We start from the raw sequence: 144,179 nt of genomic DNA, 5'->3' as shown, positions 1-144,179 counted from the left end.
CTCGCAATCTCTTTCACTGCCCCTCCTCCCAGCACTAACAGAGCTGTAATTTCATCGCCATTTTACTTCTTTCGCTGAGGTCATAAATCTATGTTTACTGATCTTACTGATTTGTTCAGCAGATACTTTTTCTGCGGATAGAAAATGTTCCCGTCTGGCAAAGGTGCAGAGGTCATGTACTGTGTGTTGGTTTAAATGTGTTTTAGACTAACAAACGATAGAAAGGCAGAAACGACTCATTTTTCCTTGATGTCTCACTGTTCGGTCCGCGCTGAATGCATTGCGGGTCGAACTATAAACCGGCCTTCAGTGAGAAAGTCAAACAAGTTCCAAGTGTGTGTGAGGAGCAGAGTCAGAAGTTCTGCAGAAAAGTCGGTCACAGCTTAGAAAGGGCGACAGGGAGTAGGTGAAATTCCTCTCTCCGAAGCCAGGTACTGAATAGGGAATTATGGGTTCATCATGCCCGGTGCCCGAGAGAACCAAAATCGTCGATTCTCGACAGGTGGAACAGATTTGTGGGTTTTCTTTGAGTATCGTGTAATGGAGCGGACAGAGGTTTGCACTATCCTCAGAGTCAATAAAAAAACAGGAGGATGAAGACGTCTATTACAGCTGTTTGTGATATATATGGATGCTTAGCGTAGCGGGCAGGAACAGATATTGCAACAGGCTCAATGGTAAGTTTACATTCTCGATATTAAAAGGAAAGACAAGAAAAGTGAAACGGCGCTTATCGTTGTAAATCTGCGGACACTGGTGCCGCCGACAAGATACACTGAAGCAACTCAGCAAGACTCTTCAGAATGCCCCAATCCTGCGTCCGCTGCCGTCTGGAAGATCAGGAGCAGCACAGCATGGGGATTGCGCTGTCCTGACATTTCCCTCTGAAATGCACTGCAGATGTGCGTCCATTACCGTCCATTCCGACAACGTCCTATAGTATATACGTCTGAAGTCCCGATTGTAGAATACAGGTACACTATAGGACTCCATATAGGTTTGCTAAGTATATAATATGGTATTCGTACAACCTCCTAATCACATCACGTCCGATTTCACAGAACGTTTATTCGACGTTAAGCGATGCATATATTAGAACGTAGAAAATAATATCGCAATTCCTTTACAGTCTCTTGGTACTGTCTCCCCAGCAACCATGTGGAATATCTTTTCCTAAAGTACATCAGCCGCTCCACAAGACAACTGACACACCCTTTCTCAAGGGCAGTTAGGGATGGACAATGCAATGCTGAGTCAGAAAAGAGAATAAATCGTCTGTCTGCCACCGACGTTTACAACATTTACCGAATATAAACGTGGAGTTACGAGCATTTATCAAGCAAGCAGAAAGAACATTGTGTATTTGTTGGTAACATGGGGAGGAGTGGACGTGACATGCGTGTTGTGTGCGATAATAAAGCCATGGTACAGCTGCCGCTCGAATTATTTTCAATACGAGACTTCGTCTTACCAAGGGTGGCAACAACTGCAAGAATTCGGTAGTAAACCGGCTCAAAGTACAAGAGCGCAATTCTGATCTGCTGTGATAATGTTAGTCCTCCTGGGTGCGTTTTGAAGTAAGCTTCCCCATTGAAACGTTCTGATCGATTAGTGTAAATTCCCACTGAACTGATCGCAGTTTCCGACCCAACTCTACTCTCCAGGATCGGTGCGTCGGAATTCCGATTCCCATGTCTGTTGAACAATGTCATTACCGGAGGCGTTGCTCGTACTGACAATCATTGTAGGAAACCCCTATTTGTACTAAAGAAGCACAAAACTATGACGTAATCAGACCCCGTGGGTGTTCTCTTAATTAAACCGAATGAACGAACAAGTTCAGTTAAACCTTGGATATACAGTGACAGAAAACGTAAGGATAGAGTGGAGGGAACAGTATGCAGGGAACGGGGTTTAAACCGAGATGTTATGAGCATTCAGTAGAGAAAACTATCACCGGGACTGATAGGCGGAACATTTTCTCCAGACGGCTGGAGCATTACATGGATTTTTTTTTTTTTTTTTTTAACATACGCAGTCTGTGGTGTTGGCCTGTATAAGCGTTCGGTGACAAACTTTTGCAAGTTTGTGGACAAAATCAAATCCTCAACTTTTCAAAAGTACAAACCGATACAAAGCCACTTCATACAAAAAAGAGAAAAGTTGGAAGCAACCGGGACCCTGTGACATTTCGATGTGGAAAGACGGTAGAGCCTATGGCGAACCGTGAAGCTCCACTAAGAATATCGCATTCTCCGGTTATAATTTGTCTTGTACATTTGGATGTAATCTCGGTATCATTCCCGCATCACACCCTGTTTGCTTTTCAGATATTATGATGCCATTGAATTATTCCGTTTAAATCACTGAGCGAGGGACAAGTAACAGTTTATTGTCAACTACGTTGCTACGTCAGCAAGTTCTGATGATATTTATCCTACCTGAACCCGCATAATTTACAAAGACGAGAAAATCTGCAGATGCTGGAAATCCAAGCAACACACGCAATGCTGGAGGAACTCAACAGGTCAAGCAGCGTGTATGGAAATGTGTGAACAGTCGACGTTTCAGGCCGAGGCCCTTCAGCAGGACTGGGTGCAGAAGCCTGAATTCCCACACCAGCGGGGTCAACAGCGACTACTTCACTTTAAACATTCGAATCCAAGTATGTAATTACTGCGGTTCAGCAGTACTCTGACCAACGTGATCACTTTGCACCAAAATGGGCTGAGTTTTATTCTAATTGTCTGCTTGCCAAATCTGTAAATATGGTTATATTTGAAGCTGCGCAAACACATAACTGTACATACAACTTTAAACTCGGATTGCTACTCCCGAACTGTCACATACGAAAATACTACAAGACAATGAAATACAATTAGCCCAAATCCAGTCCGCTCCACAAACCCACCGTGGATGAGTCATGAGCCCACTTCACCTCTATCACCAGCTTTTTCTCCCGATACATTTGATATCCTACTTCTCTCGAACCTAGAGATGTCCGCTTTAAATATACGCGGTGATTGGGCGATAATATCTCGTGAACTGAACTGAGCATTTGTGGAGGTCAATAAGAATTTCGAGGTTCTGGGCCTGGTTCTGGGCATTGGATATCTGAGCATCGGCAAGCTCCCGCAAGCTGGTCTGTTCCAGGGTGTTACAATACATAGTGTCCAGAAATTGACATTTTGATAGGTGACACAATGTGCCAGGGAGCTGGGGAATACCCTTGTTCAGGATTGCAATCCCGTAACCAGTGATCTGGCACAGAGTCTGACCCTATGGCTCAGTAGGGTAGGGAAAGGAAGAGGAAGGCAGTAGTGATAGGGGACTGTATATTCAGGTGTTCAGACAAGCGATTCTGTGGACGCAGGAAAGAAATTCGGATGGTAGTTTGCCTAAGGAGTGCCAGGCTCCGGGGTACTTTTGCTCGCGTCCAAGTTATCCTGCGGTGGGATGGAGAACAGCCAGAGGTCGTGGTACATATTGGTACCAATGACAAAAGTAGGAAGACAGTAGACGTGCTGAATAAAGACTACGGGGTGTTAGGAAGGAAGTTGGAAAGCAGGACCTCAAAGGTAGTAATATCGGGATTACAACCTGTGCCACGCGACAGTGAGTATAGGAATAGAATGAGGTGGAGGATAAATGCGTGACTGAATGATTGGAGCAGGGGGCAGGGATTCAGATTTCTGGATCATTGGGACCTCTTTTGACCTATGTGACCTGTATAAAAAGGACAGATTGCACTTGAATCCTAGAGGGAACCAATATCCTGGCGGGCAGGTTTAATAGAGCTGTTGGGGAGGGATTCAACTAGTTCGGCAGAGGGGTGGGAATTAGCATGTGTGTGCAACGATTGAGGTAGAAGGACAAGGGTATGATGTTAAGTGTTCTGAGATGATGAGGAAGGATAGGCAGGGGTCAGAACATAATTGTAGCCAGTTAAAGGGTTTGAGATGTGTATATTTCAATGCTTGGAGTATTAAGAACAAGGAGGATTAACTTACAGCATGGATTAGTACATTGAACTACTATGTTGTGACCGTTACTGAAACTTGGCTGGAGTAAGGGCAGGATTGGATCATGCAGGTCCCGGGGTTCAGTTGCTTTCAAAAGGAACAGAATGGGTGGTAGCACAGGGGGGGGGGGGTGGCATTGCTAGTCACGGCTATAAAAAATAAGGACGCTGCAGAAGGAGGGACCACGGAGTTAGTCTGGGTGGAAGACAGAAATAGGAAGGGATCAATCCCTGTGCCGGGAAGAGTCTATAGGCCCGCAATAGCCCTCGGGACCCCGAGGAACAGATAAGCAGGCAGATTTTTGAATGATGCCGGAAATACAGGGAAGTAGTTCTCGGTGATTTCAACTTCCCTCATATTGACTGTCACTTCCTGTGTGCAAATGGGATAGATGGGGCTGAATTTGTCAGCTGTGTTTAAGAAGGATTCCTGACGAGTCATATGGATTGCCCGCGAGAGGAGAAGCTACACTGGATCTAGTTTTGGGTACTGAACCTGGTCAGGTGACAGACCTCTTTGTGGAGCATTTTGGTGAGAGTGACCACATCTCCCTTAGCTTCAGCACAGCTATGGAAAGGGATAAATCAGACGAAATGGTAAAGTGCTTAACTGTGGAAAGGGCTAACTTTCAAGGGATGAGGCAGGAACTAACGAGATTAAGTTGGAAACAGATTTTCAAAGAGGGAAACACAGAAGTAATGTGGGAGAAGTTTAGCGACCACTTGAGCTGGGTTCAGGACAGTTTTGTCCCACCAAGGCAAGGAATAAATGGTAGGAAAAGGAAACCTGGCTGATCCAGCACGTGAAGCAACTCGTCAAGAGGTAAAAGGATGCATATATTAGATATAAGAAGCAGTAAGTAGTTGGGGCTTATAAGAAACATAGGGTACCCAGGAAGGAGCTAAAGAAAGGACTTAGGAGAGATCGAATGGGGCATGAGGAGGCCTTGGGATGTCGGATTAAGGAGACCCCCAGTGCGTTCTATGCGTATGTGAAGAATAGAAGGATGACGAGAACGAAGGTGGGACCGCTAAAGGATAAAAAGGGCAATAAATGCCTGGAGCCAGAGGAGGTTGGGGAGGTCCTAAATGAATACTTTGCTTCAGTCTTCATAAGTAAAAGGCATCTTGATCAGGATGAGATCGAAGTAGTGCGGGCCTGTGTGCTGCACAATGTGGGGATTAAGGAAGAAAAACTGCTGGATCTTCTAAGAAACATTATGATTGCTAAACTTCCATGTCTGGATAAGATACACACTAGGTTGTTGTATCATTGAGATTGAGATTGATAGGCATTGAGAGTAGAGATCGCAGGAGCATTAGATATGATCTTTGAATCCTCTGTATCTGCAGGGTAACTGCAGGAGGACTAGAGACTGGCAAATGTAGTTCCCTTGTTTAAAAAAAAGTCAATAGGGAGAAATCTGGGAACTATAGACCGGTGAGTCTTACTCCTACTGGAATGGATTCTGGAAAGACAGGACTCGAAAGAAATTACTGGAAAGGATTCCTATGGATAGGATCTCCGAGCATTTGGAGAAGTGTAGTCTACTCATGGATAGTCAACATGGCTTTTGAAGGGAATATCGTGCCTCACGAGACTGATTGAGATTTTTGAAGAGTTAACAAAATAAATTGCTGAGGGTAGGGAAGTGGATGTGGTCCACATGGACTTCAGCAATGATTTGACAAGGTCCCTCAAGACAGATTCATCTAGAATGTCAGGAGTCATGAGGTCAGTGCTGCTCTTGTTGTGGATAAAAAATCGGCTTAAAGGAAGAGAGCAGAGGGTAGTTGTGGAGGGAAAGTATTCTGCCTAGAGGTCCGTGACTGGTGGAGTGCCGCAGGGTTCTGTCCTGGGAACCCTGCTATTTGTGATTTTTATAAATGACCTGGATGTAAAGGCGGAAGTATGGCTGAGTAAGTTTACGGATGACACGAAGATTGTAGGAGTTATTGATAGAGCTGTAGGTGTTCGAAGATTACAAAAGGATATAGACAGGCTGCAGGGTTGGGCAGAAAAATGGCAGATTGATTTCAGTCCGGACAAGTGTGAGGTGATGCATTTTTGAAGGACAAACCAAAAGACTGAGTAAAGGATTAATAGTCAGTTACTTAAGAGTGTGAATGAACAAAGGAACCTTAAAGTTCAAATCCATTCATCCCTCAAGGTCGCTGCACAGGTTGATAGGGTGGTTAAGAAAGCCTAAGGGATGCCAAGCTTCATTAACAGGGGGATGGAGTTCAAGAGTAGAGGCCATGTTGCAGCTCTACAAATCTCTGGTAAGGCCGCACTTAGTGTATTGTGTTCCATTCTGGTCAGCTCATTACAGGAAGGATGTGAAGGCTATGGAGAGGGTGCAGAAGAGATTTGCCAGGATTTTGCCTGGTTTGGAGAACAATTCATATGAAGCAAGATTAGCAGATCTGGGACTTTTCTCTTTGAAGCGCAGAAGAATGAGAGAGGACTTGATAAATGACTACAAGATTATGAGAGGCTTAGATAGGGTGGATAATCAGTATCTGTTTACCAGGGCACCAATAGCAAACACCAGGGGGCATATGTACAAAATTAAGGGAGGAAATTTAGGGGAGACATCAGGGGTAAGTTTTTTACACAGAGGGTTGTGAGTGCCTGGAAAGAATCGCCAGCGATGGTGGTGGAGTCTAAAACATTAAGCATATTTAACAGCATCTTGGACAGGCATATGGATGAATTAAAAATGGAGGGTTATGGGGTAGTGTGGGTTTGGTACCTTTTTAAAGGATTATATGGGTCTGCACAACATGGAGGGCTGAAGGATCTGTACTGTGTTGTAGTTCTTTGTGGTTCTATGGTTCTATGATTAGTTCTGCCACCCACCTATTCGGTTGATATACACGGAACAATACAATTATGAAGGTAAATTAAACTTGTATTGCAGCAGCATGCGTTACTATTCTTATCCGCAGATATATTTGAATATTTGTCCTCCAATTCCAAAATTTACTCGAAAAGCCTGTGGAGCTGAATATTTAATTTGCCTCACCAGAGTGTGTGACAACTAGTTTAGTGAGATTGGTCCAGTGTTGGATTATCTCTCTTGACTCCTACACAACTCATGTCCAGTCTGCAGTCAAGTGAGGGATTGGTGGCTGATCAGTAACAACAAATCCCCAGAGATGATCACCTGTATCAGTGCATTGTATTTTAAAGTTCTCCTTCATTACTGTGCATAAAATACAGTACAGTCCTCTATTTCTCCCTTGTTCGATTGTAATACGTGTCCGTTAAGAAGATATTTTTTGTTGTTCCCTGAGTGTTTTCCAAGCAATGATATCACTGTTGGCTCATTTGTCCGCCGTACTGGCTCTAGAACAAACAGACACTGGCCCAGACATGTTTAATGCCAAAGCAACAAAATGCAATATTCTGTTCAGGTTGTATGGAATCAGTAACCAAGGGGTTTTCTTCTCTTAATTCCAGGGATAGTCTTAAATTATTTAAAGTCCATATTGTCTATTTTTACACCGTCCAATCCGGGCTCTCAAGCGTCCATTTTCCTCACCCGATTTTGTTTCGGAAATTATCAGGGAATTATCAGGAAATTTGTTTCTGGGTATTGTCAGAGGCGATCCCATAGAGGCGCCAGCGAAATGTTACCAGAGGAGAGGTGAACATCCCACAGCGTTTGCGCCCCGTTTATGGACGGTGTTCCAAGGAGTATATGGAACACCAGTAGATCGAGATCATTTAGGACCAGAGCACTTAAATGGATGAGTAGAACATGGGAAAGGGAGACAAAAAGGCCAAATAAACCTTCTACTGGGAAATTGCTGTCTGTTGGAGGTAACGCAACTGCCTGGAAAAATGAGGGTGGGGGACCTACTCCAAATATCACCCCACCACACTATCAAGTGATTAGGAGAACCAGAGGAAATGAAACAGTGTCGAGAACAGGGAGACTTGGAGGTGGAGTGTTTAAATGCTATAATGTGGTCAAGAGGGACACATCAAGAGAGAATGTCCAAACTTGAGAAGTGGGAGAATAGGGCAAGGAGGTGTGACCTTGGAGGGGCCAGACAGAAGAAGCCCACAAAACAATATGGTGGAGACATAGCCATCTGGGGGATTGTTCCCCGAGCTTCAGTGACGGCGTCAGGCCTCACCAATATGGGTGTGTAACACAAGGTGGGACGACACTGGAAGACCTCTAGTAAATTGTAGGGTCAGAGGCCGCCCTGTTGCGTCTTTATGGGACACTGGAGGATCCCGAACTACCGTCAACACCACTAACGTAATTAATGCAAACTGGGAAATACAAGGTAAAATTATCTTAATGGATTTACAGGTCATTCACAAGTGGGACATGTGAGTGCACCCTTAGTAGTTAGAATAGGAGACATAGCATTTGAACATTCCATAGTGGTAGTTGAATTACCCCGGGGGCAGGAACATATACTGGCAAGAGATTACATGGCCAAAGCGGGACTTTGTTTTCTTCCAGTTAACTGTATGATTTGGCGAATGCCAACCGGTATGAATGATACATGAAAACTCCAGTAGGTGAATATCAGGATAGAATCTGTACCATGAGAAAAATGTGGATAAAACCAGAGGAGATGAGCAATGATCACATGGTAGAGCAAATCAATGCACAAAACTTACGGGCATTTGCACGGTACAAGCATGGCTGCGGAAACATGGCTGGCAGTGTGTGCATACAAGGTCCAGACCCCAAACAACAGAAGCAATATGGATTTCCAACGAAAGCTGAGGAAGATGTGGGTAAGGTAATACAGAGTTTGGTACAACAAGTGGTACTGAGGCCCGTAGCATCAACTAATAACTCACTCATATGGCCAGTGAGGAAACCAGATGGTAGTTGGAGAATGACAATCGACTATCGAGAGTTGAATAAAGTAAACCCTTTAACAGCCCCAAAAATAGCAACTAACCCAGAAACCGCAGTCAGATAGAATGAAAAAGCGCAATGGTTTACAGTTGTATATATAAACAATGGATTTCGGTCTATCCCTTTAAAAATAAAGTGTCAGTACAAGTTTGCATTTACCTTTCAGGGACAACAATATAGATGGATTGCCCTGCCACAGGGGTTTTATAATTCCCCATCTATATTTCACCAGCATTTAAAGGAAGGTTTACAGAGGTTCTCAATGCCTGAGTGCTTGGTCCAATATGTAGATGATTTACTCCTGCAGACGGAAACTAAGCAGGAAGATTATCAGCTATTGACAGAACTGTTACAATTAGTGCATGCATTGAGACTAAAAGTAAATCCTAAAAAAATCAGAAGTGATGAAAGAAGAAGTTCGTTATTTGGGAATGACCTTGACACCGGGAGAAAGAGAAATTGATAAACGAAGAGTAGAGTCGTTTGTGAAACTGCCTATTCCTCAAGACGTGAAAGTGCTGAGGTCCTTCCTGTGGCTAATAGGCTACTGTAATGTTCACATTGATGGATTTTCCACTGAGGCAGCTCCTTTAATGGAATTACTGAAAAAGAATGTGGCACGGGAATGGAAATCGGAACACACCCAAGTGATCACAGCTCTGTAGCAAGCACTGGCCATGGAGCCTGCTTAGAAAACCCCAAATCCGAATGAACCATTCTCATTGGCGGTGGCTACAACTGATACCACCCTCTCAGCAGTCCTATAACACGAGACGCATGGAAAGTTAAGACCAGTAGCATATGCATCACGTATGTTCTCACCAGTAGAACATGGGTATACTGTTTGTGAAAAACACTTTTTAGCGGTTTTCTGGGTAGTACAACATTTCAACTACATAGTGGGACTTAATCCACTTACGATATTGACAGATCATACCCCCATACAATTACTGTTAGATGGAAGGGTTGGAGATGGCTCAGTAAGCCAAAACAGAATTGCCAGGTGGACATTGCTGTTGCAAGGGAGAAATATGACTGTAAAACGAATAAGACAACCTTGTGTACCAAGGTGGTGAACGAGTCAGGTTCTGATAGCAAATGATCCCAAGGGACAATTTGTATCAAAACAAACAGGAGGGGGTAGAGACAAATCAGACAAAATAATGCTTGAGACCAAAGACACAAACGAGAAGGGAAAACCCTACTTTAATTTTTTGTGGATGGCTCCTCATCAGTACAGGATGGTGAGAGGAGAACTGGGTGTGGGATTTACGTAGAGGATGAACAGGGACAGGAAAGGTATAGTATAGCTCTAAAGCTACCCAAAACCATAAGCGCACAGGCAGCAGAATGGGCAGCTGTAGCATACGTGGCTAGCCAGCCAGAATATCTTCTACCTGGATCAGTCATACCCTCTGACAGTATGTATGTTTGTAACCGCCTTACAGATCATTTGCCTCTGTGGGAAGCAAGAGGGTGTATTTCAGCTGACGGAAAGCACCTTCCATCTGCTGCTCTGCTGCAATATATATTTGAAGAAGTAAAGGGGAAATAATATGTTGTAAAGGTGAAAGCTCACTCTAATTTGTCCCTTGAGGGGAATAACAAGGCTGATGAGTTATCACAGCAAGGTGCTTTAAATTGGCAGGAATGGCAACCACAGATTGGGGAGATGGGAAGGCAGAAGGAACAGCAGATTAAGGTTATGGAGTTATCCGACGAGCTGAAGAAGGATGAAGAATTTAAAAAAATAGAAGGAGTAAGGTCAGAAATGTATGAAGAATACAAGAGTGTGCATGTTAAAGATGGAGTAGTCCTATATGAAGGAAAGTTTGTGCTTCCAGAGTTAGGAAGAAATCAGATGATCCACTGGTACCATGATTTATGGGGACACCTGGGAGCTGAAAGAACTTTGGAAAATATCAGGGAGGTGTGTTGGTGGCCTAAGATGAAGGAGGATGTGGAACACTGTCAAGAATTGTTTGGTTTGTGCACAATATAATCCTGACGGAAATGTAAAGAAAGGAGCCCTCCTACATACCAGACCATTGGAAGGACCTTGGAATAATTTGCAGATAGATTATGTTGGACCATTGCCACCAACCACAGGAGGGTACAAATATATGCTTGCAGTAGTAGACACTTCCACCAAATGGGTGGAAGCTTTCCCAACTAAGACTGACACAGCCAACGCTACTGCAAAAATCTGATTGGAAAGGGTTTTTACACGTTGGGGGTTACATCGGAGTATCGAGTCAAATAGAGGCACAGATAATGCAAGATGCCACGGCACTTTTAGGAATTAAGCAAAGATTTCATATACCTATAGACCACAGTTTAGTGGAATTGTGGAAAGAATGAACCGAACTTTAAAAAACATGATGGCCAAAGTGGTACAACAACATCGAATGACATGGCAGGCTGTTGTGCCTCATGTGTTGATGGTAATACGGAATACAATGGCATCTTCAACAGGTTACACCAATTATAAACTCATGACTGGAAGCAACGTGAGAGGGTTAGAAAAGTTGTTAGGGTTAGATTTGCCAGAACCAGAAATAGATGGGATTGTGTCAGCAACGTGGGTACAACTGTCGGTGGAGACAGTAAAAGAGGCCAATTATATGGCCGCTCATTAACGAGGAAAGAAGAAGCAGCAGAATAAAGCCTAATTATACTCAGAATTCAGTCCCATAGAATTAAGCCCAGGACAAAGAGTGATGATTAGAATACACCAATCCACTTCATTTTTAAATCCAAGGGTTGCAGGGCGCTGTGATATCATAGACAAATCAAGTCCATCAGTATACAGGGTGCTATCTTCTCCAGATAAAAGTGGATGGTACCACAACAACCACTTGAAATTGGTGGGGGAGAAACAGGAAAATCATCATCATCGACATGTAACAATTGATGTCCGGGATGGCCCCAATTTTGAAGACTTAACAATTGATGTACACAATAGTTCTGATTTGGAAGATCTGAATTTGGAACAGTTATTCCAAGAAGATGGAAACAGGTCTGACAAAGGAGGAGTTTTTTTTTCCATGTTTTCAGTTTGAAAATCAGGGGAGCTGTGTAAATAAATAAGGAGCAGAAATACAATGGTTGCTGCCTCCCCTGTCTGAAACGAAATTGGGGGAGAAACGATGGACGACCTGAGTACAAAAGATGATTGGGAGCCTAGATTGCATGGGTTGGAAAACCAGGTAGAAAATATGAATTTGAAGTAATTCAAGATTGAAACTGGAAAAAAGAGCAGATATTACCCTTTGTGTATTTATAGATTTAACTCAATATGAAGAGAATAATGCATTTTATGGTGATGGAATTGACCATGACTGGGGTCATGATTGGTCGTGCTTCCGAAACATTACTGTCGATGAACTTGTCAACAATAACCTCGTTACATGAAGACTATTCGGTGATCAAAATAAACTTTTCTCAACGGATATGGGTAATATGGGCGCATGTGGAAGAAATGGAAGAATCGAATTTGTATTATGCTGGGGACGATGCTTTGATGTGTGTGGATAAAACATTAAATATTGCATAGGGTACTGGGTACTTGTAACGTTGATAAAGGAATGCTTTATGTGGGTAACATCAGCTATGACTTATACCAAAGGAAGGAGAGAGTGTCCTTTGGTAAGTCACAATGTTGCAATTGTGGTTGTGACTTTAAATTTGACTATTGGAGGACAAACTTTGCCTAAACCAGAAGTGGAGAAGGTAGTGGAGGAAAGTCCTTCAATCCAAAGAACTGATACGGATCGATATATGTGGGACTATTTTGAAACTGAGTTGCCACCGATTCCTCATTTGACCGCAGACCGGACACATGTGGTGGAGGAGGCAAAGGAAATAATTCATCAGTGGGCTGAACATACAAATGTTATTAAGACACATGCAGAGAAAGCAAATGAAATGTTGAGTGACTTAGACTTTTGGGGTAAATTTTAGAATTTGGGGAGAGCACAATAGATGGAGGCTACTTGGACCAGAGCCAATGACCAGGTGCTAAAGGCCAGATACATGACCTGCTGCCAATGACACTGGAATGCGACATTTGAATTGATACGCAATGGATATAATAGTTGATGCTTTGTGTGCGCCGGTGGCGGTAACCTCGAAGAATAATCATCGCAGACACAAGCGAGAAAAACCCTGCGTGAAGCACGTGGAGAGTGAGTCGGGACCACGAGGAGCAAGGAGTGCCTGGCCAGCGTAAATTCCTCTGCCCGGATAATAGCTTTGCTATTCTTTGACTATCTAGAAGCGTCAGGGGTACTTAGCAGTGGTGCGCACAAGGTATTTAAAGTATGAATTCACGTAATTGTTAGTTTGAACAATAAAGGTAATTGTCAGTAAATACTGATCTCTCTGTGCCTCACTCAGAATCGTAGGAAGAGGTATTCACAAGACAGTTTTGAAGCCTCAGCACGAGAATTGTGAATGTTTTCTGATCCTCACAAACAAAAGATGTGCAGAGATTGAACAGGGTCCAAGGAGGTTCACAAGGATGATTTCAGGAATGAAAGGGTTATCATATGAGTACTGTTTGAGGGCTCCTGGTCTGTACTCGCTGGAATTTAAGAAGGATGAGTTGGGAACTCACTTAAACCTTTCGAATGATGAAAAGCCTTGGCAGAGTGGATGTGGAACGGATGATTCCCAAGGTTGGAGTGTCTAATACAAATGGTGTAGCCTCAAATTGGAGTGGCAGCATTGAAACAGAGATGCGGATAACTTTCTTTCGCAATAGGCTGGTAAACTAAGGGAATTTGTTAAAACATTCAGCTGTGGAGGTCGTGCTGTTGTGTTTATTGAAGGCAGATATTTATTGATTGTTAATTGGAAATGGCATCAATAGTTATGGCGAGAAAACCGGAAATGGAGATGAGCAAGAGAAATACAGGATCAGGCATGATTGAGCAGACTCAATGGGCCAATTTCCTAGTTCTTCTCCAGATGTAATGGACTTATGACCTTGTTGTCATAACTGGGTGGGTATCACATACATTTTTTTTTATCCGTTTTCCTTTAAGTTCTCTATCACGCTGACTAGTTGCAAATGCCTGTGATGAGCAGGGAACAAATTGAAACTATGCAGAGAGAAACAGTGCATTGCTGCTGGCAAATCCAAATGAATGGAGCTGGACCGAAACATCAAGCGTTTCTTTATTTCCAGAGATGCTGTCTGACCTGTTGAGTTCCCACAGCATTTTCTGTGTGATTCTGCTCTAATTTTAAAAATCAAAGGCCAATGATTTTCAAAATACTGTAAGGACCTGTTTCATATATGTTTCATTTAGCAGTTCGGTAAGAGCAGTCCGTTCTGCTGGCAACCTGCTTGGTTCACTGTTAACGTTAAGGAAAGTGTGCCATCCAGTCAGCATGGTCGGATTAGAAGATTATTTCTTGGTGAGGAGCACTGTGTTTGCTCTTGTTTTTATTTGGTCAGGCGGAGATGAGGAAAGAAGACGCTGGGAGAACGGACCATAGGATAGAATACAGTGGGAATGCTGTTTGTTGCGGATGGATTGCGAGCGACATCCGGAAGGTCTGTGTGCTTTGCAGTTCACCGAGGGTCCAGCAGGCGAGTGACAAGGAAGTTCAAGATGAGCTCTAACTGGTTATTCATTTGACTGTTTATTGTGGAATTTAGATTTTCTTTAAAAATCGTAATGCTCTGGCTTGGTGCCCTGCAAAATAGAGGGAGAGACAGACAGACAGACAGACAGACAGACAGACAGAGACAGAGACAGAGACGATGACAGAGAGAGAAGATAACACAGATGAACCGATTGTCAGTTACCCAGCGAACGTATGTGCAAAATGATAATCGGCCGATCCTCGGAAGATAGATGGAAGGGCAGGTAGAGTTGAAGAAGCAGTGCGCTTGCAGAAGGAATTATACAGACTGGAGAAATAGGCAAAGACTTTGCAGAATGAACATAATGTAGTGAAGTGCCGTCTTACTCTTGGACTGACTAAGTAAAGGCTTGGACAATTTCAACAATGGGGTGAACATTGAAATAAGCAGAGGAGCAGAGCCGCTTGGGAGGATTCCACACAGGAAACATGCAGAAAGTTGAGGAAGTTGAGGAAGGCAAATCCATCTGCAGAGGACTGGAATATAAAAGGCACTCTTCTGCAACCTACTAATCTATATGCTCTCCATGGGTCCGCTCCACAAGCACGTGGCACGGGTAGCAATCCTGAGATCACCACCCTGCAGGACATGCCCTTTATCTATACTCTTAACTCCCTGAAATGCCTGTGCAGAACATCGTCATTCATCGTGCCCATGCCATTTTCACCTAGAAATACCAAGACCTCCAGCTGTTCACCCTCCTACGTAGGTATGCTGTAGTCTGGATCCAGAATGTCCCGGATGTTATCGCCAAAGAACCTCCTGCCCGCGCAGAGTGAATTCCCCCTCTATCCACACACACCTTACTCTTCCTTTCTCAGTCACAGCGGCAAACTGATTGGCAGAGACACGAGCACTGTCACTGAACTCCGTTAGGGCGCCGGAGCAGCAATCCAATCGAAGACTCTGCCCTGTGCACACTGTGATATTTATTGAGAAACAAACCCCGAGGTGCAAACAAAGCCGGAGTCAAAGTTTAGGCAGAGATCAAAGCCAAGCAGAGAAAACCAAAAATCAGAATCGAGAAACGGGCAGAGACGGACAGATACGAATGCTGGAAAGTCTCACTGGGGAAATCTCGCAACCAACACGTGAAACCACCGTCCTGAAATACACTGAACAATAAAGGGAGAGGCAGATGATCGGTGGAATATAATGAGATAAAAGGGATGAAAAACAGGTCATAATGTGAAGCAGATGAGAGACAGTGTACTCAGTAATACAGGGGCCGAAGTAGAAGAGGATCGGGGACAGAAGCACATGGGGCATGAAAAGAAACAAGAGCACATGGCAATACAGAAACAGAAACGATGGCTTTTGGGAGAACACACATAAAAAAATACACAAAGTTCAGTTATTGACCCGCGTTCAGTCGTTTCACCTTCCTGACTGTCATCCTGTCTCCTGTGTCTTTCACCTTGGGTTTCACTGCCTCTCTAAATGTCCTGTCTATCGGTACTTCAGGCTCCCGAATGATCTCGAGCTCATCCATTTCCGGCTCCCCCCCCCCCCCCCCCACCGAATGCGGATTTTTAGAAGCTGCAGCTGACCGCACCTCTCGCAGCTGTAATAGCCAGGGACACCGGAGGTCCCCATGCCTTCCCGTATCTCGCAAAGCAACATTCAACTATCCTGCCTGGCATCTCTGGCATCCTGTCGGAGAAGATATAAAGAAGAGAATGTCCTTCGTACCAGCCTTTTCATTGGTACGAAAAGGGGCCACGACGTCTGGCTCCTCACCCTTCCACTTAAGAATACCTGGTTGGGTCAAAGATATCCTGGTCGTTGTAGCCCAGGTACCCTCCTCCCGCTCCCATTAACAATGAGTCCCCTATCACCAGAGTGTACTTTGTACCTCCCCCTACCTCCATGCCAAATTCCCTTTTTTGAGCTATGAGCTTTCAATGTTATAAACACGCATGCTCCGTTATTACTGACTCACACCTGTCTGCAGCTACCTGCATATGTATTTCAGTAAGTTTATCCATGTTGTGTCGCCTTATAAACACGACACGCAGCCGTGGACAGCTAACTGCTGGGATTACTAGATACACTTCCAACCGGCATTTGTGTTCCTTAACTGACGGGCTGCAGATAAAGGGTTGACTGCACCTGTCATTCCATAGAATTTAATGAAGAGAGTGTCCATGGGGATTGTCGACGTCACCGCGGTGGTGTGGCTGCTGGTTGCCTGGTCTATTAATATGAATCCCTCACAAGACAGCTACAGTGAGAATCGCCAGTCTACGCTATCAGAGACGAGCTGGCTCCAGATAGAGTGAGGACAGAGGCTGAATCTCGAACGGTAATCTGGACTATCCCAGCAATGGATCATAATCTACGAAATGCTACGGGGAATGCTGCGGGAATCTCGAAGAATATTTTCTGGGCGTTTCAATATCTTGTTGAAAATCATGAAAGGTTGCAGTTGGATATTCGAATCATGATTGTTCTTCAGACCATCCAACTGATTTACTACCCTCTACTCGCCATTTTAGCTGTTCCTGGTTAGCATCTCGTCACGTCTTTTTCTCCTGATTAACGTTGAAAGATATGTCAGCTTCTCTTTTGTATCTGTCCTCTAACGGTGCGCTAATTGCATAGCAGCTTTCTCAACCCGGTATCGCTTCCGCAAACTTCCTCTGAGTATATTTGATTAGGTAAACCATTCAAGGCTTACTGTGAAGTAGGGAGGCATGCAATCCAAGGGGACATTGGCTTGTAGATCCTGAAATGGTTGCCTATGTGTGGTTGCAGACGGGTCATATTCTGCATTGATGTCTGTGACCAGTGGTGTGACTCAGAGATCTGTTCTGGGGCCACTGCTCTTCTTTAATTTGTATTATTGACCTTGATGAATAAGTGGAGGGGTGGATTAGTAGATTTACTGATGTCGCAAATTTGCGGGGTGTTGTGGATAGCGTGGAGGTCTGTCGGTGTTTACAGCGGGACATTGGTAGGACGCAAGACTGCGGTGTAAAGTGGCAGATTGATTCCGAACCAGACAAATGTAAGACTCTTGGCGTTGCTGGTGGTTAACAGGGATGTTGGGGTCCGTGTGCATAAGACAATCAAAGCTGCTGCTCAGGCTGACGCTGTGGTTAAGAATGCCATACGGTGCACTTGCTTTCAATCATGAGATTGCGTTTAAGAACCGAGAGGTAATATTACAGCTACATTGGATCAAGTACAGACCCCAGCTAGAGTACTGTGCTCTGTTCTGGTGGCCTCCCAACAGGAAGAATGTGGAAACCATTGAAAGTGTGCAGATGAGCTTTACAGAGGTACCGCCTGGATTGGAACTGAGAATAGGTTGAGTGATCTCAGCTTTTTCACCTTGGAACGGCGGAGGATGAGAGGTGACCTGATAAAGGTGTATAAAATGACGAGAGGTATCATCGTGTGGATAGTCAAAGATTTGTTTTCCCCTACGGCTGCAATAGCTGCCACGAGAAGGCACAGTTTGAACGTCTTTGGAAGTAGGTCTGGAGGAGATAACAGGGTTATATATCTTATGCAGACAGTGTTTACGCAGAAAGGACTGCCGGCACTGTGAGGGAGTGGCGTACGATTGGGTCTACTGGATGGCCACATAGAGCTTAGAAAAATAGGATGCTATGTGTATCCCTAGGAATGGAAATGTTCGGTACAGCATTGCGGGCCGAAAGGATTGTATTGTGCTGTAAGTTTTCTATGTTTCCATTCATTGCGGAATTTCTCTTTCCATCGTTGGTGCCCTCGGTGACCCGATTAGTTCCCTGACAGACAAACATGTTCTCTGCCTCTTCTCCTTTTAAACTCTTCCACCAAGTGACCTCTCAAGCACCTTCACTCGAAGAGAAACAAGTCTGAGCAAAATCAAACTCTCCACACAGGGAATTCTCTGCAATCCAGTCAGCATTCTGATATATTTCATACGCACACCCGTGAAACTTACACATCCTTCCTGTAGTGAGGGGACCAAGACGTCTGCTATTTATGATCCCCGTAGTGATGAGTACAGTTGGGTCAGGGCAGGATTAGTCGGCTTTGCTGAAGTTTGTTGGAGTGGGCTGCATTGCTGAAAAGAATAAATAATAAATAAATAAATAAGCAGACAAATAAATAAATAAATAAATAGATAGATAGATAGATAGATAGATAGATAGATAGATAGATAGATAGATAGATAGATAGATAGATAGATAGATAGATAGATAGATAGATAGATAGATAGATAGATAGATAGATAGATAGATAGATAGATAAATAGATGGATGGATGAATGAATGAATAAATAAATAAATAAATAAATGAATGAATGAATAAATAGATAGATAGATAGATAGATAGATAGATAGATAGATAGATAGATAGATAGATAGATAGATAGATAGATAGATAGATAGATAGATAGATAGATAGATAGATAGATAGATAGATAGATAGATAGATAGATAGATAGATAGATAAATAAATAGATAGATAGATAGATAGATAAATAAATAAATAAATAAATAGCTCCAACGTCTCACCTGCTGAAGAGCATGAGGTCACCTGGGCATCATCACTGCCATGATTATCACCGTCACCATGAATGTTGAGTAAACTGAGCGCCTGTAGAGGGATATTGATAGGTTAAGTGAATGAACTAGCGCTGGCCGATGTTGTACAAAGTTGGTTAATGTCAGGACATCCACTTGGGAATGAAAAATAGAAGCTAATATTATTTAAGTGCCAAACGATTGTTGTGTGCTGTTGTACGTAGGGATCTTTGAGTGCTTCTGCTTAAATCAGAAAACGTTGGTTTGTAGGTGCAGCAAGCTATCAGGAAGATAAATAGAATGTTGGCCTTTGTTGCGAGACGAATAAAAATTAAGAGCGGGGAAGTTATGCTGCATCTGCACAAGGTACTGCAGAGGCTGTGTCTAGAGTATTGTGCAGTTCTGATCTCCTGACTTGAGGAAGGATTGCCGGAGCATGCCAGATCGAACAGATGGAGTATTCCTGCTCCAATTTATAATGTTCAGGTGTTCTCATGTACTCTCATGTTTACAGTTGAGGGGGGTTGAATTTCCGTCACCGAGATTCTTGTTACATGAATCAGTCTATTATTCTCTTTGCACCTCCCGGTTGCAACTCCTTCTGGCGCGAAACATCTGACTACATTCCATCCATCGGTTGATATCACAGCTTAGCCCATAAGGCTCGGAAGGTGAATACGGCCATTTTAGCACCGAGCCCTCTCCGCCATTCCATCATAGCTGATTTATATCCCTCCCTACCACATTCTAGACCATCTCTCTGCATCCTTTGAAGCTCCGAAAAATCAAGAGCCGATTAATCCCCGCTACAAATCGTTCCAATGAACTTACCATCATAACTGTCTGTGGCGATGAATTGCACGCATTCACCAGCCTCGGTCCGAAGATATTTCTCCACATCTCTGTTCGAAAGAGGTAACGATTGAAACGAATTGTAATTTCGGAATGTTTCCATCCAAAAGACTGCTAATGATCTTTATTTCCCCCCGCACAGTGAACGTGTTGATAAACGTCATCCTGTCGCGGGGAATGTGCCGTCTATCCAAAGGCGTCACTAGATATCTAGTTGCCATGGTAGCAGCGGATCAGCTCGTCGTTCTCTTCGATCTGGTATTGAGCAAGTTTCCCCTGATTTACATGCCAATAGAGCTTGTCCTCTGGTCGTTACGTGTTCCCGTGTGTAATATCCACGCCGTCGTGTTCTACGCCGCCACGGACTGCTCTGTCTGGTTCACCGTCACTTTCACCTTTGGTCGATTTGTGGCCACTTGTTTTCTGAGGCTGAAACGAAAATACTGCACCGGGCGGGCGGCGGCTCTGGTTCTGGTGACAGTGACTCGATTGAGCTGCCTAAAGAACACTTTCTGGTACTTTTAGCTTGATGGGTCATATTCGATGGTAATTTTGCCCCTGTTCTGTCTGCGAAATAACCTTTTTTCCCCATCTCAGGAGGCTGCATACCTACTGATTAATTTCATCATCACCCCAGCATTACCCTTTGTCCTGATTGTTCTGTGAAACAGGTGAACCATCAGACACGCCTTGCTGGCCAGCCGAGCCCAGCAGAGACTCCGTAGTTCACGCGATGCCGAGACGCCCGCAGACCCAGAGTTGAAGAACCGCAGGCAATCACTCCTGTTACTATTGGTGATGTCAGGGAATTTCATCCTGCTGTGGGCGCTCCTGACGGTGTATTCCGTATGGGATAGCCTGTATGTTTACATTTACGTGCTGTCCCCGTCTCCTCTGCGGGAACTGGGCTACATGCTGCAACTGCTGAGCTCCTGCACCAACACGGCCTTTTACGCCGTGGTCCAGGCCAGGTTCAGGGCTCAGCTGAAGGAGACTGTGAAATCGCCTTTCAGTCTCATGGCAAAGCTTATTCGGCGTTGTCAGGTCCGCATTAATCCTCAGTGACCTTTCTTCCATACTGCCCCAAAATATCCCATTTCTTCACGTGCATATGCAGTTCCATTGAGGCTCTGAACGGTTTTGGTTAGCCCCTCGATACACTGACACGATCGCCGATTTTTCCCTAGTCTGCTTTCTGCATTGTTCCGTCCTGTTTACTTTCGTCTCGACTTCCCTGTAATGTCTCGCATCGTTGCACCAAGTGGGTGATTCGAACTTTCTTTGCATGCCAAACATTGCATTAAACTCGGAATGCGGAGTTGGGCCCTGCGGGTATTTCGTGCGGCCCTAATGGCTGCTCGGAATCTCCCAGTATCGCACGTTCTCTTTCCTCCGGCGAGGGTCCAGTGGCTCCAAGAACTCCTGCCATTAATCGGTGCAGGCGGGTCCCTTGCCAAAGACTGACCGAGAACACCGCTACCGACTTTGATCTTAGGAGATCTGACTGCCACCGCGACAATATGTCATTACCGCGCAAACGGAACACAATTCTTTCAATTTCCGCTCGTTCTTCCCAAGCAGTAATTGCCATTTCAGTGCTTTTCGGAAATTAACGAAAATTCATGGGCAGTTAGTTCAGTGGAGGTCCGATCTGTCGAATTGGGTTGACTTCTTTGGGTATGTGGGGAAGGTGACTGCTGAGGAAAGGTCAGCGGATCTTTTTGTATTTATTGAGATTCGGCACGAAATGTGAAATCCTGTCAGATGTATGGCTCCAGCATAAACACCATCAATTGGCATCGATACATCAGAGTTTTCTCCCGCTGACCCTTCAGGAATAATATCTTGCACTGGAGCCTTTTCAACCTGAGAACCTGAATGCATCGTGTCCTTTCCGAAACGTTGACCGTCACCTCTGTTCGGTCTCCCGGAGTCTTTTTTCCCCTTTTTTCCTTCTATATTTGATCATCCGGTGTTCTCCTTATTTCAGCCGCTGTATGTGATGGCGTGGGTTTCCTCGGGATGCTCTGGTTTCCCCACACAGACCAAATGCTAATACTTATATGTTGATTGCTTCATGTGTCACTGAAAATTGTCCCATAATTCGGGCCACTGGAAACGTGAATCGCTCATCCAGCCATGGGAACGGACTGGAAGTAAGGCATTTGAGAAGGACACGTTCCGGGAGGCTGATCCATAAGACCGAGCTGCAGAGGCTGGCATGGATTCAAATTTTCTTGGCATAAAGCAGGGGTTGGGGCAGCGATTCTGCATGTGACAAGTGTTGGAGATATTCTGACGTCTGTCTTGGATGAAAACAGGGAGGATATCATAAATGTGCTTGTGGACGACACAAAACGTGATGGAGTTGTGGATGTTGAGGAAGCTTGCTGAAAGTCCAGATGGTCAGTCAAGTTACAGTTTTGTCATAGTACCGCCAGCAGGTGGCAGCCTGTAAGGCAGCGATTTCAAGATTCTTTCAAGATTCAAGATTCAAGATTCACAACCTTTATTGTCATTCTAACCATACATCAGCTCTGCAGGGCAGAATGAGACAGCGTTTCCCAGGAGCAGTACAATCATAACACAACAACCGCAGCACTAAATAATAAACATAACAATAAATAGTAAAACACAACGGCCGCATGTCATTTAAAATCAAGTTATAAGTGTCCAGTGCAAGGTAAAAGCTTCCAAAGCAGAGTCAGGAAGAGCAGATATTTAGCAGTCTGACTGCCTGTGGGAGGAAGCTGTTTAGTAGCCTTGTGGTTTTCGATTTGATGTTCCTGTATCGTTTACCTGATGGCAGAAGAACAATAATTCATGGAGAGGGTATGAGGGGTCTTTAATGATGTACCGTGTCTTCTGGAGGCATCGACTCTGAAAGAAGTCTTGAACAGAAGGAAGGGTAACCACAACAACCTTCTCTGAAACACCCTCTGCAAGGCTTTTTTTTTGCCAGCAGCACTGCAGCTGGAGTACCAGGTGGTGATGCAAAAGGTCAGCACACTCTCAAACACGTTGTATTCCAGGAATCGCATTTTAATCACAAAGAGTTCTTGACAGTCAGTTGACCCGCGGTTTGAGATATACAAATTGACTAAATAATCTTGCAAATGATACCATAATCATTTATTTAGAAACATGCACAAAGTGACGGGGAATTTTCAGGTAGTAATTTCAAATCAGCTCTAAATGCCAAGAGCTATAAACAGAGGGTGCATGGGATGCACATCCTTGTGTGATTGTAGATGTCAAGGAATAGTGACCTCGAAGGGAATCTCAGACAGACATGTGTCTATGAGGAAAATGGAAGGCTACACTCGTTAAAAGAGTAGAAAGGAGTAATTACCAGTTATGTTGGATCAGTCCATAAGTGAATGATTAGTAGTTTGCCTGGATCCGGAATTGCCAGTAAAACTTTGACAAATCTCTTTCCATGCACTGTGCAGAGGACCATGACTGGTTCCGTCACGCCCTGCTATCGATAAACCAGTGCACAGGAGCAGAAAAAAACCTCAGGTCCATTCCATCACAGCAGCAGCCTTCCCCACCACTGAGCACATCCATAAACAGCAGAATCGATCATCAAGGACCCCACCATCCAGGACATGCGCCATTCCCGCTACTGCCATTGGGAAGGAGGGAAGGCAGCCGTATTTCCCACAATGTAGCTTCGCGAACTGTTGTTACCCTATAACCATCGGGATCAAGTACCAACTTGCATCACCGCACTAACCTCAAATCTGAAATGTTTCCATAAGCTATGGAATCATTTTCAAGAACCCTGCAAAATTTTCGCAGTTATTTTTTTTTTATTTGTCAATCAACCCATCCCCCTAGCTATCCATCCATTCATTCGTTATTCGTTAATCAATTTATTTCTTGTTTGCTCAGTCTGTCATCTATTGCACATTGGCAATTTGCATAGTCTAACTTTCTGCATTGTACTTCAATGTTTAAGTTGCATTTCGCTGTTGTTCTCTGCATCCCAGCAAGAAAAGTAACCTCAAAGAAGTGTGTGATGTCATAACATGGTTTGATAATAAAATTGCTTGCACATTGACGTGACCACATGGTAATTGACCTGATTGAGAGAGACCTGGAGAGTTCGGAATGCTCTGTTGACCCTGTAGATAGAGTGGACATTGATAGAAAGATTGATAGAATGCAGTGCAATGGGAAGATCACGTGCTCGAAGGAAACCGTGGCTGTGTGTTCTATCGTGAGAGGAATATTCTGGGTTCGGCGGCAGGAATCTAGAGTTTTGTAGGCTATGCTCCTTAATCACCCGGTCAACACGTAATTTGCAGAAGAGTTCCAGTCAATTGTCAAGGTAAAGGAGTCAGGCAAAAGTAAAACAGAAGTAAAAAAGGAAGATGCGTATAAAATATTTAGACAGTCCATAAAAACATCAAACATAGAACCATAGAACGCTACAGCACAGTACAGGCCCTTCAGCCCTCCATGTTGTGCGGACCCATGTAACCTTATAAAAAGTACTAATCCCACACTAACCCATAATCCTCCATTTTTCTTTCATCCACGTGCCTGTCCAAGAGGCTGTTAAATACCCCTAATGATTTAGCCTACACCATCATCCCTTGCAAGTCCTTCCATGCACTCAAAACCCTCTGTGTAAGACAACTTACGGCTGATGTCTCCTCTAAACTTCCCTCCCTTATCTTGTCCACCTTTCGTCCCCATCTGACGCTCAACTCTCACGTGTGGCTCCAAGTTGCTGTAATACACGCAGCGGCCAAACCCTGGTAAACCGTCTAAGCAGACGGGCCAAACCAGTTGAAGGAAGCCGACCAGACTTCGGCCCTCGGTGAGGTAGGGGATCTGCCTGTCCCAGCGTGTGAAGTTCGACCATAATCCTGGATTGAGTTGAAGAGACGGATGAATGGTCCAACTTTCAAGAAGGCTGGCCAGCAAGCGTTAGTGGAGCGCCAAGAGCACGACTAGGCACTTAGACCTCCTGGTCATCCACTGCAAGAGGTGCTGATCTCTTTAAACTCACCCGGCAGAAAGCAAAGGCAAAACCACTGCTGTAACCTGCCACGAACACGATTTCCTAATAAATCAGAGCTGCGTGGAGGGAAATAGTCCGCCAACTGGATATCCAGCTCACACAGGGTAGAGGTCGTTCTCCTGCTCAGACAATAAGAAAGGATTCACTCCATCTTCTCAACTTAAGGCACATCGGCGAGTTCACAGAGGGGAGAGGCGGATCACCTGCTTAGACTTTGGGAAGAGGTTCTTTCAACCAAATCAACCAAATGTGCATCATTGAGTTCACACCAGATAGCGGCCGTTCACCTGCTCTGAATGTGGTAAAGAATTCATTCACTTATCGATCCTTATGACACACTACCAGGTTCACACGGGGGAGGGGTTCTTCACGTGTCCTGAATGTGGGAAGCGATTCACTCAGTCATCTCACCTTATGAAACTCGCTTTGGCAAGCAGCTTAAAATAGCCCCCCAGCCGGCCAGGTTTGAAATCTTGTTTGGATGCATGCTGCGCATTGTGTCCCCTGTTACAAATTTATACTGTACCCGGAAAAAAGAAACAGTACAGAATATGCGATTCAACAATTGAGCTTGATAATTCTTACTTTGACTATATGGTTAGTGAAGTGAACAAAACTAAATGCATAAAGCGCCCACTCTCTCCATTCGCGTCTTCTCATCTCTCCCCAGCAAAAGACCACGAAAGTCTCTCTTCCAGGCTCAGAAGGAAGAACGTTTCTGTCATTGGATAGCCCCGCACTCCGAAACCCTGTTATCTTCAGTCGTAACCTAAACATTGGTGCTACAGAGAAACCATTACCGCAGCATTGAAACATTGCTGAGAGGCCGCTACTTGAGCAATGAAACCTTACAACGTGTTAAACGTATGACAAACTATGGGGTTCAAAGTGGGGGGAAGCTTTCAATAAACTGCATGCTGGATGCGTCCATCCATCACCATTGCTGAATACAATTTCGAGAGTAACACTCCGTGCTGAACTATGCAATTATTGGTGCTGCTCACCACACTCAGTTCTGTACCCTGGTCAGTGGGCACGGGAGGAGTTTCTTCTGCTGCACATTCACCTTTAATAGGACTTGAGTTTAATATTCTGGATCTGAGAAAAATAAATTAGTTCATTTTAAACTGTTTCTGGTACTTAGTGAATTTATAACACAACTAGTGTACAGTAGAGAGTCAAGTCAGGCCTGCTACTGATTCAGTTCCACGACAGTCATTTTACAACCTCCTCTTTTGTTCATCTCTCGCTCTCACTGTGGGATGGGTTCCTGTCAGCACTCTGTGGGTGAAGAGGTTTCTCTTGAATTTTCTGCAGACTGAAGAAGTCGAGCTAACTGCATTTCCGTCTGAGATGTTCTTCGCCCCTCAAGACTCTGGGCTGAGCAAAAAAGACTTTCAAAGTTAACCTCCTTATTCCTGGCTCATTTCTACATTATGGGTAATCTTCCCTGCTTCTAAAGGGTTGTTAGAAAACACCACTATACTCTAAAGACAGAAACCATCAGTTGGATGTTCAAAGAAACAGGGTCAGAAACCATAGTCAGTTTTGCAGAGGGCAGAGTTTGGGGCTCTGGACGATGGTCGGGGTAAGAACGTATGATGATCAGAAGGGAATCAGCACGGGGACATGGCAATGAATAACAGAATAGCAACATTTGGAAGCTGATTGACAGAGACAATCGTTCGGTTGTCTGACTGGTGACACAAACAATATCTGTGGTGAGGTGCTGCACTGGTTGAGAAACATTGGTGTGCTGGGAATGGTTTCATCTACTTAGGGATTTGTTCCTGCTTGTTTATTTTGTGATATTGTATCAGGGTGGTTGTTATGGATTGTCCTATCTGAGATAATGTTTGATCATTTAATTTTTAAGATATTGACTCGGATACTGGATCAGGCTTGAATTTATGGAGCTTTTAAGAAGAGATGGAGTGCATTCATGAGTTTGTATTTTAAAGCAAGATCTTGGCGAATGATATTTGCTACTTGTTTGTACCTGTGTTAGTAATGAGATTGAGTTATTCTGCTGTATGATCCTGGAATGTATTGGATTGTATCTGACTTCTCTTGACATTTTCTGCACTTACTGCCTTGTTTGTTTGTATTTAGTGTATTTTTGATTTCTTTCTTTCTTTTGTTAACCACCTTGTCCTGTATATCTGCAAGGGACCCTCTGTTTCTGGGAAGAGGTCTCCAACTCTCAGTCAGGTGTTCGATGCTTCCTTGTCACCAGCTCGTCTGCTCAGATCATTAAGATGTCTCCCATGGAGTGTCATACTCATTCCAGTAGTTAAAGTTTTCTTCCAGACTGATAATTTATTTTTCTCAGTTTGTCTCTCATTTAACTTTTCAGGTCTGTATTTCTTTACAGGCTAGCTGCTATGGGCAGATGAGGCTCGTTAAGCACGGTTGATACCTCATTTAGAAGAGGCAGAACTTGGCTTTCAAACCTGCGCTGCCTTGCGGCTACACCCGCTCAAGGGAAAGTGTTTGGGAGTAAACCGGAGGAAAATTCCAGAGTCGGAGTCTGGAAGTCGGCTGACAGCTCTACCCGGTAACGGCAAGACTTTCATCGTTCCTTTGGAGCTGTCATCAGCATGGAGAGGGGGTCCCACTGCATGGGCAACAGACGGATCTCCATATCAAGTCTTCCCTGGCTTGCGCACTGCAGAAGCCACTCCCAGCGAATACCAGAGGCGCTTGTACCCATGGTCGACCACGACCGATAAAAGCCACACATTTTCTGTCAGAATTGAATATACACACATGGAGTGATGAATCCTGTTCAGTTTTGAGGAAAGTTTATAACTAGAAATTTTATCTATTTCTTGTGTGATTTTTATTTTTCATGTGTTATTCCTCCTCCTCCTTCTGTCCAACGTAGTGTTTGTCTAAGTGGTTTTGAGTGTGATACGTCTTTTTAAAGTTTTCCTTTCTGTTCTTATTTATCTTTGTAATAACTGTAACAAAGCATTATGGCTGCAGAGAAAGTACAGTGCAGTTAGACATATGGTGCAGGGTCACGTCGAGTTACATCGTGAGTTTGGGTCTATTTTATCATTCATTTGTCTTATACCCACAGACAGAAAACCGTCTTTGAAGCTGGTGGTACGCGCTTTAAGACATTGGTTTGCAGCAAGAATGTCCAGGTTGTGAGGATCTTTGAGTACATGGCCTGCTTTTCCGAGGCAGAGGAAGTGTAGGAAGAGTCCATGCAGGGGAGGCTTGTTTCTCTGCTGTTCTCTGTTCTCCAAAGTTCTCTGCAGTTCCTTGCAGTTATGGGCAGAGCAGTAGCTATGCGAAGGCGGAAAATATCGACAAGAAGCTCAGAGACTTTGGCCTTCACACCGCTTTGTTTCGCTGGATCCTGGACTTCCTATCAGATAGCCAGCAGGTGATAAGAGTGGGCTCCCTCACCTCTGTTCCGCTGACCCTCAGCACACATACCCCACAGGGTTTTCTCCTTGGCCCCTTTCATTACTCTCTGTGTTCCCATGACTGTGTCGCCACCCACAGCTCCAGACAGCTAAGCAATTTTGCTGACAATAGCACACTGATTGGTCTAATCTCAAGAAGTCATCACCCTGACACAGTGGTGTCAAGAAAACAATCTCTCCCTTAATGTGGCAAAAACAAAAGAGCTGGTTGGGGACGAAAGGAGGAACGGACAGCAGGTAGCCCCAACTGATATCAATGCATCTGCATTTGAGAGGGTGTATAGCTTTAAGTTCCTCGGCATTCACATCACCGAGGATCTCACGCGGTCTGTACCTACCAGGTGTGTTGTGAAAAGGGCACGGCAGAGCCTCTTTCACCTCAGACCATTGGGGACCCGAGTCACCCCAACCAAACCCAGATGGCAGCAGATGGGCAGGAAGTTCCAGCTGCTACCATCTGGGAAACGGTACCGCAGCATAAAACCCAGGACGAATAAGTTCCGTGACAGCTTCTTCCACCAGGCCGTCAGACTGATTAATTCATTCTGACACCACAGCATTTCTATGTTATATTGTTGTAAATACTACGTATTATAAATAACTATAATTTGCACGTTGCATACTTAGACGGAGACATAATGTAAAGATTTTTTACTCGCCGTGTATATGAAGGATGTCAGTAATAAAATCAACTCCATACCCTGCCCATCCTGGATAATCTCTGTCCAGCCTATATCCCACCACCTCAATGATATATATCAACTATCTTGTTCAAGCTCTGATTAGCCTTTATCCCATTAATGGTTATATATCAACAACCTCCCTTCTGTCGCTGCCTTCATTGTGAAGTATTTTGCTTCACTTGGTTATTTCTGAAATCGATGTTTGTTAACTAGAACTACCGGAAGGTTTATTTAGTACTGCACAGGGTAAGGTAAAGAAGCCAATACGATTTTAGCTTCAACGTTACCAAACGTCCGCTGTGTTAGTCTTTGTCGGAAGGAGGCTTGGAAGCAGAAATATCAGATTTATATTGGGGTGTGGAGAATGTTGTGAGCATTGACTGTTGTGCGTATTGGATTAAAGAGAAAACTAATGAATATTGGATTTACATTTGTGCAACTTTGTTCAGACAGTCATAAATATCATGTAATCAGTCAATAGTGGTGCATTATTTAAAGTAAAAAGAGAAAATGCTGGAAACGTTCAGCAGATCGGGCAGCATTTCGGGAAGTCTTCCCTTCCCACAGATCCTAACTGATATATCGTGTTTCCAGCACTTTACTTTCAATTTTAGATTAAACGCGTTTTATTCCTGTTAGACAACAGGAAATGTGCTGGCCAATTGTGTTAGTCAAGATGTCATTTAGCAATAGGATAATGATAAGATCTATTCGGTTTAGCTGGTGGCGACAATATGAAACGTCTACCCGCCTGCTGGTCTCCGGCGCCCAGGTTTTCCAGCACCATCTCCGGCCCAGTCTGAGGTTCATCAGGTTCCCGTTCTGCCACAGGTTGATGTTGGAGTGTTCGTGTATGAACACTGAATGGCCGAGGCACTGCAGCATATTCCTGGCAACAAGGAGTCCTAGGCAAGTTGCTGCTTGAGCTGTAATCCTGGGAAACACCGGACATATGGATATGTCAGTATCTGGGATTTGGCCCAGATCTGTATTTTCACAGATGGGTCTGGATGTCCCTGTTTTCACAATGAATCAAAAGGCTTGAGTTGCTGGGCATTGGTTGTGGGGAAATTTCTGATTACAGAAAAGCGGTGACGATGTGTGAGGATTTGGAGGTCAGTGAGTGGCAGATTCAGCAGTGTGACCCTGTGAGGTGGGGCCCTGGGATATAACAGTTTTAGATCCAAGTACAATAGACTCTGGGATCAAGCTGCCCAGCGTTATGACGTGTTGAGCCAGTATTTCTGTTCTGTGTTTAGCTGTTTGTTTCTAGAGTGCCTTTGGAAGTAATGTTTACTATACTGAGGAGAGGATAAGTCACCATCCCATCCCTTACATTAAGAAGCTGAGAGTATGGACTGTTCCGTGTTTACAACAGTAGAAATAGACCCGTGAGTTTGATGTTCAACCTGTGTTTGAAACCTGCCTACCCCCCCCCCCCCCCCCACTGTCATCTGTTTGTCGATCGGTGGAAATAAGGCAGAGTCTCAAGATGCTGGGAACCTGCACCGAAAATGGAAAATAGTTGAACGGCTGTGAACCGAAATAGCTAACTTTGTTCCTCTGGAAATGGATCTGTGCCCAGGCACATGTTTCGTGATACTTAGTGGAACAGTACGGAAACCGCACTTTTGTCCCTGTAAAATATTCTGGTACCACATTTCCTGTTGGTCCTGGAAATGTGTTCAGTACAACTGTTGCTCACATGGTTCACAAGAGTAATCTCAGGAATGAACCGGTTTCTGTATGCCAAGCATTTGATGACTCTGGGCCTGTACTCTATGGAGTTCGGAAGTATAGAGGTGGGCGGGATCTTATTTAAACCTACAGAATGCTGAACAGCCTGGATACAGTCTACATATGGAAGATGTCTCCAACAGACGGAGAGTCTGTGGTCTGAGAGGCCAGCCTCGGAATAAACAAGCTTCCATTTCAATCTGAGATGAGAGAAACTTATTCAGCCAAAGATTGGTCGATCTGTGGAGTCCTTTGCAACAGATGGTGATTGTAGCTGTCACTGGGAATATTTACGGCAGAGGTTAGAATATGTATTTTTGATTGCTAAGTATTGATCATTTTTTGTCAGCCAGACCCACGAGAGGATTAGTTAAATACAGCACTTTAAAAGCAGACTTAACAGTTTTAGATTCTTCATTTCAAAATGGCTGCAATGATAACCTTTGTCATAATGAAGCTCACAGCATTCAATTTTGATTTTTTTTTCTCCTTTCAGTTATTTTTATTGCGCTACATCCTCTGTTTCCAGGGAACAGCCCAGCAGAGCTGCATGAAGAGTTACAATTTTTTTTTTTATCGCTCTGTGTTCACTGCCCCTCAGCGTTGAGACAAGGAGCAAATGTAACAGAATGATAGTGGGAGGAAAGGAGGCTGTGAGCATTGACTGTATGGAATGAATTGAGACAATTGAAGCATAGAAACATAGAAAACCTACAACATAATACACTGGGCCTTTGCTCAATAGTGCTGTTCCAGACATGAATTCCTTTAGAAATTTCCTAGTGTTACCACCCCTCCATTCTTCTGTTCCATATACCTATCCAAAATTCACTTAAAAGACCCTTCTCTATCCGCCTTCATCACCGTCACCAGCAGTCCATTCCACACACTGAACACGGTCCACGTAAAAGAAACTTACCCATGACATCACGTCTGTACCAACTTTCAAGTATATTTAAACTGTGCCCTCTCGTGTTCCCCATTTCAGCCCGGAGAAAAAGCCTCTGACTGTCCACACGATCAATGCCCCCATCATCTTCCACACCTCTATCAGGTTACCTCTCATCTTCCATCTGTCCAAGAAGAAAAGGCCAAGTTCACTCAACCTATTCTCCTAAGGCTTGCTCCCCAATCCAGAGAGATCCTTGTACATCTCTTCTGCACACTTTGTGTAGTTTGCACATCCTTCCTGTGATGAAATGACCAGAACTGAGCACAGTACTCCAAGTGAGGTCTGACCAGAATACAATACAACTGACAAGTTACCTCTTTGCTCCTGAACACAATCCACGGTGATAAAGGCCAATACACTGTATGCCTTCCGAACCACACAGTCAAGCTGCGCAGCAGCTTTGAGTGTATTATGGACTCGGACCCCAAGATCCCTCTGATCCTCCACACTGCCAAGAGTCTTACTAATAATGTTATATTCTGCCATCATTCTTGGCACTTAGTCATACATTGCTCTGCGACGACACCGGTGCCAAGCTATATCGGCCCTTGCTCTTCCCTTGGACAATATCTTTGGAGTCGAGAGGGGAGACTTGCAGCTGATCTCCCAAACAACCTTACCCAGGCCTGCGTTCCGGAAAAAAAAATATCCCAAGGCCCAAATTAATTGTCTCGCGAGACTAACGCATGCCTATTTGACATATCAAAGTGAACCACCTCACATTTATCTGGGTAGAAATCCATCAGCCACTTCGCAGCCCAGTTTCTGCATGCACTCGAGGTCCCGATGTAACCTCGACAGCCCCCCACACTATCCACAATACCTCCAACCATTGTGTTATCAGTAAATGTACTAACCTATCCTTCCACTTCCTCATTCAGGTTATTTTTGTCATGGTCCGGTCCGCGAAATGCGCATTCTGGTTCACGGTCTCGTCCATGTTCCTTATTCCAGGATTTCCGTGTTTCTCCAGTTTCCGTTGAGGCTGGTGATTCTTGTTTGAGCTGGCCTCATAAATATCTTCAGGATACAGCCTCTGTCTGCTGGATTGTTCCTGTCTAAACCCATTGTCTGTATCCATTCCCTTCACATTCCTGCCTGGAGCCTTGCCTTTCCTCGCCTCGCCTCGCCCTGCCTCTGCTGGAGCCTTTCCTCACCTCGCCTCTGCATGCAGCATTGCCTCGCTTCACCTCGCCTCGACTCTGCCTGGAGCCTTGCCCTGCCTCGCCTCGCCTCTGCCTGGAGCCTTGCCTCGCCTCGCCTCTGCCTGGAACCTTGCCTCGCGTGGAAATGCCTCTCCATGTCCACGCCTTCTCTAGGTAGGTCTGGCCGTCTTGCCGGTACTTAGCGTTGGGATCTGTCTCACTGTGTTTGGTGTTCTGTGTAATGCGTCCCGGCCCTCCCTCTTGTATCCAAGGAGGGGTCCCGGCTTAGTGGTCTATGTCCCTGTCTCTCCGTGGGCTCAGCGTCTTCGTCATATCCATGTGCCTCGCCCAGTACAGAAGTACCTTGCCCAGCCCGGTGCTGGGATTCCCTTGTCCTGTGCTGGGGTTCCCTTGTCCCATCCATGAGTCTCTCATCCTCGCCCTGTAACCTCATCATGTCCTCGCCTAGTTCCGGACTTCGAGCCCGAGTCAAGACTCAGATTCTGGGGCGTTGCCCTTTCTCTGGTTCGGAGTCCTAGCCCAGGTTCTTAGTTCCCTGTCCCATACCCTGGTTCCCTATCATCGTCAAACCCTAGCCCAGGCTCGGAATCCTTATCTTGTCCAGGGCCGGTGTCATGTCCAGTGTCCTTTCTTCCCCATTTTCCTTGCTTCCTTCTCACGCTTAGGCCTGTTCTTGGTACTTCAGTGTCTGTGCCAAGCATTTGGGTCCACTCCCAAAGCCACCTTTTGACAATTTATAAAAATTACGAAAAGTTTTGCCAGAACTGATCCTAGAGGCACAGCACCAGTCAGCGACTTAATAACTCTCAAATATTTCAGATGAAGTAAGGCAATAATTTTGTCTAAGTGGACTTTGATAAAGCTTCGAACAAGATCCCGCATGACAGCTCATCTGGAATGTTAGCTCATGTGGGATTCAAGGAGAGCTTGCGAGGTGCACTCACACAGACCAGCAGTTTATATAACTACAATATAATGTCCACTATAGAGAATTCAGTGCCCGAACTGAGTCTGGTCAACATGATTCAGGCTTTCTTTTCCACCCGCTATACCTGACCGTCCAGTTTCAGTGAACTGTACCCTTATACACATGAAGAAGGGTTTCGGCCCGTATCGTCGTCAGTACCTCCTTCCATATATGTTGTCTGGCCTGCTGAGTTCTGTCAGTATTTTGTGTTTTTATCTTGTACTCCCAGATCTCTCTGTTCCACAACACTCACACAGGGCTCGCTGACAGGAAGCAGAGGGTGATCACTGAAGTTGGATTTAGCGAATGGAGGTCGGTAACCACTGGGATGTGCGTATCAGTATTGAGACCTCTATAATTCATTATTCAGACCATTGATTTGACATGAAGGTACATGGCACGGTTATCAAGTTTGATACTAAATTTGCAATTCTATTTCATATTGCAACAAGTTACTATTAATTTCGAGATGACATTTTGTCAGTTTTAGAGATGGGCTTAGAAATGGTAAATTGTTTCAACTTGGACAAGTGACAGTTGGTGATTTTGTGCAGGCAAACCATGGTGAGACTGGTATAGTGAATGGGAGGGCACGGAATGTTGTGGAACAGGGAGATCTGGCAGTACAAGATAAAAACACAAAATACTGGCAGAACTCAGCAGGCCAGTCATCATATATGGAAGGAGGTAGTGACGACTTTTCGGGCTGAAACTCTTCATCAGGTGTACAAGAGTACAGTTCACTGAAAGTGGACGGGCAAGTATAGCGGGTGGAAAACAAAGCCTTAATCATGTTGACCTGACTCAGTTTGGGCACTGAGTTCCCGATTTTGGACATTATATTGTAGTTAAATAAACTGTTGGTAAGACTCCACCGAGAATTATTTTCAAGTTTCTTTTTTTCATGCTATCATCGGAAAGCCATTATCAAGCTGGAGAAGTCGCAGAAGAGATTGGTTAAGGTGCTGCCTATACTAGAGGGCCACATTATAGGGAGTGGTTTGCCGACCTGGATCTTTATTCCACAGGAGAATGGGGGTAACATTGTAGGAGTTTATTAAATCAGGAGGGTGTACTGAAAAGACAATGTGGTTGGTCGTGGTATTCTCTGCAGGTTCCAAAATTCAGGATTGTTTAAATTCATTCCAGTAAACCGTTGTAAAGGGTAACGAAATAATTGTTGCTAGGGGTCTCATGCAAGAACAAAAATCACATAAATAAATATCAGTATTATACAAAAACTCATCATAGCTTAAATCATTGGTGGTATGTCCATAAAGTGACGTTTGGCATAGGAATATCTGTACACATGGTGAGTGCCAGGGTATGTTAAACTCATGTAAATCGGATTGTGGTGCGGTGAGTTTGTGGGTTGAGCTGTACCAGGCCTTGAGCCCTTCTCTCTGTATGTCATGTCATTGATATATGATGGACCCCACAACTGTTGTGAGGTTGGCGAACTTGACAATGTGATTTCCCGGGTGTTCGGCCGTGCGGTCATATGTGGACAGAGTGTACAGCAATGGGCTCAGCACACAGCCTGTGTTGAGGATGATGGGTGTGTGGAGCAGTTTCACATCCTGACTTTCTGAAGCCGGATGGTTCAGTAGTCCAACACCCAGTTGCATAGAGCTGTCTTTGGATGTACTGCAAATATGTAGTTTATTGGTGCATTGTTGCGTGCTTGAGTGTTCGGTGGGGGTTGCCGATGATTTTTTTTTTGTCGGTGGGAAGTTGTAGCTTTGCTGCTGCATATACATAGGAGGTGGAGCTTGTGGGGTGAATTTGGTGTTCTAACATTTAACTCTCATTCACACTTTAGGGCACTCCTCAGTTTTCATTGATTTTTGTGAAGAAAAATAATTTCAGAATGTATTACGTATACATTTCTCTGATATTAAATGTTCCTATTGCAATCTATTCAAACGTAGGAGAGGGTTGCTTTCGTGTCTGTTTGTGATAGGTGCCTCGAAGCAATGTTTAGAGTACGGTGGGCATCACTGGAACAGCTATTTTTTTCTGAAGTAGTCTGCGACGCCGTTGATGCCCAGTCAAATATACTAAGGATTGTTCCCCAGGGTTCGAAAGTCCGAAGCCAAAGGGCACAGATGCAAAGAAGCAGAGAGAGCAGAGACACCGGAGAGGTAATCTCAATACACTGAGCGAGCGGATATCTGGAAGGAGCTCTGCAGAGTTTGCATCGTGGGTTGTCTACCTGGGGATCAGTATTCTCACCGTGATTGGAAATTCCCACCCCTGTCCCCTGTCTGTGTGCAGCTGGAAATTAAAGAAACATCCATGTTGTTTAAGACCTGGAATCCGATCAGAAAAGGTTTGAAGCATTCAAATTCAGACTCAGGGAGTTGGAATTGAAGTGTTAACACTTTGTTCCTCTCCACATGTATCCTCTAACTGTAGAGTGTTTCTGTATTTGCAGCGTTTTAGAAAATTACATTGAAATGATTTAGTCTTCTGTGAAATAGACGGGCAGGACGTTCAATTGAAATTCGCTCTCTTACAGCACAGAAACAAGGCTTTCGGCTCATCTAGCCTGTGCCTTCCTCTGCCTGAACCCATCCACGTGCACCCAGAAAATATCCCTCAAAATCTCCCTCATCCGTGCACTCATGCAGATTTCTCCTATATATTGCATTTTATACTTGCATCCGCATTCGTGCCACCCTCTGAGTGAAATAGTTCCTACTCCTATTCCTCTTAAATATTACACTTTTTGCCCTAAACCCATGAACACATGGAACATGAGGGGCAAAATCCTACAAGCATTCACACCATTTCTACATTCTCAGTTGTGTACACTCCCAGCAGGGTTCCCGACCTGGGGTCCAGAAGCTGTCCCGTTAATGGTAGGGGTCCACGGTATTAAACATTTCGGGAACCCCAGCTAGTATCTCCTCTCATTCTCCTGTACTTCAGGGGATCAATTTTTTAACCTGTTCAACCTACCCCTGTATCTCTACTCCTTAAATACCAGCATCATCCGTGTACAGAAGGGCTCCTGCAGCCTCTACACTATTCCTGGGGATTTAACCATCCCAATTCACCTCAAGACAGCATGCACCTGTTGCATAATCTGTACACGTTCCCAACCTAGCATTCTGTCTGTGCTGCTTTGATTTCCAGCATCTCCAGTATTTCTTGTATTTTTTAATTGCTACTCCACTGCCAACTGATTTTAGGGAAGCCTACAATGAAAAAATTTAAATCTTCTTAAATAATAAAACAAGCCCTTTTCTTCTGTTCCATACTCTAACCTCTTTTCTGTTCTCACTTATTCATCACTTGCTACTTGATCACTTCCTCGTTCGCTTTCTCCTAACGTCCGTTCCCATCACGTATTAGATTCCATCCTCTGCAGCCCTTTTACCGTTCCCAGCCACCAGGCTTCACCTATCAGCTTCTTGCAGAGATCACATAGCTGGCGGTGACACCAATGCGTACCCACCCATGAAACTCTATCCCTTTGCCACATGCATTATTCCTCCAACTTGCTAATAATGTACTGTTCCCACTTTACATCTGCCTGATCCTTCCACTCCCTTTTCAACAATTTCCACTTCTTTCCACAGTTCTTTTTCCATACCAAATTTACTGCTCGTTCTCTTGAAGTAATATCCCAGGCTCCCTCCCCCCCCCCCCATTGGCCAGATTTTGTGCCCCAATTTCTTATTCAGCACTGCACAAATCATTCACAACATTCACAAATCTTGTTGAGCTATGTAGGGCTGCTCCCGGCCCACTTGTGTCAATCGACTGCAATTGACTGATGTTCTCTGAGTAATTACCTGGCACAAAGCCTCCTGCTCAATTAACAATCAGTTAAATTTACCTGACTGGCACCTCCTGCCCACTAAGTAACATGTACCCGGTACCGCCTCCTGCTTAGTTAATCAAATTTGCCTACCTTATACCGGTCTCCCGACAGTTTCTTTCCCGATCCCGTCAAGGTATGTGATCAGCCTGGGGCGAGGTCCTGTACCTCTAAAGAACTAACAGTGAGCGACAAAATGTAAAATACCTATTGGGCGCCCAGTCAGTCTCCGCAGTCCCCAGAGTGGTCCAGCCGCTTACTCAGCCCGTCTGCTTGGCACTCTCTATATTGGGATCCTGTTCGTGACACCAAATGTTAAAGTTGGTTCCGAATAAAACCCGGGAGACCAGCATCTTTTCATCACACGTTTTATTGCGCATTCTCCTGCAGGAGTTTGATACTCAGTTGTCAAAGGGAAGTGACGTAAGCACTGCCACCATCTGACAAGTGGACTGACTTAGTCAGGTTACAGCCGTGTATACATAGTAAGCCCCAGACAACTATTTCAGGATGTTTCTGGAACTGGTTCATCCAACAAGTCTGTTGCTGCAAAATGTCATTACGCTCAGCTCTCTTTATCCGCGAATTCGGCATGCGCTAACTCAACCAACCGCGAATCGCAAAAACCCGGAAGTGCTCTTACAGCACTCGTTGTTCGAGTATGTGCAGACTTTTTTTTCTTGTCATTATTCCCAAAACAATGCAGTATAACAACCATTTTACATAGCATTTACGTTGTATTAGGTATTATAAATAATCTACAGATGATTAAAGTATACGGGAGGATGTGCTTAGGTTATCATGGATCAGGATCGAAAATAATCGGAACTTATCTTACTTAGTAAGTCAGAACAGGTGCATCCAATATTATTTAGTGTCAGTTAGTCAAACGTTTGTCTTAGAATATATATATCTATATATATATATATAAACCTTTCTATGCATATAAAACACTTAAGTACGTATATTTCAAATCGTATATAAGAACACTGGGCTCTGGAACAGGAGTTCTTGGTACTCGGGAGAAACGGCTCCTGAATGCGCTCTCCGCCGTGTCAGGTTGATGCAGAGGATCAAAAACCCAAAACCCCAAGACCCAATAATTAAACCATTGTGTTGCTTCGTAATAATTGTAGCTTTCATCGGGGTAGAGTCTTTCTCACTTTACCCTTTAAAATTGTTCCGATCATTGACCGACGTAGCCTAACGCATTTCCAATGATCGATGGTGTTTCACATCTTTCCGATCGCTTTATTATTTCCACTTTATTTACAATTGTGTTTGTGATTATTTTCGCGAACAGAAACACTGCCGATTCGGAACCTTACCTCCGGGTCCTAATGTCCACCGTGCTTAGTTTAAATAAGGTCTGGGGTTCCGCTGGTTCCTAAGGTCCACCGCATTGAAACAGGTTGTATAAGGGTCTTGAGCATCTGTGAATTTTGGTATCCACACAGGGATCCTGCAACCAATCCCTTGCGGATTAGGAGGGCCGACTATACTTAGATAAGAATTTGCTCAATCAAGGTTCTAATTACAGATAGATGTACTGTACAGTCCTTATCATACATTCCCTTTGCAAGGACCTGAATTAATTACAGACAGATGTTCATTCCTGTCCTTATCCGTGAGTCCTCCCTTTCCCCAGACAAACGAGGGTACGATGTAAAATGGTATCAAATACTGAGAGCACAGTGTATAATGTTATCTGCTTTCAGTGTGTCTCTGAAGCCGCAGGGAATTGGTAATGAGCCTGTCTTGGCTAACCACTGAATACAGGGTTTACTTCAGTTCAAAAATCCCTGTTCAGTCCGAATTATTCTTTTTAGCTAGAGGTTGCATAGGTTCAACATATTTTTATATATATCTTCAATTCCTCAGGAGAGCTGAGGGGAAATATTCATGTCCAATATAGAAACTGGTGATACCTGTGTGCTTTGTGGTGATGCAAAAGTTGCTGGAGAATTTGCAAGTAGGATGAAGTGGAGTGATAGTTGGAAAACTGACTTCTTTAGCGTAATTTAGCAAGAAAACCACACATGTACAATATGCAAAAGCTCTGGTGAGAAAATCCTTCATTACCCATTACAAGCCTGTTACATAGGCTGTGTGAGGATGCAGATGAACTCGAAGTAACCCAAAAGGAGATTAAAGTTCTTACCTACAGTGATCTGCTGGCTGTTAAAATGAAGACCTCTGTAAATAAAATAAACTGTGCACATGTTGTCACTGGGTAAAAAATTGCACAGTACGAGAATTATGTGCACACTGGTCATTACAAATTAGAGGGGACATTGGTGGGAAGGTAGGGAGACTCTCCAGTGTCCCAGATGCCCTCACCTACAAGATATGAACCCAGCGGCAGCTTGTAACCCTGCACTTTAAAGCGATGGAACTTGAAATGGATGAATTCTGGATCATCCAGGAGTTGGAGGGTGTGATAGTTATGACATGAAGAAAGGTGAGTTACACCCAAGATGCAGGACACAGGAAACTGGGTGAGAGTCAGGAAGGGGAAATGAGGTTAAATAGCCATCACAGAATACTCTAGTGACCATCCCACACAACAACAGGTGGAGAACTTTAAAACTCTTGGGGGCAGAGGAACCTGGCAGAGGTAAGTCAAATGGGTGATAGGGGATTGGTTAGTTAGGGGAACAGAACAAGAGGGGATGAATAGCCTCGTGGTAAGGCTTGCTAGAGCTAGTGTGGGGGGAGAAGGTAATGTGGTTAATAAGATAAAGGGGGAACAGGAGCCAGACTGACAGAACAAATAGTGGAGAGGGTGAATTGAATTGAATTGACTTTATTACATAAATTCTTCATATACATGAGGAGTAGAAATCTTTGTTATGTCTCTGTCTAATTGTGCAATGTGTAAATTTATATTAATTTATAATAAATAGTTTGTACATAGGACAGTCAATATAACAATAGATAATAAACAATAGGTGCAGAAGTAGACCATTCGGCCCCTCGAGTCTGCACCGCCATTCTGAGATCATGGCTGATCATTCACTATCAATTCTCAGTCCCAGTCTTGTCCCCATATCCCTTGATTCCCCTATCCATCAGATATCTATCTAGCTCCTTCTTGAAAGCATTGAAATAATAAGCATAGAATAACATAGAAATCTATCAATTAGTCTGATGGCCTGGTGGAAGATAATGTCCCAGTGCCTGTTGGTCCTTTTCCTGTGGGACCATTTCCTGGATGGTAGCAGTAGAACAGTTTGTAGTTGTGGTGAATTGGGTCCCAAATATCTTTTGGGCCCTTTTTACACACCTATCTCTGTAAATGACCTGAATAGTGGGAAGTTCACGTCGACAGATGTGCTGGGCTGTCCGCACCACTCTCTGCAGGTTCCTGCGATTAAGGGAAGTACAGTTTCCGTACCAGGCAGTGATGCAGGCAGTCAGGATGCTTTCAACTTCTTCAACCGTCTGAGGTGAAAGAGGTGTTTTTGTGTTGTTTTTTCTCAACACAGCTGGTATGTACAGACCATGTGAGATCCTTGATGATGTTTATGCCAAGGAACTCACAGCTGTTCACCCTCTCGACCCCAGATCCATTGATGTCAAAAGCGTACCCTGTCTTCAATTTTTCTGTTGTCCACAATCAGTTCCTTTGTTTTGTGACAATGAGGGAGAGGTTGATTTCTTGACACCAGTCAGATGTTGTTCAGACCCCAGATAGAGTCAGCAATCAAATGGTTGAGCATGGCGCGATGAATGTACTGAGCTGTGGATATCTCAATGCAAGAAGCCTCGTAGAATGAGCTCAGGACAGGGATTTATGATAGCGTAGCCATTACTGGGACTTGGCTGCACCCAACATTCTGAAAAATTTGGAGGAATAAATTTGTAGAGAGATCGCAGACCATGCCAAGAAACAAAGGTTGATTCATTAAGTGATTTTAACTTTCCATATATTTACTGGGACTCTCATAGTGTAAAAGGATTAGATGGGGTAGAGTTTGTCAAATGTGCCTTTAATCAGTACTTAGAATTCCCTATGTAGAAGTGTACAATAAGCTGTTAGGAACTGATTCAAGGCTAGTGACAGAATAGTGATCATAATGCCATGAAATTGAAAATAAAGATGGAAAAAGAGAGGTCTGAATCATGGGTTGAGATTCTAAATTGGAGAAAGGTCAGTTTTGATGGTATCACAAAGGATCTGACAAATGTGGTTTGGGACAGGCTCTTTTCTGGCAAAGGAGTACTTGGTAAGTGGGAGGCCTTCAGAAGTGAAATTTTGAGTGTGTGGAGTTTGCATGTGCCTGCCAAAATAAATATTGAAAGGTACCCGGTGCAGGAAACCTTGCTTTTCAAGAGAGATTGAGAGATATTTTGTTCCTCTAAATACCTCAGACTGTTGGGTCCTACCAAGACTCATTAATGACTACAATAACATGATTCCAGGCACTGAGCTCATCTGACTTTTTTTTAACTCATCTTCTGTTAGTTTCCAAAAGCTTCCCAATAGTTTTTGTTCTTTTGTTTGCCCTCTCTTTGGCTTTTATGTTGGCTTTGGCATCTCATTTCAGCCACGGTTGCGTCCTCCTGCCTTTCCAATACTTCCACTTCTTTGGGATGTATCAATCACTCAGCTCCCGAATTGCTCCCAGAAACTCCAGCCATTGCTGCTCCGTTGTCACTCCTACCTTTCTCCTTACAAGTTTGGCCAGCTTCACTGTCATAGAAACATGGAGAAATTCAGTACAGAAACAGGCTATTTAGCCCATTTAGCCAATGCCAAAAAAAAAAAACATTTAAGTTGTCGAATGCAACTACCTACACCGGGACTATCGCTCTCCATAACCCTACCATCCAGGCTCCCATCCAAGCTTCTTTTAAATGGTGAAACCGAGCTCATATTCACCACTTGTGCTGGCATTTCATTCCACACTGTCACAACTATTTCAGTGAAGAGCTTTTCCACACGCTCCTGTTAAATTTTCACCTTCGCCACTCACCCATGACTTGGGTTGAACTTCACTGTAACAGTGTGATGCCAGATCACACCTTGAGAACTCAAGTGTTCTCATCTGAAATGCTGTCCTTCACCCATTGATGGATTTTGTAAATCATTTTGCAGGTTAAAAATGACAAGGAATTTGTCTACGGGAATCTTGAACGCAACACGCCAGTTTTGCTGTCTCTATCCAGGTATTTAAGAAGTGGAGCAAGGGATTCATTCAATCATCCTTCTGCACAGACTGTGGGGAGGGATTCACTCGTTCACCTGACCGACTGGCACGCCCGTCATTTTACAGAAAGGAAAGGCCGTTCACCTGCTCAGTCTGTGGGAATGGATTCAGTCGGTCATCTCAACTGAAGGTCCATCAGCAAGTTCACACTGGGACAAGACCATTTACCTGTTCTCTGTGTGAGAAGGGATTCAGTCGGTCTTCCCACCTGTGCACACAACAGTCAGTTCACACTGCCCAGAGGCTGGTCAGCTGCTGACTTTGTGGGGAAGGATTCACTCAGTCATCTGACCTAATGGCTCATCAGCGAGTTCACGCTAAAGAGAAAGCCGTTCACCTGTTCAGACTGTGGGAATGGATTCACTCAGTCATCCCAATTGAGTGTACATCAGCGAGTTCACACTGGGGAGAGCCCATTCATCTGCTCAGACTGCGGGAAGGAATTCAATCACTCATTCCACCTACAAGCTCACCAGTCAGTTCACAGTGGGGAGTGGCTGTTCACCTGCTCCGACTGTGGGATGGGATTCAATTGCTCATCTAACCAGAAGATACATCAGCGAGTTCACACTGGAGAGAGGCCATTCGCCTACTCAGACTATGGGAGGGGATTCACATTGTCATCACAGTTACTGAGACACCAGTTAGTTCACACTGGTGAGAGGACGTTCACCTGCTCAGACTGTGGGAAGGGATTCCCTTCGCCATCTTACCTAATGTCTCACCAGCGAGTTCACACCGGGGAGCGGCCAGTCATTTGCTCAGACTGTGGGAAGAAATTCACTCAAGTCATCCCAACTGAGGGTACATCAGCGAGTTCACACCGGAGGGAGGCCATTTACCTCCTCAGACTGTGGGAAGGGATTCACTCAGTCATCCCAACTGAAGGTACATCAGCGAGTTCACACTGGAGAGAGGCAGTTCACCTGCTGAGACTGTGGGAAGGGATTCAAACGGTTAGCTCACGTACTGATTCACCAGTCTGTTCACACTGGGGAGAGGCCGTTCATCTGCTCAGACTGTGGGAAGAGATCCATTAAGTCATCTAACCTTATGTAACTCTCGTTTCGGTTAGCATCTTAATATTGGGGGTGATAGCCACCCCTCCCCACCTGCCTGGCCAAACTTAAGAAATCTCCTCTGGGTGGATGCTGCATGATGTGTCCCCTGTTCCAAATCAGTAACCCAAAATAACAAACACAATATGCGATTAAATGGTTGAGCTTTATAAATCTTATGTTGACTATAGGGTTAGTAAAGAAAATGAAATTAAAAGAAACAGGGTCCAATCTCTCCATTCACGTCTTCTATTCTCTCCCTTGCAAACCACAAAAATCTCTCTTCCAGACTCACAAGAAAGAACGTTTCTGTCATCGGATTGCCCCGCACTCCAAAACCCTGTTGCCTCTAGTCGTAACTTAAACATTGCTGCTGCAGGGAAACCATTACCTCAGCAGTGAAACATTATAGAGAAGCCATTACATTAGCAGTGAAACCTTACAGCACGTTACACTTGTGACATATTATCGTGTCACACTGGGAGGAAAGTTTCAATAAGCTGCATGCTGGATATTTGTCCATCACTGTTGCTGAATGCAATTTCGAGAGTGACAGTCGATGCTGAACTCTGCAGTTATTGATGTTGCTCACCACCAGTTCTGCACCCTGATCACTGGCCATGCGAGGAGTTTCTTCTGCTGCATATTCACCTTTAATGGGACTGGAGTTTAATATTCTTGATCTGAGACAAATAAATCGGTTTGTATTAAACTCTGTCTCTAGTACTTAAGTGAATTTATAACACACCTAGTGTACAGTAGGGAGTCAAATCAGGACGGCTGGACCCTGCCAGTGATTCTGTTCCGCAACAGTCCATTTAAATCCTCCCCTGTTGTTCCTCATCGCTCTCCCTGTGGTGATAGGTTCCAAACAGTGAACACTGTGGGTGAAGATGTTTCCCTTTAATTTTCTGCAGACTGAAGAAGTCGAGCTGACTGCGGTTCTCTCTGAGATGTTCTTCACCCCTGAAATCTCTGGGCTGAGGAAGAATGACATTGGTTGTTAACCTCCCTGTTCAGGGCTCATTTCAACATTATCGGTCATTTTCTCTGCTTCTAATGGGTTGTTGGAAAATACCACCGTCCTTAACACTGAAAGCTGAATGGAAAACCATTAGTTGGATGTTCAACGGAGCAGGGTCAGAAGCCAGAGGCGGGTCTGCATAGGGCAGAGTTTGGGGCTAAGGACAATGGTCGAGGTAAGAATGTATGATGAGGAGAAGGGAATCAGCAGCGGGGCGTGGCAATGAATGTCAGAGTAGCAACATTTGGAAGCTAATTGGCAGTGAAAATAATTTGTTTGGTAGACTGATGACACAAACAATGCCTGTTGTGAGGTGCCCCACTGGTCGAGGCACGTGTGTGTTGAGAATGGTTTTATCTTTTGAGGGAGTTGTTCCTGCTGTTCCTGCTGTATAAGGATGGTTATTATGGATTGTCCTATCTGAAATAATGTATTGATTATCAGATAATTTGTAAGATTTTGACTCTAAAAGTGGATCCGGCTTGAATTCGTGGTGTCTTTATGAAGTGATGGAAGGCATTCATGAGTTTGTATTTTAAAGCAAGATTTTGGTGAATGATATTTGCCTGAAATATTTGATCCGAAAGTTACAAAGGTTGTACCTATGTAAGTAATCAGATTGAGTTAAATTGCTGCAGGATCCTGGAATGTGTTGGATTGTGTCTGGTTTCTCTTGACATTTTCTGCATTTATTGACTTGTTTGTTTGCATTTTATGTATTCCAACATCAGCAGATTTTCTCCTGTTTTTGATAAAAGCAAAAGCGGGGTCATATAATATAGCAAGAGAATAGTAGGAAGTTAGAGGATTAGAAAGCTTTTACACAACCAACAGGATAAAAAAAAAACACACAGGACAGAGAAGATTAAAAATTAAGGTAAGTAAGTCAATAATATCAAGTATCAAATGTTGTTCAGATATATAAAGAGTAAAAGAGAGGCAAGCGTTGATATTATACTGCCGGAAGGCGATGCTGGTGATTTAGTAATAAAGCAAAGAAATAGCGAACGTATGTAATAAGTATTTTGTGTCAATCTTCACTGTGTAATACACCCGCAGTATAAGACCATAGGACATAGGAGCAGAATTAGGCTATTCAGCCCATCCAGTCTGCTCCACCATTCTATCCTGGTTCTCACGCAACCCAATGCACCTGCGTCCTCGGCAGATCCTATAATTCCCTGACTGATCAACAAGCTATTAGCTTCTGCCTTAAATGTGCCCACAAACTTGACTCCTGCCACCATCTGTGTCAGAGAATTTCTCAGATTAACTGCTCTATGAATGTATAAGATCCTGCTTAACTACTCTAAAAGGTCGCTCCTCAGTTTTGAGTCTGTGCCCTATTTTATGCTTACCCCCAATATACGAAAAGTCCGCTCCTCCTCCACACTATCTAGACCTTTCCACATTCGGCGGGTTCAGTGAGATTTAACACTCCATCCACCCGCAATTACTAAGCATAAGTCAATGCAGGAGTACAGAGTACATCGGCTCTCACTAATGTCGAGGAGGCCACACCAAGAAAACTGGAAACATTAGATGACCCCAACAGTCAGAATGTTGAAAAGATGCCTCATATGGAAGGACTGTTTCGGACCCTGACGAGTGGTGAGAAGAGTACTAAGAGGCAGGTCTAGCTCTTCATTCACTTGCAGAATTGGCTTCCAGCCCACTACACACCTCCTTATAGCCGTAAACCTCTCCCTTTCGTGGGCCACACTGTCACTTTGTGGTGATATCCCACAATAACGGGACCCCCTGATTTGTGGACTACATTGTCACCAGGTGGAGCTCTGCTGCAATAATACTGAGAGACAGAAACGTGACACTGTAGTCTGCTGAAATGTTTATTCAAGATTCAAGGTTGTTTAATAACATTTCCAGCAGACAAGTGTAAATGAGATTGAAATAATTATTACTTCGTCTCCAATGCAATGCAATACAAAACACAATAGCAAAAATGTATATCCACAGCTTCTATACTGTACACGCATTGATTGCATGTCCATAAAGTGATACTCGTATAGGATGCCTGCGAAGACAGGAATTTATAAAATAGAGGTGTTTGGCAGTATGGAAGGGTGTGCTAGTGGGTAGAGATATTCATCAGCCTTACTGCTTGGGAGAAGTAGCTGTCCCAGAGGCTGGTAGTTCTGGTAAGGATGCTGCGCAGTCTACCCGCTGACGGGAGTGGGACAAACAGTCCATGAACGGGATGGGTGGAAGCAGATTATGAAAATCAGGTTGTTGCTTGATCCCGAGAGAGGGAATTTGGAAATTATCAGTGAGATGCTTTGAGAACAGCTTGTAATTGTGCCCATTACAGAGAAGTTAATTCTGTATTGGATGTTGTGCAAAGAAGCAAATTTGTTTAGAGAGCTTATGGTAAAGGAAAAATGTGGACGCAGAGATCACAACATGTTAGAATTCACCCTGCACTTTGAGAGGGGAAAGGCTCAACAAGTCATCATTATTAGTGGAGTGAGGGAAACTGCGGAGGCATGGGAGAACACTATCAGGGATGACGGCAGAATAGCAAAGGCTGGAGTTACTCAAATTGACAGCCTCAGGGTTGAAGAGAAACACATCATATTCCAGCTGCGCAGCTTCAACCTGAAGGCACGAATATCGATTTATCCGTCCAGTAAAAAAAGAAAAATCACTGCCCATCGTCTGTCCTTCTACTCTCCACTCTGGCCATGCACCTTTAAAGTTATGTAAATGTGATGTACAGGGTACTTTAAAGGTTAACCTCCAGATGGAGTCGGTGGCGAAGATGGCGAATGCAATGTTGGAATTCATTTCTACAGGCATAGAATACTAGAGCAGGTATGTGATGTTGAAGCTATCTAAGGCAATCGTGAGACCACACTTGGAGTATTCTGGGCAGTTTTGGTAATATTCTGACATTGGAGGGGGTTAAGAGAAGATTCATGCGAATGATTCCAGGAATGAAAGGTTTACTGTATGGGGAACGTCTGGCAGCTCTTGGGCTCTATACCTTAGCGTTAAGAGAAATGGGGGGGGGGGTGGGTTATTGAAGCATTCCAAATCTTAAAATGCCTGAACAGATAAGACGTGGCAAAGTTATTTCCCATAATAGTGTTGTCTTGGACAAGAGGGCACGATTTCAGGATTGAAGGAAGTCCAGAAATGCGGAGTACCTACATAGTCAGATGGTGGTAAATCTGTGGAATTTGTTGCCACGAGTGGCTGTGGAGTCTAAGTCATTGGGTGTATTTAAGCTTAAGATAGACAGGTTCTTGATTAGCCAGGGCATCACTGGGTATATGGAGAAGCCTGGGGAGTGACAATGACTGGAAGAATTGGATCAGCCCATGATTGAATGGCGAAGCAGACTCGATGGGTCGAATGACTGGCTTTTGCTGTTGTCTCTTATGGTCTTATGACTATCTACCTCGCTGTTAACAACGCTATCAATTCAGTGCATCTGCAAAATACTTACCGTTGTTGGTACAAATGTAATGAATGCAGAAACTCAGTTTAAGCAGTTGCACCAATTGAATTATTTGCTTCTGATCGGTGCAAACTTTGAGTGGACCTGGTTTACCTCGTGATGGACTGCAATCAATTTTATGCTCACACAAAATGCTGGAAGAATTCACCAGCTCAGGTTGCATGAATTAAGATGAATAAACTTTTGACGTTTAGGGCTGCGACCCAATTTCAAGATGGAATAAAACGAGGGAAGACGCCAAAATAAGCAAGTTGGGTGGAGCCGGGAAGAGCACAAACGGGAAGGTAGAAGCTGAAGCCAGATGCGTCGGATGGGGGGGGGGGCGCGGGGGGATGATGTGTGGCTAGGGGTGATAATGGGAAAACGCAAAGAGAGCTGGAGAAGAAGGAATCTGGTAGGATAGAGTGGATCATGGCAGAAAGGGAAGTAGCAGGGGACCGGAGGGAGGTGATTGGCAGGTGAGGAGCAGAGGAGGAAGCCATGTGGTGAAATGAATAGGAGGGAAAACACCGGAAAGCAGAGATGTCTCTGTTCATGTCATAAGATTGGAGGCTCCACAGAGGGAATATATATGCAGGTTACTCCTCCAACCTGAGGGTGCTCATGTGGCAGAAAAGGAGACACCAGGCCGACATTTCGGACCGGGAATGGGCATTGGAATTGAAACGGTTGGCCACTGGGAAATTCTGCTTTTTGTTGTTGGAGCTGAGGTACTCGACACAGCGTTAATTAATTTGAAGAAAGCATGTCTGTATGAAACGTCGGCAGTTTATTCATCTCGATAGATATTGGCTTATACGTTGAGTTCTTTCAGCATTTTGTATGTATTCTGATTATTGTGATTAACGGTTTTCGTGCGAACATTATCTTCTTTAGCCTGGATGCGATATCACTTTAAGACTCTTCACTATATTGCAGGAGCGTACAAACATATCCTATTTAATATTTCTATTGAAAGATTTATAACTGGGACAATTTCCCGGAGCGGATCTATAACTGAGACAAAGCCTAGGGAGTCTGGGAATGGACCGAATTTACAATAGGAATCATGAAACCCAGAGGTGAGACAGAGAGACTTTCACGGCAGCATTCACTGACTTCTCCAATCGTCATTTCTTCGTCCTCGAGATTTTGCAATTTCGTGTGAAGCTCTCCATACCTCATCATATTTTGGATTTTACCTGAATGAAATCATACTTATTTTACCCCAGCTGTTGGAAAACACGTCAGCCTTGTGTACAATTGAATACTCATCGTGCTAGAGTGAGTATAAATAAATGACCGTGGAGATTCATCGGTTCAGAGTTTCTTCAGCGAGATCGTGGGCAGCTCGAATACAGGGTGAATCACACACGGAATGCATGAAACTATCTACTGTATGAGAAGGATATATTACTTGATCGTTGCTGTTATTGGTGTCCCTGGTAGGAACAGACGCGAACTAATATTTGCAGTTCAATGTGCGCAGTCTTTGGACCCATTCAGTTACCGACAGCGTTGTGATGCCGGTGTATTAGTGATTGTGGTGCAGTCATTGTGACAGAACTCTTGTGGTCGGTTAGAAGCTTCCTTGCAGTTTAATCAGTAGACAAGGCTGAAAAAAAAACCCAGACATTAACTGAAACAGATGTAGAGTGGAAGATCGGGGAGATGGATATATTTTGTGGACATGACAGGCAGCTTTGATTTATCAAGGTAAAACCGCTATCAAAGTAAACTCCAATTCTCCAGAGCGCTCGGCACCATCCAGGGCTACGGCGTGTTTTTTTTTTTCCGCACCAATAGTTCAAGATGTTTTAATTTAAAATTGAAAGTAATTGCGCTGTGTTTGAAAAAAATGCTACAAGGTTGAAGAGAACGCGGAGAGCGAAACCCTGGTGAGATTCACTTGTGTGTTCAATCTCGGACAATCGGGAGTTTTGAAAATTCAAATCGTGTCACTGTGCGTTTTAGTTTACAAGGGTTTATTTCCACGCCTTATTATCGGTGAAGAGGAGTTTCACCAACCTGTTAGATGCGTTTGTTAGATGCCTGACGGGGTGAAGTCCATGCAATACTCTGGTCTGGAAAAATAAACATCGAACCATTTTGAATAATGCTTCTGTAATTTGGAACAGGTCAGGAAGAATGTGCAAAAAAAAAGAAAATGGGAATTTCCTGATCTGATCCCTTGAAGGAACCGCGTCCAAGTGTTGTTGCAGAATTTAAAAGCAGCGAGCCCAGCTGGGCCAGCGAGGGCAGGTAACAAACGGGAGTCGAAAAGGAGATGGATGCCTGCGAACAGAGGAAGTAAATGTGCCACAAACTTTGAACGTTGTAAATGGACAACCTCAGAGGCAGCGGGGCGTAGCGACATGCCATGAGTGCCAGGATATCAAGGAAGTGCAGAGGTATCCAAACTTTACACATCGGTCGTAAAGCTCCCTTGGCGATCAGTTGACAGGGCCTCATTCCCGAATCCTGCTCCTCTTGCAGTACCGAGAATGCAAACATTCTCCCTGCTTGCGCGCCACTGCGGAGTCTGCGAAGCACGATTTAAACCTTTTAAACCTCCAGTAATGAGCGCCCGCCAGGTTTGATTGTTCTCTCTTTACAGCTTATTTCTGTCCCACAGAGCGTGAGACAGTAATTTATTCATTCCTTCTGCTTCCCCCCCCCACCCCCCAAATGAATTTAGTGGCGATTGTGATCCTGTCCCGGGGAACGTGCGGCCTCTCCACCTGCACCACTCGCTACCTGGTGGCCATGGCAACGGTGGATATATTGACCATTGTCTTGGTGGTGATAATGTTTTGTGGCCGCTCAGTTATTATTACTTCCCTGGGACTTTCCTTGAAATCACCCCTGTATGCAGTGTGATTGCTGCCCTGACAGAGACAGCCACAGACTCCTCTGTCTGGTCCACTGTCAGCTTTACCTTTGATCGGTTTGTCGTCATCTGTTGGAAGAGGTGGAGAGTAAAGTTTTGCACCGGAAAAACTGCGTCTGTGGTTCTGATAACAACCACTGCTCTGGTCTGTTTGAATCATGTGCCCTACTTCTTTATATTACAACCTGTGAAAGTGATTGACAATATACCCGGAGACTGCGTTCCAAAGACGGGATACTATACGGATCCCGGGTGGGTGGGATATGAGTGCCCTACTACAGTTCTAACGTCATTACTCCTGTTCTTGTTAAAAATACTCCTCAACAACCTGACAGTCAGACACATGTTGGTGACTAATCGCGTCCAAAAGAGTTGAAAGGTCAGAACAACGTGGAGAACCGCAGTGACCCAGAGATAGAGAGCAGGAGGAGGTCTGTGATCTTACTTCTCACCATCTCCGGAAGCTTCATCATCCTCTGGTCAGTGGATATTGCCCAATTGTTTATAACACCATTGCTGGATTGGATCAGAATTATTAGAATTATTTGGAATACATTTCTTCAACACACAGGATACATACAAACGATATTAAGTTGCTGCACAGACGTGATTATTTATGGTGACTCAGTCCAAGTTCAGACAGCAATTCGTCAGCGCAGTGAAATATCCGCTCACGTCAATTAGTCAACTAATTAACAAACAAAATATCTAAGCTCTTCTCGGAGGCGGTTGCAGTGATTTCGATCTGGACACTGCAGAATGGACGGTCACCGAAGAACGAGGCAGCGGGGAGAATAAAACTTGTTTAGAGCCCGAGAGAGGACAACACAGGCAAACACACATTCACACCTTCAGCCCGCGGCGTCCAACTCCTATCTCACCCTAGCTTTTCTGTTTATTTGCCCAGCATATTTCGGCCCCTGTCACCGCCACAACCCTGTCGGTAATGATAAAGCGGGAGAGCACCCGAGGGCATTCAAAAGCTTATCAGCAAAATTGCATCTCATTTGTTACTTCAGTCTTTTGCGTCAGGATGAAATGAAAAAGAAAGTCACCAGTCTAAGGAGCTTACAGTAAACCTCGCACTTGTCCTTGGTATCAAATAAAGCTGTTGAGGAGAAATGATTAACACTACAGAACTCCTTGATTTGGTTCATAATTGTGCAAATTACCATGGAACACCCAAATTCCTACTCCAAGGAGAAATGTCACCTCCCTTCCTGATTTATTAAAAATTTCCATCCGAGCAAACTGCACGTTGAATCTGCTCTGTATTTACTGCAGTACAATCGCATGTTTAATATTATTTTTAATCTATTTTTCTCAGGTAAAACGTGACGCATGGACGTGTACAAAGAACCGATCTCTGAACTACGACGAATTGTCAGACTATACCAGCGATGTTCATTATTGTCCTGCAGGTCTAATTGTTTAATGTTAGTGTGGAGTCACTTGGGATGTTACGAGCCCCATATATTACAACTGGGACAATGTATACCCTGTTCATGCATCGCAGACTTTCATTTTCCTCTTTCACTTCAGCATATTTCAGGTTTTTTCGCGTATTGATTTCAGCGTGCTGTGGGTGGGAATGCCTGTATCTATTCAGTAAATCTAATTTGCATGTTTATCCTGTGATATTATATCCGGACGGGATCATGTATCGCCCTATCTCTAATAACGGATCGGTAGTAATGCAATTGTTTGACTCCGAATCTAAAACTGGATCAGGCTTGTATTGATTGTCATCTATAGTATCTTTCATGATCGTCTCTTAAAGCAGGATTTTGGTGAATGACACTTGCCACTTGATGGCGGCTGTGTAAGCAATCATACGGCGTATTCTGCTTCAGAACCCGAGAAAGGCACAACACTTCGTCTTGAGTTTGTTAGTCTTTTAAAGTGTATTTTTGTTATCTTTGTGTCAACCGCCTAGTCCTCTATTGACACAAGGAGTGCAATGCTTCTTCCTGTGTCCCAGCGCCACGACCTTTTTTGGAAGTGCCTGCTCTACTAATGGTCGGTCAGATCTGATGCCTTAAGTTAGAGGCAGCTTATCGCCCCACCAAGATTCTTTAATGTCCCCCTGGCGAGTGTTATTTGATCCTAAAGCCATCTTAGGACATGTAACCGCCCCAGAGGGTATAACTGTTCTATTGTGATCATTTCTTCATCTTTCTGGTCTGAGCTTTCATTGCAGTCTGTTTTCATTAATGAAAATACATCCTTAGAAGAGTTACAGTGAGTGGGACAGAGGGAATGGGACTCCCTCAACACTGTGAGCGTGTGCAGCTCCCTCAACAACTTCCTCGCTCCTCTCCATAGTGCACTCACTATCTTCCACTCACTTTCTCCCTACTCTTCACCCTCCTCTCAATTCTCAGCACACCTTGCTCTCTGCTTCTCTCATTCTCCATTTCCTCCTCTCCCCTCTTATCCTACTACATCCTCTCCCACTTCCTCACTTGCCGCTCCTACTCCGCTCACTCTCACCTCTCTTCTCCCCTTTCTGTCTACAAACCACACCCCCACCCCGACTCTGAATCTCAACCCGTGCTCACTCCGGGATAGCAACCCGACCCTTTCAATATGCAATGGTGACATCGTCAAGATAATTAGCCTTTGGTGACATCGGAACATACTGACGTTTTTGAGTTGGATGAAGCAGAGGAGGGAGAGAAAGATACAGAGAGATAGAGGAAGAGGGAGAAAGAGAGAAGGGGGAAGTCGGAGATAGAGAGAGAAAGAGGGGAGGGACGGATGGAGGGAGGAGAGAACAGGCTAAGTGGTGGTTGTGAAAAAGAGGGAGAGAGAATCGAGAGACTGTAGGAGTGTTAGTGAGAGACTGAGGAGAGATGGGAGGGAAGTGTTGGAGGCGAGAAACATAGGGGAGAGAGACGGTGGCAACAACCAGTGAGGGGAGAGAATGGCGAGAAGAGTGAGATGGACATGGGTGAGAAATAAACGGGGAACGAGTGAGGGGGCAGAAAGAGGCATGAGAGCGAATGACAGAGGAGAGGGATTGGAGGGAATATGAGAGGGAAGAGAGATGGGGAGTTAAACTAGGATAGAAACCACAGATTGAGACGGTGGAGATATACAAGGGAAAGGGACTGGCTCTTTGATAACTCTGTAGATCAGTGAGAGAGAAACTGACAGGGATCAAAAAGGGCCGCATTTTAAATGGAGACATATGGAAATTTCTAAAATCCTTTATCTTCCATGCAAATTCCTTTAGGATCAGTGAAGTGTCTATCTATCTGAGTGTAGGCAGCTGACTTGGTACATTTGAGCTGGAGATAGAGGGGGATGGGCACAGAAGCATAGATCAGTCATGGCCATGTTGAATAAACATAAGACTTCCTCCTCATCTCTCTTATGAATTGATTTCCCTGTAGTCTGAGGGTGTACCCCTGGTCCTGGGCTATGCATTATGGGAAACATCCTCTCCATATCGTCTCTATCTTGGCTTTAGAAGTATTCGGGATACCTGCCCATAATTCTAAACAGAGGGAACAGCACAGAGTCATCATATACCGTGAGCTGTAGTCTTGTTCAGCAGCTTCAGCTGCAGCACCTTGTTCAGAACCATCTGAAAATCCAAACAAACAACACCCACCACCTTTCTTATTTCACCAAAGAATTCCAACAGATTTGTCTGGGAAGATTTCTCCTGAGGAAAACCATGCCAACTTTGGCCATACAGGGGAGGATTTGAAGGGACTGTCATGGAACAGAATCTCTGGCAGGGTCCAGCTGGCCAGAGTTGACTCTCTACTGTACACTGGGTGTGTTATAAATTCACTTAAGTACCAGAAACAGAGTTTAAAATAAACTGATTTATTTGTCTCAAATCCAGAATATTAAACTCCAGTCCCATTAAGGGTGGATGTGCAGCAGAAGAAACTCCTCCCATGCCCAGTGACCAGGCTGCAGAACTGGGTGTGTTGAGCAGCAGCAATAATTGCAGAGTTCAGCACCGACAGTCACTCTCAAAATTGCATTCAGCAATAGTGATGGACAAATATCCAGCATGCAACTCATTTAAACTTTCTCCCCAGTGTGAACCCGGTAGTGTGTCACAAGTGTAACATGCTGCAATGTTTCACTGCTAATGTAATGGCCTCTCTGTAATGTTTCAATGCTGAAGTAATGGTTTCTCTGTAGGACTAGATATAAGAGGGATTTGGTGTGCGGGGCAATCCAACGAGAGAAAATTTCTTTCTTGTGAGTCTGGAAGAGAAAATTTGTGGTCTTTCGCTAGGGAGAGATGAGAAGACGTGAATGGAGAGAGCGTGCAATTTTTCTCTGTTTACTTTACTAACCCTATAGTCAAAGTAAGAAATATAAAGCACAATCGTTTAATCACATATGGTGTACTGTTTGTTATTTCAGGAAACTGATCTGTAACAGGGGACACATCACACAGCATCCACCCAAACAAGATCTCTCAAGTTTGGCCGGGCTGGGGGCTATCTCCCCCTGCATTAAGCTGCTAGCCGAAGCGAGAGTTACATAAGCTGAGATGACTGAGTGAATCACTTCCCACATTCACAGCAGGAGAATGGCCTCTCCCCATTGTGAACTCAATGATGCACATTTGGTTGATTTGGCTGAGAGAATCTCTTCCCAAAGTCTGAGCAGGTGATCAGCCTCTACTCAGTGTGAACTCACTGGTGTCTCTGTAGTTGAGATGACCATGTGAATCCCTTCCCGCAGTCCGAGCAGGTGAATGGCTGCTCCCTGGTGTGAACTCTCTGATGTACCTTCAGTTGGGATGAGTAATTGAATCCCTTCCCGCAGTTTGAGCAGGTGAACGGCCTCTCTCCAGTGTGAACTCACTGATGTACCTTCAGTTGGGATGACTGAGTGAATCCCTTCCCACAGTCTGAGCAGGTGAATGGCCTCTCCCCAGTGAAAAATCGCTGGTGTACCAGAAGTTTAGATGACTGAGTGAATCCCTCCCCGCAGTCCGAGCAGGTGAACGGCCGCTCCTTTGTGTGAACTGACTGGTGTCTCAGTAGGTGAGATGAGCAAGAGAATCCCTTCCCACAATCCGAGCAGGTGAACGGCCACTCCCTTGTGTGAACTCGTTGGTGAGCCATTAGGTAAGACGACCGAATGAATCCTTTCCCACAGTCTGAGCAGGTGAATGGCCTCTCACCAGTGTGAACTTGCTGATGTGTCTTCAGGTTAGATGAGCAAATGAATCCCTTCCCACAGTCCGAGCAGGTGAACGGCCGCTCCCCGGTGTGAACTCGCTGGTGTTTCATTAGGGAGGATGACTGAGTGAATCCTGTCCCACAGTATGAGCAGGTGAATGGCCTCTCCCCAGTGTGAATTCGCTGATGTACCTTCAGTTGAGATGACCGAGTAAATCCCTTCCCACATTCCGAGCAGGTGAACAGCCTCTCCCCAATGTGAACTCGCTGGTGTACCATCAGGTCAGATGACCGAGTGAATCCCTTTCCACAGTCCAAGCAGGAGAACGGCCTCTCCCCAGTGTGAACTCGCTGATGTACCTTCAGGTTAGATGAGGAAATAAATCCCCTCCCACAGTCTGAGCAGGTGAACGGCCTCTCCCCAGTGTGAACTCGCTGATGTATCATCAGTTGAGATGAGGAAGTGAATCCCTTCCCACAGTCTGAGCAGGTGAACGGCCTCTCCCCAGTGTGAACTCGCTGATGTACCTTTAGGTCAGATGATCGAGTGAATCCCTTTCCACAGACCAAGCAGGAGAACGGCCTCTCCCCAGTGTGAACTCGCTGATGTACCTTTAGGTCAGATGACCGAGTGAATCCCTTTCCACAGTCTGAGCAGGTGAATGGCCTCTCCCCAGTGTGAACTCGCTGATGTATCAGCAGTTGAGATGAGGAAGTGAATCCCTTCCCACAGTCTGAGCAAGTGAACGGCCTCTCCCCAGTGTGAACTTGCTGATGTACCTTTAGGTCAGATGACCGAGTGAATCCTTTCCCACAGCCTGAGCAGGTGAACGGCCTCTCCCCACTGTGAACTCGCTGATGTACCTTTAGGTCAGATGGCCGAGTGAATCCTTTCCCACAGTCTGAGCAGGTGAACGGCCTCTCCCCAGTGTGAACTCGCAGATGAGCCATTAGGTCAGATTAGCAAGTGAATCCCCTCCCACAGTCTGAGCAGGTGAACCGCCACTCCCCAGTGTGAACTCACTGGTGAGACATTATGTCAGATGACCGAGTGGATTTTTCCCGACTAGTTCAGCAGATGACCAGCCTCCGCCCAGTGTGAACCGACTGGTGTGTCCACAGCTGGAAAGACCGACTGGATCCCTTCTCACACACAGAACAGGTGAATGGCCTTGTCCCAGTGTGAACTTGCTGATGAATCTTCAGTTGAGATGACCGACTGAATCCATTCCCACTGTCTGAGCAGGTGAATGCGTTCCCCCCATGTAAAATGACAGGCGTGCCAGTCGGTCAGATGATCAAGTGAATCCCCTCCCCACAGTCTGAACAGGAATGAAGATGAAGTGAATCCCTTGTTCCAATTCTTAAATATCTGGTCAGAGACAGCAAAACTGGCATGATCTGTTTGAGATTCCAGTAGACAAATTCCTCATCATTTTCAACCTGTAAAAAGATTTACAAAATCCATCAATGGGTGCAGGACAAGATTTCAGATGAGGTCACTGACTTGTCAAGGTGTGATATGGCTTCACACTGTTACAGTGAAGTTCAACCCAAGTTGGAGAGAGAAGTCATCTTCTAACTGGGCACAATGCTAATATCTGGAATGACCATCATATTCTCTGATGCTCCTCCTGTCTATATGAGAATGGGCATTTCTGCCATCCCCAATCTGTGACCTGGCTCAGTTTGACTCTCTCCATTGGTATTATTTCCTTTTCCCACTGAGCTGCATGGGTTCCTGGCCCCACAGTAACTGAAACACTCTCACGCAAATAGCCGGTACTCATTCCATGCACCCACCACTCTCTGTGTAAAAAAACTAACCCCTGACATCCCTTCGATATCTATTTCCAAGCACCTTAAAACTACGCCCCTCATGTTAGCCACTTTAGACCTGGGGGAAAAAGCCTCTGGCGATACACACGATCAATGCCCCTCAACATCTTTTCACCTAAAATATGGACTAAACAGAAACAAGGGAATCATACATTGCTTTGAGGTTTTGTTAGAAGTCTACAAAATTATTAGGGTACAGATAGGGTAAATGCAAGCAGCATTTTCCACTGAGGTTGGGCGGGATGATAACCAGAGGTCATGGGTAAGTGGCAAAGGCAAAGGTGTGGAAAAGCTCTTCACTGAAATAGTTGTGAGAGTGTGGAATGAGATGTCAGCATGAGTGATGAATATGAGCTCAGTTTCAACATTTTAAAGAAGTTTTGGGAGCCTGGATGGTAGGGTTATGGAGGGCGATGGTCCCGGTTCAGGTAGTTGCATTAGACAGCTTAAATGTTTTTTCAGCGTTGACTAGATGGGCCAAATAGCCTGTTTCCATACTGAACTTCTCCAGGTTTCTGTGACAGAGAAGCTGGACAAACTTGTTTGGAAGGAAAAAGGTAGGAGTGACAACAGAGCAGCAAAGGCTGGAGTTTCTGGGAGCAATTCGGGAGCTAAGTGATCGATACATCCCAAAGAAGTGAAAGTATTGGAAAGGCAGGAGGACACAACTGTGGCTAAAATGAGAAGCCAAAGCCAACATAAAAGCCAAAGAGAGGGCAAACAAAAGAGCAAAAACTATTGGGAAGCTTTTGGAAACCAACAGTAGACAACTAAAAAAAAGTCAGATGAGCTCAGTGTGTGGAATCATGATATTGTAGTCATTAATGAGTCTTGGTAGCACCCAACCATCTGAGGCATTTAAACATATAACCATACAACAATCACAGTAAGGAAACAGGCCATCTCGGCCCTCCTAGTCCATGCCGAACTCTTAATCTCACCTAGTCCCACCTACCCACACTCAGCCCATATCCCTCCACTCCATATACCTATCTAATTTTACCTTAAATGACACAAACTGAACTGGCCTCTACTACTTCTACAGGAAGCTCATTCCACACAGCTATCACTCTCTGAGTAAAGAAATACCCCCTCGTGTTTCCCTTAAACTTTTGCCCCCTAACTCTCAAATCATGTCCTCGTTTGAATCTCCCCTACTCTCAATGGAAACTGCCTATTCACCTCAACTCTATCTATCCCTCTCAAAATTTTAAATGCCCCACCAACCTTCTACGCTCCAATGAATAGAGACCTAACTTTCTCTGTAACTTAAGTGCTGAAACCCAGGTAACATCCTAGTAAATTGTCTCTGCACTCTCTCTAACTTATTGATATCTTTCCTATAATTCGGTGACCAGAACTGTACACAATATTCTAAATTTGGCCTTACCAATGCCTTGTACAATTTCAACATTACATCCCAACTTCTGTACTCAATGCTCTGATTGATAAAGGCCAGCGTTCCAAAAGCCTTCTTCACCACCCTATCTACATGAGACTCCACCTTCAGGGAACTATGCACTGTTATTCCTAGATCTCTCTGTTCCACTGCATTCGTCAAGGTCCTACCATTTACCCTGTATGTTCTATTTGGATTATTCCTGCCAAAATGTAGAACCTCACAATTCTCAGCATTAAACTCCAATTGCCAATGTTCAGCCCATTCTTCTAAACGGCATAAATTTCCCTGCAAGCTTTGAAAACCCACATCATTATCCACAGCACCTCCTACCTTAGTATCATCGGCATACTTACTAATCCAATTTACCACCCCATCATCCAGATCATTTATGTATATTACAAACAACATTGGGCCAAAACAGATCCCTGAAGCACCCCGCTAGTCACCAGCCTCCATCCCGATAACCAATTATCCACCACTACTCTCTGTCATTTCCATCTAGCCACTGTTGAATCCCTTTTATTACTCCAGCATTAATACCTAACAACTGAACCTTCTTAACTAACCTTCCATGTGGAACTTTGTCAAAGGCTTTGCTGAAGTCCATATAGACTACATCCACTGCCTTACCCTCGTCAACATTCCTCGTAACTTCTTCAAAAAATTCAATAAGTTTTGTCAAACATGCTCTTCCACGCACAAATCCATGCTGGCTACTCCTAATCAGATCTATCCAGATAATTATAAATACTATCTCTAAGAATACCTTCCATTAATTTACCCACCACTGATGTCAAACTGACAGGTCTATAATTGCTAGGCTTACTTCTAGAACCCGTTTTAAACAATTAAAAATTTTAAACAATTTAGAGGAACAAAATATCTGGGGCCTCAATATCTCTTAAAAACCCAGGTTCCCTGCACCAGTTACCATTCAACCTTTATTTTGGCAGGCACATACAAGCTCTACATCCTCAAAATTTCACTTCTGAAGGCCTCCCACTTACCAAGTACTCCTTTGCCAGAAAACACCCTGTCCCAAACCACACTTGTCAGATCCTTTCTGATACACAGAATTGACCTTTCTCCAATTGTGAATCTCAACCCGTGATCCAGACCTCTCTTTTTCCATACTTACTTTGAATCTCATGGCATTATGATCACTAATTTCTATCACCAGCTCTGGATCATTTCCTTACAGCTTACTGCACACTTCTATGTCGGGAATCCTACCTACTGAGTAAGGGCACATTTGAAAAACTCTACCCCATCTAGTCCTTTTACATTATGGGGTCACAGATAATATCTGGAAAGTTAAAATCACTTACTGAATCAACCTTTGTTTCTCGGCATGGTCTGTGATCTCTCTGGAAATTTGTTCCTCTAAATCCCTCAGACTGTTGGGTGCAACCAAGTCCCAAGAATGGCTACAATATCATAATTCCCTGTCCTGAGCTCATCTGGCTTTCCTGCGATGCGTCCTGCATTATGATATACACAGCTCAGCACATTCATCGCACCATGCTCAACCATTTGATTGCTGACTCTACCTGAGGTCTGAACAACATCTGACTGACTGAACAAACTCTCCCTCATTGTCACAAAAACAAAGGAGCTGATTGTGGAGGACAGGAGGAATGGAGGCAGACTAACCCCTATTGACGTCAATGGACCTGGAGTTAAGATGGTGAACAGCTTTAAGTTCCTCAACATAAACATCACCAAGGATCTCAAATGGTCCGTACATACCAGCTGTGTTCTCACCTCAGATGGCTGAAGAAGCTTCGTTTGGGCCGCAAATCCTAAGAGCTTTCTACAGGGAGACAATTGAGAGCATCCTGACTGGTTGCATCACTGCCTGGTACGGGAACTGTACTTTCCTTAATCGCAGGAACCTGCAGAGAGTGGTGCAGACAACCCAGTGCATCTGTAGATGTGAACTTCCCATGATTGGTGGAACAGAATAAAGTGAACTCCTGAAAAAGATAAGGTTATGAACTGATTGTGGTGTGGTTATATATCCGGCGAATTTAACTTTACACCATGAAAAGTATTCCATTTGGATACATCACACCTTTGTGTGGCTACTCTCTTCTGTTGACTTCAAGAAATAGCACAGAACTGTGGACTTCGCTGAGCACATCATGGAAACAAGCCTCCCCTCCATGGACTCGCTCTATACTTCCTGCTGCCTCAGTAAATCAGGCAACATTAGATTCCCAGAAGTCCAGGCCAGACATTTTCAATTCTCAACCACCCATCGGGTTGAAGATAAATGAAAACATAAAAACAGAAAACGTCCCATCAGGCCTAGGGACATTTTCCATTCTGCTGTTATAAGCAAACTTAATATTCCTCAGCTTCCTTCTTGCATTGGTAGGGATATGTCATGAATATGATATGTAACATGAAACATTGGCTACACTTCAGCAAGTTGAAAGAGTGGAATGGGGTCAATGAAAAAAATGCCCACCCACAATGAGAGGACATGACAGATCTGGATTTCACTCCCTTGTCTGAACGGAATAAAAATAAAACTGCACAACCATGAGAAACAAACCCACAGACGTAAGGTACCACACATGTGACGTCAGACCCCAGTGTAGAAAACCCGTGCATGACATCAGGTATGTGGAGGGGGGAGTGGATAGGATTTTTGGTTCCATGGCTCTCTTCCAGGGAAGGTGGGACCTGTAAAGAAGGGACCACAACAAGAGAGAAGGTTCATTGGAAATTGAAGATCTGAAGGCAGATAAGTCACCTGGACCTGATGGTTTACACCCACAGTTCTGAAAGAGGTGGGTGGACAGATTGTGCAGGCATTACTAATGATCCTTCAAGAATCACTAAATTCAGAAATGGCTCTGGAAGACTGAAAAATTGCAGAAGTCACTCCACTCTTCAAGAAGCGAGAGAGGCAGAAGAAAGGAAACTATAGGCCACTTAGACTGACAGTGGTTTGAAAGATGTTGGAGTCGATTGTTAAGTATGTGAGTTCGGGGTACTTGGAGGCACAACATAAAATAGGCCAGAGTCAGCATTGTTTCCGCAAGGGAAAATCTTGCCCAATGAACTTGGTGGAATGCTTTGAGAAATAATAAGCAGGGTAGACAAATGAGAATTGGTTGATATTCTGTACTTGGATTTTCAGACCTTTGACAAGGTGCCACACACGAGGCTCCTTAACGAGCTCCGAGCCTGGTTGGGTGGTGATGAGGAAGGAGCTGATCTCGGGTTTACATTGTTATGTGTGATGAGAAAACCATGGGGAGATGGGGTCCAGAGTTGGCCTCCCGTGAACTATGCTGCTAACGAGAGGGAGAGATAATGAAGGGGAGAGGCGCCATGCTGCATATGCTGATAATGAGAGAGAAACAAGGATTTAAAATTATGGCTTCTTCACTGATTGTTGACTTTACTTCCAAGGACTTTGCCTGCTTGAGTGAATCCTTGCTGACACAGCAGAGTGGTGCCAGGTGCCTGGTGAGACAGGAGGGAGTGGCCAGTTTGATGGACATGATCAGTTGATGGATGGCTGGAACCCCGACAGGGGAGATAAAAGACGAGTCTGCTGAGACACAGCCAGACATGCCACTGGACACTGAACGAGTGTTGTGCACCCACAGGAAGGTGCGGGATTGGAGGACCGATTCGGGGGAATCGTTCCAAAGCTCACAGTGTGTGAAGGCGGGCCGGTGTGGGCTTGTGTGTGTGCCCATCCTCCCCTGGGTGACAAGTCCAGCACTGAGGAATGGTCTAGCCAGGAATGGAAGGGTCATAATCAATGACCACAACAGTACAAAAGAACAAGAAGACAACGGAAGGTTTGCCTGCTGCAGCCGCTCATCTCTCTTTCTCTCTCTCTCTCTCTCTCTCTCTCTCTCTCTCTCTCACTCTCTCCAATGTCACAACAGCAACTACCTCAACCCAAACTGAACTCTGCATTATCTGAAGACTATTCATTTATCCCTAGACTACGATAGATCTCGGTTTTAATTCTTATTTCTACACTTCTGTATTTATCATTGCTAGCCTGTTATATATGTATATTTGCATTTTTGATTCTGTCTTACTTTGTTTATTAATAAACACCTGTAGTTACAGTACCACCAGACTCCAACATATCATTCCATTTCTCCTGGTTTGGTTGCACAGCTACGGGGTACGTGACAACGCAAATCGAAGGTCGGTTGCGGGGGAAAGGGCCGGGATGGAGGCAGACGGCTGGACAGTCTGACCCTGGCATGTAGGATCAGTTAGTTGTGGTTCCCAAGCTGTGAGAGTGGATGTTGGTGACATGAATCTGTTTGTGTGTACGGGTGTGGGGTAGATGGTGGGAAAGTTGTGGGGCTACTGGCCGGTGGAGAGAGGTTGGGGATGTGGGTTATTGGGCACAGTGCGACCCGGGAGGAATGGTCCAAGGGCAGATTACGTTGTGAGCAAGGGAGGATTTGGTCCATTGCATCATACAGTTTTCAGGAAGCAACAAATCTCTCTTTATATTAATCACTGTCTAATCTTGCTGCTACCATTGTGTTTGTCTCAGAGCCCAGAGTCTGGGAACAGTTCGATGTTAGGAAGCAGATGGTGATGATGGGAGGCTGTTTATTGGAGTCAAGGCCCATGTCTCCTGGAGCTCCCTGGGGTGACACCCATTGCTACTTGTCATCGATGTCAATAATCTGGTTGAGAATGTACAGGGTATGGGTAGTGAGTCTGCAGCAAGTAATTGCAAACAATTACTTCTTTTTGCAAGACAGTAAATATAAACACCCCTCTTTCCCTCTCCACACTCAGAACTGACCAAAACCTAATTCAGAAGTTGTAAGTTCTTCAAGGAAGCACTGAGGGAATGTGTGTGATTTTAAAGAGCTGTGTTACTGACAGCACATTAGCAGATCTGGAGTGATTGCAACTGGGTCTGATAGAGGCATAACTGGTATTTCTGGGCACATTCACCTCAATCCAATTATTCCCTACCTTCCACATAGTATACCTACCACAGTTATGTGATGCCTAAAGGACCAGTGTACGAGAAAATGAGACTCACCAATCTTTCTCCTGACTGAATCAATGGAAACTCTGAGTCAGAAGGTTTCTCTCCAGTCGGTTCTCTCAGTCCTCGGGCTGTTTCACGTGTTGCTGTTCCCTCGTCTTCAGTTGTGGTTTGCTTCCAGTTGTGGGTTTTTCTTCCAATAAATCTCTCACCGCAGGTGTAACTTTAACATGAGATATAAAGAAGCATGTTAATAATACAAAGGAGAAAAAAATCTATCTGCTCACTGAAATCTAAAAACTGAAGACAATTATAATGATCCCACTGTCCCTGCCACATCACAAAACCTGATATGGGATAGGAAGGCGTTATCATTCAGTTTAGGTAAGACATAAGATGCAGGGACAGAATTAGGTGATTTGATCCATGGAGTCTGCTCCACCACTCAACCATGGCTGAGATTTATTCTGACACCATATTCCTGCCTTGCTCCAGGTACCCTGATGATCCTTAGCAATCATGAACATATTAACCTCTGTCATAAATATACCCAAATGGCAGCTTCAAACAACCTCTGAGGCAAAATCCCACAGATCAGCCATCTTTTGGCTGAAGAAATTTGTCTCATCTCAGTTTTAAAGGGAAGCATGTTTACTCTGACGCTGTGCTGTCAATCGCAGACTTTCCATCTAATGGAAACATCCTCTCCATGTCCACTGTATTCAGGCTTTTCAGCATTCGGTAGGTTTACTTCACCATACATCCCTCCACCACCCCCACCATCCCGCATCGCATCACCATTCATCCGCGGACGGTGGACACACACCACGTGATCATGCGTCCGAAGCGGAGGGCGGAGCCGATCTGCGGCGCACAGACTCATGTGACCTGTTGGCGGGAGTTACGTTTCAATTCTGCGAAAATACACAGCCTGGGCTCCTGGTTTGGATCGTTTAATGCAGATTCACTGAAGCCGACACATTTCTGACGAGCCCAGATAACTGGGTACGAAATGAGAAATTGGCCCTCGGTTCGGAGCTCATGGCCAACATCGGATCTCCCCGCTCGGGATCGCTCTCAGTACTCACCGATGCGAAAGTGATATCTTCGGCCCGCAGACAGCGATCTCGACCCCCGGCTCCGCACCCAGGAGGCGGGAACCCTTAGCCGATCCCGGAGCAGATGTACTGGGGAAGCGAGCACGCCGCCCGCCTGTAGACTGTGAGCATGCGCGAAGTAATTGTTGCATCATCACGAGGGCGGGGCCTCGGACACAGACGCCCAGATGCTGCGCATCTGCTGTTAAATGGGAGGGGCAAACGATATCAAGTGACCGGTGGGGTGTCCCTCCCCCCCAGGGCTGGAGGGTACTGCATAGGGCAGTGCCCTGCAATAAGTTTTTCAGTTTGTACATGGACTTCCCACCCGCATGCCACTTCTGCGGGCTGGAGGAGACCGTGTACCACATGTACATGGAGTGTGTGAGGCTGCAGCCTCTTTTTGCATATTTGCGTGGGCTGCTTCTCGCCTTCTGGCTGCATTTTAGTCCCACCCTGTTTATATAAGGAAGGGGGCATGGAGGGATGAGGATGTCCTAGTCAACTTGCTCCTGGGGCTGGCGAAATCCGCCATCCGAGGGTCTTGGAAACGGGTGGCGGGAGGATCTCCCCGGGCAGACTGCCTGGCAATGTTTAGGGGGTATGTTCGTGCTCGGGTAACTATTGAAAAGGAACACGCGCAGTCCACAGTGGCCTTGGAGGAGTTTCGAGACCGTTGGGCTCCGCGGGGTGTAAATGCCATCGTGGATAGAGATGGCAACATTCTGGTGTAATGTCTATTGTCTATTTGTAGTGCAGTAATTGTGTTTGCCACTGTTTTGTATGTATTGTATAGCACCGAAATTTGTAATAAAGGATTTTGTAATAAAAAAAAGAGCAAGATCCAGATCCCCATCACTCTGTAAACAAGCAAACGCCGTTCACATCGCCCCTCACCCTAAATGTGTTAGACATTTCAACCCGCAGGAAAAAATATATCGTCTGTCCACTGTATCTATTCCTCTCGTAATCTTATCAACATCCATCCAGTCTCACCCCAGCCTGCGCCGCTCTGGAGAAAACAACACAAGTTTGTCCAACCTCTCGTTATAGCTCATGCCCTCTAATCCAGGCAGCATCCTGGTAAACCTCTTCTGCGCCCTCTCCAAACCCCGACATCCTTCCGAGAATGGGGGCGCCCAGAACTGTATTAAATACTCCAGATGTGGCCTAACTAGTTTTATAAAACTATGTTACGAACTGTAATGTTTGAGAAACGAACCATCAGCAATAGAGTTCACACTGGAGTCTGGTTTTGATGGTAAACCATTTCTTTTTTTAGTATCTCCATACCGTAACTTAACGAAACAAAGGAAAGTTAACAGTGTTATGTGTATACATGTGTAAATATAACTGCCAAATTATCGAGCCTGAGGGAACAAAGCTTAGAGTCTTGAGACGGTAAAGTTGAAAGTTCAGTAATCCCCCGGAATAAATGATGGGAGACAGATATTTGTGATCCAGGGTAAAAGGTAGAAAAAATGGCCGTTACTTCGAAACAGCCGTCGTCGAAGTTCTTATCCGTTGAATCTGTCCATATACGAGTTATCAGCGAAAGTGACTTGTCACAGGAATACCGTCTACCAAGGATTACCACACAACATACCCAGGCAAGGGTTAACACAAGATATTCCACAATCCATTCCATGGATTATACGAAGTGACAGCCACACGCATTCGTTGTTGTTCCGTGTAGCGATGATCAACCCACTCTTGTGGGCAGAGGAGAGTTCCAAGCCTCAGCTGCGACTAACTGAAGCTATCAGCTTTTCCAGTCTCTCTCTTTCTCTCTTTAGACTGGCCGACTGCCTGTCTGCAGATCGCTCTCTCTCTCTTATGGTCAACCCACAGTTAGCGCTGTCAGCCTGTGACTGACGTCATAGTCCCGCCTCCTCACGCCGGCGCTCTTAAAGAAACAGTCACAGTACGACCGCAGGCTCGTAACAGCTGCAACACAACCTCCCGACATTTGAACTCAAAGCTTCAACTAATAAAGATAACCACGCCATTTGCCTTCTTAACCACTCGGTCAATCTGTGCAGTCTCTTTCAGGGAGCGATGAACTTGGAGTCTAAGATCCCTCTGATCACCAATACTCTTCAGGGTTTTGCATTTAACAGTGTACTGTCTCTTTACATTCGACCTAACGAGCAGCCGAGATGATCATCACTAATCAAATCTCACAGAGATTTCTCTGGTCCTGTTGAATTTATTGCCAAGTGCACAAATACGGGAAGGTACAGGTACAGAGAAACACTGACTTGTGGCAGCATCACAGGCAAGTACATTCAGATAACACGCGGATCACCAATTATATGATTCTCTGTCAGTAACAATCTATAAACATGTCATTAACCGGATATAAAATACAGTACATTCTGTCATGATCTACATTAAAATGTGCAATAACAGACTTGAACATGTTGAATTTGGCCCCTATCTCTATTCTTCCTGTAATCCACAACCAGCTTCTTTGTTTTTGACACAATGAGGGAGAGATTGTTTTCTTGACACCACTGTGTCGGGGTGATGGCTTCTTCTCTGTCGGTTGCCTCGTTAATATTTGAGATTAGTCCAGTCAGAGTAATGTCGTCAGCAAATTAGCAGAGTGGAGCTGTGGGTGGCGACACAAGTCATGAGACGAAAGGAGGGGGCCAAGGAGACAACCCTGTGGGGTATGTGTGCTGAGGGTCAGAGAGACAGATGTAAGGGAGCTCACTCTTACCACCTGCTGGCGATCTGACAGAAATTCCACGATCCAGCTACGCAAGGCAGGGTGAAGGCCGAGGTCTCTGAGCTTCTTGTCGATACTTCACGCCTTCGTATGGCTTCTGCTCTGCCCATGAATGCAAGGAACTGCAGAGAACTTTGGAGAACAGAGAACATCAGAGAAACAAGTCTCCCCTCCATGGGCTCTTCCTACACTTCCCCAGCCTCGGAAAAGCAGGCCATGTACTCAAAGATCCTCAGAATCTGGACATTCTTGCTGCAAAACCCTCTCCCCCATCGGGGAAGAGATACAAAAGCTTTTAAGCGCGAACCACCAGGCTCAAGGTCGGCTTCCTGTCTGCGGTTATAAGCCAAATGAATGATAAAATGGACTCGACCTCACAGTGTAACTCGACGTGATCCTGTACCAGATGTCTATCTACACTGCACTTTCTCTGCAGCCATAATGCTTTGTTACAGTTATCGTTTTGTCGTATCTCAGCTCAATGTACTGTCGTAATGTATTGATCTGTGTAGATGGTACGTCGGGCAAGATTTTCACTGTAGCTCAGTACGTGATAAGAATAAACAAATACCACATTTTAATTGTGTGGAAATATTAGACAGACTGAGCTTCTGCTTTGGAAACTCAGAAGGAAACTTAACTGAACAGTTGTCGTTTCTGAAGAATGCAAATAATTAGAAAAGGCTTCAATCTCGCATTCCCATCTGCGGTAACTGGGATCAGGTGACCGGTGGTGGGTCTCCCATATCAATATCAGAATCAGCTTTAATAGCACCGGCATATGTCATGAAATCCGTTGTCTCTGCAGCAGCAGGAGAACTTAATTCATAACAATAGATTTTAACAGCTATGAATTACAAAAATATTCACATTAAGTCGTTAACTGATATAAGTAGTGCAAAAATAAAAATAAATGTAATAAACATGTAATTGTGTGGCAATTCTGGAGCAAAGCTTGAGTAAACTACACATTTATGAGGAGCTCAGAAAAATGGAAAAGGCTATATTCTCATATGAATAGTTCATATACCCAGAACTATTGGCTGCACTTTGACGGGTCGAAACAGTAGAATAGACAATAAGACCATAAAATATTGGAGCAGTAGTTGGCCATTCGGCGAAACAATTCTGCTCCTCCATTCAATCATGGGCTGATCCAATTCTTCCAGTCAACCCCACTCCCCTGCCATCACGCCATACCCTTTGATGTGCTGGCTAATCAATAATCTATTTATCTCTACCTGAAATGCACACAATGACTTGGCTCCTCAGCCACTTATGACAACAAATTCCACACATTCCCCACCCACTGATTTAAGTAATTTATCCGTATCTTTGTTCTAAATGGACGTCCTTTAATTCAGCAGTCATGACCTCTTGTCCTAGAATCCCCTAACATGGGAAACTAACTTTCCCATATCTAATCTGTTCAGACCGTTTAGCATTGAGAATATTTCTATGAGATCCCCATTATTCTCCTGAAGTCCAGGGAATACAGCCCAACGGAATCATTCTCGGGAATCTTCTCTGAACCCTCTCTAATGTCAGTATGATGATGTGGCATCCGTCGGTCTCGAGAGACCATGGATCTGCGCCTGGAGATTTCTGATTCAGCTGCTGATGGTGGTGCAGCGTCTGTTGTGGCTGTACAGGCCCACACGGGAGTGACAGTCTTGGTTGCAGCGATTGCATTTGAAGACGCTCTCCTCCAATGTTGCCGTGTTGTTGTCTTTTCGGCGAGCGCGCTTTTCCTCGGCGGCAAGCCTCAGTTTCTCTCCTCCGCGCTCCAGCCCTCTGTGCAGTTCTCGTCTCCAGCGTGAGCGATCGTTCGCGACGTCCTCCCGTCTCTTGACGTCCAGGTCCGTATAATGTCAGTGTATCATTTTTAAAATTAGGATCTCAAAATTGCACACAATAGTCTGAGTGATATCACGAGTGCCTTAAAGAGACTCACCATTGCATCCCTGCTCCTATATGCTATACCTCTAGAAATGAATGTCAGTATTGCATTTGCCTTCTTCACCACCGACTCAACCTGGAAGTCAACCTTTAGGGTATCTTGCAGAAGGACTTCCAAGTCCACTTGTATCTCTGCATTTAGAATTCTCTCCCCATCTAAATAATTGCCCGCCCGTTTATTTCTTCCACCAATTTAGTACACTTTACAACTTAGTATTTCATTTGCCACTTTTTTGCCTATTCCACTAAACTATCTAAGTATCTCTGCAGGCTCTCCGTTTCCTCAACACTACCTGCTCCTGCACCTATCTTGGTATCATCGGAAAATTTAGCCACAAATCCATTAATGCTGTAGTCGAAATCATTGACATACATCGTAAATCTCTTAATTCGACCTACAGCGACCTTCCAATCCTATGTCATCTAATTCCAATGATTTAATCTTATTTGTTGTACTCAGGGCCACACCACTTCCTGTGCCCACTCACCTATCTTTCTGATACACCTTGTATCCTTGGACGTTCAGTTCCCAATGCCAGCCATTCTTTAGCCAAGTTTCACAGATGGCCACAGCGTCAAATTTGCCAATCCTGAATTTCAAGATCGTCCATTCTATTCCTTATGCTGCGTGCATTCAAATACAACACTCAGTCCAGCATTTGTTGCTTTCTGTTTTAATTGCACCACGACTCTATTGCCCTGTAACTCATGCCACTGGCTTTGATTAAACTTTGTCTCCCGCCTGTTCTTTCTCTAATCTCTGTTGCACGCTGTCTTTGATTTATTTGTGTTTTCCCCTTCCTCATCCCAATCACTCCGGTTCCCATCTCCCTGCAAATTCATTTAAACCCTCACCAACAGCTTTATTAAATCTGCCCGCCAGGATACTGGACCGCTTTGTATTCAGGTGTAGCCCATCAGTTTTGTACAGGTCGTACCTCCCCCGAAAGGGACCCCAATGATCCAGGAATCTGAAGCCCTGCCCCCTACACAAGTCTCTCAGCCGCACATTAATACGCCTGATCATGCTATTCTTTCATCGCTAACACGTGGCGCAGGCAGCAATCCTGAGATTGTTACCCCAGAGGCCCACAGGGGTCTGAGTTGGCAACGTTTCTGTTTACGTTCTATGTCAATGCATCGGATGACAGTATTGATGGCCCTGTGGCCAAATTTACGAATGAAGTCGAATATTGAAAGGACTGGATAGAGAGGTCGTGGAGGGCTACAGTATCTGGTCGCAATGCCATAAATACAACTTAAATATACAAACGATAGGCTTGCTCCTCGGCTTGAGATTCCAAATTGGAGAATGGCGCTTTATTCACAAATTCCTCATAACCCGCAGTGACTGTGCACTGATCCCGGCAATGGAACCCGCCACTGCAGCCTCACAGTGCACTATGTACTGACTGCAAGCTACGACGTTGCATGTGAATAGCCTCCCCTCCTCCAACTCCACTCTTTCTGCGTCACCAGTAGACTGGGACATCTCACATCTCGCTGCCTCCGCCAGGTCATTAAACTGTGAACAAATGTGGTCGGGGACTGATCTCTGGGGTACTCCAAATGCTACCACCTTCCAGTCTGAAAACAAGCCACTCATCCAGCCACACACTACCGGCAGTTTGTCGATCTCCAACGAAAAAGCCTAATCACCTAATCCTGAGGGTCAATACAATTGCTGACTCTGAGTTTACCACCGTCAAATGCCAGGGGGGGACATAATAATCAGAAAGTCTCTAGTCGCAGCCGTGTAAATAAAATGTGATTTCAGTAGGTGTGTGGTGCATGACAATACACAATTGGTGCCGGCGTAGGCCATTCGGCCCTTCGAGCCAGCAACGCTATTCAATGCGACCATGGCTGATCATCCACAATCAGTACCCCATTCCTGCCTTCTCCCCGTATCCCTTGACTCCGCTATCTTTTAGAGCTCTATTTAACTCTTTCTTGAAGGCATCCAGGGAATTGGCCTTCACTGCCTTCTGCAGCAGAGCATTCAATAGATCCTCATCCCTCTGGGTGAAAATTTCCTGAACTCCGTTCTAAATGGCCTACCCCTTATTCTTAAACTGTGGCCTTTGGTTCCGGACTTCCCCAACATTGGGAACATGTTTCCTGCCTCCAGCGTTTCCAATCCATTAAAAAAAAATTATCGGTTCCAATCAGATCCCCTCTCATCCTTCTAAGAATGTGAAAGAGACAGACAAACAGCCAAGTCACAGACTGATGAAGGGGAGGAATGTTCCATTTTGATAAAGAGAGGGAAGCAGAGTGTTTGATATTGCTCCTGATGCCGGAACGTAGCCAGTTAGAAGTTGAAGTCTTGTTCCTCCAAATTGTTTTGAGCTGTGACAGTGTTTTTATCAGAAGACACTTTTTCAGAAGGCATTCGATAAGCTGCCACATAGGAGATTGGTGAGTAAAATCAGAGCTCATGGCATTGGGGGCAGGGTTTCAACATGGATAGAAAACTGGTTGGCAGATAGAAAGCAAAGGGTAGCAGTGAATGGGTGTATCTCGGACTGGCTGGAGGTGACTAGTGGGGTACCACAGGGCTCTGTATTGGGACGACAGCTCTTTACGATTTATATCAACGATTTAGCTGAGGGCATTGAAAACTATATCAGCAAGTTTGCTGACGATACGAAACTGGGTGGCAGTGTGACATGCGAAGAGGACGTTAGGAGAATACAGGGAGACTTGGATAGGCTGAGTGAGTGGGCAGATACTTGGCAGATGTCATTCAATGTGAATAAATGTGAAGTTATCCACTTTGGAAGCAGGAACAAGAGGGCAGAGTATTGTCTGAACGGTGTAGAGTTAGGTAAGGGAGAAATGCAAAGAGACCTAGGAGTCCTAGTTCATCAGTCAATGAAGGTGAATGAGCAAGATCAACAGGCAGTGAAGAGGCCAAATGGAATGTTGGCCTTTATTACAAGGGGAATTGAGTACAAGACCAAGGATGTCCTTTTGCATTTGTACAGGGCCCTGGTGAGACCACACCTGGAATATTGTGTACAGTTTTGGTCTCCAGGTTTAAGGAAGGACATTCTGGCAATTGAGGAAGTGCAGCATAGATTCACTTGGTTGATTCTTGGGATGGCAGGGCTGTCTTACGCAGAGAGATTGGAGAGATTGGGCTTGTACACAATGGAATTGAGGAAATTGAGAGGGGATCTGATTGAAACGTTTAAGATAATTAAAGGATTTGATAGGATTGAGGCAGGAAATATGTTCCAGATGTTGGGAGAGTCCAGTACCAGAGGGCATGGATTGAGAATAAGAGGTCAGTTATTTAAAACAGAGTTGAGGAAAAACTTCTTCTCCCAGAGAGTTGTGGAGGTGTGGAATGCACTGCCTCGGAAGACGGTGGAGGCCAATTCTATGGATGCTTTCAAGAAGGAGCTAGATAGATATCTGATGGATAGGGGAATCAAGGGATATGGGGACAAGGCAGGGACTGGGTATTGATAGTGAATGATCAGCCATGATCTCAGAATGGCGGTGCAGACTCAGTCACGCAGAAACATCGGCTGCACTTCAGCAGATAAAAACAGTGGAATGAAACATGCTGAAAATATTGCAGGAAAAGAACATTCTCCACCCACGATGAGAGGAAGTGACAGATCTGGATCTCACTCCCTTGTCTGAATGGGTGAAAGATGAAGCTACACGTACACGTAGAGCAGTGACCCACTGATGCTGCAGATCTGCAGAGAAACGTGAACAGGAAACGGGATGAGGTGACGGGTGGAGGTCTCCCACCTGAACCGGTGACTCCGCTCCACACCCTTCACATGCTGTCCGACCCATCCATCGCATTTCTCACATTTTTCCATACTTACACCCGATACGTGTTTAGTTTATCCCTCCATATCTTCCCTGTCCCTGCCCCTCCATCTCCAGGTCACGGAGTCATGGGCTCATTTCCCATCCCAGTACAACACACAATTCAGATCCAAACAGGAAATGTTCAGTGTTCATTTAAATCAGTCTATGTTTATAAACACTAATTTCTATTCACATTCCTCCAACCTCACTGGACAGGAACACAGAATCATCAAATAAGAAACTGCAAGAGAAGGCCATTCAGCCCCTCTAACCATCAACAAGATGGTGGCTGCTCTCCCATCTCACATGCTTCTGCACGATGCTCATTTCCTCGGTCCCTTCGGTCTCCACAGATCTGTTTTATGTGAGAACAATCACCGAGCCTTCACCGTCCTCTGTGGTGGGGTTTTAGGGACATTCCCCACCCTCAGAGTGGAGATAGACTCTTTAAAGTCAGTAATTAATTCAGACAGCTGATCGCTGAGAGGAATTAAATTTATTGGTCATTAAATTTCGCGCAGATTCGTTTGGACGGATTTGATGTGGAGTTCGGGATGTCACAGTGAAAGGGCCGGGGGGCCGAACACTCTCCGTTGTCCAAACATCCTTCCAGGTGAGGTGACACTTCACCTGTGAATCTTCCGGGGTTGCCTATTGTGTCCGCTGCTCCCGATGCGGCCGCCTCTACACAGGTGATACCAGCTCCTCCGCAGTTGTGCAGGGTAGGGTTGCTTTTTTTGGGGGGCGGATCGATGTTATTGTTCCCTTTTGTGCGGGAGGGGTGGGTTTTGAGGATCGATGATCGGGATGCCGTTCTTTTTGATGCGGGGGGTGGGGTGGGAGTTTGATTTTTTCTCTCTGAATGACTTTCATGCTCTTTCTTCGTTTTGTGGTTCTCTGAAAAAAGAAAACGCAACAGTTGTTTATGGATACCTGCTTTGATAATAAACTGACCTTTGAATTATCCGCTCCCAGCGGGACTTCCCGGTGTCCAAACATTTTCATTCCGATTCCCATACCCATTCCCGTTCAGACGTGTCAACCCATCGCCTCCTCTTGTGCCAGTTAAAGGCCACCCTCAGCGTCCAGGATCTGCAGCTTATATTCCGTCTGGGTAGCCCCTGCCCCCAATCTGATGGCATGAATATCGATTTCTCCTTGGAGTGAACAAATCTCCCTCTCATCTCTCCCTCCCACTCCCTCTCTTCCTCTCTGACTTTTCACGTCCTCTTACGTGCTTATCACTTCTCTCTGGGTCCACTGCTCCTATTCTCCACTCTCCTCTCCTATTAGATTCTATTTTCTTCAGCTCTTTTGTTTTCCCACCTATTCAACCTTCACCATCCAGGCAGGCATTTCCTCGCCCGCCCCGATATTATTCAGATATTTCCCCCATTCCATCTCAATCTTGAAGGTAGGTTCAGCTGGAAACGTCTACTGTCGACTCGTTTCGATAGATGCTGCCGGGTCTGCTGAGTTCAGCCAGCATTTTATTTGCGTTGAGCTGGATTTCCTTCATCTGCAGACTTCGTCGCGTTTGTGATTTGCCTCTCCGTTGTCCCGCCCGCTCCGGGCACTGGGGGCGCTGTACGGACCTCCGGCCGCTAGTGGCCATGTGTACCTCCGACCGCTAGTGGTGCTGTGGAGAAGATCCTGATAAACGCATGCGCACTGCCGAATGCAGCTGTCGTTGGCGGTTCACCGATTCGAGCGGGGGTGAGTGGGGTTTGATCCCGGCGGGTTTGTGTAAATCTGGGCCGGTTGCATTGGGAAAGGACCGGGCCCGAGCTCTGTGGGACGGCTGGAGCAGCGGTGCAGTGCCAATCTTTTAGCTGCCGGAGCTGTACGAGGGGTGATTGATAAGTTCGCGGCCTAATGTTATACGGCTCTCGGTACCTGCACGTGCAGTTCAACTCTTTGAGTGATTATGCAGAAAGTTAATCAGTTTTGTGCTGTTTCTGTTACAGTTAATTGAAAATTGCTAGGTTTTGTAAAATTGACTCCTTTCATCTTAGGCCACGAACTTATCAATCACTCCGAGTATGTCACACCCACTTTGTATATTTCTGTACCTGCTCCTTTCATGTACTGGGCAACTTCCTTGTCCCATTGATGTCATGAGCAGGTACACAAATTGTGGGGGGGGGGGGGGAGGGTGTGTGTGTGTATTTATATGTATGAATAGAGCTTTTTATAATGTCAAGCATTAAACCAAGATGAAAGAAATATATATGATTTCCAGAGCTCCACAGAAATACAGTGATAAATAAGACATTAACAAGATTATAGACAATCACTGCATTTCAGTATATAACTAGTACAATAAAACATAATACTTAATTTAGTAATAAGACAAAGTATTGCGCGGTTGCATTCACTAATTATCATAAAATATAATTATCAGGCAAGTGAAATAACGTTGTTTGCTTAGAAGCCATAAGTTTGTTAGTGAGAAAAAATTACTTTTCTATTAGCGAGTAAGCCACAGTCACAGCTCCTGGATTTCGCCAAATCTATCGAATATCCTATCCTAATGTTATTAGTAGTATTTTCCTCACCAGCCATCAACCCCTCTCCGTAACCCCCGTTTCCTTAAAATTTCCTCTATTTAATATGGGGCTGCTGTTAAATTTACCGCTTGTTTATCTTGACTTATTTTCTAACAGAAGTGCTGGAGTGGTGCTCCGGTGAGCTCCGGCAGCACTGCACCCCTGTTTAGATCCAAGTAACATGGACCCCGGGATCAAGCTGCCCGGGTTTATGAGGTGTTGAGTGAGTATTTCTGGTCTGGGATCAAATGTTTGTTTCTGGAGTTCCTTTAGAAGCAATGCTGCTGATCTGAGGAGAGAATGAGTGTGTATTCCATCCCTATTAAGGAGAGGCTGTGAGTAATTGGGCTGTTCTGTTTGGACCAGTAGAAATAGACCTGGGGGGTTGTGTGTTCAACTGTGTTTGGAAATTCCTCCTCACTGTCACCTGTGTGTCAGACAGTGGAAATCAAACAGAAACTCAAGTTGCTGGAAATCTGCACTAAAAATGAAAAATTCTGTATCCATTCTGACAAAAGATTGTGAACCTGAATCATTAAATTTGTTGCTCTCTCCACAGCAGTTCCTTACCTTTTGAGCGACTCTGGTGAATTCAGTTTCTTTTTATTCCATTCACTCTGGAATGGTTTAAATTTCTTGATTGTATGTTATACTTGGGAATGTGTTCAGTGCAGTTGTTGCTAACAAGTTTCACCAGAATAATCTCAGGGATGATCGGCTTTATGTATGAGGAGCATTTGATGGTTCTGGACCTGTGCTCAATTGAGTTCAGAGGGACGGTGGGGGTGGTGGAGGGATGTATGGTTAAGTAAACCTACCGAATGCTGAAAAGCCTGGATACAGTGGAAATGGAATGGATGTTTCCATTAGACGGAGAGTCTGTGATCTGACAGCGCAGGTTCAGAATAAAGATGCTTCCCTTTAAAAGTGAGTTGACAAAAATTTCTTCAGCCAAAAGATGTCTGATCTGTGGAATTTGTTGCCACAGATGGGGGTTAAGGTTGCCATTTGGGTATATTTATGGCAGAGATTAACATACTCATGATTGCTAAGTAACTTTCGGGTTATAGGAGGAAGGCAGGAATATGGTGTTGGAATAAATCTCAGCCACGGTTGAGTGGTGGAGCAGACTTGATGGATCAAATCACCTAATTATGTTCCTGCATCTTATGTCTTACCATGACTGAATGATGACTCCTTCCTATCCCATATCAGGTTTTGTGACGTGTCAGGGACAATTACAGATTTGTTCAATGATCATTATATTTGTCTTCAATATTTAGATTTCAGTGAGCAGAAATATTTTGTTCTCCTTTGTATAACATGCTTCATTATCATTTATGTTAAAGTTAGACCTGCGGTGAGCGATTTATTGGAAGAAAAGCCCACAACTGGAAGCAAACCACGAATGAAGATGAGGGAACAGCAGCAAGTGAACCAGCCCGAGGACTGAGAGCACCAACTGGAGAGAAACCTCCTGACTCGAAGATTCCATTGATTCAGTCCGGAGAAAGTTTGGTGAGTCTCATTTACTCAAATACTGGTCCTTTAGACATTACATACCTGTAAAAGGAAGGTAGTGAGCTGAATGTGACCAGAAATACCAGTTATGCCTCTATCAGATCCAGTTCCAGTCACTCCAGGTCTGGTAATGTGCTGTCAGTATCCCAGCTCTTTGAAGTGTCTCACATTCCCTCAGTGTTTGCTCATTTGAGGAGCTTGCATCTTCTGAGTGTGGAGAGGGAAAGAGGAGTGTTTATATTTACTATCTTGCAAAAAGAAGTAGTTGTTTGCAATTACTTGCTGCAAACTCTCTACCCATATCCTGTACATTCTCAACCAGATTATTGACAGAGATGACAAGTAACAATGGGTGTCACCCTGGGGTGCTCCCGGAGGCACGGGCTTTGACTCCAGTAAACAGCCTTCCATCATCACCATCTGCTTCCTACCATCGAGCTGTTCCCAGACTCTGGGCTCTGAGACAAACACAATGTTAGCAGCAAGATTAGACAGTGATTAAGATAAAAAGAGATTTGTTGCTTCCTGAAAGCTGTCTGATACAATGGACCTGATCTTCCCTTGCTCACAACGTGATCTGCCCTAGGGCTCCTCCCGGGTCACACTGTGTCCGATAACCCACATCCCCAACCTCCCTCCACCCTGCCAAGTAACCCCACAACTTTCCCACCATTCACCCCACACCCGTACACGTAAACAGATCCTCGTTACCGACATCCACTCTCACTGCTTGGGGAACCAGAACTATCTGATCCTACATTCCCGGCCCAGAATGTCCAGCAGTCTGGCTCGGTCCCAGCTCTTTCCCACTGCAACCGCCTTTCGATTTACACAAACCCGAGATCAGCTCCTTCCTCATTGCTGCCCAACCAGGCTCAGAACTCGTTAAGGAGCCCCGTTTGTGGCACCTTGTCAAAGGTCTGAAAATCCAAGTACACAATATCAACCAATTCTCATTTGTCTATCCTGCTTATTATTTCTCAAAGCATTCCGACAAATTCATCAGGGAAGATTTTCCCTTGCGGAAACAATGCTGAGTCCAGACTGTTTTATCTTGTGTCTCCAAGTAGCCCGAACTCACATCCTTAATAGTTGACTCCAACATCTTTCAAACCACTGTCAGACTAAGTGGCCTATAGTTTCCTTTCTTCTGCCTCTCTCCCTTCTTGAAGAGTGGAGTGACATGTCTGAAATCTTTATGGGTTGAGCTAAGAAATTGCAGGGGTAAAAGGACCCTGATGGCAGTTATCTACAGGCTTCTAAACAGCTGCAGTGATGTGGACTACAAATTACAACAGGAAATAGAAAAGGCTTGCCAGAAGGGCAGTGTTATGATAATCGTAGGGGATTTTAACTTGCGAGTGGATTGGGAAAATCAGCTCAGCTCTGGATCTCAAGAGAGAGAATTTGCAGAATGTCTATGAGATGGCTTTATAGAACAGCTTGTTGTTGAGCCTACTGGGGGATCGGCTGTACTGGATTGGGTATTGTGTAATGAACCAGAGGTGATTAGAGAGATGGAAGTGAAGGAAACCTTAGGAGGCAGTGATCCCAACATGATTGAGTTCACTGTGAAATTTGAGAAAGAGAAGCTGAAATCCGATGTGTCGGTATTTCAGTGGAGTAAAGGAAATTACAGAGGCATGAAACAGGAACTGGTCAAGGTAGACTGGAAAGGGACATTAGCAGGAAGGACGGCAGAGCAGCAGTGGCTGGAGTTTATGCGAGAAGTGAGGAAGGTGCAAGGCAGATCTATTCTAAAGAAGAAGAAATTTTTGAATGGAAAAATGATGCGGTCGTGGCTGACAGGAGAAGTCAAAGCCAAAGTAAAAGCAAAGCAGAGGGCATATGGTTATGGGGTTCTGTTTCTCCAACATGGTACAAAACATGGCCAAAGGCACCGTAGGATACAGACAATAATCAAAATTAATACAATCAGACATCCGAAAAGCAAAAACACCTCCAGACGTCCCTGAATATATTGAAGGGCCAGGGCCACCCCACTACCTTACTGGTCCCAAAATTGTGCAGCTTACTGCCAACATCTTGAATTTTCGGAACCTCTTGGGGTCTGTGTTTAGATAAGTCAGTAATATTGGAAGATTCGTCAGGGATATGAGTACAGCATGCCTTATCTATGATAGCACAGGTCCCTCATTTTTCTGCTAATATAAAGTCTTGGGCCATCTGATTCTGTTGCACTGTTCGGCGAATTGCAATCTTCTCAGTTACCTCTGCTTGAGTGCTAGTCAGTGCTCCAGCTGTATTATTGGCCAATTATTCTAGAGCGGCTGCTAAATTAATTATTTCCCTGGAATTTCTGGCTACCCCATAGGAAGGAGAGGCAATCATCCAAAATCTCTCAGATTCTGTTATACCCCTTCATTGCCTATTCCAATGGGGTGATCCTGAGGCTGAGCCAGGATCCGCAAGTGTGGCACATGGACGGCCTAGTAGCAACAACCACTCCAACCCTCGTCCCGCCCTCAAGAACCCGCCTGGTAGGGTGAGGTTCCATGTCGCTGCCCTGTTCTTTCTCCTGGCAGCCAGGAATAGGCCCTATTTCCACAAACCCAATAAGTTCCATTTAGTGGTTCAGGGGTATCATAAGTTTGACTCTTGGTACAGTTACTGCTTCCCGCTTGATAGGGTGCACTCTCATTCTGGTTACACCAACAAGTAGTACCAGCCACTGCTGGAGATGTAACTCTTATCCCGGACATAGCTTGGAGGGGTCTTGTGCAGGATATCTACGACTCCAACCCTCAAAGCAACACCATCCCCAGTCTGGCCTTCCAGACCTGGATATGGTGCAATTGACAATGCTACCATTACGGCTATCAGAAAACACCAGAACTGAATGGACTCCGCTGGTATTCAGCGGCACCACTGACATAGTCTTACCCTGTTGGAGAATTCCGGCACATACCCAATGTGCTCCCCACTCAGCTTGCTTAGCATCGGTGTGGCAGAGGGACAGGAAAGTGTTAAACTGGGGGCCTCCCGAGACGGGCAGGTTCCCTAAGGGTACATTTTCCAGTCCTTATCAGTTCTGCCAGTAACGTGTTTACAGTCTGTTCGATGTATCCACTGGAGCTGCCCTTCCACCTTCACTACCGGAGGTGTTGTCAGTAGCACTTGGTACAGTCCTTTCCACCTCGGTCCCAACTTCTTACCATCCCAGTTCTTGAGCAGAACAAAATCTCCAGGTTCGATGGTGTAGTAGTCACCTTTAGTTTGGGTTTCATCTTCTCGATAGGCCTGTCGTACCTGTGAATGCAAGCTTTGGAGAGTGTTAGTTAATTTGCATAAGTATTTTCCCATCTCCTCCCCCAAGGTATGCCTATCCAATGTTGCGGATAAGCTCTCAGGGTGGAGCGGCAAACAAGGTCGGGGTCCCCATGGGCTTCCTGTAGATAATTTCTGCAGGTGATAGCCCCGTCTTACTTGATGATGTGATCCCCATATGGAATAGGACTAAGGGTGAAACCTTCAAGCAGCCCAATCCAGTTTCTTGTGTGAGTTTTGCCAACTTATCTTTCAAAGTACCATTGGCTCGTTCCACTTTGTTGCTGCTTTCAGATGATGGGTGCAGTGGAACTGCTGTTTTATAGCAGGTTCTTTACAGATTTCCTCATTTATTTTGGCCCATTGTCCTAGCTTATCATTCCTGGAAGTCCATAGCGAGGAGTTATTTCTTTTAGCAATATGTTCACAACAGTCGTAGTGGTATCATTAGTTGTAGGAACAGCTTCAATCTATCTGCTAAATCCATCTACTATCACTGAGCAATAACTATAACAATGTACTCTGGGTAATTCTATAAACTCAAGTTGCAAACAAGAAAAAGGTCCACCAGGCAAGGGGGTAGTTCCGGAACCACAAGGCATCCCCTTTCCAGCATTTGTATTTTTTACAAATTAAGCATGCTTTGGCTGGTCTTTCAGCTACTTTCTGGAAGTCAAGATTTAATAATGTTTTAACCATTCCCTCCTTGCCCAAGTGTGTACAATTATGTACATAATCTATCAAAGCAGGTAAGAATACAGAGGGAACTCAGACCTGTCCTGCAGGGGTCACCAGTAAATTGGTCTGAGGTTAGAGGTGGCAACCCATTTGGGACCATAGTTTGCGTCTCCTTCAGGGGCGACCCCCTGTTAGTTACGTATTTCCCCCATGTCCGGCATACCCGTCCTTAGATTTTGTCCAATAGGAGCTTGCTGGGTTCCCCGTGGGACTAAAAGTGTGAGACTCAAGGCTGTCTTGTTTGGCAGCTGCATCAGCCCTGACATTACCCTGGAACATCTCATCACACTCCCCCAGTATGGGCTGCACATTTAATAATAGTCAAAACTCGACGTAGCTGTAGAGCGGTGAGTCAGTTGTCTACAAAGGTAGCATTACTGATGGGGTGGCCAGAGGAAGTCAGGAATCCCTAAAGCCCCGTAGTCAGTTCATAACGGGAGTCCGTGTAAAGGTTTGCACTTTAGTAGCTTGTGCTAGGCTACAGGCAGGAGTCAGAGCAAACAGCTCAGCCTTCTGGGTGGAGACAGCTGATTCAAAAGAAGCCTGCTCAATTACAATGGCAGGCAAAAGCTTGGGCACCCCGGTCAAAGTTTCTGTTACTGGTAAACGAGTAAAAGTTGAACTGATTTCCAAAAGACATAAGTTAAAGATGACACATTTCTTTAATATTTTAAACAAGAAAACTTTTTTATTCCCATCTTTTACAGTTTCAAAATAACTAAAAAGGAAAAGGGCCGAAAGCAAAAGTTTGGGCACCCTGCATGCCTGTACTTAGCAACACCCCCTTTGGCAAGTATCACAGCTTGTAAATGCTTTTTGTAGCCAGCTAAGGGTCGTTCAATTCTTTTTTGGGGGATTTTCTCCCATTCTTCCTTGAAAAAGGCTTCTAGTTCTGTGAGATTCTTAAGCCCTCTTGCATGCACTGTTCTTCTGAGGTCTATCCACTGATTCTCGATGATGTTTGGGTCGGGGGACTGTGAGGGCCATGGCAAAACCTTAAGCTTGTGCCTCTTGAGGTAGTCCATTGTGGATTTTGAGGTGTGTTTAGGATCATTATCTTGTTGTAGAAACCATCCTCTTTTCATCTTTGGCTTTTTTAGAGAGTGTGATGTTTGCTTCCAGAATTTGCTGGTATTTAATTGAATTCATTCTTTCCTCTACCAGTAAATGTTCCCCGTGCCACTGGCTGCAACACAAGCCAAAAGCATGGTCGATCCACCCCCATGCTTAACAGTTGGAGAGGGGTGCTTCTCATGAAATTCTGCACCCTTTTTTCTCTAAACATACCTTTGCTCATTGCCATCAATAAGTTCTATTTTAACTTCATCAGTCACAGGGCTTGTTTCCAAAATGCATCAGGCTTGTTTAGATGTTCCTTTGAACCTTCTGAATTGAACTCTGGGCTCTTTGGCTTTAACCCAGGGCAAACCCAGACAGTGATATGGGGAAACACCAGTTCTGTCTGTTGCCAAAGGAAATCGGAAACTTCAGGCAGTAATGCGCTGCCCTCTTTTCCTTTAGCCTCTCCAATCACCATGACTGGGAACTTCTGTCCCTCGAGGGGTGCATAATACTGGCTTTCCTCAGTTGAGCACCCCGGAGGGTCATAGCTCAGAGTCACATGAGGGTCGGCCGCTGGCAGAAGGGGTTCAAATGCAGTGGAGTCCAGATTAAGTGCCCACCACTGGGGGTCAGTAACTGGGGAAGCTGTCGGTTGTTCACTAGTCCCAGGGTGACACCCTTGTCCATGCAGAGAATCTCGACTTCCAACGGACAGAGCAAGTCACTCCCTGCTAGATTACAACCCGACTGGTGGTGACTATAAATGAAACCACACACTGGTTCCCCTGTAATTCGACCTGCAGTGACTGGGTACGTAAATACGTACGTGCCCTGCCTTTGAATCCAGGCAGAGTGTTTGTCTGTTTTCCCTTTTCTGATACCATTTCCTGATCGAGAGTAGATGTGATTGCCCCCATATCAATCATAAACAGAATTGGAATTCCAGCAACTTCGAATATTACATTGGGCTCTAACTGAGGGGTGATACTCAAGGTAAGAAGCATCCTTGCTTGTCTACCCTAGCAGAGATGACAGTGGAACAACAATGGCAGGCATTTCTGGGATTAATACAGAAGGTGTATAATCAGTTCATTCCAAAGAGGAAGAAAGATTCTAAGGGGAGTAGGGGGCGACCGTGGCTGACAAGAGAAGTCAAGGACGGTATAAAAATAAAAGAGAAAATGTATAACATAGCAAAAATGATCAGGAAACCAGAGGATTGGGAAACTTTTAAAGAGCAACAGAAGATAACTAAAAAGGTAATACAGGGAGAAAAGATGAGGTACGAAGGTAAGCTAGCTAAGAATATAAAGGAGGATAGTAAAAGCTTCTTTAGGTATGTGAAGAGAAAAAGATTAGCTAAGGCCAAAGTTGGGCCCTTGAAGACAGAAACAGGTGAATTTATTATGGGGAACAAGGAAATGGCAGACGAGTTGAACAGGTACATTAGATTTGTCTTCACTAGGGAAGACACAGATGATCTCCCGATGTAATAGTGGCCACAGGACCTAGGGTAACGGAGGGACTGAAGGAAATTCACCTTGGGCAGGAAATGGTGTTGAGTAGACTGATGGCACTGAAGGCTGATAAATCCCCAGGGCCTGATGGTCTGCATCCCACGGTACTTAAGGAGGTGGCTCTGGTATAGGTAATCATTTTCCAATGCTCTGTAGATTCAGGATCAGTTTCTGAGGATTGGAGGGTAGCTAATGTTATCCCACTTTTTAAGAAAGGAGTGAGAGAGAAAACAGGCAATTATAGACCAGTTAGCCTGACATCAGTGGTGGGGAAGATGCTGAAGTCAATTATGAAAGATGAAATAGCAGCACATTTGGATAGCAGTAACAGGATTGGTCCGAGTCAGCATGGATTTACGAAGTGGAAATCATGCTTGACTAATCTTCTGGAATTTCTTGAGGATGTAACTATGAAAATGGACAATGGATGTAGTGGACCTGGACTTTAAGAACGCCTTTGATAAGGTCCCACATAGGAGATTAGTGGGCAAAATTAAAGCACATGGTATTGGGGGTAGGGTACTGACATGGTTAGAAATTTGGTTGGCAGACTGGAAACAAAGAGTAGGGAATAACGGGTCCTTTTCAGAGTGGCAGGCAGTGACCAGTGGGGTACTGCAAGGCTCGGTGCTGGGGCCACAGCTATTTACAATATATATTAATGATTTAGGTGAAGGGATTATAAGTAACATTAGCAAATTTGCAGATGACACAAAGCTGGGTGGCAGTGAAATATGAGGAGGATGTTGTGAAAATGCACGGTGACTTGGATAGGTTGCGTGAGTGGGCAGATGCAGTTTAACGTGGATAAATGTGAGGTTATCCACTTTGGTGGTTAGAATAGGAAGGCAGATTACTATCCGAATGGTGCCATGTTAGAAAAAGGGGAAGTACAATGAGACCTAGGTGTCCTTGTTCATCATTCACTGAAAGTAAGCATGCAGGTACAGCAGACAGTGAAGAAAGCTAATGGCATGTTGGCCTTCATAACAAGAGTTGAGTCTAGGAGCAGAGGTCCTTCTGCAGTTGTACATGGCCCTGGTGAGACTACACCTGGAGTATCGTGTGCAGTTTTGGTCTCCAAATTTGAGGAAGGACATTTGTGCTACTGAGGGAGTGCAGCATAGGTTCACGAGGATGGCAGGATTGTCATAGGCTGAAAGATTGGAGCGACTGCGCTTGTATACACTGGAATTTAGGAGGATGAGAGTGGATCCATTGAGAAATGTAAGATTATTAAGGGGTTGGATTCGCTAGAGGCAGGAAACATGTTCCCGATTTTGGGGGAGTCCAGAACCAGAGGCCACAGTTTAAGAATAAGGGGTAGGCCATTTAGAACGGAGTTGAGGAAAGCTTTTTCACCCAGAGGATTGTGGATCTGTGGAATGCTCTGCCTCTGGTTTGCAGGCTGGTCCTGAAATAATTTCACTTGGCATAATTTACTTATTATTATTTCATTATTTATGTTTTTTTTTATATTGCTATATTTCTACCTATTCTTGGTTGGTGTTACTATAATAAAACCCAATTTCCCCCGGGGTCAATCAAGTATGTCTGTCTGTCTGTCTGTCTGTTTTTCTCAGAAGGCATTGGCGGCCAATTCTCTGGATGCTTTCAAGGAAGAGTTAGATGGAGCTCTTAAAGATAGTGGAGTGAAGGGATATGGGGAGAAGGCAGGAGTGTGGTACTGATTGTGGATGATCAGCCATGATCACAGTGAATGGCGGTGCTGGCTCGAAGGGCCAAATGGCCTACTCCTGCACCTTTTGTCTGTTGGTTGCATCCAACAGTCTGAGGGATTCAGAGGCACAAATTTGTAGAGAGATTGCAGACTATGCTAAGAAACAAATGTTAATATAGTAAGTGATTTTAACTTTCCAAATATTGACTGGGTCTCCCATACTGTAAAAGGAATAGCTGGGGTGGAGTTTGTCAAATGTGCCCTTAATCAGTACATAGAATTCCTGATGTAGACGTGTGCAATATGCAATTAGGGAATGATCCAGGGTTGGTGACAGAAATTAGTGTATGGGAGCACTTTGTATCTAGTGATCATAATGCCATGAGGTTCCAAGTAAATATGGAAAAAGAGAGGTCTGGAACATAGGTTGAGATCCTAAATTGGAGACAGGTCAATTTATCAGAAAGGATCTGACAAGTGTGGATTGGGACAGGCTGTTTTCTGGCAAATGAGTACTTGGTAAGTGGGATGCCTTCAGAAGTGAAATATTGAGGGTGTAGAGTTTGTATCTGCCTGCCAAAATAAAAGTTGGAAGGTAACTGGTGCAGGGAACCTTGGTTTTCAAGAGATATTGAGGCCCCAAATATTTTGTTCCTCTAAATGCCTCAGACTGTTGGGTTCAACCAAGACTCATCAGTAACTACAAATCATAATTCAATGTCCTGAGCATATCTGATTGTTGGTTTTTAAAAACTTTCCAGTAGTTCTTGTTCTATTATTTGCCCTCTCTTTGGCTTCTCATTCCAGCCATGGTTGTGTCCTGCCTTTCCACTGCTACGTTGGGATGTATCTACCATGCACCTCCCAATTTGCTCCCAGAATCTCCAGTCATTGCTGCTCCATCGTCATTCCTACCAGTTTCCCATTCTAATGGCCAGCTTCTCTGTCATAGGGATATGACGAAGTTCCATGAAGCAGGCCATTCTGCCCATCTAGAATGCTGAAAATATTTAAACTCTCTGATGCAATGATCTGCACTGGGATCATGGCCCTCCGTACCCCTACCATCCAGGTACCCATCCAATCTTCTCAAACGGTGAAAGTGATCTGGCATGAAACACTTCTGCTGGCATCCCATTCCACACTCTCACACCCATTTTAGTAAAGAGCCTTTGCACATGTTCCCCTTGAATTTTCACCTTCCCCACTTACCCATGACCTCTGGTTGTCATCCCACCCAACAGTGGAAAAAGCCGCTTGCATTTTTGCATCTATACCCTCATAATTGTGTATACTTGGAGCAAGTTCTCAAAGCAATGTATAATTTCCTTGTTTATGTTTAGAGCTTTTTGAGGTGTATAAGATGATGAGGGTATTGATCATGTGGATAGCCTGTGGTGTCTTTCCCAGGGTTGAATTGGCTAACACGAGGGTGCACAGTTTTAAGGTGCTTGGAAATCTGCACCAAGGGGATGTCAGGTGTAGGTTTTTCACACTGAGAGCGGTGGATGCATGCAATGTGCTGCCAGTGGTGGTGGTAGAGGCGGATACAATAGGGTCTTTTAAGAGGCTCTTTCATAGGTACATGGAGCTTAGAAAAATAGAGGGCTATGCTTTAGGGAAATTCTCGGCAGTTTCTAGAGTAGGTTACATGGTCAGCAAAACTTTGTAGGCTGAAGGGCCTGGAATATGTTGTAGACTTCAATGTTCTATGTTAAGCAGCGAAACAACATTTGCTGTACTCCAATCCTCCGGTACCTCCCCCGTCACTGATGATGATTTAATTATCTCTGCTAGGGCCAAGACAATTTCTGCACTTGCTTCCCCTGGGGTCCGAGGGAGCACCTTATCATACCCTGAAGATTTATCCACCCACGTCTGCCATGGAGAGCAAACATCTCCTCTTGCTTAATCTGTGCAGGGTGCACGATGTTAATGCCACTTTTCTCACACTTTCATAGACTCTGTGTCCAACTCCTGAGAACATAGATATGAAAAAAGTATTTGGGATCTTCCCCATCTGTTTTGTTTCCCAGCCCGGTCTTCCAGAGGACCAACTTTGTGCCTTGCAATACTTTTGCTGTTAATCTGTCTCTAGAATCCCTGAGGATCTTTTCTGCGAGGGCAACCTCATGCCTTCTTTTAGCCATCCTGATTTATTTTTGATGTGTTCCCTTGCATTTCTTATACTCAATAAGAACCTGCCTGCCTATCCCTGCAACTCCATTTTGTGCTTCACCAGGGTCTCAATATCTCTTGCAAACCAAGGATCCCTGCTGTTTCTATCTTTACCTTTTATTCTGACAAGCCATACCCTATTTGTTCTTTTAGAATTTCGCTTTGAAGGCATCCCACTTACCAAGCAAACCTTTGCCATAAAGCGGCCTGTCCCAGTCCACAGTAGCCAGATCGTAGTGTCATAATTCCATGTGTTGATCCATGCCCTGAACAGATCCGCCTTTCCTGCGATGCTCCTTGTATTGACATATACGGACAGGGCTCAGCATATTCACTGCACCATGCTCAACTTTTTAATTGAGCATGGAATGCTCCATTCCCCCTGCAACTTCAGTTTAACCTCTTCCCCCCCCCCCCCCCCCACCCTCGCCTCCCACCTTGCAGCTCTATCATCTATTTGGCTTTCATCTCCCAGATCAATGAAAAGGAGGTGCATACCAGGTACAGGCAAATAGGAACAAATGGACAGGGGTACTTATGAAGTACAGGAAATTCAAGTGAACACATATGAAAGAAATAAAAGAAGGCATGAGGTTGCCCCAGCAGACAAGGTGAAGGAGAATCCTCAGGTTCTGCAGATATGTTAAAAGCAAAAAGATTGCAAGGAACAAAATTAATCCTCTGGAAGATCAGAATGGAAATCCATATGAGGTAACAAAATAGATGTGGGAGATTTTTTTTGCATCCGTATTTACACAGGAGATGGACACAGCATCTGTAGAAGTGAGGCAAAGCAACATCAACTTCATGGACCCTGGACAGTTTATAGAGGTGGAGGTGTTTGCTGTCTTAAGGCAAATTGCCATGGATCAATCCCCAGGACCTGACAGGTTGTTCCTTGGAACCCTGTGGAAGACAAGTGCAGAAATTGTCGGGGCCCAAACAGAGATATTTAAATCATCCCCAGTGACAGGTGAGGGACTGGAGTATTGGAGGACAGCCAATGTTGTTCTGCTGTTCAAGAAGGGCTCGAAAAGTAAACTAAGAAGTTTTGCGATATATGAGTATTTGGATTGATGTGGACAGATTAAGGATAGACAACATGGCTTTGTGCATGGTAGGTCATGTCTAACCAATCTTATGGAGTCTCTCGAGGAAATTATCGGGAAAGTGAATGAAGACAAGGCCGTGGAATTTTGTCTGCATGGACTTTAGCAAGGCACTTGGCAAAGTCTCATATTGGAGGTGGGTCAAGAAGGTTCAATCACTCAGCATTCAAGATGAGATAGTAAATTGGCTGAGACACTGTCTTTGGGAGAAGCCAGAGTGTGGCAGCAGATGGTTGCCTCTGTGATTGGAGGCCTGTGACGAGTGGTGTGCCACACGGATCAGTACTGGATCTGTTGTTGTTTGTCGTCTATATCAGTAATCTGGATGTTAACATGGTTAGCTGGATCAACAAATTTTTGGATGGAATCAAGATTGGGGTGTAGTGACAGCGAGGAAGACTATCATGGCTAGCATTGTGATCTTGACCAGCTGGAAAAATGTGTTGAGAAATGGAAAATGGAATTTAATGCAGACAAGTGTGAGGTGTTGCACTTTGGTAGGACCTACCACTTTGGTAGGTCTTAAACAGTGACTGGTAGGTCATGGAGGATTGTTGTAGAAGAAAGCGATCTGGGAATACAGGTCTGTATTTCACTGAAAGTGGTGTCACAGTTCGATAGGGCCGGAATGAAAGATTTTGGCATATTGGTCTTCATAAACCAAAGTATTGAGTACAGGTGATGGGTATTGACGTTGTACAAAGCATTAGTGAGGCCTAACTTGGAGTATTGTGTGCAGTTTTGGTCCACAACCTACATGAACGTTGTAAAACAGGTTGAAAGAGTTCAGAGAAAATTCACAAGGATGTTGTCAGGTTTGGAGGACTCGGGTTACAAGGAGAGACTGAACAGGTCTGGGATTTATTCCTTCCAATATAGGATTGAGGGGAGATTTGATGGAAGTGTACCAAAATTATGAGGGTGAGAGATGTGGTAAATGCAAGCTTGCTTTTACCATAGAGATGGGGTGAGTCTACAACCAGAGGCCATGGGTAAAGTGTGAAAGGTGAAACGCTAAGGGGAGCATGAGGGGAAACTGTGTGCTGGGGCAGCAGGCTGAGGGTAGCAGACACCAACAGAATCAACAAACTCGTTCGTAAGGCCAGTGACGTTGTGCGGGTGGAACTGGACTCTCTGACGGTGGTATCTCCAAAGATGATGCTGGCCAAGTTACATGCCATCTTGGAGAATGTCTCCCATCCACTCAATAATGTACTGGTTAAGCACAGGTGTACATTCAGCCAGAGACTCAGTCCACCGAGATGTGACACTGAGCGTTATAGGAAGTCATTCCTGCCTGTGGCCATCAAACTTTACAACTCCTCCCTGGATTGTCAGACACCCTGCCAATAGGCTGGTCCTGGACTAATTTCCACTTGGCAGAATTTACTTATTATTTAATTATTTATGCAAAATATAAATTTTTATATACTATATTTCTACCTATTCTTGATTGGTTCGACTGTAATGAAACCCGATTTCCATCGGGATCAATAAATTATGTCTGTCTGTTCACACAGACGGACATCCGGGTGTGGAATGAGCAGACAGCCCAAGTGGTGCATGCGAGCTCAATTTCAACATGTAAGAAGTTTGTATGGGTACCAGGATGGTAGGTGTACGGGAGTAGAGAGTTTAAATAGTTCAACACAAACTAGATGGTCCAAAGGGCCTGTTTCAGTGTTATACTTTTCCATGACTGTGACAGGAATAATACTAACATTCACTCGAATTCCATTTAACAGCTGTGCAGACCAACCATAAATCTTGAGTAGGAGACATTTAAGGAAAGTTTATCTGGTTATACGATTTCCACTCCTCTCTCGTAGTGAGGAACTGCATGCGAGGCATTGCCTTCTGCCGGGTGAGTTTCCAAAGAGATTACCAGCTCTCAACCCAGCACGAATGGAAAGCGTCCAGGAGTGCCGGCTGGATTTGTACTCAGGACCTTTCGTCCCGAAGTCAGGCACTGATGCCATTATGCCACCAGCCATGTCAGGAGATATTTACATTGCATTGAAACTGTGGCCCTTTAAATTAACAGTACATAAAAGAAAATCCCCGCTGCATGTCAACAAAGGGGATTTGCATGAGAGTGTTTCAGTTACTGTGGGGCCAGGCACCCATGCAGCTCAGCTGGAGCAGGGAAAAATAGCAATGGGGAGAGTTAGACTGAGCCAATTCATGGATGGGAGACGGCAGAAATGCCCCATTCTTACAGAGACAGGAAGAGCATCAGAGAATTTGATAGTCAATCCAGATCCCAGCACTGTGCCCAGTTAGAAGACGATTTTTCTCTCCAACATGGGTTGAACTTCACTGTAACAGTGTGATGCCAGATCACACCTTGGCAACTAAAGTGATCTCATCTGACATGTTGTCCTTCACCCAATGATGGATTTTGTAAATCTTTTCTACAGGTTAAAAATGACAAGGAATTTATCTACATGAATCTCAACCACAAAACACAAGTTTTGCTCTCTCTGCCCAGATATTTAAGAATTGGAGCAAGAGATTCAATCGATCATCCTTCCTGCTCAGACTGTGGGGAGGTATTCACTCTGTCATCTGACCGACTAGCACGTCTGTCATTTCACACAGGGAAAGGCCGTTCACCTGCTCAGACAACGGGAATGGATTCACTTGGTCATCTCAACTGAAGGTACATCAGCAAGTTCATACTGGACAAGTCCATTCACCTGTTTTGTGTGTGAGAAGGGATTGAGTCAGTCTTCCCACCTGTGGAGCACCAGTCAGTTCACACCGGGCAGAGGATTTACTCTGTCAGCTGACCTAATGGCTCACCAGCGAGTTCACACTGGGGAGAAGCCATTCTCCTGCTCAAAATGTGGGAAAGAATTCACTCAGTCATCTGATCTGCTGGCTCACCAGCGAGTTCACACTGGGGAGAAGCCATTCACCTGCCCAGAATGTGGGAAGGGATTCACTTGCTCATCTCAACTGAAAGTACATCAGCGAGTTCACACTGGGGAGAGGCCATTCACCTGCCCAGAATGTGGGAAGGGATTCACTCAATCATCCAATCTACAGATTCACCAGCGAGTTCACACTGGGGAGAAGCCGTTCAACTGCCTAGACTGTGGGAAGGGATTCATTCAGGTAGCTAGCCTACTGAAACACCAGCGAGTTCACACTGGGGATAGGCCGTTCACCTGCTCAGACTGTGGGAAGGGATTCACTCAGTCATCCCACCTACAGAGTCACCAGCGTGTTCACACAGGTGAGAAGCCATTCACTTGCTCAGACTGTGGAAAGGGATTCTCTCAGTTATCCAATCTACAGAGTCACCAGCAAGTTCACACTGGGGAGAAACCGTTCACCTGCTCAAAATGTGGGAAAATATTCACTCAGTCATCTGATCTGCTGGCTCACCAGCGAGTTCACACTGGGGAGAGGCCGTTTACCTGCTCAGACTGTGGGAAGGGATTCACTTGCTCATCTCAACTGAAAGTACATCAGCGAGTTCACACTGGGGAGAGGCCATTCACCTGCCCAGAATGTGGGAAGGGATTCACTCAATCATCCAACCTACAGATTCACCAGCGACTTCACACTGGGGAGAAGCCTTTCACGTGCCCAGACTGTAGGAAGGGATTCATTCAGGCAGCTGGCCTACTGAAACATCAGCGAGTTCACACTGGGGAGAGGCCGTTCACCTGCTCAGAATGTGGGAAGGGATTCACTCAGTCATCCCACCTACAGAGTCACCAACGAGTTCACACTGGGTAGATGCCGTTCACCTGCTCAGACATTGGGAAGATATTCTCTCAGCCAAGTCAACCAAATGTGTATCATTCAGTTCACACTGGGGAGAGGCCATTCACCTGCTGTGAATGTGGGAAGGGATTCACTCAGTTGTCTAACCTTGAGACACAGTACTGGGTTCACACTGGGCAGAAAGCTGCAATAAGCTGCATGCTGGATATTTATCCATCACCATTGCTGAATGCAATTTCAAGAGTGACTGTCGGTGCTGAACTCTGCAATTATTGCTGCTGCTCACCACACCCAGTTCTGCACCCTGGTCACTGGGCTTGGAAGGAGTTTCTTCTGCTGCACATTCACCTTTAATGGGACTGGAGTTTAATATTCTGGATCTCTAAACAAATAAATCAGTTCTATTTTGAACTCTGTTTCTGGTACTTAAGTGAATTTCTAACACAGCTAGTTTACAGTAGAGACTCCATGACAGTCCTTTTAAATCCTCCCCTGTTGTTCATCTCTCACTCTCCCTGTGGTGATGGGTTCCAAACAGTCACCGCTCTGTGGGTGAAGAATATTTTGCAGACTGAAGAAGTCGAGCTGACTGCAGTTCTGTTTGAGATGTTCTTTGCCCCTCTAATCTCTGGGCTGAGGAAGAATGACAATGGGAGTTAACCTAAAAAAATACAAACTTGAGGAAATCTGCAGATGCTGGAAATTCAAGCAACACACACAAAATACTGGTGGAATGCAGCAGGCCAGGCAGCATCTATCGGAAGAAGCACTGTCGACGTTTAGGGCCGAGACCTTTCGTCAGCACTAACTGAAAGGGAAGATAGTAAGAGCTTTGAAAGTAGGAGTGGGAAGGGGAAATGTGAAATGATAGGAGAAGACTGGAGGGGGTGGGATGAAGCTGAGAGCTGGAAGTGCGATTGGCAAAATGGATACAGAGCTGGAGAAGGGAAAGGATCATGTGACGGGAGGCCTAGGGAGAAAGAAAGGGGGAGCGGAGCACCAGAGGGAGATGGAGAACAGGCAGAGTGATGGGCAGACAGAGACAAAAAAAAGGGGAGGGGGAAAAATTAAATATATCAGGGATGGGATAAGAAGGAGAATTAACGGAAGTTAGAGAAGTCCTTCCAGGTGAGGCAACACTTCACCTGTGAGTTGGTGGGTGTGGTATACTGCGTCTGGTGCTCCCAGTTCAGACTTTCATATATTGGTGAGACCCAACGCAGATTGCAAGACCTTTTCGCTGAACACCTATGCTCTGTCCGCCAGAGAAAGCAGGATTTCCCAGTGGCCTCGCATTTTAATTCCAGGTCCCATTCCCATTTTGATATGTCTATCCATGGCCTCGTCTACTGTCTAGATGAAGCCACACTCAGTTTGTCAGAACAACACCTTACATACCATCTGGGTAGTCTCCAACCTGATGGCACAAACATTGACTTCCGTAGAAGAAAAAGTGAATTACAGAGAGAAGGGTTGTCCAAAATTGATTAGAAAAGAACACTAACGGGGATGACGACAGAATGGCTGAAATTTCTGGAAGCAATTGGCAAAGCACAGGATAAGCCATATGGACCAAAGAGGAAGAAGTATTCCAAAAACAAGATCATACAACTGTAGCTAATGAGAAGGCAAAGCCAAAGAGAGGGCATATAACAGATCAAACAATGGTGGGAAGGTAGGGGATTAGAAAGCTTTTAGAAAGCAACAAAAGTGTACTAAGAAAGTAATTGAGAATGGAAATATGGAATGCGAAGTTAAGCTAGCCAGTTATAAAAAGGATGCAAAATGTTTCTTCCGATACATAAAGTGTAAAGGAGAAGCGCGAGTAGATATTGGACCACTGGAAAATGAGGCTGGAGGGGTAGTAATAGGGGACAATGAGCTGGCGGATGAACTGAAAAAGTGTTCTGCATCAGACTTCACTGTAGAAGACATTAGCAGTGTAAGTCCAGATGTCAGTGGTCAGAAGGGTGTAAAGCTACGTTACTCGGGAGAAGATTCTTGTGAAACAGAAAGGTCTGAAGGTAAATACGTCACCTGGACCAGATGGTGTACACCCTAGAGTTCTGAAAGGGTGGCTGAAGAGATTGTGGAGGGTGTCAATAATGATGTTTGAAGAATCAATGGATTCTGCCGTGGTTCTGGAACTCCGGAAATTGGGAAATGTCACTCCCACTCTTTCACTCTTCCACTCTTCCACTCTTCCAGAAGGGAAAGCGGTGGAAGAACAGAAATCTTAGGCCAGTTTGTCTGACCTCACTAATTGGGAAGATATTGGAGTCGGTTGTTGAGGATGTTTTTCAGGGTATTTCGAGGCTCGTGACAAAATCGGCCATTCTCAGCATGTTCCCTTCGAGGGAAAATCTTGTCTGACAGGTGTGTTGAAATTCTTTCAATTGATTGAAGTAACAAGTAAGGTAGGTAAAGGAGAATCGTTTGATGATGTGCTTTCAGAGCTGGATTTTCAGAAGGTCCTTGACAAGATGCCTCCCATGGGTCTGCTTAACAGGCTATGGCATGATATTACAGGAACGATTCTTGTGTGGATAATGCAGTGGCTGATTGGCAGGAGGCAAAGAATAGTAATAAGGAGGACCTTTTCTGGTTGGCTGCCATTGACTTGTGGTGTTACACAGGGATCTGTGTTGAGACCACTTCTTTTTATGTTTTATGGTAATGAGTAAGATGGCAGAATCAATAGCTCTTTTGCAACGTTTGCTGATGATACCAAGATAGGTCGAGGGACAGGTAGTTTTGGGGAATAGAGAGCCTAAAAAAGGACTTTGACAGATTAGAGGAATGGGCAAAGATTTGTTAGATGGAACACAGTGTAGAGAACTGCATAGTCATGCACTTTGGGAAAAGAAATAAAAGTGGCAGCTGAAATGCAATGTAGGGACTGCGGGTCTGCAGTCAGGTTCTCTGGTTACCTCGGCATAATGTTGTACGAACATTATTAGCAAAATACTCTGATACAATTCGAGTTTCATTTTGATACAGACAAAAATGCCATTTTGGAACTACAAGTAAAGTACATTTTCACGGTGGTAGAGAAGCACTCAAACACCCCTCACCATCTCTGAAAACTTTTCCGAGCCCTATAGCACTCCTCATTTATGTAAACCACTCCGACTCCTACAGTACTTGCCATCTCTGCAAAACCCTCCACCAACCATGCTGGTATATTCAGCTGACCCGAGAAAGACACTGGCCAGTGGCAGATGGCAGTGTTTATAAAACACCCTCATGCTTTTTGTTTATAAATGTACCGATCAGCATGGTTATCTTGACTAAACCTCCTCCCACCTTGCTTCCTGTAGAAAAGCTATTACGTTTTTATAGTTCCTTCATCCCCGCTACATTTTTTGACACAATGAGGTTTTTCTTTCCAGGTCGTCAGAAATGTCCTCCTGCTTCAAAGATCGCAGTTTCCCTTCCACCACCATTGATGCCGATCTCACACCTGAGACTGACAGATGCAGAATGAAACCCACACTCTCACACTGTTGCAGAGACAGACAGATACAGAATGAAACCAACACTCTCACACTGTAACAGAGACTGACAGATACAGAATGAAACCAACACTCTCACACTGTAGCAGAGTCTGACAGATACGGAATGAAACCCACACTCTCACACTGTACAGAGACTGACAGACAGAATGAAACCCACACTCTCACATTGAGGGAGAAACTGATAAGTCAGTAATGAAATGCATAGACTCACTGTGGAGTTAGAGAGTGTGTGAGAGAGTGAGTGTGTCTGTGCATGTGTGTGTTTGTGGGTGTGTGAGAGTGTATATATGTACACGTGAGTCATGGTCTGGTCCGTGAAATCCGCATTCTGGTTCACGGTCTGGTCAAGTTCCTTATTTCAGGTTTTCAGATTTTCTCCAGTTTCTGTTGAGGCAGCTGATTCTCGTTTCGACTGGCTCATAAATAGATACAGCATTCCCCTGTCTGTATCCCTTCCCTTCACTTTCTGCCTGGAGCCTTGCCTCGCCTGTAACTCTTGCTTTCACTGCTGTCAAATTCAACCACTGGAGCAAGATAAGGAACAGTCTTTCGTCGTTTTGAACTTAATCTGTGTCCACACCTTCGGTTGGTAGGTCCGGCCGTTTGCTGCTAACTAGAATTGGGAACAGTCTTTGTGTCCTCGCCTTCGCTAGGTAGGTCCAGACATCAGCCGCTACCTTGTGTTAGAATCCGTCTCATCATATTCTGTGCATGTCCTGGCCCCATGTCCTGTACCCAAGTAGGGGCCTCAGCTCCGGTTCTGTGTAATGAGTCCCAGCCCTATGTCCTGTTTCCAAGGATGGGTCCGGGCTCTGTGTTCCATGTTCCTGTCTCGCCCTCAACCAAGGCGCTGCATTCCTGTGTCTTCGTCAATCAAGTCAAGGCTTCGGGATCTCGCCCAGTCCTAGCCACGTCCAAGAACCTTGTCCTGTCCAAGCCACGGCTTTCTGTTTTCATTTGTAAATGTGCCTCACCTGGCACAGGAATACCCTGCCCAGCCCGGTGCTTGGGGTCCCTCATTCTGTGGTGGACTTCCCTTGTCCTGTCCAGGAGCCTCACGTCCAGTCTTGTTGCCTCTCCTCGGCGTATAGCCACATGTTGTCCTCGCCTGGTTCTGGAGTCCAAGCCCGAGTCAAGACCCAGGTACTGGGTCCTCGCCTGGTCTGTGGCTTGGAGCCCAGACCCAAGCCTCGAAAATCCCAAGCATCGCCATATTGTCGCCTAGTTCTGGGGTCCGAGCCCAAGTCAAGACCCAGGCTTTGGGTCCCTGTCCGGTATCTGGCTCGGAGTCCTAGTCCAGGTTCCTAATTCCCAGTTCCAAGTTCCTAGTTCCTCGTCCAGGTCCCACTTTCCTACTCTAGTCCTAGCCCAGGTCCGGAATCCTTGTCTTGTCCAGGGCTTGTGTCTAATGTAGCTTTATTTGATGATGTCGCCTGATTTTACAATTCTGCGAAGGGCACTCCAAAGAATATGCCAATGACACGGGCATTTTATGTTAAACAATGATATCAAATCGGAATAGAATCTATACATGGCCGAAAGTATTTTGTTTAATCATGCGTATTTACACCATGAAGAAACCTGTTGATGGCTGTGCTCGTAACCCACAGGACAGCAAGTGACAGACTTATCAGCCCATTAGATTCCTATAGCTAAATGAACACAACAGTGTTTGAGTATCTAACTGTTCCTTAGTCGGATTCAGGAGTGGCTTTGTCTGTCACTTTACCGTTTCTAAGTCCACAGTACGACTAAGAAATTTTATGCATATAAATTTTAAGATACACGAGTTACACATGTACACATGCGCACACACGCAACCACACCTATGCACACATCCACATGCACGTAAATACACTTGAACACACACGCACAAATACACAGACACATATGCACATAAACATACATACACACAGATAATACAGATGGGGAGAAGATATTTCAAGAGATGGAGGGCACCATGGACAGTTCTGGCCTTAGCGAAGATATTGAAAATGAACATTATACTGGGGAGGCTGATCAGAATGACCTAAATACCGATGTTGTCCAGGGCTGATGGAGAACTGGACAGAGAGTCTGTATACACAGCGGGTATGTTTTATATCTGGTGGCACATAGTGGGAAATTACAAAAAGCTGAACGATATTAACTGAAAGTCTGCAGGTGGAGACAGAAAGAGGATTCAAGTGCCCCTGGATCCAGAGCACATTGAGGAGAAACGGATGTCTTTGTAGCTGAAACAGTAGGTGTGTCAAAGTTGCTGAAAATGCTGCAAACATCGATTCCGGATTGCTTGTGGAAAGAGAACCACAGTGAAAGTATCAGGTTGGAAAACGGGAACAGTCATGACTGCTGCCAATACAACTGCCAAAACTGAACCCGCTCATTGTTCTCTTACTGGTCTCATTGCACACTTCGGTCAAATTACACATAGGGATCTGAATGAGGTAATGTCAATAATATTGAAGTGTTCGTGTTACATACCCCTGAATTTACCCCTGAGACACTGCCGGTGATGTAATATGTTTGCTCGGTAACAATGGTGGGAGTTGGGACCTTGTTACTGGAGATTGATTCCCTGTATAAAGCATAGCCTGTTGCAGCCCAGAATGTCTTGCCAAGCTGTGGAATTCAGAGCAGCAGCGTTCTTTGTGTCACTCAGGTGGAATGTCCAGTAATCTGGCGGATTGAAGACATTTACTACCCTCTTATTTCAGCCGTTGGAATTCCCGGTAAGCCGCTGTCACACCTGCAAACGGCAGAAACTGAGTTAATTCCGACGTTCTGAAGTGTTTCTCTCGCTACCTGTTTCCACAGCCACCTGTCTAATTCCGTGACTACTCAATAATTTCTCTGTTTCCCTCCTTTTCACTTGCAGTTTAATTGGTTGTGATTGTTATCCTGTTCCGAGGAAAGTGCGGTCTCTCCAAATGTATCACTTGCTACCTGCTGGGAATGGCAGTGGCCGATTATCTCTGATTTATAATTTAATCGTTATCTCTGACCCTCTGCTGAAGTGGACTGTTTACATATGCTTTAAGTCTTCCTTCCGCTATAGGACTCCCGTTTTCAGGGTCGTTTATTGCCTGCTTTTAGCAAGCACCGGGCTATCAAGGCAGTGGGTGTTCTGGGCTGTTTACAAATTGTCCCTTTTTACTTTACATTTGAGCTTTTGATGATAATTAATGGAGTTTGCTAAGGCTGTGCGAGCAAAGCGAGCTTCCATACGTCGCCTTCGTGGATCGCATTTCACATGTTTCTTCGCATTTTTATACCTTGTCTCCCGTTTGTTCTGATTTTATTGGTCAATGCTATGACAGTTAGATGGATTTTTTTCGCCAATGAAGTCCGAATGGATCTCCGGGTCCGCAGCAACGGAAAGAATGACAAGGACCCGGAGATGGAGAACCGAAGGAAATCGGTCGTTATACTATTGAGTATAACTTGTAGTTTTGTATTTCTGTGGTTAACACGACTGGTATTTGATATCTACCGACGGGTTGCAAACATGACCCTTTATTTGGGCATGAATCCGATTAATATTGTGGACTCCACAGCGATGATGCTGTAGATCCTCAGCTCCTGCAGCAACACATGTATTTACGTCGTGTCTCAGAGCAAGTTCGAGAACAACTGAAGAACGCGGTGAAATACCCCCTGAAACTGTTAACGAATTTCATTAGAGCGACCGTTCGTCTCTACAGTGGAATGACATCACTCACCATTCTCCTCCGTAAGGTATCCGCTTGCCGATATGTAGAACCACGGTTAACAATTAAGCGCTCTGAAATACGCATGCATTTCCTGGTGATATATTTCACTCGGCGACTACCCTGTACAGGTGAAATGCGTCCTTCATCAGATATGCAATATGAAAGCATCAGCTAAGTTGTAATTCACCCCGATGAACGCTCTGTAGAAGACGGGAACTGTCGGGGACGGTTCACTCATGCCCCGCCCATTTTATCTTCATTCTCTTTGTTCGGTCTCATCCTTCGTCCTGATGATGCTCACGGAGTTCTACTCCAGGCTGGTCCAGTCAGTGGGGATCATCTTCCTTTTCAATATCCTCCCCACTGTTTCTCATTTTCCTATTCAGTGATGCTCTCGATGTTTTGCTCTCAATCTCTCAGTTGATCCCCTCGATTCCAGCGTAAACTCCACACTGCCTGTATCCGAATTTTGAATGATGAGCTGCAGCATGAGGAATCATTATCGGACCTTCAAACAACGGAGTCATATGTGTTTTGTTTTCTTTTTCAACATTCTCTCCATCTCCGGACTGCTCTCTCTTTGTCCTTTCATATCTCCGTCTTTTCTTTGTTCACCTCCCAAGACCCCGTGACAATCTGCTTCCTTACTTCTCCCTCTGTTGTCTGTTTCTCTCTGTCCACACGCCTGGTCCCCTGCTGAACATCTCATTGCAGTATGTAGGAATATATAATTACACTGATAATAAATGTGCGTTGAACTTTAAAGAACCAAAGCAACAGGAAAATGTATTTGATATTTTTTCTCTCTGTGGAAATAACTGGATCTATCTGGGTATGTAATTGATTTTTGAAAAAAAAAAATACCGGGAATCCTAATAAAAACGAGTCAGCTGTAATTACCTTTCATCATGGGGGAAAAGAAAGACAATACCTCTTGTCTGCTGATTGGAGGACTCTATCTTTTGCATTGATCATCTGATGAGGCAAGCCACACATAGAAATATCGCAGAATTGCTTTAAATTGTGCTCTACTACTCTCTGCGGAACATTACTCAGTTTGTAGAATTTCCTGTTCCGTCCAACTGAGGTCCCGTCTTCCACTCAATCCGAGTCTTACAACATCACTGAAGTAAGAGTTGAGATGACAGATAACTTTTTGAGCACTTGCTGCTCCTCCACCTGTCTACGTATAGTCCGCAGTCTTGCAGGAAGAGACATCAATTTCATCATGATAAAATGATGCTGTCCCAACCCATCAGTGTGGAACACTACTAGTCACCGGTAGACAGTCAGAAATTCATCACTTTGGTCCCACATTTTCCCTACTATCAATCAGTCAATACTCTATGCATGCTGCGCGGATTCATGTGTGGAATCTTGTCAAATTTCTTCTGAAAATTGAAGTGTACAACATCCACTGATTTTAATTTGTCCATCCTGCTTGTTATTTCCTCAAAGAATTCCAATGGGTTTCCCTTACCCTTAATCCTGTGCATGTCTGCCCTCGCTCCCTGTATATCTGGAATATGGATCTGAGCAATTGGAAATGTAAGGACAATATAAAGGGCTGGGGAATATTTAGTTCTAAATGGTTTTGAAGTTAATTGGTTGAAGCGACTATTTCTATGGTGTGTCTCCCTCTGCTCCTCTCAAAATCTAACCTGCTGTGTCCTCTGGTGTTCTGTCTAGTTCAACTAGATAACCTCTGATTCTATAATCTTTAACCATTTGTGATAGGACAGCACCTTTGATCCAGGAATTCGCTAAGGTCATATCTTCTGGAATGTCATCGTGAACGTATTCTCTCTGAAGTAAGGGATTCAGAGCCGTACATAATTCTCGAGGTGTGGCTGTGCTAATATTCTGCGCAACTTTATTTCCAAACTCCAGCAGTGTTGTAATAAATACAATTGTACCATTTGCTGCCTTCTCTGCTGGATGCACCATCAAACTATTCTATATCTCACACGCAAGTACATCTCGATCGCTTTGAACTTCACACACGTAACCTTCTCTACTTGATTCCTCTTCCCTCACATTTTCCATCACTAACCTCCATCTACAGACTTTTCATTTGCTCTTTCTATCTATCAGTAAGGAAGTACACATTTGTGAATTAAATCCGGCCCTCTCACCTCCTTGCGTTGTCAGAAAACTTGGAAACACCCTCTAAGTCATGCTTACATTTTGAAATACAGACGATGTCCGTTTCGGGTACTGGCCGAATCGAAGCGACGAAACCCGAGCCCGAGACTGTATGGAAGTATCAGCGAGCGAGGAATGACACAAGGTTTTGACGATTGAAGAAACCGGACAGATCGAAATGGCCCGTTGTCGGAGTCGCAGACGAGGGATTGTCCGGCTCTGCCCGCTTCTCCGCGGGCTGAGCTCGTCTCTTTGCTGGCCTGAGACTGTGACCTGCAACTGGTGGATTCTCGCCTTGCTGCAGTGATGCCTGACTTTGTGACCTTCAGTTGTGAATACTGTTTCCGTGCTTTTATTTTGTACAATATATTTCTCTCTCTCTGTGCAAACTGGGTGCTCGTCAGTCCTCTTTTGATTTAATGAGTTTTATTGGGTTTCTTTGCTTCGGGGCTGCCTGCACGGAGACGAACCCAAGGGTGTATACAGTTTGCACACTTCAATAATAAATGAAGAGTCAGATGCAGAGAGAGTGAAAAAGCCAAACGAATCGCTATTGTACGTTTTGTCGACATTCACGCCAATCGTTCAGTCCCAAGATATTGTGGTGGCATTAGCAGTGATCCTTCCAGAAACACAATATTTTGTAACAGTTTGGACAAATGGAAACGTGTTTCACTCTTTAAGAAGGGGAGGGAGAAGCCAAAAAAAGAACGTTAGCTGGACATCAGTGTTTGGGGCGATGTTACATTATTAGGGATGGAGTGTCGCGATACTTGGAGGCACATAATAAAACAGACCAAAGACAGCATGGTTTTCACAAGGTGTAATCTAGCTTGATTAATTGTTTGGAATTCACTGAGCAAATATCAGGCAGAATAAAGAAAGGAGAGACACTGAATGTCGCTTACTTGCAGAACTCGTTGACAAAGCGCCTGGCTTGGGTCTGCTTTAAAAAATATAAAAGCCCTTCATAACACAGACGAGGTGCCGCCATATCTAGACGAATAGCTGACCGGGTGGAGGTAAACAGTGAGAAAAAAGGGGGACTTTCTTTCTGGTCAGCTGATGGTGACTGGTTAGAATAAGGGCCGCATCCATGCACATTATATGACAGTGAATCAGGATAATGAAACTGGTGGTTTTGTGGCCAAATTTGTAGACAATCCAAATATTGGTTGAATGGTGGGTAGTCTTGAGGAAACAGAAAATTTTCAGAAGACCTTGGACAGGTCAAGAAAATGGACAATCGAGCGGCAGATGGACAATTGTCATTGTCGTAGGTCGCATCTAGAGTTTATATTTGGCGGACAATTTCACTCTACACCGCTCTGACATATTGGGAAGTCATGTACGTGGCAGGATACAGCGGTGATTTGTCGTTGCCTTCTGCCGGGTGAGTTGAAAGAGTTGACCACCTCTTGCAGTGGATGACCAGGACGTCTAAGTGCCTTGTCGTGCTCTAAGCAATCCACCAACGCCTACTGGTCTGCCTTCTTGACTGCTGGACCATTAATTGGTCTCTTCCGCTCTATCTGCCAGGGCTAGACTTCACCCGCTGGGACTGATAGATCCCCTACTTCACTAAGGGTCGAAAAGGATACGACCCCCCCCCCCCAACCAGAGGCACAACATACACCCCAGATGGAATGTATTGCAGGGAATTGTCTATTCGGGACAAAATCGGAAAATAAGAGCCCTAACAGGACTTCAGAAACTTAGTGCGGGATTCTTTGTAGTTGCCAGTTTGAGATGGTAGTAAGGGACGCAAATGCAATGTCCACATTTATTTCGAGAGAACTAGAAAGTAAAAACAAATGTGTAATGCTGAACCTTTATAAAGTTTTAATGTGATTGTGGTTGGAATATGGTGTACGTTTTGGGTCCCTTATGTAAAAAGGATGTGCCGGTTTTGGAGCGAGTCCAAAAGACGGTCACAAGAATGATGCCTGGAGGAAAATAGTTACGGATGAGGAATATTTTAGGACCCTGCGCCTTGGTCGCTGGAACTTGGAAGAATGAGACCGGGATCTCAATGAAATCAAGCGAATATTGTCAGGCTAAGATAGAATGGAGATGGAAAGGATTTTGATGTAGTGCTAGAATCGATGGTCAGCGGGTACACCCTCAGATACGGACGTCCCTTTAGAAAAGGGACGAGAAAAAATTTCTGTATCCAGAAAGTTATAGATTTGTGGAATTTATTGCCACGGATAGCCCTGAAGATCAAGTAATTGGGTACATTTAAGGCGGCGGTTGAAGAGGTGGACAGGTATTAAGGGTGTCAAATGTGAAGAGGGAAAGGCAGGGGAATGGAGTTGAAAGGAACAATATGTATTACCATAATAATGTAAGAGCAGAATTAGGCCATCTGGCCCATCGGGTCTGCTCCGCTATTCAATCATAGCTGATCCTTTTTTATTCTCTCCTCATGAAATCCTGTTCCCAGCCCTCTCCCCGTACCCTTTGGAGGCATGTTCAATTAAAAACCCACCAACCTCTGCCTTAAAAACACCCAACGACCTGGCCTCCACAAATAGACGTGGCAATAAATTCCACAAATTCACTACCGTTTGGCTAAAGAGATTTCTCTCTATCTCTGTTTTGAAAGGGCGCGCCTCTATCCTGACGCTGTGCCATCTTGTCCTCTACTCTCCCAATATGGGAATCCCCCCTTTCCACATCTACTCTGTCTGGTCATTTCAACATTCGGCTAATTTCAATGAGAACCCCCTCTCAGCCTTCTGAATTCCAGCGAGTACAGTCCCAGAGCCATCAAATATCTTTGTGAACGTGCTCCAGACTCTCTCCAATCCTGGCACGTGTTTTCTCAGATGAAGGACCCAGCACTGTTCACAATACTCAAGGAGAGGTCTCAGCCGTGATGAAATGGCGGAGAAACATCAATGAAAAGAATAGCCTAATTCTGTTTCTATATCTTGTGGCATTGAGGGCAAATTTCGTGATAAATTAAAGCTGGATATTGCTTGTCATGATTCACATAACAAACCATCTGGCGTCCCTGTGACAAAATTTGGAGGCCTGGATGCTTTAAACTGACAGTTCTAAAGGTGTTTTTTTTTCAGATTACCATGTCACGACGAGGATGGGATTCGAAGCCACGCGTGCAGAGCAGTCCATCGCCTTAACCTCTCGGCGAACTTCTGAATTTTTCACAGCGTTTAAAACTTCTCCCTAAGCTCCACAGATTTCTGTTTAGATTCTCTGCCGATTTACTTTGCTCGCCGTGCTTACCAGAAATCACGGACGTGGATAAGGAAGGTTTAGAGAGATTTGTTCCAACCACAGGAAACATGGAAATACGTATTTTATGCACTTTTCTTAGGTATAAATAGGCATTCTATTCCGTGCTCTGTACCTCGGAGAAACTGTGAATGTTTTGAGTTGTAAAATGAGATAAACCTATGTTGAATTAAATAAAATTTCAATCGCTTTGTTCCCATATTGCTCGATTTCAATTCGACAGATATAGGAATATGCCATCTGGTTCGAGAAAGACGATGTTGGACAAATGCAATAATCCGATAGTTATCACATTCGGACGCGTTGTAGGGCAAGTCCGGATGTGCGCAGCCGCAGATCCGAACAACCGAACGCTTACCCGACACAAACACATGGCTGCTCGGTTCTGGAATACCAACCTAATGGCTGAAGTATCTAAAGGAGTTCGTGTTCACACTATCAGTAATGTATTGAAAATGGTGGGCCATTGTCACTGATTCCAATCGCAGAATATAACGCTGCTGCAAAAGACAGTGTCAGGTGCCTTTGAGAATTCCTTCCTGTGCGACAGAAACAGAATATTGAACAGCCCAAAGCAGGAATGCATGGAAAGATATTGACGGAACAATGATTGGATGTTCACCAGGGATGAAATCACTGCTTGCGAGTACTTTTAGGGCGGTGATTTTACAGTTTACAGGTGGAAACTCCTTGCAGCATTCCGCATGTTCTCCATTTTCCCATTGGCCTTTCTCATAGAATACGGCCGTGTGGCCTAATGGATAAGGCGTCTGACTTCGGTCCTTGATTGGTGGAAGTAATCAGAAGATTGCAGGTTCGAGTACTGCCACGGTCGTTTTCACATACTGGCGGATTCGGTTCTATTCTGTCTCACACTCCCTGCAGCATGGTTGTCTCAGTTCCGTGTTGGGATTAATCGCAGTACTCCACGCTCGGGGACAACTTTGTCCACAGCATCTAAAATTATGTGTATATTCCGTGTAGTATTTCTGCAGACACTTTAACAAACTTTTGTTTCGAATTTCTCAGACGTTCAAGAGGAGCTGCTGCTGCGAAGGTTAAGTTTATTTCACTTCCAGCTCTGTCTCCGAGCACAACTTATCGGCAAGAATTCACCACCCAGCACTGACAGTACATTCTCTTGTCTCCAAACCTCTTCTTCTCCTCTTCTTCGACGCAATGCACTGGTTCTCTGCCTGCTCTGGGATATCCTCATCACTAATTCCCAACTAGACATCAACCGCCTCAACATCAGGAATACTCACTTCTCCTCGCACCTTACCCTCACTGAATGCACTGCCCTCCCAAATCTTAAACCCCATCCCCAAACTTACCATCAATCAAGCAGACAAAGTGCTGCTGTTGTGGAGTGGCGGACTGATCAATACCTTGCTGAGACAAGGCGTTAACTCTCATAACTACACTTTGAATAATCCCGACTCCGGACGATCGGAGAACTGTCTCCGACATTATCATTGACATCATCAACTCTGGCGAACCTCTATTCACTGTTGAAAACTCATGGTTCCATTGCTCTGAACTGCTCGGTTCTACCTCCTACACGATTCCCAAGTCTGAATGTCCTGATAGGTCTATAGACTCGGCTTGCTTCTTCCCCACTAATACTGTAATCTCATAGGTCCAATCCAGCCTATGCCCCATGCTTCAGTCCCTTCCCACATGCATTCGTGTACCTTCCTGTGCTCTTGATCAACTCACTAAAATTCAATACCCCGGCCCTGACCGTCTCATTTTCCCCATGGATGACCCGTCCTCAATCAAAAGGGCATTAAAACTCTCCACAGTTCTCAAGGAAAGAACCAACCCAGTTCCCCTCCATCTTACCATCCTCCGTCTGGCAGAACCAGTCCTCACCAGAACAGTTTCTCCTTCGGATCCTTCCACTTAATCCAAATTAAATGAGTAGCCGTGGACACTGGCATAAGTCCCAGATATGTCTCCCGTTTCGTTAGCTAAGTAAAACAATCCATGTAACAAACTTTCCCCGGTAACGCACCCCAACGCTTCCACCGCTACGTAGATGAAAGTATACTGCCGTTTCATGAGCTCCACAATTTCATCAACTTTGCCTCCAACTTCCACCCTGCCCTGAAGTGACTCACTCAATGCAAGCAGAACAAAAGAAGGCGGCACGAGAGGTCCATGTGCCGGTCCTCATCAGAGGATCAGAGAGGGAGAGCAACTTTACATTCCTGGGTGTTCCTATTTCAGTGGATCGGTCCTGTACCCGTCACAAGTGCCATTGTAAAGAAAGCACGGCAGCGCCTCTCGTTTCTTAGGAGTCTACAGAGGTCGGTATGACATCTAAAACCTTGACAATCTCTGTAGATGTGTGACACAGAGTACATCGACTGGCTGCCTCAAGGCTCGGTATGGGAACATCAATGTCATTGAACGCAAGTTTCTACAGAATGTGACGAGTTCGGCCCAGTACATGTCCGGTAAAGCTCTCCCACTATTCAACACATCGCTCTTTGAGGACTTTGCCATTGTTTATTTGGTGGGCAGTGGGCGCAAATGCTTGCTGCTGAAACGTTTGGGGGCGGGGAGTTTGATGCCTTTGCTGTTGCTTGTGCTGCATTATTATTCACCTCAGCCCCCATGTCCCTGCCTTCTGCCCGTGACCTTTGACGCCCTGACTGAGCATAAACCTATCAAATTTTGCTTTATGAAACCCCAATTGATCCGCCTTTATCGCTGTCCATAGGAATGATTTCGCTACATTCAGCAGTCTGATTGCATAATTCTTTGCTCATCGTTCTTCTAAAGGGGCGCCCTTGTATTCTGAGGCAGTGCCGTCTGGTCCTAGTCTCCACCCAGTAGGCGAATTATTCCCACCACATCCACACTCTCGGCGTCTATCAGTATTCGATAGCTGCCAATAAAATGCACCGTCATTAATCAAATGCTTCTCACACGTAAACACTCTTCAATGGCGACGGGAGAGGTTTGGCCAAGGAAGTGAAGACATTGCTGAGCTTCTGGACAGGATATCTGTGTTTTCCCTGGCCACGGAAGTAGAACTAGAAGATTAGAACATGGGAAATGTTATTCGTTTGTTGAAGCAAGATAATAGGGATACTCGTTGGAAGTTTTCACCAGTGAGTCGTTCACCATTATTGTAGAGGATTATTGAAGATGGAATTTATGAGTACTTGGAGAAACGTAGTCTGGCTACGGATAGACAACATGGCTCTTTGAAAGGTATGTTGTCCTATATGAGCCAGATTGAATTATTTGTAAAAGTGAAAATAAAACAAACAGAAGAAACTGAACAGTCGATACAGGTGTACTAATTCACAGTCAGGGGGCATGGGATCTAGGTAATCCTGCGTTGAATCAGAATTGGCTTCCTAACAGAAGGCAGGTGATGTAGTAGATTGACTGAATACTGGCTGGAAGACAGTGGGCAGCAGCGTCCCGCTAGGAGGGTGGAAATTTTGGGACATTTTACAACTGTCGGACTCTGCAGTTACAGTGTTCCGAGAAATAGGGCTGAGGGAAATAATCGATTTGATGTGAACACACAGCAGCAGCTGGATAATTAATGGAATTAGGGCTGATGACGTAAGCAAATCACTGAGCTATTGACTGCACCACCACGTTATCTGAACTGACCTGTCATTTACATATTACAGGGCAGATGCTACAATGATAAAACAACCTTTTCCAATGGAGACCTACAACTTAAAACCAGCAATTAAAAGTGTTCAGAGCAGCTTCTGGTGCTCATTAAAGTAACCAGCCTTCCAAAATGAAAATTCCGAATACCCAATACCTCTGAATCGTGGTTTTATCGTATCGGGTGTAGATACGCTCTTATTTCGATCCATTTAATCCTGAATCCACATGGCCGGTGTGAAATCCATGTCTCACTCTGAAATTAATAACAAACGAAACATACAAAACTACACAAACTAAAAACATAGCGAGGGTAAAGGAAACACCAACGCTCCCACTTGTCTTCCATCTCCCACCCTCCATCCTCTTCACATTCCATAGGGGTTGTATTTATTGTATCCTGAGCAGCTGCATCAGTGCCTGGTTCGGAAATGGCACCATCTCGGATCGCAAGACCCTACAGCGGATAGTGAGGTCAGCTGAGAAGATCAGTGGGGTCACTATTCCCGCCATCACGGACATTTACACTACACTCTGCATCCGCAAAAGAAAGAGCATTATGAAGGACCCCATGTTCCCCCATACAATCTCTTCTCCTTCCTGCCACCTGGGAAAAGGCGCTGAAGCATTCGGGCTCTCACGAACAGACTATATAACAGTTTCTTCCCCCAAGCTATCAGACTCCTCAGTACCCAGAGCCTGGACTGACAACTTGCCCCATTGTCCTGTTTATTATTTATTGTAATGACAGCACTGTTTTTGTGCAATTTATGCAGTCCTGTGTAGGTCTGTAGTCCAGCGTAGCTTTCTCCATGTTGTTTTTTTATTCACGTAGTTCAGCCTAGTTTTTGTACTGTGTCAAATAACACCATGGTCCTGAAAAATGTTGTCTCATTTTTACTATGTACTTTACCAGCAGTTATGGTTGAAATGACAATAAAAGTGACTTGACTTGACTTGATTTTCAAAATAACGCAGAAAACGACAATAGACAGCAGGTGCAGGCGCAGGCCATTCGGCCCTTCTAGCCAGCACTGCCATTCACTTTGATCATGGCTGATCATACACAATCGATACCCCTTTCCTGCCCTCTCCCCATATCCCTTGAACCCACTATCCATAAGAGTTCTATCTAACTCTCTCTTGAAAGCATCCAGAGACTTGGCCTCCACTGCCTTCTGGGGCACAGCATTCCACATACCCACCACTCTCTGGGTGAAAAAACTTTTCCACATCTCTGTTCTAAATGGCCTACCCCTTATTCTTAAACTGTGGCCTCTAGTTCTGGACTCACCCATCAGCAGGAACATGCTTCCTGCCTCCTGTGTGTCCAATCCCTTAATAATCTTATACGTTTTAGTCAGATCTCCTCTCATTCTTCTACATTCCAGTGTATACAATCACAGTGGCACCAATCATTCAACATATGACAGTCCCGCCATTCCAGGAATTAACCTTGTGAATCAACGCTGCACTCCCTCAATAGCAAGAATGTCCTTCCTCAAATGTGGAGACCAAAACTGCACACAATACTCCAGGTGGGGTCTCACCAGGGCCCTGTACAGCTACAGAAGGAACTCTTTACTCCTATATTCAATTCCCCTTGTTATAAAGGCGAGCATGCCATTAGCTTTCTTCACTACCTGCATGCTTGCTTTCATCGACTGATGTACAAGAACACCTAGATCTCGTTGTACTTCCCCTTTTCCTGACGACTCCATTTAAATAGTAATCTGCCTTCCTGTACTTGCCACCAAAGTGGATAACTTCACATTCATCCATATTAAACTGCATTTGCCATACATTCTCCCACTTACCTAGCCTGTCCAAGTCACCCTGCATTCTCATAACATCCTCCTGACACTTCACACTGCCACCCAGCTTTATATCATCGGCAAATTTGCTAATGTTACTGTAATCCCTTCATCTAAATCATTAATGTGTATTGTAAACAGCTGCCGTCCGAGCACCGAACCTTGTGGTATCCCACTGTTCAAAGCCTGCCATTCCGAAAGGATGAGTGAAATGGAATTGGAAGCACGTCTCCTGCTCCCTGCCCGTGCTGCCCAGCAAACTTTGGAATCCCCAACACTTGCTGGTGTCCGGAATTCACTGTGAAAACAGGATATAAATACATAATTAGTGCCATATTGATTTTATGTTCGTCCAACTAAAAACAATGCATCTGTCTTTGCAAGCAGTCATTCCTCACTTTTTTTGGCAGAACAGATTAGAGCGAATGGCTCATGCACTGTGCTTTGTACTGTGTGTGGAATTTGAGAAATCTGGGAGATCTTCAGTTTCGCAAAGAAACACATTTGCGCCATGTACACCTAGCAGCGCCTCCCGAGAGAAGGTGTTGAACTGGAGCTGGAACTCGATGGCCTTCGACTCGCGCGGGATACTGAGGCGGCGATAGACAGGAGATAAGGGTGGCAATGACCCCTAGGCTGCAGGAGACAGTTAACTGGGTTGCCGTCAGCAGAAGGGGCGGACAAGCACAGTCACTGTGGCCGTACCCCTCATTAATACGTACACGACTTTAGATACTAGTGAAGGCGACGATCTACCCGGTGGAAGACAGAGTGAACGGCTCTCTGGCCCTGAGTCTGGTGCTGCGGCTCAGAAGAGCAGAGCGATGAAGACAATTGCAGTGTTGATAGGAGAATCCTTAGTCGGAGGAACAGCGACGAAGCTCTGTGGGCGCGAACAAGTGATCCACATGGAACGCTGGAGGACGGAGAATGGTGGTGACGAGGGGAGTGGTTGGTTCTTGAGAAAAAATTGGAGAGTTTTAAGGCCCTTTAGATTTGGTACTGGACATCCATAGAGAAAATAAGACTGTCAGGGGCAAGGAATTGAAAGTGGGTGATTTGATCGAGGTCAGGTGAAAGGTGGCAAATGCAGGTGGTAAGGGACTGTAGTTTGGGGCATAGGATGGACTGAAGCTATGAGAACACTGGATCAGTGGGGCCGGAGCAAGCAGGGACAATGGGCCTACCCGGACAATCAGACTCTTGAATCGAGTAGGAGGTAGAAGCGAGCGGTTTAGGACACAGTGAGTGGAGGTTCTCCAGAGCTGATAATGTCGGAGAAAGTTCGCTTATGGCCCGGAGTCGATCTTCTTCAATAGGATATCTCTCAGAGTTACCACCTGGTCTCAGGAAGGTAGGGGGTTATTCCGCCACTCAACAACAATTACTTTGTCAGCGGATTCGATGGTAACTTTGGGATTGCTGTTGAGAGAATGGAGGGGCAGTGCATTCACAGCGGTAAGGTTCGAGGAGTGAGGAGGATTCCGGATGTTGAGGCGTTTGATATCTAGTCGGCAATTAGTGATGAACGGATCCGGATCAAGCAGTGAACCAGCACGCTGTGTCCGAGAAGAGGAGGAGGGTTGCAGACAGGAGAATTTACCGTCGGTGCTGGGTGGGGTATTCTCACCGAAAAGGTGTGCTCGGAGACGGAGTTGAATTTCCCCTTCCCAGCAGCAGCTTCTCTCGAACGTCTGAGAAGCTCCAGCGAGACACATAATATTACATGACGCGTATAAAGAAGACGTGGCATTACATTTTCCACGAGGGTGTCGTACTCCGATTAATCCCTGCGCGGAATTGAGGCAACCGTGCTCAAGAGAGTGAGAGACAGAATGGATCCCAAACCGTCAATCTGGCAAAATGACTGCGGCAGGACTCGAACCTGCAATCTTCTGATGACATCCACCAATCAAGCACCGAAGTCAGACGCCTTATCCATTAGGCCACACAGTCATATTCTGTGAGAAAGGCCAAGGGAACAAATGGAGACAATGCGCAATGCTTCAAGGAGTTTCCACCGGTAAAATGATTTCCTGACCGAGATAAAGGTAGTCGCGTGCAGTGATTTCATCCCACGTGAACATTCGACCATTGTCAATATCTCTCCATGCATTCCGGCTTTGGGCTATTCAATGAGCAAACACGAGGAAATCTGCAGATGCTGGTAATTCAAACAACACACACAGAATGCTGGTGGAACACACAGCAGGCCAGGCAGCATCTGTAAGGAGAAGCACTGTCGACGTTTCGGGCCCAGATCCTTCGTCAGGACAGACGTCCTCGATTATTGATTATTGTCCGTTAAGCGTTAGGGAGTTCGGATCTGCGGCTGCGCACAGCCGGACGTGCCTTTCAGCGTGTCTATAATGTGGCAGCTATCGGGTTATTACATTTGCCCTGTACAGGGAAAGTCATCATTCTCGAATCTGTTGACAAGTTCCCATAACATCTGTTTACTTGAAATACAGGAATACGATAGCAAAGCTGCTGAACTTCTATTTAATTTAACATAATTTTACCTCATTGTACAACTTAAAACATTCAGAATTTCTTCGAGTTACAGAGCATGAAATCGATCCTTTTGCCACAGCACGTCCATCTCCTTTAAAGTGCCTACGTTAGCTATTTCCATGTTTCCTGTGGTTGGCACATCTCTCTCTAAACTGTCCGTATCCACGTCCATGAATTCTGGTAGCACGGCGAGCAAAGTAAATCGACATAGAATCTGATCACAAATGTGTGGACCATAGACAAAGTTTGTAAGTACTCTGAAGAAATTCGGAACTTCAAAACACAAGAAAGAGAGAAGAGCAGCCGAGGTGGCCGAAAAGTTAAGGCGATGGACTGCTAATCCATTGTGCTCTGCACGCGTGGGTTCGAATCCCATCCCCGTCGCGTTTTTATATCTTGGAGACCATTTGCTGAAACTGTTCGGGGAATGCTGTCATGAAAAACGACATTATTGGTTTGGCCAAAAGTTAGTTTGACAAATTTGGACTCAATATATAGGACCAGAATTAGGCTATTCGGTGAGTTTTGGGTCCCTAATCTTAGAATATATATGCTAGCAATGGAGAGAGTCCAGAGGACGTTCACAAGGATGATTCCAGGAATGGAAACGCTTGGGTCTGCATTCGCTGCAGTTCTAAGGATGAGTGGGGATCCCACTGAAACCAATTAGACGTTGAATGCCCAGACAGAGTAGATTTGGAAATTATGCTTGCCATAGTGGTAGTCTAAACAAGGGGGCAGAGCGTCAGGATAGAGGGGCGCTCTTCAGAACAGAGATGCGTAGAAATTTCTTCAGACTGCGAATTTTTGGAATTTGCTGCCGCATTCAGCTGGAGACGACAGGTCGTTGCGGGTACAGTGGCATGCAAATGTTTGGGCACCCCGGTCAAAATTTCTGTTACTGTGAATAGTTAAGTGAATAGAAGTCGAACTGATCCCCAAAAGTCATGAAGTTAAAGATGAAACATTTTTCGATATTTTAAGCAAGGTTAGAGAATTATTATTGTTTTGTACAATTTTAGAGTGTGTAAAAAAAATAAAGGAGCACCATGAAATAGGTTGGGCACCACAAGCGATTTGAGCTATCAGATAACATTTACCAAGGTCTCAGACCTTAATTAGCTTGTTAGGGATTTGGCTTGTTCACGGTCATCCTTAGGAAAGACCGGATGATGAACATTTCAAACCTTTATAAATACCCTGACTCCTCAAACCCCGTCCCAACAATCAGCAGCCAATGGCTCCTCTAAGCATTTGCGCAGCACTCTAAAAATTAAAACAATTGATATCCTCAAAGCAGGAGAAGGCTATAAGAAGATAGCAAAGCGTTTTCCTAGCCGTTTCCTTAGTTCGTAATTGTAATAAAGAAATGGCCGTTAACAGGAAGGGTGGAGGTCAATTTGAGGTCTGGAAGACAAGAAAACGTTTTCAAAGAACTGCTTGTAGGATTGCTAGAAAGACAAATCAAAACCCCCCGTTTAACTGCAAAAGAGCTTCAGGAAGATTTAACAGACTCTGGATTGGTGCTGCACTGTTCTACTGCGCAGCGACACCTGCACAAATACGACCTTCACAGAAGAGTCATCAGAAGAAAATCTTTCCTGCGTCCTCACTACAAACTTCAGCCTCAGAAATTTGCAAAGGAACATCTAAACAAGCCTGATGTATTTTGGAAAGAATTCCTGTGGACTGATGAAGTTAAAATAGAACTTTTTGCCCGCGATGAGCAAAGCTATGTTCGGAGAAAAAAGCGTGGAAAATTTCATGAAAATAACACCTCTCCAACTGTTAAGCACGGGGGTGGATCGATCATGCTTCAAGAGACATCCCCCCGTTATGTCCCCCCTCACAGTCCTCGGCAGCCCTGTGTCCACCGTGGAGAACTTCAGGTCCTTGGGAACCACCATCTCTCAGGATCTGAAGTGGGAGCAGAACATCAGCTCCATCCTGAAGAAGGCCCAGCAGCGGATGTACTTCCTGCGGCTCTTGAGGAAATATGGTCTGCCTCAGGAATTGCTGCTGCAGTTCTACACTGCAGTCATTGAATCTATCCTGTGCACCTCCATCACTGTGTGGTTTGGAGCCGCCACCAAGCAGGATAGAACCAGACTACAACGCACAGTGAGGACTGCCGAGCGCATCATTGGAGCCTCCCTGCCCTCTATTGTGGACCTGTACTCTTCCAGGTTGAAGAAGAGGGCGGGGAACATCATAAAGGACTCCTTCCATCCTGCGCACGGACTGTTTGAACTGCTTCCGTCTGGTAGGCGCTTCAGATCTCTCCAGACTAAGACTAATATGCGCTGGAGAAGTTTGTTCCCTACTGCGGTCACTTTGCTGAACAGTTAACTGCCGGTTAACTGTCGGCTAACTATTACTTGGATTGCACTACTTGTATGTATAATCTATATTTTCATTTATATTTGTCATTATTATTGTTATGAGCAGAGAGCCAACATCTGCCGGAAGTAAATTCCTTGTATGTGTACAGGTACTTGGCCATTGAAGTCTGATTCTGATTCTGATTGTGATAGATGAAACCAGTTGAGGAATATTGTCGCAATCCGATAAAAATACAAAAAGGGCTTGGAGGGTCGTGCGGAGAATTGAGGATAACGCAGCGAAAATATCACCCTTCACTCCAATAACTGGCAGTCCAGATTTTCAGCCTGGCATACTGGAATCAGATAATGGATTTCTAAGGGTATTTTCCATCGTGAAGATATGTTTGATAAAGGAACGATGATGTCTTTCAGAAATACGACATACCAGAGAAGGATCTTTTTTGCTTCATTCAGATATGAGATTATGTATAGAAATAAAGCGTTATTGATAACTGATTAGATACAGAGAAAAAAATATTGTTAACTGATTTCTGCACTTCTGAAGTAGAAAAGTGAGTGTTTTGTCCTTATGGTGAAGTCTCCATTAGTACTTTTTACTGCATCCTGAGGGAATGTTCCTGCGGAGAGGGTGAGCTGCTGGTACTTGTTTGGGAGGAATAGCCGGGTTTAGAAATTGCAGCTGAAATAGAGGAAGACATCTGTGACAATGCAAAGAAAATTTCAGTTTGTAACTAAAGCATCGCAACTCAAATGATACACTTCGCTATATGTTTCCATGTTTTGCTCCGCACTGGACAAGAGGACAGGTTGATCGAAATCAAACTTTCCTCTTTGGAGTGAAAAAGAATGAGAGGTAAAGTGACAGTAGTGGACATAGGAGACATAGATCGAGTGGTCATCCAGAGAGGCAGAAATGGCTAATACCATGGTATAATTTTCAGGTAACTTGAGGTAAGTATAGTGGTGATATCAGAGCTTAGTGATTTACACAGAGAATGGTGTCTGTACTGAATATCCTGTCAGAGATGCTGGGGCAAGCAGATCCATCAGGGGAATTTAACAAACTGTACGTTAGGCGCATCATTGATAGATAACCGGACGGTGGTGTGGGTTAGACTGATCTTGGAGTAGGTTAAAATGTCGTATTCTGTATAGTTCTAATAATATTTATCATAACTTAGTTTAAGTTCCATTCTTGCCTCCATGGCCTAACGTCATCGTAACTGAATCGTGTCTGCTGAAGGTTGGAGATGGCTATGAACCAATTGGAGCTCAGCCTGAATCAAACAACCAAGTCAGCTACTTTTCAACAGACTGTATTTCAGAGATACACACACACACACACAAACAAACACACACACACACACACACACACACACACACACACACACACACACACACACACACACACACACACACACACGCGCGCGCGCGCGCACTTAGCAGAGATACGGGTAACTCTGGCAGAGTTCAGATATCAATTCTGTCTGCAAAGGGGTTGTATGCAGACCCAGTGAGCAAGTGCGGTTCCTCTAGTTGGTGCGTTTTCTTTCACGGGTCAAAGTCGTACCGGTGAGTTTATTAATTTGTCATTGTGTACTGTCTGTCATTCGGCTCATGTTAAATAATTGGCCATTGGACTTGAAATTACAGTTCTGCGATGTTGCAGTAAATAAAATAACGTTTATGTTAGGGACCATAGACTACAGACCCTGGGGCTTAAGCCAGGGACCAGAGACCACAGACCATAGAGCATAGACTGTAGAGTTTAGGGGAAAGGCCGTTGACCACAGGCCGTTGTGCGCAGACCAGATAACTTTGGACAGAGGCCATAGATCACAGACCGCAGAGTTGAGGCCAAGGATAATAGACAACAGGCCATAGAGTTTAGGCCAGTGGCGATAGCCAACGGACTGTAGAGCACGGTGTATAGAGCTTATGCCAAAGTCCATTAACCACAGAGCATAGCGCCTATCCCAGCGACAGCAGACCACAGACAATAGAGATTAGGCCAGAGACGATAAACCAAAGACCATAGAGTTTCGGACAGACACAAGCGGACACAGACATTCTCTCTTAGGCCAGAGACCATAGACCATTGTTTGTACACCCCAGACTGTAGAGCTTTAGTCAAAGATCATAGACCACAGATGTAAAGTAAAGGCTGTAGACCTTAGACCTGAATCATCCAGAGACCACAGGCTGTATAGCACAGTGTGTAGTCCATCGACTAGAGACTACAGGCCACACACCGTAAAGTACTCTATAAAGAGGTTAGGCCAGACTCCATAGACCGCAGGATGGCCAGATTTAATATCATCAGTATAATTCAGGCCGGTGTTGGGTGAGTTATGATGCTTGCTAAGTTGCAAACCATCAAAAGAGAAATATTGAGAGTACAGAGTTTGTATGTTCCTGTTAGATTAAAAGGCGATACTTCATAGAATTTTGATTTCAGAGAGATATTGAAGACCTGATAAAGAAGCAGAAAGGGGTATCAACATTTAGCATCAATTGAGAAACTGCAGCACTATGAAAAATGTTTAGAAGACTGACGGGAGAATTCAATCGGGCGAGAAGAAGACATGAGATTTCTCGAGCAGACTAGGTGAAGGATCCCTGAAGACAAATGAAGAGCAAAAGGATTGCAAGGGCTAACAATGTACCTCAGGACGATCAGAATTGTCCTCTACGGATGGAGCCTAGAGAAATGCGGAAGGTCTTAATTGTATTTTTGCATCTGTATTTATTTCGAAGACGAAGGAAAGGGGCAAAAACAGTAAGCAACCTCCTTTGTGACAGCTTGACATCGACTTTCTGAAAATACAAGTGCACAACAGCCACTGATTGCCCTTTGTCTGTCATGCTTGTTCTGTCTTCAAATCATTCCTACAGATTCGTCAGGGAAGATTTTCGCACCTGTAAGCCATGTTGACAGCAGTCATTGTACCATGTGCCTCCAAGGTACCCTGAAACGATGTCCTTATACATCAACTGCAAAATTGTCCGAACAACTGAAGTCAGACTAACTGGCTTATGATTTTCTTTCTTTTACAGCTCTCCTTTCTTGAAGATCATTACTAATGCCCCCCACAATCTCTTCTGCCGACATTTTCAGCACCCGCCAGTCTACACCAGCTGGTGTAGGTCATTTATCTAGAGACAGAAATTTCATTTTCAAAAGAACTTTAAAAATGAAGTTGTTCGGCGAATGATTCTGAAAGAGCGGGGATTCTCCGGGATCATAATATTCTCGTATTGATTGATGAGGGTAAAATGATTGTCACTAAAATAGGGAAGGTTGAATTGCGATCTGGGTGATTTATTATCAAGCTAATTTATGTGAAGAGGTAAAATGACATCGGCTTCAGGTTTTAACTGAATAGCTTGATGTTTAAAGGTCTAACAGGAGGTAAGTCGATGAGTATTTGTGTTCTCAGTAGCTAAAACATGAGCTATGTGTTTTTAAAAATTGGATTAATAGACCCGAGCTTGATTTGTAAATATATGGTCAAGTTCTTGAGAATGTGCAAGTAGAATGATTTCTCGCCACGCAGGTGGACATTCAGCTTACATGGAAGCACCGTATCAGTAAACTAATTGATAAATACAATGGAGCGATAAGTATTCTCAGGTGTGTATGCGCCCCTTGTTAGAGAAATCTCTGTTAACTATTTAGATCTGTTTAAACTGATCGTTTATTGATAATGGCTGTGTTGCTTAACTTCAACTTCATCTTGAACTTTCACTTACTTGGGTGTGATACAAGCAAAGACTTTTCCATTGTGTTGTAGTACCGGAAGCTCATCCTCTGTATCGGCGTTACTGGTTGAAATGGGTCAATTCTCTTTGACAGGTGCGGAAAATGCAGTTGCTGTTAACATACTGACTTAATTTGAGTGGGCAGATCACACTGTTGATGCTGAGCTGCAGGACTCTTGGAAGCATCACAAGAAGAGCTTTGGGTGAATGGGTTCTGATCACACTAGGAAAACTTGTTTTTTAGATTATGCAATATGCTGCACTGCATTGTTCTTCGTAATGCAATAACTTCAATTGGTTTTACTTTACAGGATTAAAAAACAAAGTCTAATGATTCTGCTTTGCCCCAGGTTCGGTTGATTAATCAATACATGAAGGGAAATTGTTAAATCTTTGTGGATGGATCAAAAGGTAATTTAACTGTGAATTTTGATGGGCAGCTTCTCTGCTAATTGTAAGTATTTTTCAGCAGAATTGTTGCTATCATTTTCGACTTACTTTGCGTGGAGGAAATTTTCCATAAAAGGTTGTAATTTGTTTTCCGGGTTTGATGTGTCTGAAAACCAATCTTCCCAACAGTTGGTCAAATTGCTATTGGAAACTCATCAAACACTATTTCACATACGAAGTGTTGTTTTCCACGTCTATCTCACCTGTGCCTTCCCATAGCGCTGATGTGGGGAATGAGCGGGTTGTTTGTTCATCTAGAAAAGCTGGTGAAAGTTCGGCTGTGTGTATAGACTTCTAATGAAGCAAATCAAAAGCTACGGGATTTGGTCCTTAAATTACTTTGATTTTTCATGTATGTCGTTAATAAGCAGATTTGGATGTGTCGACGAATATGATGGTGTACACAGATTTGCGGGTGGACACAGATATGTGGGTGTCAGTGGATTTGGTGGTTTGTCGAATTCATACACACAAATGTCTCATTTGTAGTTACTTTAATAATAAATTCACTTTCAACCGTGAGCAGTAGGGCCTCGGGGAATGCGGTAGGGCAGATGAATCTGGGAACAACGATTCAAAATTAGTTGAAAGTGGCTTGCCTGTTTGACAGGATCGGAAAGAACGCATTTGGGACATTGGCCTTCCTAAATGAAACGACCAAGTACAGGGGATGAAATGGTTTGCTGAAATTGTATAAGATGTTGGTGAGGCTTAATTTGGAGTATTGTGTGCAGTTTTTGTTACCTGCCAATATCAATAAAATTGTAAGAGTACAGGTAAAATTTACAATACGCTTGCTGGGACTTGAGTATCTGAGCTGTCGGGAACTGTTTTGGACTCTGCTCTCCGGAACGAGGAAAGTGAGGGGATTTTTCAAAGATGTTTACAATATTGTGAGTATTACAGGTCAGATAAATGCAAGCAGAAATGTTCCACTAAGGTTGGGGAGACTGGAACTAAAATTCGCATTTTAAACGTGAAAGGGGAAATATTCAAGGGGAATCTGAGTGGGATCTTCTTCACTCAGGGGTTGGTGCTGGTGTGGTAAGCGCTGTCAGCCGAAATGATTAATGAGGGTTCGGTGGCATTCCAGAGAAGTTTCGATATGAACAAGAATGGCAAGGTTATTTAGCATTACCGTCCAGCGGCAATTATGGAAATTGGCAGAATAATAATGAGGTACGAACTAAATGGGCAAAAGGATTTGTTTCTTTGTTGTACTGCCCTCTGCCTGCAAATAAAGTGTAGAGGAAGGGGAACTGGTTGGGTGTTTTACCGAGAAGTAAAGGAAGTGCTTTAAGAATTTCTAGGTGTGTAGTTACTAGTACTGTATAGGCACTGGAAATCCATGGTCAAAATCAAGCCACCAAGACCAGAGATTTTAATGTTGTTGATGTTCCACAGCATGTAAAATTCACGGTGGTAGATTGGAAACGACTGGGAGAAATTCAAGTGGGCGGACACCAGTTCAGTTGGGCAGGGGCAAGCAGAGACAATGGGTCTACATACACACAGACACAGAAAAATAACATTAACGCACATTGACAAATACAGACAAACAAAATACATAGACACAGACACAAAAAGCCACACACACATGTCAACAGCGTCGAGACACAGGCCCGCTACATACACAGGCTAACACGCATACACACACACATACACACACACACACACACACACACACACACACACACACACACACACACACACACACACACACACACACACACACACACACACACACACAATCACATGCACCAGAGCATGAGGCTATAAAGGTGAGAGCAGGAGTAGTAAGAGCAGGAGTAGCCATCTGGCCCATCGAGCTGGTTCCAGCATTAAATCATTAAATAAGATCATGGATGACCTGCCTTTCGACTCAGTTCCTCCTATCTGCCTTTTCCCCAGAACCTTAATTCCCCTAATGTGCAAAATCTATTTCACCTTATATTAAATATATTTACTGAAGTAGCCTCGACTGGTTTGCTGGGCTACTCTCTGGGGAAAGCAGTTCCTCGTCATTCCCTCCTGAACTGACTCCTATGTCCCCTTGTTCTTGTGTAAACTACCAGTCAAAACATCTTTCCTGCCTCTTTCGTATCTATCCTTTTCATAATTTATATGATTCTATAAGATCTTATTCTTCTGAATTCCAGCAAGTACTATCCCAGGCGATTCAATGCGCCCTTATAGACTCACCCTGTCATCTCTGGAATGAAGCTGGTGAAACACCTCTGTACCACGTCCAAAGCCAGTATATCCTTCTTCAAGTAAGGAGAACAGAGCTGCACGCAGTACTCCAGGTGCGGCCGAACCATTACCCTGTACAGTTGCAGCATAAGCTCCCTGCTGTTAAATTCAATCCGTCTAGCAAAGAAGTCCAACATTCCAGTTTGTTTCCTGATAACCTGCTGCACCTGCAAACCAACCTTCCATGCTGAAGCGCTCTCAAGTCCCTCTGCACAGCGGCATGCTCCATATATTTATTATTTAATTAATAATCTGCTCTTGCATAGATGCTTCCAAAATTAATGATCTCGCAATTGCCAACATTACTCCATCTGGCACAACCTTGCACACTCATGTAACCTATCTCTATATCTGTGTATACTCTTCCATTCAAATTAGTTTCATCAACAAACATAGATACACTACACTAGGTCCTCTTTTCCAAACCGTTAATGCATAGCGTGAACATTTGCGGCATACAGCTCACCACTGATTACCAACCAGATTAACTCGCATATATTCCAACTCTCTGCTTTCTATTAGTTAACTGATCCTCTTTCCATGCTAATACATCACCCCCAGCTCGATGCATCCTTACCTTCTGGAATAGTCTTTTTTTTCTTGCACCTTATCAAACGTCTACTGGCAATCCAAATAAATAACGTCTATCTTTTCCCATCCATGCACCGTTTGTTTTATATTTCAAAGAACCCCAGTAAGCCTGACAAACAGGACTTGCCTTTGCTGGATCCATGCTGCCTCTGGCTGATGGAACCATGTTTTCCCTAGATTCGTCACTGTATCTTCTTTTATGACAGCTTTAAGCATGTTTTCATCGAAATTGTTAAAACTACTGGCCTATCGTTACCAGTCTTTTGCCGGATACGTTCAGAACAGTGGAGTGACATTCGCTGTTTTCCAATTCGCAGGGACCTGCCCAAAGTCCAGAGAATTTTAGTAAATTATCACGGAGTCCTCGATTATAACTTCTGACATTTCCTTCAGTAGCCTAGAATTCATTCCCATCGCACCAATAATATCTCTCTTTGGCACATTTCACGTGTATACCGCCGCGAAGACCGAAATAAAATAGTCATTTAAAACCTCTGCATTTTCTCACTTCCAGCTATCAAATCCCTCTTCTAGTATTCAAAGTTCACTTAGCTACCCTTTTAAGTTTTATATAATTATAAAAACTTCTATTGTGCTTTATATATTTTGTCCCATTTTATTTTCATAATCTAGCTTCCCTTTCTTTCTTACTCGTGTAGTGGCTCCTTTTTTTTTTCCTTTTTAAATGTATCCCAATCTTCCAATTCCACGACTTTTGGTGAACTTGTACGCTTGAACTTTTCGTTTGATGCCTTCGTTTATTTCCATAGTTATACAAGGCTGGTAGTCTCTCCCCAGACTCACTCACGCACTCACTCACTCTCTCTTTCTCTCTCTCTCTTCCTTTGTCTCTGACTCTCTCTCTCTTTTCTCTCTCTGTTTCTCCATCTCTCTCTCTCTCTCTCTCTCTCTCTCACACACACACACACACACACACACACACACACTGATATGCTTAAAACATACTCAGTCTCCACCGCACTGCTGAATTTGATGGCTGTGCGTTAGGGATAGGGTGGGTCCCTGACAAAACCCCAAAATATTCTGACTGCGGCTAAGTCAGTGAAGACATTGGAGGGTTTCATGGTCACGGAAGTGTTTATTCATTCCAAAAGAATGTGTTGTGTGCTACCCAGTGTCAACTCAGTCTCTCCCTCTCTCTCTCTCTCTCTCTCTCTCTCTCTCTCTCTCTCTCTCTCTCTCTCTCTCTCTCTCTCTCTCTCTCTCTCTCTCTCTCTCTCTCTCTCTCTCTCTCTCTCTCTCTCTCTCTCTCTCTCTCTCTCTCTCTCTCTCTCTCTCTCTCTCTCTCACTCAAATGCAGTAGTTAATTTAGTGGCGATGGTGATCTTGTCCCGGGGAAAGTGCGGCCTCTCTAGCTGCACCACCCGCTACCTGGTGGCCATGGCAACGCGGGTCTACTGTGCATTGTCCCCCAATTCATATTGTATCCAATCAATGGATATTACTTCCCGTGGACTTTTCTGTGCATCACCACTGTTTGCAGTGTTATCGATGTACTGATGATCAAGCCATTGACTGCTCCGTTTCGTTCTCCGTCGCTTTTACCTTTGATCGATTTGTTACCATTGGCGGCCAGAAGCTGAAAGCAAAATATTGCACCGGGAAAACAGCGGCTGTACTCATAACAACAACGGGCGTACTGTTCTGTCTGCAAAACCTCCCCCTATACTTCACTCAGAAACCCTTGGCTATCATCGACAATATACCTTGGTTCTGTGTTCTCGTGGATTCAGTGAACTTTTTCACTGACCCTGATTGGGTGGGATATGACTGGCTCGATACGGTTTTAACTCTGTTCCTGCCATTCGTTGGGATCCTGTTACTCAACTCTCTGACAATCAGGCATATTTTCGTGGTCAGCAGGGTCCGTAAGGGGCTGAAAGTTCAGAGGAAAGGGGATAAGAGCAGTGATGCGGAGATGGAGAACAGAAGGAGGTCTATTGTTTTACTTTTCACTCTCTCCGACAGCTTCATTCTCCTGTGGATGACATATATTGTAATTGTTATTTATTATCATGTCTCTGTTAAAGGATTGGATTTCAATAACTGAATGGATCTTTCACTATGTCGGGTATTTGCAGAGATGTTTCAGCTGTTGCACGAACACCTTTATTTACGCGGTGACTCAGTCAAATTTCAGAACGCAGCTGATCAGTGCTGTGAAATATCTGCTCATCTCGGTACTTCAGTTCATTGAAAAAACCGCGTCCTGAGCAGAAGACAGAGGCTGCACAGTGTTGCCAGTTCAACGGTGTTCTTCAGGTGTTATTCCAGCGTAGATTGTCCCATTGTACGGAGCCTCAGGGATATGAGGACAGAGAGTGTGGGGGGAATTACCGTCCTGGAGACTCCCGACCTCATTGGACCGGCAGATATCATTTAAATAAGTACTCGCGAATAATCTCCCCACTACTTTGGACAGTGGATATGTCAATCTGCCCAACAGCCTTGGAGTCCGACAGGCCCACAATACGGCGGGGTTCTGGTCTGTTTTTGTTTGGCTAATCCAATGTCAATCACAACAGTCTCCACCTTCCGCATGAATGATTGGCTAACGACGAAATGGGTCGAGCTTAGGAGAAACGGCTGTTTTCACTCCAACTTAAAGGCGCATTGAAGCCACCAACTGGACAGGAGCGTGTGGAGGAAATTGAGAAACAGAACGCTCCTTACTTCAGTATTTTTTCCAATGAAATTGAAATTTCTCCAGAAGTCTCTCTAGATTGTAAGTAATGAAACACAATTGAGTGAATTAAATTAAATTCACTTTCATAACTTAACATTTTAAATGAAAGGCCCAAAAATCTTCGCCAAAAATTGTATGAAGCCTACTTATGCTTTCTTTTTCCTGATATGCCTCACCCTGAAACTGTATTTTCAACAAATCTTACACGACTCAGAAAGATGTTCTCCATTGTATGCCCAATTATAAGTCGTTTCAATATAATTCTTATTTTACCCCTTCTCCCATAACCCTAAAACTTTTATGTATGTTGTAAAGGTGTCTCTCCTTATGCTTATTTCATACCAGTCTTGCCGTAACCCCAAAATTCTTAACCCGACCATCCCATTAACTTCTGATTTCTTAAGTGGAAGGTAGTTAACCATAATTGAACTTTTTAACAGTTAATTGACTGGGAGAGCTAGAATAACCTGTCTCATATCTCATCAAAACCGAAAGAGAATGTGGACAAATTGCAACTTTACATGAACTAATTTCCTCCACCATTTAAAGCCTAATATGATGGCAATCGATTCCGTTGTAATTTCTGATAAACAGTCGGTTAAGTATTTTTTTACTTTCCCTGTGATTCAGGTACAAATAAAGGGCTACACCAACATTCCTAGTAAAATTATCTATTGATAAATCTGTAAAAAACGTATAAAATTATTAACATATCACAATATTTTTCTTGTCTACATTTATCACCAACAGATTATCAGGTATCACTGCATTCTTAAACCCTATTAAACTGTTCAACTTAGAATTAACTAACGTCGCTGGAAAAATCAAAGTGATATTCTGAGAATGCAATAATAACAAACAGATATTCCTGGCACGATATGATCCGAACCACGCATAACTAAACAAACAAAAATCACTCTCTGTGATGTCCCCAACAGTCCTCTAGCATGTCTATGCCCTTTCGAATTAATCCAGTATGTTCACATCAAATTAATCTTCCCCAGCTGTCAGGGTAATTGTCTGATTTGAACCAGTAACAACAGAAGACGATTTTACTGCACTACTGCCAATCTTAAAGACTGTGGTTGGATCACATCCAACCATTTTAAAGCTGACAATGAAGCTGATTCACAAGGTACACATCCATCATTAAGTACATATCTAATTAAACAAATATAAATGGTCAACACAGATTTCCGTGTCGCATCCCTACGATCTCCACATAGACGTCGGAGAATATTTAATGCTCCTACATATTTATTAGGTAGTTTACTGATACGGAGCATCCACGTTAGCTTAATATCCATCGATATGACTAGATATCTTACCACAGAATAATTTTTAAGGGTTTGATCGTATAATTTCGAAGTGCTTTTCAGAAGGCGTATGGTGAAGTTGCATTCATCAAACCTGGGACTGAGTTTAAGAGTCGTTAGGTAACGCTAAAGCTATGTAAGAACTTAGTTGGATACCAAGGAGTACTCTTTTCGGAACGGGTCACTCTCTGAATAGTGCAGTGAGAATACAGAGGAGATTGACAAGAACGTTGTCTGGATCGGAGAACATACCTTATGAGAATAGTTTGTCTGAATTGGGGAACGGGGCACGACTGCGCAAGCGCCTGAAAGTCGGTCAGTGAGAACAGTGTAAAGGGTTTAAAAGCCAGCAGAGTTGAAATGATGATGGTTATTTCTTCAGCGTTTTGAACAGGAAACCACTGTGTAAGCGGATTGAGTTCAGCCAGTGATAACAGGGTTAAGATTTTAAAAAGACGATATCTTTACAGAGCTGCGTCAGAGTGGATAGAGTCAGAGTAAGAAGGCTTTGCCCAACGGGGTATAGGCGGTAACGGATTGAGGTGAGATAGGTTATCTGATTAGAATACAGACAGAAAATATCTGTGTGAGACCGGTTTTCTGTGCTCGGTGTCAGATGTGGGAGGTCCTGGAGACTCTCAGACTCCCGGACAGACACATTTTCACCCGGAGCGTCGAGCAGAAGATCCTTAGTGACCGTGTTAGGGAAATGGAGATGCATCTCGGTGACCTTCGACTGGTCAGGGAGGAGACAGGGTGGAGTTATAGGCAGGTAGTCACTCTGGGGCCTGGGAAGAAAGAGAAGTTGGTAACATTCAGGAGAGGGAAAGGAAAGAAACAGATGCTGGAGAGTAACCTAGTGGCTGTCCTTCTTAATAACAAATACTCCTGTTTCAGACTGTTGTTTGAGGCAGCATACCTGGGGGAAAGGAACACTGTTCGTAACTCTCGCACAGAATCTGACCCTGTGGCTCAGAAGTTGTAGGGAAAGGAAGAGGATGACAGCAGTGATAAGGGATTTGTAGTTAGGGGGTCTCACAGGAGATACTGTGGACGCAGGAAAGAAACGTGGATGACAGTTTGCCTCCCAGTTGCCCGGGTCCGGGATGTTTCTGATAGCGTCCACAATATCTTGAAGGGGGAAGCAGAACAGGGACTTAGGAAGGAAGTTGAGAAGCAGGACTGCTAAGGTAGTAATTCTGGATTACTGCCTGTGCCACGTGACAGTGAGTATCTGAATAGAATGAGGCGGAGGATAAATGCGTGCTGAGGGATTGGAGCAAGGGGAAAGGATTAGGTTTGTTGGAGAACTTCTGAGGCAGGTGTGACCTGTACATAAAGATAGGTTGTACTTCAATGTGAGGGAGACCAATATCATGGTGGGGGCTGCGGGGGGGGGGGGGCAGTTGCAAAGGTTATTGGGGATCGTTTAAACTGCAATTGCTGGGGGTTGGCAACCGAGCTCATGAGACTGGGGAAGAGGAGGTTGGCTTACAAATAGAGAAAAACTTGGATACAGTGCGAAAGGGAGTATTGGCAGGTGATAGAGAACGCCGCACTTTGAGATGTGTCTCTATTAATCCCAGGAGTAGGAGTGTTATGAATAAAGCTGATGAACTTAAGGTGTCGATCTGCACGGAGCTATGATGCAGTAGCCATTACACAGAGTAGATTGGCGCAGAGGCAGGAATGGCTGCTTCATGTGCCAGGCTTTAAATGGTACAGAAAGGACAGGGAGGGAGGCAAAAGAGGTGGGCAGTGCACTGTTGATGAGAGTTAGAATTAAAGCTGCAGAAAAGGTGGAATTCACAGAGGGATTGCCTACGGAGTCTCTGTGGGTGGAAGTTTGGAATAGAAAGGGTTGAATAACTCCGCTGGGTGTTTTTATAGACCAACCAATACGTCGAGGAGCAGATAGGGAGATAGATTCTGGAAAGAGGTAATAATAACAAGTTTGCTGCGTTGGGAAATTTTAATTTCCCAAATATGAATGGGCGTCTCCTAAGAGTGAGGGGTTTAGATCGTGTGTCGTTTGTTAGGCATCAGTTCACTCTGTGGGAGACCATTTTGGAGATAATGATCACAATTCTATCTCCTTTGCCTTAGCATCGGAAAGGGACTGTAACAGGCAAGTTAGGTAAATGTTTAATTGGATTAAGGGGAATTATGAGGCTATCAGGAAAGAACTTGGAATCATAAATTGGAAACAAATGTTCTCAGGGAAACGTGCGGAGGAAATGTGGCAAATGTTCAGGGGATATTTGCGTGGAGTTCTGGGGAAGTACGTTCCAAGAAGACAGAGTAAACATGGTAGGGAACAGAACCTGTGGTGTACAAAGTTGTTGTAAATCTAGTCAAGAAGAAAACATGAGTTTACGAAAGGTTCAAAAAAGTTGGTAATGATAGAGGTCTAGAAGATTATAAGACTAACAGCAAGGAGCTTAAGAATTAAATTAGGAGAGCCAGAAGGGTTCATGAGAAGGCATTGGCGGACAGGATTAAGGAAAATCGCAGGGCATTCTACACATATGTGAAGAGCAAGAGGATGAGATGTGAGAGAATAGGTTCAATGAAGTGTGACAGTGGTAAAGTGTGTATGGAACCGGAGAAGATGGCAGAGGTACTTAATGAATACTTTGTTTCAGTATTTACTACGAAAAAGATCTTGGCTATTCTAGGGATGACTTGCAACAGAGGAAAATATTGAGCATGATATTAAGGCAGAGGATGTGCTGGAGCTTTTGGAATGCATCAAGTTGGATAAGGCACCGGGACCGGACGGCATGAATCCCAGGCTACTGTGCGAAACGACTGAGGAGATTATTGAGCCTCTGGCAATGAGCTTTGCATCATCAGTGAGTATGGGAGAGGATCTTGAGGATGGGAGGTTTGCAGAGGTTGTTCACTTATTCAGGAAAGGGAGTAGCGAATGGCCAGGAAATTATAGTCTTACTTCAATGGTTGGTAAGTTCGTGGAGAAGATCCTGAGTGGCATGATTTATGAACATTTGGACATATATAATATGGTTAAGGATAGACAGACTGGCTTTGTTCACGGCAGGTCTTGATTAACTTTTCTGAAGTTGAAACTAAACATATTGATGAATTTGGAGCAGCAGATGTAGTGTAAATGGAATTTAGCAAAGCATTTGATAAGGTACTCCATGCAAGACTTACTAAGAAATAAGGAGGCATGGGATCCAAAGGGACATTGCTTTGTGGATTCAGAAAAGGCTTGCCCACAGAAGGCAGAGGGTGGATGTAGACGGCTCATATTCTGCCTGGAGGCTGGTGACCAGTGCCTCAGAGATCTCTTCTAGGACCGCTACTGCTGCTGATATTTATAAACGACCTTGACGTGAAAGTGGATTAGTAAATGTGGGTTAGTAAATGTGTCGATGTCACAAACGTTGACGGTGTTGTGGATAGCGTGGAGGGCTGTCAGAGATTACCGCGGCACATTGATAGGATGCAACACTGGGCTGAGTAGTGGCAAATGTAACTCAACCCAGATAAGTGCGAGGTGGATCATTTAGATATGTCAAATATGATGGCAAAATATAGTATTAAAGGTAAGACCTTTGCGGTGTGGAGGATCAGAATGATCTTGGGGTCCGAGTCCATGGGACGCTCAAAGCTGCTACGTAGGTCGACTTTGTGGTTAAGAAGGCATACGGTGCATTGGCCTTCATCAACAGTGGAATTGAGTTTAAGAGGCGAGAAGTAACGTTGCAAAGATATAGCTCTCTGTACAGTATCCACTTGGAGAATCGTGCTCAATTCTGGTCGCACTACAGAAAAGACGTGGAAACTATAGAACGGGTGCAGAAGAGATTTACAAGGGTGCTGTCTGGATTGGGATGAATGAGAATAGGTTGAGTGAACTTGGTCTTCCTCCTCTGAGCGACGGAGGATTAGAGATGACCTGACAGAGATGTACAATAAAATGAGAGGCATTGATCGTGTGGACAGTCAGAGTCTTTTTACAAAGTGCGGAAATGTCTAGCACGAGAGGGCATAATTTTAAGGTGCTTGTAGGTAGGTACAGAGATATCAGTAGTAAACTTTTTTTTTCGCACAGAGTGGTAGGTGTGTGGAATGGGCTGTTGGCGGCGGTGGGGGAGGCTGAAACAATAGGGTCTTTTAGAAGACTCCTAAATGCACATTTGCAGTTTGGAAAAACAGAGGGCTTTGGGTTAAGCCCAGGTATTTGACAAGGTACCACAAGGTAGACTTGTTCAGAATGTCAGAAGGCATGGGATCCAGGGAGGTTTGACCAGGTGGATTCAGAATTGCCTTGCCTGCAGAAAGCAGAGGGTCGTTGTGGAGGGAGTACATCCGGATTGGAGGCTTGTGACTAGTGGTGTCCCACAAGGATCTGTTCTGGTACCTCTACTTCTCATGATTTCTTTTGGTGACCTGAATGCAGAGGTAGAAGTGTTGGTTAGCAAGTTTGCAGCCGACACAACAGTTGGTGGTGCAGTGGATAGTGTTGAGGATTGTCGAAGATTGCAGGGAGACATTGATAGGATGCATAAGTGGGCTGAGCAGTGGCAGATGGAGTTCAACCCGGAGAAGTATGAGTCGGTACATTTTGAAAGGAGAAACACCGAGGCAGAGTACAATGTAAATGGCAGTATACTCGGGAGTGTGAAGGAGCTGAGAGATCTGGGGGTACATGTCAATAAATCCCTGAAAGATGCCTCAAATGTAGATAGGGTTGTTAAGAAAGCTTATAGAGTTTATATAAGTCGAGGGATAGAGTTTAAGAGTCGCGAGGTAATGATGCAGCTGTATAAAACTCTAGTGAGGCCACACTTGAAGTATTGTGTCCAGTTCTGTTCGCCTCACTGTAGGAAGGAAGTAGAAGCATTGGAAAAGGTGCAGAGGAGAATTACCAGAATGATGGCTGGTTTGGAGAGTATGCATTATGATCAGCGATTAAGCGAGCTAGAGCTTTACATCCCCGGGAGGCTGTACGGGTCCGCTGACAGATAAGACATTGAAGCCAGCAGAGGAGGTCTGGTTGGCATCATGGGATGATACCATGAAGGTTCGGAGCGGCAGATTAGCACCGCGCTATTTAGGACCGTTTGTATTCAAAACGGCTTTTGACAATCTTTTCTCTTCGGAGAGAAGGAGGATGAGAGGAGAAATTGTAGGGGTGTACAAGAAATTAAGAGGAATAGATGGAGTGGACAGCCAGCCCATCTTCCTCCAGGTACCTCTGCTCAATGCAAGAGGACATGGCTTTTAGGTAAGTGGTGGAAAATTCAATGGAAATATCAGAGGAAGGTATTTTAATCAGAGAGTGTTTGGTGCGTGGAATGCAATGCCGAAGTCTGTTGATCAGGCAGATGCACTAGTGAAATATAAGAGACTACTAGACAGGTTTATGGAGCAAGTTAAAGTGGAGGGATATATCCAAGTCTGGGCTCAACATTATTGGTAGCGAATAAAAAAAAAAGAGAATACAGAGAGTTAGGAAGGAAGCTGCGAAGCAGGACTTCATGTGAAGTAATATCGTGTTTATCGCCTGTGACTGCGACAGTGAGGATAGGAATGGAATGACGTGGCAGATAAATGTGTAGCTTAAGACTTGGAGCAGTCGACAAGGATTGGGATTTCTGGTTAAATGGGAACTCATCTGAGGCTGGTGAGCCCTCTTCCATAGGGACAAGTTGCACTTGAATCTGAAGGGGATAAATATTCTTGCGGGTAGATTTACTAGAGCTGCTGGCAGTAATTTCAAATAATATGGCAGTGTGTGAGAACCAGGTTGTTAGAGCTGGGGATGATAGAGAAGTTCGACAACTAAATGATGGATGTTACATAAATGTAAGTACATACAAACAAATGACTGGGTACGTCCGGTATGCAGACAGAGGAAAAACTAATATTTTACCGTAGAGACAAAGTTCAAAGGGAGTAGGATGGGCAGGGCTGGCGGTGCCTGTTTAAATGTGCATGGAATTCTGGATAAAGTGAGCCAAATTGTTAAGCAATTAGGGATGGGTGGGTATGACATTGTAGTAATCAGTGAGTCAAAGCTGAAGGAATGCCATAGTTGAGAGCTTAACAGCAAAAGATATACTGTGCATCGAAAGAACAGGCAGGAAAGTTTTGCCCGTCATGTGCATCTATTAGTAACAGTTGGAATTACAACTTTCGAACGATGCGACATAGGGTCAGAGAATGCTGTAACTCTGTGACTGGAGTTACAAAGGTAAATAAAAACATTATGGGAAATATGTAAGTACCTGCTTCACCACTCAGGTTATACAAAATGTAATGAAACTATTTTGGGCAAAACAGAGGATCCATATCCCCTATCGACCATAATACAGTACTCTTGTTGAACAGGTGAGCTGGATTTAAAGACAATGTTAGCTTAAAATTGTCAAACGACAAACGGGTCAATGTCTTACGACAGAGTCGTCCTGTCTGTTCCGTTCGTATCCGATCGAAGTGTCGAGGGCGAGCCACCGTGAAGCAGGTCAATAGTTTACCGACTCACATGCGAACTGAATTAGAGGGAAAGCGAAACAATCAACGCTGAGCCAAGCACGGCATTGAATATTACTCTCATAGTGGAAAACGAACCCGACACTGCAGATGAAAGGAATAACTAAACATAAAATGAATACCGCTCGTTTTCAGAGCCGGTTGACTCGACAGTCCAATTTCCCTGGCAATACCGAATGCAAGCGGGCTGCGAAACGTTGCTGTGCTTTGCTCAGAAGTCTCGGCAAGCACTACGACGAAAAGAGTGAGGTTAAAAATCATCACAATAATGTAATAATTAGCTGATAAACGCATATTCACTCGCCCAATTGCCGTATGTGCTGCGCTAACGTTATCGTGTTTGTGACAGGGCCCCCTTCCCTTGGTGAAGACGCTGAGGCGCCACAGACCTGTGTCCGCTGGCAGTCCTAGATGACCAACTTGTCAAAGATGTCCTTCGTCGGGATCGAAGAACCTTCTTCGGGATTCTGTACTTCCCACTCCACAAGGTATTGCATCTTAAAACCTAACCGACAAGATGTCAGGTGGCGTCGCCTCCGTATAGACCAGGGAACCAACAACCAAGCGAGGAGGAGGATGAGGCGTGCTGAGTCGTGTCGGAGAGAGGTAATGCACGACTTGAACTGCTTAAAAAAAAACAAAAAAAGAACGGATACTGGGTATATCTTCAGTGATGCTGGTATACACAATCTCTACAACACCTTGTTAAAAGCCATTTCCACTACAAACCGTTCCATATAGCGCGATTCCTACTTGTGGATCCGAACGTTCATGGGAAGATCCCTTGAAGGCATCAAAAACTCCTCTCTTTGCTTGAATGTCCTTACCTGTCGGTGGAGCGGATCAGCGTGCCGGACATGTTCTATCTGGGCGCGTAGCAGAGAAGCCCTGGGTCATCTCCAGGTGCGTTTGCGTCGCTGGGTCAACTGTTCAGCAGCAGGAACACCTGAATCAATCTCCTGCACAGGTTAGAGAGGGGGCTGGAACCTCTTTGGCGTTCAAAGGGCGACTGAAGGTTATTGGGGGCGATCTTTACCTAAACTAACTGGGAGATCCAGGACGGAGGTTTGGAAGAGACCAGGCATTGCTGTCATGGTCCGGTCCGTGATAACCGTATTCCAGTTCACGGTCGGGTCCATCGACTCTTGTTCCGGGAATTCCTGTTTTCTCCCTTGATCTGTTGAGTGCCTCAATTGAGGGACCTGATTCTCATTTTGGGCTGGCTAGATAATTAGCTTCTGGTTTCAGCTTTAGCGCTGGACTGTTCCCTTCCCTGCCACTTCCTTCTGAAGCCTTGCCTGCAACCTTTTCTGCATCCTTGCCTGTAATGCCGTCAGGTTCTACCGCCGGAGAAAGACCGGGGCCATGCTATGTCTAGAAAAGTAAGATTATGTCGTTGTTTGGAATTGTCTCTGAGTCCCTGCCTTCGCTAGTTTCGTCCGGCTGTTTGACGCTATCTTGAATCGTGTACCGCCTCTTTTTTTCCTCGCCTCCGCTTAGTAGGTCCGGCCGTTGCCGCAACACTGAGTAGAAAACTCTCTTCGCGATCAGTGTACTGTTCCAATGAGAGGTTCTGGCTCTGTGTGCTGTGTACGAGACCCGGCCCTACGTCTTGTTCCCAAGAAGGAGTCCCGGCTCTGTGTTCCATGTTCCTGAGTTCAATTTCAGAGGCTCCGAGGTTCCTGAGTACCAAGTCCATAGCTCGGAGGTTCCGGTCTCTCAAGACCAAGTCAAGGCTTTATGTTCCCTTCCTGTCCATGAGCCTCGCCCAGCCCAGGAGTACGTCTCCCAGCACTGTGCTGGAGTTCCCTTTTCCTGTCCAGGAGTCCACGTCCAGTCCTGTACCCTCGTCATGTCCTTGCCAAGATCCTAATCCCGAGTCCTAGCCGAGACCCGCATACCGATTCCAAGTTAAGACCCCTAAGCCTAGTTCTATCCAAGACCTAGGTTCCGGATCCCTGCCCAGACTCTTGTTCCGGAGTTACAAGTTCCTAGTCCAGGCTTCTTGTTCCTCGTTCCACGTCCGGCTCCCTTGCCGGACGTGGCTCCCTTAGTCCTAGACTGGGCCCTGAATCCTAGTCTCGTCCAGGGCCACTGTCAGCGTCAGCATCCTTTCTTCCTTTCTTCCCTTCTCCCCTTGCTTTCTTGCCAAACCTAGTCCTGTTCCTAGAACTTCAGTGTCTGTGTCTTGCATTTGGGTCCGCCATCAACGCCCCCCTTGTAACAAGTGCACTGTTGTCTCCAAATCCTGGTTCACTCTGTCTGTCTAGCCATTGGATTGTGAGCGGCAGCATTTTGAATAGTCTGAGACAGAGTCGTAGTGTCTCAACAGGGCTTTGGTGAGAACAGCCAGAGGCAAGGTAAGTAGGGGAGTTCATAAGATAATGAGAGGCAATGATCGTGTGGATCAGTGGCTTTTTCCCATGGCTGAAATGGCTAGCACGAGAGGGCACGGTTTAAAACAAGCTTAGACATAGGTACAGAGGAGATATCAAGGGTAAGTTTTTTTTTTATGCAGAGGGTCGGGATTGCCAGGAATGGGCTGCTGGCGAAGGTGGTGGCTGAGGACAGGATGTTTTAGGAGTCTCATGGTTAGATACATAGAGCTTAGAAAAACAGAGGGCTATGTGTAACCCCAGGTAATTTCTAAGGTGCTGCACAGCCTTGTGGGCCGAAGGGCCTGTATTGTGCAGTACTTTTTCTGTGTTTCTAAAACCGCACAGAAAATCCCAATTACAGTCTGGCCGAAGCCTTATAAAGCGTCAGCATTACAGGCTTACTTTTGCATTCTTGTCCCTTCGAAGTAAATGCAAACATGGTGTTTGGCTTCCTTATTACCGAATCAGCTTGTAAATGACCGTTTAGGGAATCATGCCCAATGTCTCTTACGTCCGTTTGATCCTCGGATTTTTAAATTTTCTCCGCATGTAGAAATGAGTCACGCCTACTTCTCTCTGCCCTCCTGTATGCATTATATTTCATCTCATAGCTCCTTGCCCATTCCTACAATCTGTTTTAATCCTTCCGCTGAAAGACTACTCCTCCGCTGACATTCGTACAGGTCGAAAACCTGGCCACAAAGCATTAATTTCTTAATCCAATTCTTTGACATATAGCGTAAAGAAATGGTCCGAACACCGACCTCTGCCTCACAGGACGATTCACTGACAGCTAACCGGAAAAAGGCCTCTTTTATTAGCCCGCATTGCTTGCTGCCAACATGCCAATATTCCATCCATGCTCGTACCTTTTCTGGAATACCAAGGTCTCCTGTCTTGTTGTGCAGCCTCATGTCTGGCGGCTTGTCAAACGCCAATTAAATCCAATTAAATAGCATCCACTGGCTCTCCTCTGTCGATCCTGTCCGTTATTTACTCAAAAAATTACAATAGATTTGTCAGGCAAGACTTCATCTTTGGGAATTAATGCTGAATATGGCCTATTTCTGTCATGTACTTCCGAATCCTGATCGTTAGTAAGAGACTCCAACATCTGAGCTCACGATAAGTGGTCTATACATTTATTACATTTGCCAGCTTCCCTTCTTAAATAGTGCAGTAACATTTGCACATTTCAGTACCCAGGAACCATTTCAGAATTTAGTGACTCTCGACAGATCATTACTAATGCCTTCGCTAACTCCTCGACGACATCTTTCAGAAATGTGGTCGAAGTGACTTATTTGCATTCAAACCTGTGCACCTCAGAGAGAGAGCTGCAGTTTACAAATCAGTGAACTCGAATGAATCAAAGTCAATGAAAGTAGACAAACCAATTGTCGTTGTACATGTCATAAGCTCGAAGAAGTGGAGGATACCACGTCGTGAAGCTGCTCCGTACCCACCAGTATGTGAAATGGTTTTGCTTGGCAGAATCAGGGTTTTGATGTATCCACAATGATGCTTCAGGGAATCTGCAGGACTGGAGACCGTTTCCATACAAGAGGCTATCCGTGTGGTGTTCTTTGGTATGATTAAATATGCAGGTTTGTGAATTGCGGAGTCTGTGTCTTCCCTGAGTGATTATAGCTGTTACTGGTTTGGTAACAGACTTAGAATACGAGCCATAAATTACCAATTGCCAATTGTGGAAGAGGCTCGATTAGAGTCGAGCCAATAAGAAGATGGCACTGATCAGCCAGAAGAGGTTCAACAAACGGGATTGGAACACAGCACTGACATTGATAAGAAGTGTTTAAAATTAAAGTTCTTCGAACGCAAAACGGCAATAACTCTCCGGACACGAAACATCGCCGATCGCTGAAACAAACAACCCAAGTTTGGATAGGTGGCGAGTAGATCAGGAAGAGCTGGCCAACGTAGGCAACTGCCCCGGGTATTACTGTTTGGTTTCTCTGGGACTGTTCATGCAGGGCCACAGAAACTTAATTGGCAAGCACACAGGTGTTCCATTGAGTAAATGCACGCGATCTTCAGATGAATCAATAAAGGTTTCTTTTTTTTTTTCATTCAGTAAATACAAATTCTTCCCGTGCCTATCTGATCATCATTATTTAGGGGTAATATTTGTAACACATTTTCTGTATATTAATATCTACAACTAGCATCATCCAAATTCAGTTCATAATAGCATTGTATTTAGGCCTACATAATAATATTTATGTAAATAACTAGAAAGCCACAGCACTAAACACGACAAGAATATTCTAAAAGTACCTAGTAAATGAGATTTTGGTGTGATAGTATATGCATGTACCCCAGGTTTTACGAACTGAAAGAGAAATAAAAATACAACGACAACAATAACTCTTCTTGGGCTTCCAGCTGGGTACAGGCATCGATTACAATCGAGTTTTGACGCCAGTCTCCGCCATCGGCATCTGGGATGCTACCCGAGCATATCTAGTCAGGAGGTACTTATAGCCCAGTGGTCTGCCCCTTCTGATTGGTATGTTATAAATACCGGACTTGCCCATGCATTCCTGTCCATGTTTATTACGGGAAACAAGAACAGATATAGTTATTCCCTTTGCAGATGTATTTTATGCCAGTCTTTTTCAGAAAGTAATGCACCACAATGCTTAGAAATAGCAAAGACAGATGAAATACAGCACCTGGCGTTGCGGTGTATGCACTTTGGACGGAACGAGTAATGTGGGGAAAAGTTTCTAACCGTTGAAAAAATACAGAGATAGGACATGCAAATGAACTGATAAATATTTGTTCTGGATTCCCAGAAGGCGAACTTGCAGGGTGACTTGGTATTACCGAAGACAAATGCAATGTTGTCATTCATTTTAAGAGGACTCGAATTTGATGCCGGAGAAGGTGTGGAGGTCATGTCATTGTCAGTAGTGAAGAAAGTGGTTTATGGGTTCTTTCTCAGAGAGGAGGCTAATGGTTTACGGGAGAAGGAATGAAATCAGGGTTGAGGAACAGATGAACCAAGAAATGACGGCGGAAGAGTTCGATTAGGTCAACTGTTCAATTCTGCCTCGATATACTATCGATTAGCCGAACACCATGTCATTTGTCCATATGAATTAAACACCGGGCCTTCGCTTAAAATCTATCGACGACTTCTACTGTGAGGAGTTCGTTAAAGTTCTTTATTGACTCCTAAAAATCTCCTGGGGAAATGTGAAAGAATGACGCCTTCATCTCAATGTCAAGCAAACAAATCGTCAACCTGGCTTTCTGCAGATAATATTTGTACCGTGTTGAGCCATGTCCTGTGTGGGTGAACTTCATACTGTTAACACAAGTCATTGAACACGGGAAAACACGAGAGCTGAAGTTGGGATCTCTGAACAGAAAATCCCTTGAAGGTGCCGGTGTTGGATGCAGTCAGGTAAATCTCTCCGCCTACTCAGTCTGAGCATGAACCCGGGCCAACCTGTTATCCGGAGCTGTCAGTGTGAATTCCCCGTTCTCCATTGACGATAGATTTCTTTTCGCTAGGTTCCCGGTTTCCTCTCCGTCCCTGAGAAACAACGGCTTGGTAGGTCACTTGACCGAGGGAGCATTTGCGCGGGGTTGCGTAAAAGGGTTTGGCGGTGACGACCGTGGGAATATGGTGCAACAAAATAAAAAAAGTTTTAATAATTGTTAGGATGTGGACGTCGCGGTCTGCGGGTGCCGAAGGGTCTGTTCCCGTGCTGTCTCTTTCTCGGGTTAGAACCAAGTTTATCCTCGCCTCTGCCACGTTCTCCGATGACCGCTAGTTCTCTCGTGTCATGATGGAAAACACTGACCGCTTCTGACAAGAACTTAGATATTTTCTTTATTAATTAGTTGAATGATTGACGTGAGCGGATATTTCGCTGCGCAAATGAACTGCTCCCTGAATTTGGACTGAGTTACACCATAAATGAATGTGTTTGTGCAGCAATTTAATATCAGCAACATGCCTCCGGATTGTTCAAGTAGGTATTCCGAATTGTTGTAATTATTTGGATCCTTTCCGGCAATGTTGTAATAAAGGTATTCAGCAACATTCACCGACCACAGGAGGATGAAGCTTCCGGAGATCGTGAGAAGTAGGATCACAGACCTCCTCCTGTTCTCCATCTCCGGGTCACTACGATTTTCCGTTTTGTTCTGACCCCTCAATCCCTTACGGACGCGACTAGTCACCAAAATCTGTCTCACTGTCAGAGAGTTGAACAGTAATATTAACATAAACGGCAGTAATGGCGTTAGAACTTTAGAAAACATTCCGAATCCCACCCAACCGGGAGCCATATAGAATTCCGGATTTCGAGTACACAGCCAGGGTATATTGTCAAGCACTCTCACAGGCTGGTATATAAAGAAGTAGGGCACATTTTTAAAGCAGAATAGGACGCCCGTTGTTGTCAGAACCACAGACGCAATTTTCCCGGTACAATATTTAGCTTTCTTTTTCTGGCAACAGATGGCGACAAACCGGTCAAAGGTAAAAGCGACAGTGAACCAGACAGAATAGTCTGTGGCTGCAAATCCCACGGCAGCGATCACTCTGCAAACGGGGGTGAAGTCCAAGAAAGTCCAGGGGAAGTAATTGCGTCTGACCGACCAGAGTATGACCTCGAAGGTGATGGTTAGTAGATCCGCGGTTACCATGGCCACCAGGTAGCGAGTGGTGCAGGTGGAGAGGCCGCATTTTCCCCGGGACAGGATCACAATCGCCACTAAATTCACTGGGGGAACAGCGAAAAGAATATGGGAATTACTGTCTTCCCGGCCCAAAGATCTCAGAGCAAAGTTGAATTCAAAGTTATGAGCAATTGCACTTTGCCAGAAAGTCATTGCTACAGGATTAAAAAGTGAAAAGCAGGTGTCACAGACGCCATTAAGGCATGATTGTTCGGTGATAGGGTACGGTACTCGGTACTACAGATGAGTAGAGTTTGGGAAGGAGACATTGCCAACTGATCGCCGAGGACGCATTGGAGAAATCAATATAAATCTCTCACCATCTTGTTTTGGACTGATGTATAAAGCCTGCATACCTCGGCAGCTTTCTCAGCGATGGAGATTGGTGCGTTCCCGTCACCGATGTTCTGTCGCTTTCCAAGTGCACACATAATTCCCCCGATTTCAGGCTGAAGACTCTTTCTGGGCTCACCATTTGTCAACCACACACAGGGGACACGCTTGACTCGCTTATTTTAAATTCTGCTGCTACTCTTTGCTGCCAATTCAACACACTATGTAAAGCTATCCAAACAGAAAGTTCACGTTTTCGTTATTGACCATTCTTCCTGGCCCGTTGAAGTTCCATGTGTTTTACACGTTAGTGCTTAAGCCATCCAATTCACAATTTAAAGACAATGTAGGTGCTTCAATACATCTGCCTCTTTCAGTGTTTTCTCCAAGTCACTGCATCGTTATTCTCAATGTCCCGATGCTTGTTCTTCCAGAACGGAGTATTACACGTACCTTACCCGAACTGAGCACTGCCGGATACCTCTAGATTGACACTGAATTCCCTCTATCGGAGTTTACTTTGACAGCGACTTTCCATTGATAAATCAAAACTGCGCGCAATGACTACATCTCCCCGATCAACCATTCTACATCTGTTTCAGATGCAACTTTATTTTCAGCCATGTGGACAGATTAAACCACAATAGAACATCTGAACGAGCAAAAAGATTTGTCACAATATCTCCACCTCACACGCTGATCACACTGTGATCGGCATCACAATGCTGCCGGCAAACTGAACGAGTCCAAAGACCGCGCACACAGAACTGCAAATTTTAGTTCGCTTCTGTTCTTACCAGGAACGCCAATTACAGCAATGATCAAGTAATATATCTTCCTCGCTCTGTAAAATGTTTCAAGCATGCTACCTGAAAGTCAGCCTGTCTTCCAGCTGCCCGCGATCTTGCCGAAGCAACTCTGAGTTGATGAATCTCCACGGTCGTTCCTTTATACTCGCTCCAGCACACTGAATATTTAATACTACACAAGGCTGACGTGTTCCAACAGCTGTGGCAAAAATAAACATGATGCAATCAAGTAAAATCCCAACTGTGCTGAGGTATGGAGAGCTTGATACGAAATTGCGAAATCTCAAAGATGAACAAATGACAAACCAAGAAGTCAGTGAATGTTGTTGGTGAACACTCTCAGGCTCACCTCCCGGTTTCATCATGGTTATTGTTGATTTTGTACATTTCTAGGCCCCATAGACTTTATCATAAATGATATACTGTCATTTTGGTTGTTCTGTATCACTCTGCGAATTGTCCTTGTGATGGATAACAACAATAGAAATTTACAAAAGACAATGTCGTTTGTAATTTTTTCGAAAATAGTAAAGATCCTTTAACTAATAGAGCATCCAAATTTACAAAGATGCTGAATGCATGCACATCGATAATCAACGTTAGCGTCTGCCATAATGAGGCCAGTTTCAGTTTCAATGATCTACACCTCATATCGATAACCTCCATTCTAATGGCAACAACATCGATTTTTCTAACTTCCGAAATTTCTCTCTTCCTCCTTCCTTCCTTCTTCATTTCTCTACTCCGGACTCGTACCGCTTCTTCTGACCTGCTTATCACCTTCCCCAGGGGCCTCTCCTCCTTAACGTTCTTCCAGGATCAATCTTCTTCCTGGTCTTCGGATGATCAATCATTCGGGGACGCCGCGCCCCAGTGGCTGCAATGACAACAGACCAGTGGCATTGACCTCGCACATCATGAGGACCCTGGAGAGAATTGTTCTAGAGCAGCTCCGGCTTATAGTTAGGCCACACTTAGGCCCCTTCGTTGAGGATGCCATCGTCTACCAGCTGAACCGTGTCGACGCCCACCTGGACAAGCCGGCGAACACTGTGAGAGTCATGTTTTTATACTTCTCCAGTGCGTTCAACACCATCCGCTCTGCTCTGCTGGGTGAGAAGCTGACAGGAATACAGGTGGATGCTTCCCTGGTGTCATGGATTACTGACTACCTGACTGACATACCAGAGTACGTGCGCTTGCAACATTCTGTGTCAGACAGAGTAGTCAGCAGCACTGGGGCTCCACAGGGGACTGCCCTGTCACACTTTCTCTTCACCATCTACAACTCGGACTTCAACTACTGCACTGAGTCTTGCCATCTTGAGAAATTTTCTGATGACTCTGCCATAGGAGGCATCAGCAAGGGAGATAAGGCTGAGTACAGGGCTCCGGTGGGAAAATTTGTCACATGGTGTGAACAGAATTATCTGCAGCTTAATGTGAAAAAGACTAAAGAGCTGGTGGTGGATCTGTGGAGGGCTAAGTCACCGGTGAATCCTCTTTCCATCCAAGGGGTCAGTGTGGACACGGTGGAGGATTACAGATACCTGGGGTTACGAATTGACAATAAACT

The 144,179-nt window shown here is 44.7% G+C and overlaps 2 protein-coding genes and 3 non-coding genes across 7 annotated transcripts; 3 read left to right on the top strand and 2 right to left on the bottom strand.

Moving 5' to 3' along the window:
* Positions 1-55,255: 55,255 nt before the first annotated feature.
* LOC132407317 (zinc finger protein 229-like) lies at positions 55,256-66,104 on the bottom strand. The gene is made up of 4 exons (XM_059993649.1): positions 65,889-66,104; positions 64,855-65,023; positions 61,569-61,780; positions 55,256-58,006 (listed from the first exon to the last, which is right to left on the bottom strand). The coding sequence occupies exon 4, from the start codon at positions 57,512-57,514 to the stop codon at positions 56,240-56,242; it is 1,275 nt and encodes a 424-aa protein (XP_059849632.1). The 5' UTR covers positions 57,515-58,006; positions 61,569-61,780; positions 64,855-65,023; positions 65,889-66,104; the 3' UTR covers positions 55,256-56,239.
* Positions 66,105-76,093: 9,989 nt separating this feature from the next.
* LOC132407316 (zinc finger protein 239-like) lies at positions 76,094-94,219 on the top strand. Of its 3 annotated transcripts, none has more exons than XM_059993647.1 (3): positions 76,094-76,143; positions 78,326-78,494; positions 92,491-94,219. In XM_059993647.1, exon 3 carries the CDS (start codon positions 92,867-92,869, stop codon positions 93,818-93,820), a length of 954 nt encoding a protein of 317 aa, XP_059849630.1. In that variant the 5' UTR covers positions 76,094-76,143; positions 78,326-78,494; positions 92,491-92,866; the 3' UTR covers positions 93,821-94,219. The 3 variants fall into 3 exon arrangements, with proteins under 3 accessions (XP_059849630.1, XP_059849631.1, XP_059849629.1); XM_059993648.1 differs by having other exon boundaries at positions 76,125-76,143; positions 78,330-78,494; XM_059993646.1 differs by lacking the exon at positions 76,094-76,143 and adding an exon at positions 76,833-77,199.
* Positions 94,220-107,188: 12,969 nt separating this feature from the next.
* trnar-ucg (transfer RNA arginine (anticodon UCG)) lies at positions 107,189-107,280 on the top strand. The gene is given in 2 exon segments: positions 107,189-107,225; positions 107,245-107,280. It is a non-coding gene; the product is annotated as a tRNA-Arg (tRNA).
* Positions 107,281-113,765: 6,485 nt separating this feature from the next.
* Positions 113,766-113,857, bottom strand: trnar-ucg (transfer RNA arginine (anticodon UCG)). Its single transcript is given in 2 exon segments — positions 113,766-113,801; positions 113,821-113,857. It is a non-coding gene; the product is annotated as a tRNA-Arg (tRNA).
* An 860-nt stretch (positions 113,858-114,717) lies between these two features.
* trnas-gcu (transfer RNA serine (anticodon GCU)) lies at positions 114,718-114,801 on the top strand. The gene has a single exon. It is a non-coding gene; the product is annotated as a tRNA-Ser (tRNA).
* Positions 114,802-144,179: the final 29,378 nt, after the last annotated feature.

This window comes from Hypanus sabinus, chromosome 18 (assembly GCF_030144855.1).
Source record: "Hypanus sabinus isolate sHypSab1 chromosome 18, sHypSab1.hap1, whole genome shotgun sequence".
Lineage (NCBI taxonomy): Eukaryota > Metazoa > Chordata > Chondrichthyes > Myliobatiformes > Dasyatidae > Hypanus > Hypanus sabinus.
The sequence above is the reverse complement of the archived record's forward strand: the minus strand, read 5'-3'. Positions and strand labels throughout refer to the sequence as shown.

Coding starts and splice junctions, on each gene's coding strand:
- LOC132407317 (XM_059993649.1), bottom strand. CDS start 57,514: ATGGCTCATCTGCGAGTTCACACTGGGGAGAGGCCGTTCACCTGCTCA.
- LOC132407316 (XM_059993647.1), top strand. CDS start 92,867: ATGGCTCACCAGCGAGTTCACACTGGGGAGAAGCCATTCTCCTGCTCA.